This window comes from Chionomys nivalis, chromosome 15 (assembly GCF_950005125.1).
Source record: "Chionomys nivalis chromosome 15, mChiNiv1.1, whole genome shotgun sequence".
NCBI lineage: Eukaryota > Metazoa > Chordata > Mammalia > Rodentia > Cricetidae > Chionomys > Chionomys nivalis.
This window is the reverse complement of record NC_080100.1, coordinates 47,941,301-48,085,479: the sequence shown is the minus strand read 5'-3', so window position 1 is coordinate 48,085,479 and position 144,179 is coordinate 47,941,301. Positions and strand designations below refer to the sequence as shown.

Sequence of the window (144,179 nt, the reverse complement as noted above, 5' to 3'; positions counted from 1 at the left end):
GAAGCAATCTTAGAGGACGACGTCCCCTCTCCCAACAGAGTTTGCCCTCAGGGTTGGGGACATCTTTTAGTGGTTGGTTTAGGGTTGAGGGGATGGGGTGATAATTTTTTGGAAAAAAAAAAAAAAAAAAAAAAAAAAAAAGAGAGAAGAGGAAGAAGAAGGGGGATTAACTGGTTTTTTTGGGATGATTGGTATTTGTGAATTACTGTTTATAGAAAATTGTACTGGTACTGTTTCTTGTATACTGATATGTTGAATATTGAATGTGAGTGTTCCTACCTCTATTTTTGTATGAGTATGCTTATAACTTTGTCTATATTGTATTGATACTTCTACCATATTACATTGTACATTTCTACCTCTGATACTATGACATTGTTTACAGTTGAAGATCATTGTCTTCATATATTGCACAGTTGTTTATTCTTTTAGTCTTCAAAGTTAGATAGGTATTGAGAATTATATGTTTGTCATATTTATTTTTAAGTTTATCAGGTCTTTTAGTTACATAGAGATTATATTTAGTATAGATAGTATGATCTTCAGCCTCTTCGAAGAGCTGTAGAAAATGGCCTTTAATCTAACCTAAAATTTCTATGCCAAAGAGACACAATTACTCCTGGCAACACCACTCTACTCCCGAGAGAATGTTGAGCACCAAAGACACTCCACTGGGAGTTTGTCTTCTTGGCAGAACTGGCCTTTGGGTTAAGAAAAGCCCATACCTCAACTTCTGACAAAGATACAGAATATCCCTAAGTGGATGAAACAGGATTGTCTTATCTTGCCAAGACAGGGTAGGATAGTCCTAAGAAAGTTCCTTGCCTTTAATAATGGTATGCCAGTTATGTTAGGCCTTAGCCAAAGTTGGTTGACTCAACATTGCAAACGAGACTTTGGGTGATTGCCCAGGTAGTCAGTTGTCTCTGTCAATTGTTGCACATTTTGGATATCTCTCGATTGTTAAGTAATCTTTATTCCCTTCTCAGATCTTTGACGGAGTTGAAGATTATATAATTGTAGTTACTCTCTATGTTATTTAGACTCCTTGAGATAGAATGTTTAGCAAAAGTTTTGTTCTCAATATTGTTTGTTATATTTATTATTTGTTATTATTGTATATAGTTGTATTTGGTTTGGTTCTATCTTATTTAGACAAAAGGGGGAGATGTAGGGACATAGCCCCACCCATTGGGGGCGTGTTCGCCTCGGGCTAATGTTTACGGATAAATCTGCCGGGCGTGAGCCCAGCAGCCCTTTTTTGTCTTTTGCTCCGCCGCGGGAACCTGTGGTCCTGTAAGTCTATTTCCTTATTAAAGCTGTATATATCTATATAATCTGTCTACATTCATTTGCTCCGCCACAGACCAGGGGAGGCCTTTTCTCTTTCTAGATCGTTGGACAATGCTGTTCACAACTATATCACAACTCTAACTGAGAAACTTTAACACTGCAGCTTGTGGCTAGGTGACGGTTAGAGGTCCCCACTGTGACCTTGGCTTTTGAGTGGGGAATTCGGCAGTTCTTCTGAAGAGACCTAGTACCCAGCACCTCCTTACAGTTGGCACATTTAAAGAAAAATGGCAAGGACACTCCCCCTGCTTGCCGTGGGCTCTCTGGACTTTCTTCTTTAAAACCTTAAACTTTCGTGTCCTCTCCAAATGCTCAAGAAGCCAATCATGAACCACTAAACACTTCAGAGGCTCCGAAAGAGACTTGGCCTGGCTGAGGTAATGGCTCATGGGTAAAGTTTCCTGGTAGCTTTGTGCACGGTGGAGAGGGGTCATGGTTTAGAAATGCCTCCGGAACAGGGGTGATGGAGAAAAGGTTTATCTGGTAGCAGTCATGGGGCAGTCACTGGACTGAGAGTGGGTTGCGGATTTGACATCAGTGTTTGGCTCTTCTGGACTAAAACTAGTTTCGAAGGTTTCTTTGACTGAAGAGGAATGTCGAAGCTCTCAGAAATGAGCTATCTAAGTAAGTACAGGTGCCCGTTGGAGTGTTCAATGGCCTGCCAAGTTGTTGTTTGTCATCAGGCGCACCTGGTCCCATTAGTTAGCCAAGGTAATTGGACTTGTCTGTGTCCCCGAGGTACTACTAATATCTCCCTCACAGAGGTGCGAGAATCACATGAGGTAGAGGCCGGAAGATGGGAAGCGCTGTTAGCCCGCCTTCCTCCTTGTTGTCTCCCCTCTTCGCCCGCACTCCAGGCAATTCTTCTCAGACCACAGAGGACAGCAATATGCCAGCTCCACACAGCCTTCTTTAACTTCCTGATGGAGGGAACTCCTTGAAAACAGAGTACCCGAGGAAGACAGGGAGTGCGCGCACAGCACTTTAGAAAGGAAGTGGAAAGATGCCGTACTCTACATCCGCTCCCAGCCTGCCCTTCTTCAGGTTCTGCCAGTGTCAAGAACCCGAGGACGAGGGCTCAACCCTCTTGGCTTCTGCCAAGGAAGTTGGGTTAGCACAGAGAGACTAGACAGGAAGATGCGTCCTGAGTGGAGGGAGGCGCAGGTCTTGGGTCTGGACATCAATCTCACTAATTCTGGGCTTTGCGGGATGAGCCTTCTTACCTCTCCAGGACTCAGGTCTTCCCCACCAGCGAGAGAGACAACTGCCTGCAAAGCTAAATGTCTCCCTACCAGGTCAGAGGTCAAGATTTGTGTGGTTGGCCCTTTTCTCACCTGGCCCCGGACTGTGCTCCTATTTCCCCTCAGCAGTCTGGAGAGACTGGGACCTCGCTCTTCTGCGCTCTCCACACCTCATCCTCTCAGGCTCTTCCTCTTATGAACAAACCGGAACAAATTAACGAGTGCCCGAAGAAAGGGGTGGTGGCTGGCTATTGCCACAGTGCCTGAATGACCGTGAGGTCTGTGTCCCCAGCAATGGAGCCTGCCTTCAGTCTGGTGCAGCAGCCACAGTTGTCGTGAGTAAGTAATCATCATATTACCGCATTAATTTATTTTCTGTAATTGGGGACCAGACTGGAACAGAGATACATTCCTGAGTCCCATGATCAGCCTTTCTGATTTGCTAAGACGTCTACAAATGAGGAGAGCGCTTGTGAGAGCCTCCTGTGGGCACAGGGCAGCTTCTCTGGAAGCCATAACCTGGGTGTGTTTACTATGTCCGCCACAGAGCAGAGCATGCCACTCCGTCCTTCCAGGATCCCGAGAAGCGTGGAGCAGGGCAGTGTAGAGGAGAGAGAGGTAACTTTTGAACTGGAAGAATACAGAATGTAAAGAAGCCTTGAGAACAGTGGATGACGGGGAGAGAGGGGGAGGGGCCATGGCAGGAGTTCAGGCAAGGGAAGATCGACATACTTAGGCTTCTGTCTTCCTTGGGACGATAACTGCACTATGTCTGGAAAGTATCCTCGGGGACTCCTGTGTCAGGTCACCCGGACTGAGCCTACCCGTGATGGTCTTTTGCTATCCCATATTTCTGCCCTAGTGTCTGGTCCTCATTGCCTGCTGCTGACACCTAGCTCACAGTAGGAGATGGCAAGTTTCCTAAAGATCCATTTGATTCTGTTTGTTCTTATCGGCAAGAAACTGGAGGTGCAGAGATGGGAAGAGGTCAGGATCATGTAGCAAGTGGGGAGGGGACTGAAACATCTTTGACCTTTGGTTCAATGCGTGGGAGAAGGATGGCTTTGACATGGCCCCCATCCCACCCAACCCCTGTGCATGCTCAGCACCATTCTCTAGCTTTGACGCAGCTATATCTTTCAATTTTACTGTGTGCGGGAGGGATTATGGTTCCACTTTACAGACAGAGAGCTTGGCGAGGTTAGCTAATGTGTGGGTAAATAGCAGCCTCCACCAGATTCCAAGCCACGTCTTTTAGATCTGTGTGCTTATGGTTTTTCCTTTGTACCTTGCAATGCAAGCGTCCAGCCCGTCCTTCAGGGATGGGATGGTGAATGTAACTATTGCGGAGCCTTGTCTTCCCCGTGCTCTCACTGAAATATGACTGATCTCTGCCTTCCTCATTCCCGGTCATGAGCACTAACCAAATGACGTGACTTACAAGAGACTGAAGTGACAGCTTAGTGGTCATCCCGCCCAGGATTTCACACGCACCACGTCTGTCCCCAGGAGACAGTTGTCAGTCATTTTGGGTGTATAATAATCGTGTGTGGTAAGTGATATCCTGGGACCAAGGATGCTGAATATCACTTACACAAGAGCATGCACACACACTTAATATCATTGTCCCTCTCATATCCTACTTAGAATACTTAGCATGTCACCTTTATAAAACATGGTGCACATGTAAAATGAACCTTCACAAAGACTTTTATGGTGTTTACGGTAGACATTTTGGCCCCCAAAGACTCTGAGAGAATGGGTTTTGAACGGAGAGCCCTGCTACACTACTGTGCTCCAGGAGATGATGGCACAGCTCACACAGAAGTCTGACACTGTGTGACTATATCCTGCACGATGTAACCCCTTTCTCTAAGCTTCATTTTCCTCATTTGCTGCATGGGAATAATTAGTGCCCACCTTATAGACTGCTCGTTGTTTTAATGAGTCCGTGTACGTAGAGTGTTTACAACACTGTCTTACACAGTTAATCCAATGGTAAGATTACTTCTACCTATAATGTGGTGCACTGTTCAGAACTATCAAAACCGTTATAGACCATTCCATGACAGAGCCTAGTGAGATGGCTCGGTTGGTAAAATGTTCCCCTTGTAAGCACAAGGACCTGGGTTCAATTCCCAGGACCAGTATAAAAGGCAGCAGGTATGGTGGCATGCGATTGTAATCCCAGTGCTGGAGGAGCAGAGATAAGCAGGTTCCTGGGCCTCACTGGCCGGCTAGACAAGCCTAACAGGTAAGACCCAGGCCAATAAAAGACCCTTTGTTGGTGTATCCTGAGGAATAACCCCCGAGGTTTTCTTCGGGCTTCCACATACATGTACTCACACGTGTATGCACATGTATGTGCACCCCCAGTGTATACCTCCACACACAAGAACACGTGCACACACCAAATGTTCAACTAAATGTACTGAAACTTTGGAACTGCTAGTGGCTCTCTTTACCGCATTTTGAGAAAGCAAATTAAACATTCTGAGAGTCTCAAAATCTCCATCCGTCACAGAGAGAATTCTAGTAGAGGGTGCACAATTTTAGCTTGATTAAACAAAAACCACATACATATGCGGACATTTTTCTGGGTGTGAATCCTGCCCCTGGGGTATGGTTATTTATTTATCTGCTTAGATCTTGTCGTGGGACCTGGAGTGAGTGACACTAGCAATGCTGGTGGCCTACCTGTGTTTACCTTTTATCCTATCAGTAATCAAGGCCATCGGGAAACTCTGGAGTGGTCCCACATTGCCTCCTTCTGTCTTCAGTAGTTTGTTATTATTGTCTTCATCATTATGACCGCCAGCATCATCATCATTGCTATCATTACAATGGTGGGCTTGCGCATAGAGCGTGCTAGGCAAACGCTCCACCCCCAGCCCAGCTAGGGTGGTCCTTGTAAATCCCTCAGCTGGACAGCTGCATTTAGCAAGGGGTGGTTGTGCTTCAAAGAGCCAGGTCATTGTAAAGGAATGTGAGGGGTTCATCTTTGGGGACAGAGATTAACCGGTGGGAAAGTAGATAAGTGATGTGCTGCCCCACAGCTCCAGCAGAGAAGCTAATGACAGGGCTGCACCACACAGCTTTGCTTAGAGGAGTCAGTGGCAAGAGGCAGAGATGCATTTATCATCCCTGCACAATCAGATCCTCCTCACACACCAGGGTTTCTTTTCCCCTCTCAGGCAACTGTTTGCCTTTCTTCGTTTCAGCTGTATATGAGAGCCAATGTAATACACAGTGTGTGAAATAAATCCATAATAGACACATTGTGAGAGTATTTCTCACTCTCCCTTAATCCATAAGGCCTGTTGTGTTCCCAAAGCCTGAGGGAGCTACAAAGAAGAACAGGAAGGGACCCCTGACCAGAGGTTTGCAGCTTCTCAAAGAGCAGCTCTCAGACTCACAAGCTGGTAATCAAAGATTTTTTTTTGGGATCCCACAGCAGAAGACCCCCAAATCTACATTGAAGCTATCTCTGGACTACACTGAGCACTGAGGCTCATCAGTCTGCAGACACCAAGTCCAGCTCTGAAAGCTTCGGCTCTGTCTAACTAGGAGGGGAGCTTCATGGAATGAAGGTGTGTGCAGCCCAAGATCCCCACCTGGAGCTGTCTGTTGCAAGCACACAAAGTGGAAGAATCTGGATGGGTGGTAAGGGGCCTCTGTGGCAACTAAAGGAATGAGAATATGATCCCGATGTTTATGAAGTGTCTCGCTGAGTTACTGATGTGCCCATCGTTAGGGCTTAGTCCTAATGCTTCTTAGTATGTGGTCAGGCCAGGAGGGAAATCCAGAGATTTGCTTTTCCACAAATATTTATCGGTAGACATTTTGGGAACTAAAACAGACCAGGGACTAGGTGTGATTTACACAGGTGCTTGTCTTTGTGGGGGTGCGGAATAGAGTGGGGAGTGACCCCCTGGTGGGTTCCCCTTTGCTCCTGGCTGGGATGCTGGCCACTAACTCCTAGGGGAAGAACTGTCAACTGCAGAAGGAGTTTGCAGAGGGAGGGTGAGTAGAAAGAGCCGGCTTATGTTGAGAGTGGGAGGCAGCCCAGTGGCAGTTCCTTTCCCTGGCGTCTCTCCTCTGAGGCTTTCTGTGGTTGAGTCTGGGGAATATTGCCCAGCATGGAGTCAAGAGGCTGAGTAGGAGCCTCAGCCTAGACATGGGTCTGCAGTCCATCTGGAAGACCCTTGACTTCTGCGAGCAAAGAAGCTCAGAGAGCATTCAGGTTGAGCTTATAGTGAAAGTGCACGGACGTACTGCAAAGACCATGACCATGGCGGGCGAAGGCATAGAATGGGAAATGGGTTCATCCTGAAGGTTGGGTCCAGATAACTGAATTGCAGAGAACAATGCCCCTTAGTTGAGTTAATGACCTTGACTGCTGAGCTACTCTCCCAACTGCTCCCTCCCCAGAGGAGGGAAAAGTCAAGTCCTAGAGTAGGTAAGAGGTAGACTGAACTGGCATTCTTTGGGCGGCTCTTTTCTTATTTTCTAAGTTGCCAGGGGACGGTCAAGAAGACCATAGTGAGAACCTGGTAGGGGAAGAGTTAGGTCCATGGCTTGCTTCTGAGATTCAGCTTGGACAGGGCTTTATCCCGGAGGGGGCAGAGTTCCTGGAGGTGTGGTTTACATTGCAGTGAATGGGCCTGCTTTCTCAGTCCTTAGGATAATAGTTAAGGATGTGGTCCTTTGGCCTGAAAACAAAGAAAACATATGTTGATACTTTCCTGACCCCTGCCTTGACATGTTAGTTTAGGGTGCACCAGGGAGGTGTTATTCAGTGATCTCTCCAGACTTTTCTTCTTGTTGCCAGTAATGCTCATTGAAGTGAGACAGTCCTGCTCTTCAAAATGCATAGTAACTCTTGATTCTTAATCCACCTGCTCGACAGGGGATAACTTCATCTAATTATTGGTGCTGGGTTCCCACAAGTGATGCTGAGTCTGTTCTGTGAGGGTTCAACTTGCATGGTAAATGAAGAAGCCGAGGGCGATTTGGGTTTGCAGGGCCCATTCACAGGCAGCACCCCCACAAGGCTGCTTTGAAGCAGACTGGAGTCCCCAAAGCCTCCACAATGGCAGCATTCCCATGGGAAGTTATCTAACCTGGGTACCACTCCTGTGTGTGGTGTTGTGGAATGGTATCCCGTGGGAAGTGCCACGGAGTAGCAACGCCTTTACTCTCAGCATAGAGAGAGGAAACCATGCTAGCACATACTTGCCCAGGTACAGAAGCTAGTTCAAAGTAGCCCTCAATGGGGGTCTGGGGCTACAGATCAACGGCAGAGTGTTTCCTAGCATGCACGAGGCTGTTTTCAATCAATAGTATTGAGATTAAAAAAAAAAAAATCCTCTTGCCCCTCTGGCATTTTTTCCAAATGTATTCACTATACTCCTTGTTAATAAATCTTTATATGTGGAAGATGAATTCATTTTCATAAACCATCAAAAGTCTTTAGAAGTCAGGGCTAGTGAAGAAAATGTTTGATCAAACAGGGCTCAATGATGACATCCGGATATTCTTTTCTTCATTTTAAAAAATGGCCTAGGGGCTGGAGAGATGGCTCAGAGGACCTGATTTCCATGCCTTGGACAGCTCACAACCTCCTATACCTACAACTCCAAGGTCACTGACACCCCTCACCTTGGCAGAAACCTGCACACACATACACAATTCCCTTTGCACATAAAAATTTAAAGAGTCCAAACCTTCAAAACATGACCTTAAAACCAAATGAAATGAAGATCTAAATTAGGTTCAAGAAATAGTGACCGAATTGGCACTGTCTTTCCAGGCAAATGAGTCCACAGTGTCCAAGTTCCAACAGATTTAAAAGGAAGTCCTGTCACTATCTTCTCACACAGAACGTTCCTATCCTCACCGTTGCTTACTAAGAATAAATTCAGTATGAATCTCATCATTCTCAGTGAGAACAGTGTCTCTCAGACAAAGCTCTTGCCCTGTTTCTATTTTCATGCATTTGTTTATTTGGTACATGTGTGAGTTTGTGCCCACCGTGGTGTCTAGGAAATGGTCAAAGGGCAGCTTGTGAGAGTGAGCTCTCTCTCTCTCTGCCACGTGGGACCTGAGGATTCAACTTAGGTCATCGGGCTTGAGGCGAGTGCCTTAATCTGCTGAGCCATCTTGCTGGAGCCTATAATAATATTCTTTGTTCACATAATAGGGTGATCACAAAGATTGGCTTTGAGCAAACAAAAATGCATTATGATTTTTATCAGAATCGGTGCTTTTGTTTGTCTAAGTCTGATGAACAGATAGTATTTCCTACAAGCAAATTCAGTAGGACGGTTTAAAGGCAAGTATAGGCTACACTGGCTTTATTAGTGATGACTATGAGAAGGGCTCTACTTGAATTGATTTAATCTTCACTTGAACTATTATTCTGCATTTTTTTGTGGCTGAAGCATTTAAATGGCTTAAAGAGATAACCCTTATCCACTCTGGGAACCTTCTAAATATTTTACTTGGCATTTGAAAATTTCAAGCTGTCTGTCCTTGCTCAAGTCACAGGCTCTTCAACTTGGGCAGTGCAGCAGAGTCCAAAAGATAAAATGTAACTACGTTTATCTGCTCATGTCATCATGTGCAGAAGCTGGGTTGCTGGGCTCTTGGATGAAAGGAAAGCCTGGTTCTTGCTAAACTGCAAGTGGGTTTGGCAGATCTTTAGTGGGAAGCCACTGAGGGACTCTTATTTCTCAAAAATTGCCTAGACATTTCTTCAATTTGCAATCCAGCAATTCTTTCAAAAATTCTCAGCACTTAGAAGTCCTAAACCCTCTTTCCATCTCCATCTCTTTTGAAAGACCGATGGGTTGTCTAAATACGAACCCAAGAGATTAACCTACAGCACGGTGACTGAGGGCCTGCCCCTTGGGATTCTGGGGAAATTACTCAGAAGGGAATAAACAGGGGAGAGCAGTGAGGTATCAGTTTTTTTTTTGCTTCAGTCATGTGAGGTGGGAAGCCTACCAAAATGCAGAGAAATAATTTCAGTTTTCCTTGTATTATGTTGAAACTTTGAAGGACAAAGACTTATAATAAACATTCAGAGACTATAAGCAAAAGCAAATGCATTGCCTAAAACGTCTGCTATGAATTTTATATAGATTGTGTGCTGTTACATTGCCAAAATTCCTTATCTCTAAAAGATTTCTCTTAAAATATGATGTGTGTGTTTTTGTGGGGGGGGCGTTGTGCCTGTGAGCACTGTGCCCTAGGATGTCTGATCTCTGGAAGCTGGAGTTACAGGCCGTTGTGAGCCTCGGGACTTAGGTGCTGGGAACTGAACGGAGGTCTCCTGTGAGAGCAACCTGAGCTCTTAACCACCCAGGCACCTTCTCAGGCCTGCTAAGCTCTGTCTTAGAGATGCCCTGCTTCACAGTCCATGTGTTTCTGCAGATCCCTGTTCACACCATCATTTAAATGGGATGGTCTAGGTTTTGCAGTTAATTACTCCCCACTGGAATTCTTAGAAGTATTTCATTATTTTACATCGATCTCAAAGAAAGTTTTGAAACAAAAGCTTCCTGTGATAACTGTTGTATCAAAGCACATTTTCCCACTTTGCATACTACCTCCCAAGTATTACCCATGTACTTCCATATCCATATTCTTATGGGCTTATAATTATTATACGGACTATTTTATAACCTACATCTTCACTGAAGACATCTCTACTAGGCTTACTGCTTCATTGTTACTGTTCAAATAATTCAAGACAGGACACTTCAGATTTATAAGATATAATAATCATATTAAGTGCACTTTTAAGAAAACTGAGCGTGAGAGTGTGCAGGGCACATGCCACGGCATGTATGTGGAGGTCAAAGGACAACTTGGGACCACCTAGGGCCGGAACTCACGTTGTCAGAACATCTTGCCATCCCTCTCTCAATCTTACCATCCCCCTCCCCTAAGTACACATCATTGGATATGTTAGGCATGCAGAAAATGAGGAAGGAGCTTCCAGGAGGCATATGTGGTTCATAAGAAACACTACACCGAGCTGGTAAGTGAAATACCTGAAAGTCAGTTTATAATTAGAATCTAAGCCAGGTGGTGGTGGCGCACGCCTGTAATCCCAGCACACTGGAGGCAGAGGCAGGCGGATCTCTGTGAGTTTGAGGTCAGCCTGGTCTACAGAGTGAGATCCAGGACAGGAGCCAAAGCTACAGAGAAACCCTGTCTCAAAAAAACAATATATATGTATTCTAATATATAATGGTAACAAAGTGACAACTTTTAGTTAAAGATGGACATGTATTTATCATGCTGGGTTGACAGTACCCATTTATATGATATGTATTATGGTTTCTCTGTGTATGGTTCTACATGTGTTTTGTTTTTTGTTTTTTTTTTTCTATGAAACCCACTTGGCAAGCTATAGCTCTAGGTTCCTTGTTCTGCGGTAGAGGAAGAATGCATTCAGCTACAGATACACTCCCTCCGTGGGGCCCTCTGGCTCCAATCTCAGCTCAGATCCTCACTCCTAACCTTATCATTGGCAGAGAAAGCTCACAGGCAGAGGGCAAAGAATGACAGGCTATGCGAACATTTCTCTTTGCTTTTAGAATGTCCTAAGTTCACTAGCCTAGCTAGTGCCTTCCGACCCTGTCAGGTGTTTGAGATAAATTGAACACACCATGTAGTGTGAGCACCTTAATTTGGTCTAGAAGTGTTTCTTCCCACGACCCTGGGACAACCCACTCATCAATGTCCTTGGAGGTTACCACAGGACAAGACCTTGAAGGTTTTCACAGTCACTTATCAGTAAACGAAAACACCATGTCTCCACTTCTGTGTAGGAGGAATTTCTGTGGGCCAAGGACAGAAGCTGATTTAGCTGCAAGATTGGCTCTTGAGTCAGCACATTGTCTACAGGTGCTCAAGTGAATATTTGTTGAAGAAATGGATGTGTGCCAGGCGTTGGGGCTACGAAGGAACTAGGCAACGTGAAGGGTGGAGAAAGAGGAAGTTATTGGGGTTTAAAACTGGATTTACAGCGTGTAAGCTAAGCAAGTAACATGAGACTGTTCCTGGAACGCAACTGTAAGTCATTGGCCAAAGACCCTTGGCTGTGCGAGCCAAAAAGAGCTGCCCAAGTGTTTGTTCTCCTGCAAGTGGAGAATGCCCAGGAGAAGCAGGGAGAGGACTTGGGGGAGGCGGGAGAGCTGTGTGTCCTTAGAGTTATGATTTTGAAACTCAAATGCCTTTGTTAAAGAATTCAGGTCTACTTCATCTCATGTCAAGCACTGGAGCCAAACCCAGGACCTTGCAGATGCAAAGAATGTATTTTGCACTGTTTTATTCCCCCAGCCCCGTTCGTTGGTGTTCATACAGGGCTTGAGACTTGCGGAGTAAGAGAGTTCTAAAGGTTCTGACTGAATTTATATGCGGAGGCATTACTATCCTAACTCAACCAGTGATAGTCTGTCCTGGCTGATTATTTGACTAGCAGGTATGTTTGAAATATCTTTTGTTGGGGGAAATGATTGATAGTTGATTGATGTACACCGACTGAGAATATACACCTGTGTGAACAAAAAGATAAAGGCTCAGGTTGAGCCACCAAAGCTGGCACCTTTGGAGAGATATCATTGGCGAAAGTTCAACCCAGTCTAGTGCCCCACTCACGCGGAAGTCTGTCACCCGATCCAAACAGAACACTAACTGGAACTTACCACATATGGTTCAGAGGGACTTCTCACGAAAGGTGTTTGTTAGCATGACGGAAGCAAGATTTCCCATCACTGAATGCACAGGCCACAAAACTGTTTCAGGCCTGTTAAGGACGACTATCTCCTGACACAGAAACCCCAGGAATGAAGTGTGGGGGAGAGTTCCCAGATCATCCCTGAGAACCAGAACTCCCCTAACAGAACATGGAAACTGAGGAAAGCTGTGGAATCCTGTGTCCTCTGTGGTCCCCAAGCAAAGTCAGCTGACATCTGTAAGTAGGGTGGTCCTATCCTACCCAGCTTGAAAAGCCCCTCTTTACTCCAATGCACCCAATGGCTGGGAAGATTGTCATTGAGTCCTCCTCACCTGAGGCAGCTTCAGGGTTAACCTTAAGCAAAGCTGTGGGCCTCATCCCTGGGCGAGCTGTGTCCTAAGGAGTAGACTTCCAGGTTTTCTGTGGTAAATATTCCAGAACCTGGTAGACTCAAACGCAAAGTTAGGATCTTGTCATTGTCCCTGAAGGAGTGTTTTCCTGAGGGGAACACTTCCCTGAAAGGGTAGATAAAATATGCAAGGAGTGAACAGAAAGGCAAAGATAGGGAACAGGGAGGAGAGAACAAGGCTTTGGAGAAACTAACAAGCAAAACCAAGCCATTCCTGTCTGATCTTAGGGTTTCTTGTGTCTCTAGCAAAGCCACAAATGGGGCTATAGATGCTGTTCAAGATAACAGCTATGCTGGGAAAAGCCTGAGAATTGTTTTTTGTTCTTGTTTTAAGCCTTTTGTTGCTATCTACCTCCTTGGGGATGTGTTCCTCAGAAGCAGCCAGCTGAGCATTTGCCGAAGTTATCAGTTTCTAGAGATTCAATGGCTGGCATTGATAGAGACGTGTGGGGGGAACATTCCACCCGACCAAAGCTGAGATTAAGACACGGCAACTGATGGGGGAGCGGATCTGAGTAAACACACCCAGTCAAGGGGAAAGAAACAGCTACTCTACCTGCCCCATTAACCACAAATCCGCGGGGCCAAGCCAGGGGCAAATGACAGGAGGGAGGGCTCCCCAGATCACTATTAAGCAGCTGCAAATTGAACTATTCATCTCTGTGATGCGGCTTAAAGGGGGAAAACCAGTTCTGTGGCTGATGAAAATGTCATGGGCTCCACGCTGGGAAAGCTTTTCTGGTCCCAGGGTGGCCCTCCCTTGGGGGAGCTCTCGGGACTGGTTGGGGAGATGGCAGATCCTCCGGCGTCACCCAACCGTTTTATTATAATCATAAAGGGGAATGAATCGGGTGCTCTTTGAAACCCTCCCCTAGAATTTGCAAATGGTTTCAGCTTGGCCAGCTTGATGGCTTTTCTCAGAAGCACCGGATGATGGAAAGGGACCCACCTGCTTTTGCCACGGGAGCGGCAGTGTGAATTCTTTCGGTGGTGCTCTAGAAAAGGGATTGGAAATCCTGCCACAGGCCACATGGGCTGTCACAAGCCACCTGCTGGCTCTGAGGGCGAGATTACCAGACACGGGGCTGTCAATGGGGTTCTATAGCTCTCCACAATGGAGTCAGCCTCTTCGTCAGGGGTCCAGGCCTGCTTCAGATTTGCTTTTGGGTACGTCTCAGTGTCTAACACTTACTATTTCCTTTCTACATACCATACGCTGTTCCAAAGGCTCCGTGTGTGTTAATTCATTCAGACTTTAAAATCTCTCCCTCAGTGTGGCATTGAACCTTGGAACTCACAGTTTCAGTAATATGCTTGAAGCTATTCAGCTCATGGAGGGAGGTGAAGTTAGGAGCTCTGAGCCCCAGGATGGCTTCCTTTCCTGAAGTCCGCAGTGTGCCCTCCGGCCATGCCATCAGCTTGGCTACTGCACCAGCTACCATGGTGGGGAGGTAGAAAGAAGATTTGGGGACTGGGAACCTGGCCTTGAATCCCGTCTCTCCTTCAGGTTAGCTGTGTGAGCTTGAGAAAGTCACCAAAGTTTAAATTGGAGCGTCCCTTGGAAGAAACGATGGGTTATCCTTCACGGAAGCACTTAACACAGGGCATAGCCTGTAGTAGGCTGCCAATCAATCTTGGTTGTTTCCAGGCCTCTTCCTCATGAAATATAGCCACTCGGGATGAAGGCAGATGCCTATTTCAGCTGCAGGCTTTTGGAATTTCATGTGTTTTCTTAGTCCCCCCAGAGGAGGTACCGTGGTGCACGTGGGCTTGATAACTGAGTAAGAAGACCTGGGCAGTGTAGACATCGAACCATTAATAACGATGTGGCTCATATGTTTGAAAGCCAAGGATATGCTCAAACAAGGCCAGAAAATGTTTTTACAGCTCCACAAACCATTCATCCACCTCAGCATGACTTTTTGAGGGCCAGTTGTAGAATTTCAGTGTTTTCTCTTTTCTCCTTACAGAGCGATTTACATGGCCGAGCCGTTTCTGGACTTGGCAGGCTGGAAAGTTGGGTGCCTGGGCATTTCTGTTTCTTTAACTGTTTATGAAGGATGGGGAATTCAGCTTGGAGAGATTTGGAAGCCTAGGAATTTCGTGGAAAAAAAAAAAAACAAAACAAACCACTTAGCTCCAACCACTTCTTGAACATAAAAGGAAAATAATTGGTTTAAAAATATGTACATAAATTTACATGTTGGGACCTTGCCGAAACCTGGGAGGAGGGAATTGTGGGAATGAAGAAAGCTGGAGAATTCCGTGAAGGTTGGCTTGAGGAGTTCCTGGGCTCTTGTGGGAGGATTTGTCCTGTGGGGAGCGTGGGCCTGGCATGGCGCATGGGTTTCCGGGAGGAGCGTACTTTGCAGTATTTGGCAGCTCAGAAAACTGCAAGTTCATTCACAACTAACTTCTATCTGAACCTGAATACAAAGGGGAGAAAATTATGGCTTGGGGATCTTTTTTTTTTTTTTCTTTTTTTTCCAAAGGGATTTGAGTTCTGTCCAGCTCTGTGACAATGAAGCTGCTCTCCTGGACTGGACTGGGGTGCATGAAACATTCTCATTATTTGTGGAAGCAGGAGCTGATAAATTTTATTTGTATTAGTCAGTGTTCTCTAGAGTAACAGAACTTATAGACTGATTCTCTCTCTCTCTCTCTCTCTCTCTCTCTCTCTCTCTCTCTCTCTCTCTCTCTCCATATATGGGACTTATTAAGATGACTCACAGGTTGTGGTCCAGCTAGCCCAACAATGACTGTCTACTAATAGAAGGTCCAAGAATCCAGTAATCACTCAGCCGGCAGGATGGATGTCTCAGCTGGTCTTCAGTATGCACTGGAATCCTGAAGAAGTAGGCTCCAATGCCAGTGAGGAAATGGACTTGTGATCAAGGATGGGAGAAAGCAGGCAAAAAGATGGAGCTTTTCTCTTCTAGCAGAGGGTGTGACCCAGATTAGAGGTAGGTCCTCTCACTTCAAATAATCTAATTAAGCAAAATATCCCTCACTGGTGTGCCCAGCCACTTTTGGGTTAATGGCAGATGCAGTTAAGCAAAGAGCCAAGAACACCCATCAAACTATTTCATAAATAATAGTCACTAACATCTCAAAGAGAAAGTATTTGAAAATTGTTTCTGGCTGTCCACATGTTGAGGTGGGCCTAGAATCTTTACCCTTTCATCACTTGAGTTTGCATTTTCTTTATTTCTCCACCTTGTTTCCCTTTCCAGCCTTCAAGACTGCTGCTTGTATAGACATCAAAGCCAGTGACGTCACCACTGTTGGCCAACAAGGCCAGCTACATGGGTGTAGGATCTGTGCAGACCCACAGGGTCTGTGCTAATAAGGAACTCATATCTGGATTTCATGTTCTGCTGTGGTAGTCTTGGAATTCTTGATATTTGGGGAAGAAAAGACCCATGTTTTCATTTTAAACTGACCCTCCAAATTTTACACCTCGTTTTGGTATCCACGCTTCACTCTGCTCCTTTGCCTGAATAGCAGGTCGTTTTTCTCCCCGCCTCCCTTCCTCCTTGGAGTCTGTATGTCAGTTGTGCCCATCCCAGGATGTATGTAGCTGGTTTACTTCTCATACCCTCTAAGTGCTGTCTTGGAAACGGAACAGCTTGGGAAAGGTTAGGGCTGTGAGCACACACACACAGTCACAGACACACACACATATGCATACACACACACACATATACACACACACACACAGACACCCATGCACACACGCACTTCAGATTTGATCCGGAAGTAGACTATTCAGCTTGTGGGCTCCAGGAGCACACAGTATGTCTGGAGAAAGCGCTGTGACAGAGAGTGGTTGCTACAAGTGACTGTCCTCCACAGTAGGAGGTGTGTATAAACACCTAGGCCAGTGCTTATGTGGTGTGTGTGGGGGGGGGGAGAGGGAGAGAGGAAGAAAATTCAGGGACATCATTATTTTTTTTTTAAAAAAAGTAAAATGAGATAGTACTAGATATTGGGGTTGATGTGAAGCAAGCTACAGGGAATAATGGACTGGGACGTGAAACCAGGTATCTTTGTGTCCGCCCAGACATGCTCTGGATTTCTTCAGTGAAGTCCTTACTCTGGTTGCTTGCTACTGACACACAAATAAAATTGCTGTCCCAAGATAATTGCTGGCAGTGGCTTCTTCGGGAAGGATTTATTTGTTTATTTTGGGGGACAATGTCTCACCATCTAGTCCTAGCTGGCCTGAAACTCACTGTGTAGACCAGGATGGCCTTGAACTCACACCGATTTCACCTGCCTCTCTTTGACTGCCCTGTGCTTGGAGTTTTGAATGAAATGTTAGTGCCAGGTTAGGTTTCATAGTGACTGGGAATTAATTTCTGGCCAGTGTCTGAAGGGGGAAGGATGGGGAACACGCCACACAATCACACACAGGTACAAACACAGCACTGAACAACTTGGCATAGCAACAGTCTGCATCACAGAAGAACATTCTGGACCCAGTCTCTGGAGTCTGGAGAAGGGGTGGATGGCCAAAATAGAGGCTGCCTGCCTGTCTGCGCAGAGATGTTTTGTGTAAAATTTACACAGGGACTGGAGAGATGACTTGACCATTAAAGGCTCATCACTGAAAATACAGAATTCATACAAAGCTGAGGACTGCACTGAGTAATTCTTCAACTCGGGTTCCATTGTAGGGTGATAATAACAACAGTAACAATAAACACATATCAGGGGCTGGAGAGATGATCTAGCAGTTAAGAACAGGTGCAGCCCTTGCAGAAGACCCGAGTTTGGTTCCTAGAGCCCATGTCGGGAGACACACAGCTGCTTGTAATTCCAGCTTCAGGGGATCTGACACCCTCTACTGAACTCCTGCAGGCACCTGCACTCAGGGGCGCTTGCCTCTCTCATACACATAGATACATTTTCTTAAAAGTACATCTAAGTCAGGCATAGCGGCACATACCTGGAACGCTAGGACTTGGGAAGAAAAGGCAGGAGAACCAGCAGCAGTTCAAGGTCAGCCAGGGCTATGGTCAGGCTTTATCTGAAAAACAAAACCGAGAACATAGTGCATTCTGATTTTAAAGGCCAAAATTGATCTCGGTAAAAATTTGCAAAAAATGAAAAAGAATTTAAAAAAATTATTCATAGCCTTACACCCAGTGGAGCTATCCTTCGTGGATTTTCAAAGAGTCTTCCTCACATGGATTTGACCAGAAAGAATGGTCTAGAAGTACAACAGGCGCGAGACGTGCGTGACGCAGCTAGGGAAGACGTTGCGTGAGTGAATGTTAGATGTCATCCCATACTCACAGCCGAGACGATTTGTTACTTCTTCGGGAGGGGTCAGAGTTGGGGAGTCAGCACGGTTAAAGTGCAGATGAGGGTGTAGACATGACATGGGGGATGTTGGGGTGCCCTCTTGGGGTTCTTAGCCTCCTTAATGAAATAATCTAAGGATGGACTCAAATGGAAGCTCACTGTCAATTTTATTAGTTTACAAGTAAGCCCTCACCCCAGGCAGGCAAGCTGTAAATCTCAGCGGCTGCCTGGAGAAAGAGAGTGGAAGAATAAAGAAAAAGCCATTTAAGCTGGCACAGTCGGGCACAGGGACGAGAGAGCAGCCATATGGCAGGGAGAGGCTTCAGAGGAAGAGTAAGAAGATCTCAAATGCTGGGGAAACCCAGAATGTCAAGGAAAACATGCTTTAAAAAGACAGAGAAAGAGAAAAAGAAGTTCTGCTTTTCTGGCTGATTCAGGACAGTGTGCCCCTGCATGGCTGTAAGCTACTGCACTGGGGGCTCTAAGGAGGGATAGAGAGCACAGTACCTCAGAAGGTCTGATTCCACTGTCTCCTTCTGGGCTTGAGGGGAGTCTGCTCTCCTAGGGGTGGCCCCAAGGTCAACTGGAAGGCTGGGTCTCCATCCAGGCTGGAAATTATTTCATTCTCTTGACCAAAAGGAGTTTTTCTCCTCTGACAAAGGCTCCTCCTGTGTACCTGAACCGGGCTTAAGAGAGGAATGTCTCAGGGGTGCCTGGTTAAAAAAAAAAAAAAAAAAAAATCTCTCTTCACATTGGATTATTGTGGGTTTGTAGTACCTCCTTTCTCCCTTTATTTCTCCATTGTGGTGGGAGACTGTGTTTGCACATTAGGTCTGGTTTAAGTCCCAGGATCCTTTTCCAGGAGGGAAATGATTACCCAAGCACTCAAATGAGGTTTTAACCGAATCACCAGAGCCTCTTAGGCTCGTGGCCTTCCTGTGTTTGTCAAGCATGCGTCCTCTGTGTGCTTCCTGTGTTGCTCAGACTAATGGACCCTGTGGGTGACGAGCTCACAGACTTGTTTTGATGGCCAGCATATTGGTTTTAGGGAAGAAGAGAGGAGATTTTTTTTCTTCTTCTTTTTTTAATCCTTTGCCATTTCATAATGTATACAATGTGTTTTGATCTTTTATATAGCATGATTTTTCCTTTGTTTAGCTAAAAAAATAATTGAAGACATTATTGTTAGAGTGACTTGAAAGACAAGGGGACCTATAGTTGACTTGAGAGTTAAATTGTAACTTGCAATCTTTGAACAAAGACTCCTTTAGCAATTAAAAAAATAATGAAAAGTTGGTGCCCGAGGTTGGCTTGTGGAGACCCATCTTTTCTGCCTTTGCATTTCAAACAGGGTCTTACACTGTAGCCCAAGCTAGCCTGGAGTTTATTCTATAGTCCAGGCTAGCCTGGATCTCATGGTAATCCTCCTGCCTCAGCTTCTTGGGTGAGGAGATTGCAGACATGAACCACTATGCCTGGCTGCTTTTTCTGTTTTTATCTACCTCTCATCCATTAATCTTTAAATCAAACCATTTATTGTGTGAACTTCAGTGAAAATAACGATTTGTTCTTTTGTGTTGGTACTTTGTAACGTATTCACTTTAAACCACTATAATTCAACCATCATTTTGGCATTTATAGACATCTACCTTGTAGGGCCTGGAGCTGCAGGTTCAAATCAGAAGCAGAAGCTCTGGGTACCTGCCATCTAGGTGGGTAAACAGATTCTCACTGAATACAAATGATACATTTGTTTTAATTTCCTCAATTCAGGAGTGTCTGACAGGGATAATGATACTATTCAGGAAACCAGACTGTATTAATGTTTCCCTCTAAAAGTTGAAGCAAACTAGAGGCCGCGCATTCCCCAGCTTCACTGAGAGAACACAAGGACTGCCTTGGTATTATGGGGTTCGGAGCGCTGCCCCAAGTACTTCAGTCCTGAGGGCCCCCAAGCTAATCTAGACTGTTTTCCTGCCCTACTCTGCTTTCCTGGAACTATTCTGAGTAGGGCTGATGCTTCTGGGATTAGATGGGTTGCAGCCTGTGCCTGCGGACAGACGTCGCAGTGGGCTGGCTGAGGTACAGCTTCCGGTGACCACTTTCAGACTTCCACAGGGCAGATCCAGGAGGTCAAGGCCATCAAGCTCAGGACCTAGCGGTTTTGAGGTCATCAGCTTCTTTTCTGATGAGCAATGACTAACTTGCTACCAGACAGAAGCTGAACCTCCTTCAGCAGTATTTTGTTTTTGTTGTTTTATTAGTCCATTGGGCTAAGGGTTTGCAGTTAATAGTGAGACTCAGATTACATAGTGGTCCCATTTAGATATATGTAAGAGTCCTAGGAGTTTGGTGTGCAGGCCTTTCCCATCTAAGCTCATAGGTCTCACCTACTTTTTTATTTATTTATTTTTTTGGTACTGTACCATGGATGGATCGATCTTTCCTTATGTAACCAGTGTATTTCAGAAATATTCCACAGGAGAGCTGATTTGCCTTGGAGGCAATTCTCCTTTAGAGCAATGGAGTTTCTTTTGCTTTAAAATGATTCAGACTGTGCTCTGTTTTCTAAGGAGAACTGCAAGTGTTCATTTTTATTTTATCTTCTAGATCCAGTCTTTCCAGAAGTTTATTTTAAATATTAAAAATTAGGCTAACAGTTGTGTGTCAGGATGGTAACTGTGGATCTGCTAATTATGGCTCCTTTAAAACAAACCTGACCAGTGTTTTTTAAAGATCACGATCTTCTCTTGAAGATCGGGTGCCTTTGTGTGTGCATGTGTGTGAGTACATGTCTGTGTTCCTCTGTGTGTGCATGTGTGTGAGTTTATGTCTGTGTTCCTCTGTGTGTGTATGTTTGTGAGTACATGCCTGTGTTCCTCTGTGTGTGCATGTGTGTGAGTACATGTCTGTGTTCCTCTGTGTGTGCATGTGTGTGAGTACATGTCTGTGTTCCTCTGTGTGTGCATGTGTGTGAGTTTATGTCTGTGTTCCTCTGTGTGTGTATGTTTGTGAGTACATGTCTGTGTTCCTCTGTGTGTGCATGTGTGTGAGTACATGCCTGTGTTCCTCTGTGTGTGCATGTGTGTGAGTTTATGTCTGTGTTCCTCTGTGTGTGTATGTTTGTGAGTACATGTCTGTGTTCCTCTGTGTGTGTATGTTTGTGAGTACATGTCTGTGTTCCTCTGTGTGTGCATGTGTGTGAGTTTATGTCTGTGTTCCTCTGTGTGTGCATGTGTGTGAGTACATGTCTGTGTTCCTCTGTGTGTGTATGTGTGTGAGTACATGTCTGTGTTCCTCTGTGTGTGTATGTGTGTGAGTACATGTCTGTGTTCCTCTGTGTGTGCAAGTGTGTGAGAGACTGTGGTTTTGGTTCACTCATGCTGTGATTGACAGCGTTCTCCTATCATGTTCCATTTTCCTATGATAATCACTGTTCAATCCTCATGACCTCTCTGTGCAGCAGCTGGAATGTAACTATGAAATGCTGCACACTGGAACAATAGTGGGAGGGGCCTCTGAAGGCTACCAATGGCTCAGGGTCGTGTCCAGGGCCAGGAAAAGCCAAAAGGTTAGCCTAGTGGTCAGTGCCCGGGCCCTGAGAAACAGAAACCTCTAAAAGCAGTGGGAACTGAGAAGTTAGAATGTCTGTGACCCCCAGCAGCCCTCGCGGAAGAAGGGTCCCACAGCCTCTCAGAACTCCCTTTGATTATCTGTCGTTCCACACAATGTTTAGTAATAAACAGAGTTCAATGGCCAGAGTCTAGACAAACAATTCGCGGCCTGGCAAAACCCTGCCTTCTGATGACATGTTATGTCTTTGCCACACAGAGAGGAAGGGGCCAGCTTTGATATTCTAATACGCTGCTGCCTTTGTGAGCTAGGAGCAAAGAGGAGAGACCTAGACTAGATGCGGATTCGGCTAAATTAGAAGGTATTCCCCACTCTGGCTTGTGATGCTCCTGCTGTGTCTTCTTTCTCCAGGCATCCGGAAGCTGCCCTGAACTTTAGTGACACGTGAGAGGTTTAAATACTAATATTTCCGAAACCCTCAGGGCAGGCTCAACCACCTGCTTTCCCCAGAGCAGGTGCCAGGAAAGGTTCTCACTGAAGAGACACCGGCTTTCCCTTTAAACAAAATATTTAATCAAAGTTGGATTTTAATTGAGCCAGAATATCTTCCTGGGTATTTCGTTTTCCACGACTAGACTTTTCTTTGTCATCTGGAAGTGAGGTATCTCAGGATGCTCTCATCTGCTTTCCCCACCCCCTTCTGTCTATAAAGTATGTATCCAGCATGGTCATACTTGGGTACATCTCATGTGTGTGTGTGTGTGTTTGTGCACACACACACGCATGCGGTGAGTACTTGTGACAAAGGGTAAAAACTCCGTTTCTGACAATACTGAAATGCAAAAGATGTTAGGAAAGGGCTAAGGTCTTTGAGTTTTGTGTCAGATCACCCCTGGAGTTAAATACACCCTAAAGAAAACACGCATCTTTTATACCGTCCAAGGTGGCTATACCGTGTGTGCAACCAAGAGTGCTTAGACACTGTGCTCGGTAGCTTTCCTCAGTACTGCGTTCAGTCTTTCACTTTGAAGCAATTCGCTCTCCTCCTCTGTGGAGGAGCAACCGTGTTCGGTTCTTCAAGGCTGATTTTCTTCTCACGCACCACATTGTTTACCTGTTGTTAATGGTGCCTCACAAATATTTACCAAATGTTTCTAAACTGTCTGCTCAGGACCCTGGCAGCCTCCCCTTGGATATCCAGCCTTTTAAGGTAAGTCTCTCTGCTGGTCTCTGTGCAATTAGCTGGGCGCATTTTAATAACAGGCAATCATAATTGCTGTTTGCTCATCGTTGTGAGGAATTTCCCATGTGCATTTATTTTTAGGAGGACTAGATTGCTGTGTGGCACACGGGCACACCGATAAAGACTTTAATTACTGTGTGAGGGGCTTTGGAGGACGAGGAACAAGAATGTGTGTGGGGGGTCATGTTTTGTGGAAATCTGTGAAGAGAATTTTCAGTTCCTGTAATTGCTAAAAGCATGGTGCTTCTGGAGCAAAAGGTGTTTCCAGATAGTCCTAATTCTGCACCAATGTTTAGGTGCAGGGCAAAATGTGCAGAGTTCAACAAACTGCCAGCTGACAAAAACCCAAAGCCTATGTTTTTTGTTACTTTTTCAGAGAAAAGGCTTTTTATCATGGACATAGATTAATCCTATAGATTTCTTTTTTCTGGAAGAAAAATCAGCATTTCCCCTATTTAATAAAGTTGTGTTTGCACATACGCCTTTTTCTAAAGGAATAACAAATGGCCAGTCCACTCTCTATTAATTTGAATGTTAATTACAGCATGAATGGATTATTCATACCTGATCCTCCTCCAGTATTTATCTCAGAGATGAAAATGTTCAGATTTTAAATACATTTTACCTGAGTAATTTAGTTCAGGGATCAAGAGCAGTGGATGAACTCAGCTAACACATCTATGTGCATGTTCCAGCCGTGCTAACTGGTTGTGGACGGGACAGGAAAATTAAATTCCTGCAGAGATTCTTAGTTTCAGCTTAGTGAGTGATGGAGGAGGGTCTATGTGTTACTTTCATTGGTTAATAAAGAAACTGCCTTGACCCTGATAGGACAGAAAATTAGGTAGGCGGAGTAGACAGAACAGAATGCTGGGAGAAAGAAGCAGATTCAAGCAGACGCCATAGCTCTCCTCTCCAAGATGGGTGCAGGTTAAAATCTTTCCGGTAAGCCACCACTTTGTGGTGCTACACACATTAATAGAAATGGGTTAATCAAGATGTGAGAGTTAGCCAGTAAGAGGCTAGAGCTAATGGGCCAAACAGTGTTTAAAAGAATATAGTTTCCATGTAATTATTTTGGGTAAAGCTAGCTGGGTGGCGGGAAGCGGCCTGCTGCTCCTCCTCTCTACAAGTGAGATTCCAGGGGATCTGGACTGAAAAGCAAAAATAACTATTCTTGCTATTAATGTGTTTTAGTTTTGCTTTTGCTCACCTTTAGATTTAGTTCTTGCTTGGATTAAGGCTAACAGTTTTGCTGGCTTAATAGTTATATAATAGAAGTAGGCCCATAGATGGTTGACCATCGTCCCTGCACTGAGACCCCATTAAGTTCAGTCTTACTGATTTAAGGGAGGTGGTTCAGTTAGTGATGACCTCATGGCAGAGTTCAACCCTTCTCTTCTCATAGATGAGAAGATGTCAGAGACACTAGAAGCCTGAGTTATGAAACCCCTAGCCTTCTAGCCTGGGGCTGGTACTCTCTGGGATGTCCTTTAGGTTGGCCTCAGACTCTCTGAATTCTGCTGCTGCATCCTCTTGTAGTTGGGGCTGCTAGGACACAATGAATCAAACTAAGTGCCATATGCCCAGGGTGGTTGTGGAGTATGGATAGCCCAGAAAGAATGGCGCTGTTGGATCTGGTGTGTACTGAAAGTTTTCTTCAGATATTATCTGCTGTGTCCTTGCATGAAGGGCTGTGATAAGAGCACTGCTTTGTCCTTGTGACCTGACTTCCAAAGATATCATAGTCTAGGATAGGGAAGGGAGTCCTTACAGACTCTGGTGTGGCCTCCCCTTAGCCCTCTCATACACTGGATTCTCGTTGTCCAGTCAGAAGAATCTTTGGAGCTGTGGTCGTTTCACAACCTCATGTGGGTGGTACTCTCCTCAGACTGGTTCCTTCTGTCCTATGCTGTGACAGAATGGTCTCTTGGACAGCATCATGGGGACTTCAAGCATGAGACACTCTGCTCTGGGGCTCAATGTGGCTTAGGAGGGAAAAGGAGATCTCCGCAGGGACACATCGCTCATTGCTCTCATCTAATTTCTCAACACTGCCCCCCCTCAGAAAGATTTTTAAGCCCTCCCAGCCCCCCAGGATGGTTAATTTTGACTGTTATCTTGACTGTACCTGGGACCAGCTGGAACACAAGCTGCTGGGCACGTCTGTGAGGGATTTTCTTGGTAAGATTATTTGGAGCAGGGAGGGCCACACCCTAAACATCCGCAGCTTCTGGGAACAGCCCAAACTTTGCTTTCTGCCCCTTATCTTCAGTCTGGCTGGCAAGTTCATCTATCCTGTTGTCGTTGCCGCTGCAATATTCCTTCAGTGATATTAGAAGCAAGTTCTTCAGGATTCCAATGTAGGCCGAAGACCAGCAGCTCTCTGGGAACCACCGAGGCCTCCCATGTCAGGCTGGAACTGCTGAGACCCCCTGTTGCGGGAACTCAGCTTCTCGACGTGATTTGGAGGAGAAGTGTGCCCAGGGCTTCAGGCACTGCAGCGCTCTATTCTCGGGTTGGCGGTGCTGTTTTGGGAAGCGTAGCAGTCACGGATCTTGTGAGGGATGTTATCACCAGAGGCAGGCTTTGAGCTCATGCAGCCTCATCCCATTGCCCGTTGTGGTCTCTGGTCTCTGCTTCGTGCTTGTGGCTGAGACAGAGGCCCAAATAGACCTTTCTTTCCAGAAGCAGCCTTCACCATGGTGTTAATCATGACGACGGAAAATCAGCTAACACAGAGCTGATTTTTCTTTTTTGATTTTGAGCCTCTCTGTGCAGCCCAGGTAGGCCTTAACTTGGATCTGCCTCTGCCCCTGAATGATTGTCCGCAGGTCAGTTTATCCAGCCTCTCCAGTGCTAGCCTTACCGTGGTCAGTTCAGATGAGTTTTATGTGTCCTTCTCTGTTTTGGTTCTTGATATTCCAAACCAGGCTTCTGGGCCTCAGAAACACTCTGAACACTCTAAATGTCCTGTTTTTTATGAGTCTCGGGGTCTGGAGTTAAGACCCTGGTCTGTATCATGAGCTTCCAACAAGATTGCTTTATTGGCTCTACCACGTTTTGCCAAAAACCTCAGAAATCTAGTTTTTAATGCAGTAGAAGATGGGGAGGAGCTGGGAAGAAAGATGTCGATGAAAAGTAAATGTAGCAACGAGAAGATGGATGGACTGAGAACAAAGATCATCAGTAAACGTCTCAGAAAGCCCATTCACAGGCCTCGGAATGGGAGCTACCTGACAGGACACCCAGGTTTTCTCTATCTAGGACATAGCACTCCAAGGTGCTAGTTTCTTTTGTCTGTAACCTTAGAAAGCTCTCTTTTTTTTTTTTTTTTGAGACCATTCTGAATCTGACCAAAATTTATGACCTAATTTGCCCTACAAACTATTTTTGGGTCTCCACAGTGGTGCTCAGATTTGCCAAGTGTGAGATCCCAGCACAGAGCCCTTTTCTTGAGAGTGATTGCTGACATCCAGGAGCGTATGATGTAAGTCACTTTTCAAAAGCCATTACACAAAACATAGGGTGATGTGAGACAGGAACCGAGGGCCGTGAAGCAGGGACATGGTGCCAGGATCGGGGAAGATGAGATTTTGTTGATTCAAACCAAATAACTACTACTAGATTACTGCGGGGGTCATATAACCCATTATCTAGCCATTTGTCAAGTCCCGGATGCGCTTCCCACCATCAAATAATTCCACTCTAAAGAAAACCAAACAGAACCCTTGTCTGGATCTGGCCTGGCACACAGGAGGTTTTCATGAGTATCTGCTCACTTTCCCAGTGGCTTCTCATGGGTCTGAGAGGTGACCAGAGCTGCTGAGTCAGAATCAGGTCCTGTCACGTGGACCATCATTGCATCGTTTGGAGCAGAACCTGGGAAGAAAAGATGGACATTGGCCAAAGAGGAAGATGGGTCAGGAGTTCCAGGGCGACTAGAGAAGTTATTTTATTTTTTGAGGACAACTTGCCCAGCTCATCATGTGATACCACATTTTCCCTGACTCTCAGAAGCTTAGGACAGAACCCTTTCCCTTCTAGAACAAGCACGGAGACACAAAACCAGCTGAGGCCAAGACCCGTCGAACACGATGGCTCTCCAGCTAAGAAATAATGTGATATGAATGACCCTGAGTTCAAAACTTATCTTGGCTATTTTTCTTACTGTGTGTTTTAAGTAACACTCGTGGTTTTTCTTAATTAAATGCAAATATGTAAAATTATACATTCACGTAGACATGTTCTTTCAAATCCCTGCTCCTTCTCGTATGTTTACGAGCTGTCCTTCCCATCTGGAGCTGGAGTGTGTACTTGCTCATTGGAGCATGTCATCTGTAGGCTATTACCGTTCATGTATGAGCCTGCTTTCTATATGTGTCTAGATCAGCAGTTCTCAACCTGTGAGATGAGACCCCTTTGGGGGTCAAACAACCCTTTCACAGGGGTCCTCTAAGACTATCAGACAACACAGATATTTACAATATGATTCATAACAGTAGCAAAATTACAGTTATAAAGTAGCAACAAAAATCATTTTATGGGGGGGGGTCACCAAAGCATGAGGAACTATATTCAAGGGTCGCTGTGTTAGGAAGCTTGAGAACCACGGCTCTAGATGGGCACACGACCTTTGATATTTGGCGCCAGAGAAGCTCAAAAGGTTTTGGCCCTTGTCAGACACTCGGGCTGATTGATGGGCTGGCCAGGTCAGGTTGTGTGATGAAGGCGTTGCCATTTCATGTGAGTGAAAAGCGGGGATTCCTGGGATCGTATGGAACACAGTGACTAATGCAGAGGAGGGAGAATCGAGTGTGAAGATGGGACTGGAAAGTCTCGAAAGTGATGACCAGATTTAGGAGCTGTTTCACAGAAGAGAAGGCCACAGAGTGGGGCACTTCAGACGAGAATGAATCCAGACTGGAGTATGAAGTTCAGATAAACCAGTTGATTTTAAAGACGGAAGGGGATATGTTGATTGTATCCAAAGGCAGAAGGTTTTTACATCCCTTTTGTCTTGGCTCTGGGTTAGAAAGAGGAATGAGACAATCCCTGTTTTCCAGGGGTTGTCAGTCTGGCATCAGGTGTGCCAGTGTGTGAAGAGAGTCACAGAGTAGAGGCTGGCACTTGGGAAACACTGCCCAGAAGAAATGACGTTCTGCATATCAGGAAACTAAAGCCCTGTTGTGCAATGACTCCCTCCAAGATAAACCCATTCACTTTAGAGAAGACCCAGGATCTCAAATCAAAGGGGAAGCAAGCAGCAGAGTATCAAGGGTATCAAGGTAGGGAGGTGACCAGGACAGAGGATGTCAAAGGGAGGTGAAATGGCAGGATTTTCTAGCGGAGGTGAGACCTCCATCCTGCAGGGAAGCTTGGTAAGCTCAGGAAGTAAATAACTTGGTGGCTTCAGGAAGTCCCCAGGCCTCTCCCTTCTCAAGCATATGTAAGGAGTAAGGACTGTTGAAAGACACACTCCGACCAGCTGAGCTGCCTAGAACAGGCTCAGACCAGCTGTCTTGATCAGTTTCACTGTCAAATAAATACAAGCTAGAGTCATCTAGGAAGCAGAAATCCCAAATGAGAAAAGGCCTCCGTGAGACTGACCTGTAGGCAAGTCTGCAGTTTTCTTGACTGGCAAATTATGTGGAAGGGATGTGTATGAGGGTTGTATAAGAAAGCAGGCTGAGCAAGCCATGAGGAATAGGCCAGTGTTTTTCCATGGCTTCGTCTTCAGTTCCTGCCTCCAGGTTCTCACCCTGAATTCCTCCTGTGGCCTCCCTTCCTCATGGTTGGTTTTGGTGAGTATTCCGACAGCAACAGAAACCTGAGGCATCAGCCAAGCCACCTGGAAGAAGCAGGGGCCACCAGAGATGCCTGGAAGAGGCTCAGACAGGTTGAGCCATTTAGAAAGGACACTCTCCAATCTACGGAGCTGCCCGCACGCTGCGCAATGCACTTCAGGGTTCTAGATCTTGGGAGCTGTCACCTGTGCTGGAGTGGCCTTTGGTGATACTGCCGTCTTTGAGTCATTTCTACTTCTCTGAGTTGCCTCTCCCCCACCCTTGTCTAAATAGCTCCACTGTAGCTCCCTGGCTCACCAAGGAGGACTTCAGTGGTATTTGAACTTTGGTCTGACATTGGTTCCCTATCTGGGTGAGCAGGTGTTTACTCAAGTCTTCCCGGGAATAGTGTTACACCACAAGCCTACAGTGACGAAATAATAACAGAGAAAGACACATGGAGGGTAGAGATTACAAGGCACACTGCTTGCCTTGTGCAATGGCTCTTTCTGGGATGCTTTGCCGGTAGCTCCAAGGCTGCCTGAGAAATCCCATGGAGATTCCTCAGTCTAAAGAGCCAGGGCTACAGAGGGGGCTGCTCTACTCTTTCCTGATTGCAACGCTTTACTTGAAAGAACTATATCCAGGGCTCTTAAGAAGAAAGTTAGAAATGAGCCCACTCAAAAGAGAGTTGGGACATTGTCTGACCTCTGGATGCAGCCATGTCTACCCGCTACTAGCCTCTTCTACCCTGAAGTCTACTTCACTTAGTTCGTTACCAGGCTCACACTCTGACCTCATTCCCCAGCTCCCTAGTCTAGCTCTGTGGAAATAATTCAGATGGGCTAGGCAGTGATGGCGCTTGCCTTTAATCCCCGCAGCTGGGAAGCAAAGGCAGGTAGATCTCTGAGCTCGAGGCCAGCCTAATCTACAGAGCAAGTTCTAGGGCCACCAGGGCTACACAGAGAGATGATATCTTTGGAAAAAAACAACCAAAAACAAACAAAAAGTTTTAGATGATATGCCAAGAGTGTAGTGTAGAAGGTAGGTGGAGTTTATTTACAAATTGGGGTACTCACACGGGTAAGAATGGGTGGTGACCAAAGAGACTACTGCAGAGGAAACTCTCAAAATGGAGAGGGGACAATATCCAGAGAGACAACTATACTGATCCACAGTTTAGGGTAGGCTTTAGCGTGTTTAAGTCCCTAGGAAAGGTGGTTTTCCTGAGGGACAATTTCCTGTTCAGGTGATTGACAGACCCAGGTGGATTAACTCTTAAGGGATGGGACAATAGTATGTCTTTATTCTTTACTGGAAGCCTCCGGCTAGATACTAATCTATGATCTTCGTGGCAGTTTCGTTTCAACACAGATCCCATTTTTAGATTTGTAATCAATGGCCTGTACTTTCTGTTTTTGCAGAACATCTGATTTTGAGGAAGGAGTCCATCCTTAATGTTGTCCAAGCCTGCTAATGCCTATGCTTACGGACTGAGTTATGACATGCTAGCAGGGATTTTCTTTGTTTGTTTTGGTATAGGGTGCCTGGCTGGCCTGATATTTGCAATGTGGACCAAGGTGATCTTGAACTTGGAATGATCTTTGTCTCTCTGCCGCTTGAGATCTGGGATTCCAGGCACACACCATTAGGCCTGGTGCTACCAGAAATTTTAGCTGGGACAACTAACCAGCACTGGTTATTTCCATAGTGGTCTTCCAAGCCTTCTGCAGGCTGAAAGGCTAGTGTGGAAAGTTAGCAAGACTCCCAGGAGAATGCTGATGCAGAGATGGGGGTAGAAGGTCCATGAGGCACCACAACAGACATGAGGGTAGGCCAATCTAGAGGCCGTCTGGGTGAGTTGGCTGAGGATGAGTTTCGTGTCTCTAAGTTCTCAGATGTGCAGTTTCTGGGAACAAGGGACTGACTGTCTGTTGTGTTGAGGAAGGCCAGAGGCGGATGGCAGTAAACAACCGAGTTTTGGGAGATTGAAAAAAATGTCTGTAACCGCCTGTCTCAACTTTCTCTTCTGTCACTCTTGATTGGAGTGCTCCATCCAGAGCCATGGATCGAGGAACGTTTTGGACAGCTCCAAGTAGCTGGGACAGCAGTAATTGCTGGAATGTGGTTTCTAAAGACTTTCCTGGTTACCAGGGATGGCCTTACAGCGGTCTTCTGGCAAAATGTGCCTAAGAGAAACTGCAAAGGATGTCCCCAAGGCAGTGACAAATACCCAGCCTGTGGCTTTGGGACTTGATGTTCAAGTTGTATGGAAGCTAAGATTGAGGGAAGAAATTAGCCCGGAGTTAGGCTGCCTATAAATACTGTCCCTGTAATTAGATAATGAGAAGAGAATTGTAAAAGCCTCCAATTCAATTTCCTTCATTTAGGATATTCTTATTTAATTAGCCGTGACCCCTAGGGATCAGCCTGAGATACTGTCGAAAGTAAGGGGGACAAAAGAAAAAAAAAGAGAGAAAAAAATGGGAAAATTATTATAATTATAATTTCTTGTCACATAAGCTTTGGGGTTCAAGACACCTTTCCATGGGGTAGCCAAAGACCTCAGGGGTGGGCTACCCAAATAGAGGACCAAGTGCAGGCATGCCATGGCTGTGGCAGCCACTGCAGACTGAAGATGCTTCAAGAGTAGGCAGAGCCTGACGTGCACATGAAGTGAAGAGAGGCAGACATGTTCAGCTTCATCCTGACTGGTACCGGATTTCCTGGATTCACAACGGGGGATGCACGTACGATCAGAAACACACACAGACCTGCAGGGAAGGTGGAGTGTGGCCAAGGTGTGATGCTCCTCCCGCGGCAGCTGGGAAGGGGAACTGGGGATACATGAGCGGCAGCATCCGCGTGACAGAGCTGGGAGAGCCATACAGAAAGGCACTGTTTATTATGATGACCTCTCTGGATGACATGAGAGGAAAGATCTGCTTTAATGGATTATCTCGGAAAGACCTACGGTGCTTTATTTGTTTAATATAGCAGATGCTTTTAATTGATTTTGGTCATCTTATCTCATTTCCTGGGTGATCCAATGGCTGAATGTGAGCAAGAAGAACAGGATGTCATTCCTGAGTAAAGCATTATTCATGTTGTCGGAGAGATGGGGCTTCTAGAAGGCAGAGCTTAAAGCTTCGAGCCGCGGTTCTGTTTTACTTTGTTTTGATTTTTATTCCTTGGCTACTTTAAATGTATGTATGCATTTATATATGTATCTATGCGTGCATGCATGCATTTAGTGTGTTTATTTGTGTTTGTGGATGTGCACGCATGGACATGCCTCAACACGAATACAGGGGTGGGGGGCAGAGGATAACTTGTATGAGTTGATTCTCTCCCTCCACTATTTGGGTTCTGAGGATTAACCTCCAGTTGCCAGGCTTGGTGTCAAGCATCTTTATCCACTGAGCCAGAGTTTGATTGTTTTTGGAAGTAAGGTCTTACTATGTGGGTCTGGAAGACGTGGAACTCACTATGTAGCCCAGGTTGGCCTTGAACTGTGTGGCAGTCTAGCCTCAGGTTCCCAAGTGCCAAGAGTACAGTATGTGTAACCACACCCAGCTTGAGGCCCGGGTTCTCGAGACCATAATCTTGATCAATTAGAGAGGAAAGCCAGTGTATCTGTCCCTCTGTCAGGGACTTCCCTTGTTTAGTCTGGGAAAGCTTTGTGACCAGTTTTGCCAGTATGCTAATAACACGAGAGACTAATTTAAGCAGGACAGCCAGTTCTTTCTTTGGAACCCAATAACAAATTCCATTATATCAGCTATTCCATTATATCATTCGAACAGGAGGCTCCTGAATAATTAACGTGATCTGGCTTTTTTCTACTATGTGGCTAGCATCAAAGTGAAGACAGTTCATTTTCTCTTTCTTAAACTGGAGGAATGACATATCTGTGCATCTGTGTCAACTACAGCAAAGCCCTACAAGTGGGAGAGACAGACAGAAATGCTTTCTTCGCAGAGACAACTTTCTTCACCCACTCCCCTTTTGGCCAGGTCCTCTGCAGGGAGATGCGCATGTCTGCCCCCTCACGACTTCATGCTTTGCCTGCACAACTTTCTTCACCCACTCCCCTTTTGGCCAGGCCCTCTGCAGGGAGATGCGCATGTCTGCCCCCTCACGACTTCATGCTTTGCCTGCTCTGCAATGGCCGCCGCACCTGCGGTCAGTCTCACCCAGTCCTCTGTTGGGACCGCCAGCCTCGGTTCCTAGAGCGTGTGCTTACAAAATGTCTATGGTTATTTTTAATGGAGAATTTTGCAGCCACTTGTCTCCTGTGTTTGAAGAGATTACCCCGCTTTGGTTTTTTTTTTTTTTTTTTTTTTTTTATGTGTGTGTGTGTGTTATTCAAAGTGCTTGCTCATATTTTTATCTCCGAATCATTAAGAAGTTACACCCAAAAAAGTAACAGGGCTGAGTGTTTGCTTTTCAACAGGTGTTTTCTAGCGCTGCAGACGTGTATCTTGTATATCTTATCACATCAGCTTACACTCCACTTACCCCGTCGCTTGTCAACTTGACTTCTATATCCGTGCTTCTGGGGTAAACTTCAGGTACGGGGTTTTGGGTGTTTATTTTTTTCTTATCTGCATTTAAAAAGATTTATATTTGCATTAAACTTTTTATGTAATAGAAGTAAAATTATGAATCTGTGCGGACAATTGCTTAACCATGTTGGCAGAGAGAGGGGAAGAGGGAGAGAGAGGAGGGGGAGGGAGCGAGAAGGAGAGAGTGTCAGTGTCTAAGTGGATTGAAAATGTGAATGTGCAAGTAACTAAGAAACTTTTAGGGCAAAAGAAAACAAGAGCCTTTTGTTTGTTTAGCGTCTACTTTTTAGTCTTTGGTAACTGCTGCTCATTGTAAAAATGTCACTTCACTGACCCCAGCCTGGAGATGTCAGAAAAGGAAGAGATTTCTTAAGTAAGTCATAAAAGGAATGCAGTATAAAGAAAAGAATTTGCTAATTTTAATATAATAAAATGTATAAACTTATACAGAACAAAACAATTTTAATATATGACAATGGTTTCATGCCCTAGTTAATTGCAGACAGTGGGGAAAGGTGTCAAAAGACAGCATAGGAATGAGGGAAGGCAAATGGTCACCAATAGCCAAAGAAATATTCAACCTCAAAAATGACTGCGAGATATACATTCAAACAGAAACCTGACACCATTATATAGTACCACCAGCCACCACTGCACAACCACCAGACACCACTGCACAGCCACCAGACACCACTGCACAGCCACCAGACACCACTGCACAGCCACCAGACACCACTGCACAACCACCAGACATCATCACACAGCCACTGGACACCATCACACAGCTACCAGAACCCCTGGGGAGTTGCGTGGTGATGTGGGGCCTGAGACCTGCATTTGGGTGTTCTAGGCATCTCTCCAGCTCCTGATTTTTGTAGTTTTAATTAATTAGTTTCTACTTTTATGTTGTTGAGGATGGAATCCAGGCAAACACTTTTTGACAGAGTTATGCCTCCAGTCCTAGTTTGTACATTTAAATATGCTAAAAATGTTAAAGACAAATAAGTAATGTTTTGTATTTTGCAAATAATTTTACGAAGGGGCTGGGGAGACGGCTCATTGGGAAAGAGCACGGTGTGCTCTTCCAGAGGACTGGGGTTCAGTTCCAGCAACTACGTGGCAGCTTACAACCATCTGTAACTCCCAGTTTCAGGGAATTTGATGCCCTATTCTGGATTTGTGGGAACTGTGCACACATAGTGCTCATAATACTGTAGTGATGGTTTGAAAGAAATTGGTCCCCATAGGGAGTGACACTATTAAGAGATGTGGCCTTGATGGAGGAGGTGTAGCTTTGTTGGAGGAAGGGTGTCACTGTGGGGTGCAGGCTTTGAGGTCTCCTATGCTCAAGCTATATTCTGTGTGAACACAGCCTCCTTCTGCTGCCTTCAGATCAAGATGTAGAACTCTCAGCTCCTTCTCCAGCACCATGTCTACCTATATGCTGCCATGCCCCGCCATGATGATGGTGAACTAAACCTCTGAAACTATAAGCCAGCCCCAATTAAATGTTTTCCTTTACAAGAGTTGTGGCCATGGTATCTCTTCACAGTAATAGAAACTCTAAGACCCATACATACAGGAAAAACACCCATACACATAATATTAGAAATGAAAGAAATTATATGAAATATGAATGCTTCTACCCACAGTAACAGTCAAATGTTATTGGGATACGACTCTACTCATTAGTGAGAATACTGTACTTTGACTTCCATTTGGTTTGGGTGCATGCTGGAGTTTAGGGATCGGTAAGATAAGCATGGATTTATTGTGTTACATACAGTCAGTGGCTTCTGATGGCATGCATCTTAATTTGGTAATTCTCCATGCTGGCTACACACTAAGGTCACCAGCAGCATTTGAATCAGAGCCCTAGTCTTACCCTAGAGGTTCTACTAAATTTTACTTGTGGGACGTTACATAACTGTACCATAAAAACAAAAACACTCCTTGGAAGTGTTACTATTACTGTAGACTTTAATGCAAAGGAGCACAATGCATTGTATAGAATCCAAAGGCAACTAAGAGTGATGCCAACTACAGTTTTAGGGAGATTTGACGTTCAGCTTTTAGAGACAGTCCACACGGTGTCCTGGTAGTTGAAGAAAACCCACGTGGGTTGGATTCAGAGAATTTCTCTGGGTTCAGCAATGCCTAGTTCTCTTGTCTGCAGCGTGCTTCATCCTTTCTCGGCCTTGGTTTCTCCAGATGTACAATAGCAACAGACCTGCTTCCCAGGGCTGTTCTGTGATGGCGGAATGGGACCCGGCCTTATTTCAGGACACATTGTAGATGTCTCTACAAGGGAAGATTTTTACTCTAAACATTGCTAGCACTAACTGAACTGGGAAGAAAAACAATGGAGCCAAGACTGGCTTATTTCAACCTTTTACATGAATTACTGGTGTTTCTGGGCCAGCGTACACAGGGCCCATGTAAAATAGAAATAGCGAAAGCATAAGAGCCAGGTAGTCGATTCTTTTCTCCCTTTCCCCCCACAGAATAATAATTTAAAACATTGAGTGAACGGAACTTACAGGAGCATTTAATTTTATGATTTTAGAACATTTCTAAGTGTTTATTTATTATTGTTCCTGTTTGTGTCTTTGTTGTGGTGTGTGTGTGTTGTGTGTCTGTGTATAGGTGTTCATATGCCATAGTGTGCACGTGGCAATCACAGGAGAGTTTTGGAGGGCCAGTTCTCACCTTCCTCTGCTGGAGCATCTCGGCATTGAACACAGGCCTCCAGATTTAAGCAGCAAATATTTTACTTGCTGAGCCATTTCTCTGGCCCCCGTTTCTTTTCAGACTTCACCCAGCTAAATTTTCAGAACAGCACCAACAAAATGATCAGTTTCTCCATAACCAGTAGTCATAAACGATAACATGAAATATGAGTCAAATCATGACAGTACTAACATGGCCTTTATTTCCCATTTGGGGTTTGGTAAATTGTGAGCTTTCTATTGCATTAGAGTTAATTTCTATATGTACCATAATGCTTTCCTGTGTTTGCTGAGAAGATACGTAGCCGTGCAGGCTTTTTCCACGATGAGAAAAAATGCTTTCCAGCTGCACTGCGTTTCTGGAAATGGAATCAACCGTAACCACTGGCACCAAATATTTAGCAGTCTGGACCCAGGCAGACGGCAGCAGGGAGGTGTCTGAACTGCTCTCAGACTGCCTTTGCCACAGGGCAGATATTAGAATGTGATATTTTTGTGCTCAGAGTAACTGAGCTTGTGGGGAACGCCAACATGGACAGTGTCAAGCCCCAATCAGCATTGCTGTGGCCTCTCTTTCCCTGAGATTTGTGGGGAGGGGGTCTTTACCCAGGGGCAGCCAATGCTTGCTTATCTGCTCTGTGAGCAGCCCCCTTCACAGTTTGTTCATATGAAACCTCAGGCCAACCTCTTTTCCTCCTAGCTCCGTAGCCACCAATTCCACTCAGGTGGGGTGTGCTGAAGAAATCAGCATTGGTGCCATCACGCTAGCTAGTGTTTATAGAACGCCTACCACGTGGCTAACTTTTTATTAGGCCAAGTCTTCAGACACAACTGATGATATAAGTGGCGCCATCTTATTTTCCAGATTAGAGAGCCAAGATAGTTGTCTTGCACACGCATTTCAGCCTGGAGTAAGATGACATCTAGGCAAACCGCGGCTTTGATAATTTAAGTCTCAGAAACTCCCCTAGGCTGAGACAAAGCGCAAATGATTTTTTTCCAGGTTGGTGTGGAAAATCAGAAACCAGTCTCCTTTCATATAAGAAAAGCCAGCTGTCATGTAATATTTGAAAGGGAAAGAAATAATTCTAATCATGCTGCCTAAAATATAATTTATCATTTTTATTAGAGTTTTAATAATGAAACAGTTTGGAACAAATGTGGCTAACATATCTTCACTACTGGGTATTTTTCTTGTAGGGTGGATTATACGGGTAGCTATATATAGCTATATATATATATATATATATACATACATATGATGTATATGTATTCGAAATACATATGTTTTTCAAGATTTTTGGGAAATGAAAGAAATTTCTGTGTATGTTGCAGATGACCCCTTTGTTAATATCCTTGTTTAAAACCTATGACATCATTCTTTATCCTACTGTACAGTGTCATTTCCATGGCAACGAGACAGCAGTGGGTGGGGGCAGCCGTTAGCGTTTGAGATGATGGAAATGCATGGAAAGTTCCATTTTCTTGAACATTATGCAGATTTCTTCAGCATAGAATAAACAGCAAAGAAAGTGTTGCCTTCTTGAGGAGGCGTCTTACTTGGCTTTTGGAGTGTGTCCATTTTTCTGACAGTTTTTCTATCTTGTGCTATCTTTCTTGCCCCCATTCCTGTCCCCCCCCCAGACCAAAATAAAGTCGTTAAAAAACAGCCTGACGTTGCATGTGACTCAGTGGCAGATGTCGGGGTTTGTGCTGGCAGAGAGAGGTCCTGAGCAGAATGCTTGTATAGACTTAATTGCAAAATGAATTTGTCTTGAGTAAACTTCAGTTGTCAGAATGTGACTGAAGAATGAGATGTTTCTTTGAAATGGACAGTTTTGTGCACACATATACACACGTACATTACACATACACATGCACATTACACATACACATATACATATGCATATACATGTACATATACATACATACACATACAAACACAGACGAAACACACTGTTGCTGTTTTCTCTCAGGTCTTAATAAAACATTGCTAGCAAACTTAGATACTTAATGTATTAAATAGATGGCCTTAACTCTGAGGAATATGATTTCCTTTCTGGGACATTAGGAAAAGGTTTTGGATATACATTTCTACCATGAACGTATTTTCAAAATCAAGTTCTTTAATTTTTTTATGGTTTTATTTTATGTGTATGGGTATTTTGCTTCCATACCTATCTGTGTACCATTGTGTACCTGGCGCTTGCAGTGGCCAGAAAAGAGTCACAGTCTCTGGACCTGGAGATACAGGTAGCTGTGAGCCGCAGTGTGGATGCTGGGAATCCAAAGTGCGGCTCCTGGAAGGGCAGCCTTAGCTAGTGAATAATCTCTTCGGCCCTGAGATATTCTTTTATTGAAAAACAGTTTTTGTTAATTCCTTGAGAATTTTGTACAATGCATTTTGATCACATTCTCCTCCTTTTCTCCTCCTAACTTCTCCCAGACCCATGTCTTCCATCTCAGTAGCTCCATGTCCTCTTTCTGTTTTTAAAGAGACGATCCTTTTAGAAGGTCACTAGAATTGAATGCATGGCATGTGTGCTTTTATGTCTCTGTGGAAAGCGGAGCGCTGCTTTAAGTATCCCTTCTTTGTACAGTGTACACACTGTGAGCATTGTTTATCCCATGGGGATAAACACAGATGCAGAAATCGTTTCCCTGCAAAGCTGAGGAAGTGTCTGCGTCTTCTCACTCTGGGGCCAAATACAGTTGTTCTTCCCAGCCAATCACCGCTGTTGCTGTGGGCATTGTTCCTTAGATTTCCCCTCTAGGTTCACCTTTGTCACGGTCAATGCCAGTAGACTAGAGAACAGTGAGGGAACCACACAGCCCCTCTAGAGCATGCACACTGAGTAGCTACATCCTTTGGGAGCAGAGTTTAGGGCTGAACGTACAAGCTCTACAACTTATGGCACACCCCTCCCCTAAGCTATGACAGTCTTCCACGGTCAGTCTTCAGGCTGCCTGCCTCTGGTACTGCACCTTGATGTGGGAGTTCCATTCGTAAGGCCCAGAACCTACTTCAATGGCGCTCCTGTTTTTGTTCTGTTTCATGAAGATCGATGACCCACAGATCTCAAGGAGCTCTCCAGACTCCGCTATTAGGGAAACATGGGCAAAGTACAGAGCCCCCAGCCCAGACCCACAGATTCATTTCTGGGTGCAAGACAGGATAACCTGGATTTTCAATAGATTCTCTCCAATTATTCCTGCTATTCCTAATGATCATTACCCTTTAAATTTAACTTCTTTATTTACATAAGACAGCCATCTAACTATATATCCCGGGCTGGCCTAAAATCCCGTATGAAAATTAGGCTGGCCTCAAACTCACAGAGATCCATCTGCCCCTGCCTTCCAAGTGCTGGGGCTTAAAGATGTGCTCCACCACACCAAGCCCATGGGCAATACTTAGGGAAGCCTGCCATGGGGGCGGTTGAGAGGCTCAGTGTCTGAGCTTGCTTGCTGACCAGGCTGATGACCGAGCGCTATCTCTGGAACCCACATGGCGGAGACAGAACACTGACTTCTGCAAGTCTTCTTCTCACTTCCACACACCGGACAAACACACACATAAAACGATACACAAACATGTAAAAACTCATATTTTTTTTTTAAAGAAGCCTTGCCCATAAGTAATGTGGAGGGTGGTGCTGTCCCTGGTGCTAGGGAAGCCTTCATGTCCCCTCTGCACACAGGGAGTAACACTGTTCCTTCTACTGTTTTCTTCATGGCTTCTCTTTTTTTTTTTAACTCCCGTGTTGAGCCTATCATTGTCCTCCTGGTCAACCCTTAACAGACAATGCAAATTGTTACTTGTAGTTTTTTTTCCCCCTTAAAGTCTTGAAGAAACAGCCTCATCTGTACAACATTGGTAGGAATGGCTGTATGGGTGTGAGGGGCAAGTAAGCTTCAAGTTGTGTGCTTTGTGCTCAAAAGCTGTGCTGCACTGGATAGCCTTGGCTATATGACCTCGGGTCTTCCTAGGGTAGGGATGGGGGCAAAAGTACAGCAGCCGAGTGTATATAAACACTTCCATGTAGCGAACATGCTTATCGCCCTAATGGATTCATTCGAGTCCACACAAATCTCAGCTTTCAGTTCTTAAGAATCAGCCAAACTGTGCTTAAAATGGCTGTCGTGGTTTAAATGAGCCTGGCTCACATGAGTTCATATGTTTCAGTACTTGGTCCCCTTTGGTAGAGCTATTTGGGAAGGATTAGGTGGTGGCCTTGTTGGAGGAGGTATGTCACTGGGGGCAGGCCTTAAATTTCAAAAGACCTGCATCATTTCCAGTGCGTTCTCTGCTTCCTGTTTTCAGTTTGAGATGTGAGTTCTCAAATGTTCCTGCCACTGAGCTTCACTCCACCATCGCAGACTGGAACCCTCTGAAACCGTAAGTCCAGGTAAAGGCTTTCTTTTACGGGTAGCTTTGGTCATGGTGCTTTATCCCAGTGATGTACAAGTAACACAATGATGTTGGATATTTGGTAGAAACCTCCTTAGAGGTTTCTACCAACAATCCTCCAGGGTATAATTTTGAGCTGGCCCAAAGTAGTCTGGTTCCAGCTTAGTGAGCCGACATGCTAGAGGTAACAGTGGAAATCAAAAGGAAAAACCTTCTATTTGTCACTGGCAGGGAGTTCCAAATGAGGCCTGTCTCAGGATCACAGGAAGGAACAGCATGAACAGTTTCACTGGTTGAGGATGAAGAGTAGTCACGAGAGTTTGGGATTCAGATGAACGGTGGCAGTCACCTTGACCTTCCTCTAGGACAAGGTAGCCCTGGTGTAGAGGGGCACTGAGGATCCCCCAGCCCCCGTCCTTGCTGAGCTGTGAAAGTTGACAAATAAGGACCTTCACTCTTTTGAGTTCCTCGCCTTTTAGTTCTGGTATGGAAATCTTCCTGGAGAACCTGGTGGGCTTCACAGGTGCTCAGTAAAAGGCTTCTTCCTGGAACTGTTTCTCGGCTGTACTGGGCCACACTTGGCAGAGTTTATATCAGTAGGGAAATGGGAAGGAAAAGAGAAATGTCTCTGATAAAGAAGAAGCAGACAAGCCTGTGAATATGACCTGGTTAGGATGGGGGAAGGGTCCTAAGAGAGGGCTGGGTTTTGGTAGACTGACAAAGGCATATGGGAAATTCCAGACAGGAACATAAGGGCAATAAAATGATACTACTAATCCAATCATTGGCAAATGATTGAATGTAGTCTTTCCTTTCAGGATGCGGAGGTGGCTGTTAGCTCCAAATTGCAGATGAGACTCAACAGTACTTCCTTCTGTGTGGGACTATGTTACTGGCTGACTCTCTCTCTGCTATGTCTCTGTCTTTTACACTCGTGAATAATGTGCAGCCTGAATTAACTGGCTTCATGATTTTTGCCCAGGGTTAGGGTGAGAAGCAGAGCCCGGGAGACAATCAGAGAAGAAGGCAGAGAGTCAGCAGACAGGCCTTTCTGCCCAGGCTGGCTTCTGATAAATGGAGGTCTCTAAGCAAAGCTGTTTTGTCAGGTGAAACGGCATAATGGATCCTGAATATGGACCTCCCAACTCACTTCTAACTGATGAACCTGAAACCAGATCTGCAGAGGTGAAAGTTGCAGGCATTAGCCCAGGGATAATGGATTTCCAGATGGCTGGTCCAGCTCCATCTCTGCCTCTGCATGGCGATGCTGGCAATCACTGCTTTCTGTCTGTAGTTCATGAGATCCTATGCAGGTAAATGGTACACGCAGATCACCTTCACCCAGGGCCTTTTTCTACAGCCACCCACTGCAAAATCATTCCCTGGAGAGCCTCAGATGGAATGTTCTGGGAAACTTGAAGTTGAAATTGTTCCACAGGATCTCTTTGTGGGGGTGGAGAGCACCCACGGCGACAGTTGTGAAATGAAGGGGGGAGGGGGAGGTGTTTGTGCGTAGTTCTGTACGAACAAAGCCTTCACCATCGCCTCGCCGGCCCAAGCGTTCTCTCACAGATGTAATTTTAGAAGCAGTGTTGTGAGTGACACCCAGAAAGGTAGGAGGAATATCCCTGATGGAACTGTCATTTTCTCCTGGAGAAAATGGTTATTATCTGCTCTGTTTTATGTAAATGTAGCTCGTCTTTGAGGGCCTTCCTCTCCCTGGTGAATCACTCACCCGTCTGAAGAGGGGAGATGTGTCAGAATCTGCAGAAGCACTGACATCCTAGGAAGTTTCTTTGACATTTGCTTTAAGGAGATTGAGCCAACAGAGGATGGTAGCTCTGCCTCCTTCCATGTGAGCTGCACGTGTGCTGCATGGGGGATCATAAAGGAGGGTGCTGGGGTCCTCTGCACAGGGGAACTCCTTCAGCAGCTTTTGGGAGTATCTCATGTACTTGCAGAAGATGTCCTTATGAAACACAGTACCAATGTACAATGCATATGCAATTTGAAAAATTTAAAAAGAAAATCCCTGAAATAAACAAGTGTCAGTTTTAAAATGAAAAGAATAAAAAAAGAAAAAAGCCAGCAAGAGTTCAGAGGGTAAAGGCATTGGCTGCCAAGTCTTTTTTTTTCTTTTTTTCTTTTTATTTTATGTGTATGGTGTTCTGACTGAATGTCTTATCTGCGTACCACATGCATGCCTGGTGCCAAAAGAGGTCAGAAAAAGTATGTCAGATTAGAGTTAAAGATTGTTGTGAACTGCCATGTAGGTGCTGGGAATTGAACCCTAGACCTCTGGAAAAGTGGCCAGTGATCTTAAGCGCTGAGCCATTTCTCCAGCTCCAATTGCCAAGTCTTTCTGTCTGAGTTTGTTCCTGGGCCCACATGATGGAAGGAGAAAACTGGCTCCTGTAATTTGTCCTTTGACCTCTTCATGTGTGTTATGGCATGAGTGGCACACGCAAAATAAATAAACAAATGTGTTTTAAAAAATCCCAAGTCTCAGTAAAATTGCAATAAGTATATATACCAACAAGATATTTTCGATTTATTTGAATGTATGTATGTATTTATGTATGTATATATGTATGTATGTATGTATATGTACACACATGGGGGTGAAGTACGAGTGCACATATATTTGGAGGCCAGCAATTGACACTGGATACTTCCCTCAATTGCTCTCTGCCTTCCTCTTTTGAGACAAGACCCCTCACTGACCCTGGGACTCTCTGGTCACCTAGACTGGCTGGCCAGCAGCTCCAGAGAGTCTCCTGTTTTTCCCTACTGAGTTTTAAGAGGGTGCTGGAAATCCGAACTCAGTTCTTCATGCATGCTTGACAGCCAGCTGAAGCCATCTCCCAACCCCTTATGCCAATAAAAATTTAGTAAGTTTCTTAAGTGGTCTGAAGAGTAAATTATTTAAATATCCTCTTCATATCAAAATATAGAACATGACTGTGAGAAACAAAGCGCTGAGGGGAGAAGGTGACACACTAAGAAGCCAGCTTGGGAGGCAGGACCATGAACAGGGCATCTGGATATAGTATCTGGCACGTTGGTAAACTGAGGTCCCAGAGACAAAAGAATTTTTGCATCTCCATTACTCTTGTGGCAAGACTCAGGATTAAGGGGGGGGGGGTGATGTCCAAACTCAAACACTGCTTTTAGGTTTTCTAGAGAGAAAAGCTGACAAAATCTCCTGTCACTCCCCTCTCAATATTTGCTGCGCTCCTTGGCAGAGTGACAGCCCTGTTCTAAAATGAGGACAAAATCAAAGTTGTCAGCGATGTGTACCTCTTGGTTCCATGCTTTCCTCCTGCACAGTTTGCAGTTAGGCCCCCGCGTGAGTTTGGGGCTATAAAAAGCGATGGTGTTAAAATATTACAAATAACTTTTTAATTTTGTTCTCAGTATAATCTAGACATGGAGGAGTTTGAATAGTCATGAAAGTTTTCCTAGCTTCTCTCGTTTCATAGCTTTTACTTGCAAATGCCAGGCAAGGGCTCTACCCCAGAGCCACCTACCAGCCCTTGCAAACAGAATTCAACACCATCAATTCTTTCAAAATAACAAATTGTCCACGAGTGGTTATTTTGTGACATGCTGTCTTCTTATATGTTCTGATATCCTCCAGCTATGAGACAGGACCTGCAGTCTCCAAGAATTCAACTCTGCAAGGGAAGTGTGAGTAGAGAAAGTTTATTAGGGGGAAAGCCTTTGGGATCAGCACTCATGGGTGCTGAAGGTCAAGGCAGAGTCAGGAAGGGTGTACTGAAGAGGGGAAGTGCTGCACCAGATGGAATGGGATTGGATTGTAGAGAAGGTCTCCCTGCTGCTCTCCTGGTGTCTGAGGTTTTTGTCCCACCTGGTTCTCTCAGTCATTAAGGCCCAAAGAAATCACACAGAGGTCTACATTATACATTAATCATAAACTGATTGGCCCATTAGCTCAGGCTTCTTATTAACTCTTGCAACTTACATTAGCCCATTATTCTTATCTGTTTTAGCCACATGGCTCAGTACCTTTTTCAGCGGCGTAGTCACATCTTCTTCTGTGTCTGGATAGGACTGCAGAGGGAGCTTCCCTCTTCCCAGAATTCTCCTGTTCTCATTGACCCACCTCTACTTCCTGTCTGGTTGTCACACCTATACTTCCTGCCTGGCTACTGGCCAATCAGCATTTATTTAAAACATAATTGACAGAATATAGACAATTGTCCCACACCACTCACCTCTCAGTTGGTTGCAGAACTTGATCTTCAGAGTTTGCCCATCTTGTGGCAAAGGGTCTAGGCATTTTAAACCTCAGTGTACTCCATCAGTCTTTGGGTGCCAGATGGCCCTGGGAGAGGTGCGATTCTGGGCAAGGTTATTACATCAGTTCAGAGCTCTGCTGCCAATATTCCTGGCAGCTGGGACTGATGCATCAGCACTGAAGTAGGCTATCTGAGAACCCACCAGATTACTTCATTTTTACATTAGAAATTGGACTCTTTTTTTAAAGTTAATTTTTAAAATTGTTTTTATTGAGCTATATATTTTCTCTGTCCCCCCCCCCTTCCTCTCCCTTCTCCTTCTGTCTTCTCCCATGATCCCCACACTCCCAATTTACTCAGGAAATCATGTCTTTTTTTTTTTTTATTTCCTATGTCTCTTTTAGGGTTCTCTTTGTTGTCTAGGTTCTCTGGGGTTGTTTTTCTTTGCCTTATATCTAAAACCACTTATAACTGGGTTACCTCACTAAATATGTTTTTTAGATCCATCCATTTGCCTTCAAATTTCAAGATGTCATTTTTTTTCTGCTGTGTAGTACTCCATTGTGTAAATGTACCACATTTTCCTTATCCATTCTTCAGTAGAGGGGCATTTAAGTTGTTTCCAGGTTCTGGCTATGACAAATAATGCTGCTATGAACATAGTTAAACACATGTCCTTGTGGTACGATTGAACATCGTTTGGGTATACACCCAAAAGTGGTATTACTGGGTCTTGAGGTAGGTTGTTTTTTAATTTTCTGAGAAATCACCATACTGATTTCCAAAGCAGCTGTACCAATTTGCACTCCTACCAGCAATGGAGTAGTGTTCCCCTTACCCCATATCCTCTCCAGCATAAATTGTCAGTAGTTAGAAAATGTACTCTTAAGAGTTTAATAACTTCCCCACACAACTACTAAGTGGAGGTGCCAGATGAACTCCAGGTACCCATGTAATCTGGTTCCCTGCTCTGAAGCAAGGTTTTGTTGTGAGTGTGTTGGTGTGTGAGTGTGCTGGTGTGTGAGTGTGCTGGTTAGATGTTTACTGTCCACTTGACATAAGCTGGAGTCATCTGGGAAGAGGGAATCTCAACTGAGGAAATGCCTCCATCAGATTGGCCTGTCGACAAATCTGTGGATTAATGATTGACGTGGGAGGACCCAGCTCACTGGGGGCTGGGCAGGTGGTTCTGGGTTATATAAAAAACAAGCTGTGTGATCCACAGAGAGCAAGCCAGTAATCCACATTGTTTCTGTTCTTGCTTGAGTTCCTACATTGGTTTCCCTCAGTGACCAACTGTTATTTGGACACATAAACCAAATAAACCCTCTCTTCCCCAAGTTACTATTGATCATGGTGTTTATCACTGTATCAGAAACAAAGCAGAAGAATGAGCAAGACAGCTTTGAAGATAAAGGCACGCTACAGGAAATAAGTAGATATGTTCACAGCACTTCTTTTAGACTAGCATTGGGTACATGTGGGTGAGTGCATGTATGCATGTGTGCATGTATGTGTATGGGTGTGTATGTGTGTGTAAATTAAAGACTATCATCCACCCCACCCTTCTTCCTGGGTACATGACTGACGCACACCTTGGATACTTCCTAAGATCTTCGAGCATCAGTGTCCAGCGTGGCCTTGGAGCTGAAGCTGGGGTTTGCATATGTTCTCAGTGTCTCTGTGATTCCACAGAGCCAAGAGCAGTGGTCTTGGAGCCCTCACCTTGGCCTGCTTGCTCCCTGAAAGGGAAAGAACATTCTTAGTTTTTAAGCTGGTGATTTTTCCTGGTGGTGTAGGTATTTGTTACAAGAGCTTAGCCTCCTTGTAGTGCGGTGTAGCAATGTATTTTTTTAAATGCAGTAGGATTGCAAACCATAATACAGGCTTGCTATTGTTGGACTGGTATGAAGTTAACTGGATGTGGGACACAGTGTCTGCAAAGCCAGTTAAACATTATTCTGGATGTTTGTGTGAATCTTTTTTTCAACAAAATATTTTTATTGATTATTTTGGAATTTCACATCATGCACCCCAATCATATTTACTTTCCAAATCCTCCCACCTTTATGAACTCCCTCTCCCCAAAAAAGAATCCTCATTGGAGCATGGTCAAACTCCCAGTGGTCAGACCCTAAAGAAAACTGAGGTTTTTCCACCCGTACCCCTGCCAGAAGCCATCAGTTGTGGAGAGCTACCCTTCAGCGCCCTCACCACAAATCTGAAGAGTTCTCTTCGAAGGCTTCCTTTTAGGCTGTTACTTTGGGGGAGGGAGGAGTAGTGGCTATCACAGAAGTCCTCTATGTCCCTCCTCCTCAACTGTGTGTCTGCAGTCACTGATGCCACCGCAAGAAGTAGCTTCCTTGCCCTTTGCAGTCCATGGTAACATCACATGGTCTCCAGGATCAGCACACACCAAGGACCTCTGTCTGACCTCTGACGGCAACATGGACCACAGACATCAACATGGCCCTCTGCTGAAGCCCAGGCTATGGACACCATCATAGCCTTCAGCAGCGGCACAGGGCAAAGGTATCAACATGGCCTTAGGCAGCATCAAGGTCTACAGAACCATGTTGTGGGACCCTGGTGGCTGCACAAACCACTGATGGACTGCAGATATCAACATGCCCCCAGGTGGCTGCATAGACCATCTACATCAACATGACCTCAGGCAGTGACATCCACAGAGTCCTAGGCAGTGACACAGACCCCGGTCATCCACAGAGTCCTAGGTAGTTACTAATACATGCCATAAACATCAATACAGCTCCTAGCTGCATCAGAACCGCAGACTCAGACACAGCCCTCAGTGGCAGGACGAACTTTGGATGTCTACACAGCCCCCGGCTGCAGTAGGACTATGGACCTAAACATGGCTCTCAGACATCATCACAACCTGGGTTAGCAGTACAACCACTGATGGCCTCCTGGAGAAGTACGGACCACGGGCTTCTTCCGAGGAGGGTTCCATGCAGGAAAGGAACCATTCTTTGTTTCAGACATCCTGGCAGGATGACCATGCTGGGCAGCTGGTTCAGGAGCTGAACCCATTCAGGCTCCAGGCTGCTGCGCGCCCACCTTGCCAACCCTGCAGGAAACGACATGGCCGGCAGCCTTCCCTCATGTACGTCACAACTGTCAAGTCTCTAATTCTGTCCCTCCCCACCTCATGCACACCAGTGCATTCCTCTGGCCTTCCCATCTCTCCATCACGTTTGATCGTTGTCATGGCATTGGAAGCTGCTGTTTGTCACACTATATAATTTTTTTCCCCAAACAACTTTATATGCATATGTTCATTGCAAAGAGTTGTTGCTCTGGTTCAAAGTTTGTGGTTTCTGACACACCATCAATACTGGGCCATCACGAGACTCCTCTTGGATAGGATATCCTACAGTTGTCCAGAGCCATGGTGACCTTGGGGACCTGGTTCTGCAGGACTGGCTCCTTTACCAGCAGCTCCTACACAGAGTGGGCATTGTGATGGACCAACCCAAAGTGCTGGGCCTGGGCCTGGATGGGAGGAGCTGAGCTGGTCAGCCCAGGCTTTTGACAGGGTCTGCCTGACCTCCCATAGCCTGCCAGGCCTGCAGGGCCTAGCTTGCCTGCCGTCTTGTTGCCAGTGTGGGTGGTGGGGCCTGCCCAACTTTGCGAATGTGTTTTTATTTTTATTTACTTTTTGCCCCCCCCCTTTTTTTTATTGGAGACAGTTTTCCTCTAAAGCTCAGTGTGACTGGGTATTCATGAGGCAGCCCAGGATCACCCTGAACTCTCTGGACTTCTTCCTGCCTCATCCTCCAAAGTACCTGGATTTCAGCTTGTGAATACATGCTCAGATGAGATTGACCTTCTAGTAGACATACTTTGAGTACAGCAGATGCACTTCCATGATGATGGGGGTGGGTTTATCCAAACTGTTGAAATGTCACAATAGAACAAAGACTGACCTCTTCCAGCCAACAATGAGTTCCTATAGAGGACTGCCTGAGGCTTCATTTCAGCAACAACTCTTCCTGGTAGCCAACAGGAAGGCCTTTGGACTTCAACCACAGCTATTTCCTGAGTCTCCAGCCCCATCACAGTCAGCAGAGAAAATTCTGCATTATTGTGGTGTTCTTAGAGTGCTATAGGTCAAACTCGAGGATGGGCGGATGTGGGGTAAGCCCTCAACCTCTGAGCTTATACTCCAACTCAACTTCTTAAGATTATTCTCTCTCAATCCCTCACTGTCTCTCTCTCTCTCTACACACACACACACACACACACACACACACACACACACACACACAGAGTGTATTCTTTTTCTCTGAAGATTCCTGATTAGTACAAGCAATTACTATCATTTACACAATCTAAATGAATAGTATCTACTCGGGAGATCTTTGTTAGACAGTATAAAAATCTACTATAGATGATTTATTAATTAGCAGGAGGATTACCAGAAGTAATGTTTTTACTGGTGACATGGATTATACTCATTGCTGGCTGAGAGGATTTTTCGGTGTCCACTACCTTTGCACGAATGAGATATAAGAGCAAGGCAAGCCTGGTAACCCAGAGCCCTGTTGGGTGGCACCATGTTTTCCTCCAGACACAGGTCATTCTACAGCTGTTGACTTCTATGTTGGAGTTGCCTCATACCTGACTCTGAAGGAACCATCCCTAGCTAGTGCTCAGCCTGAGACAAAGAAGAGAGATGTCACCAGTTTCCAAAGGCAGGCTGTGCGACTTTTAGTCATGTTTTACTGATCAATATCATATGGGTGGCCCTGGATGGGAGCCGTGCTTCCATTCTATCCCAGCATACACAAACTGTCTTTCACCTTCAGTGTCTCAAGGCTGCCGCCATTTTCCAGTAGAGCGCAGCATTATTGAGCAGCTTAGGTAAGTTCCATGAGAAGCAAGTTCAAGGCTGTAGGGCATCATGAGGAAGCTCCTGGATGGTGGCTTCAAGCAGCTCAAACTGGAATCCTAGACCTGCTGTCTGCTCATTGTCCTGCTTTTGTTGACATCATCTTCCTTTGGACACTTGGGGGCATCACACAGGCTCAGGACTGTTTACCTGGTAACTAAGTATTCGGAGGATGTACCGCTAAGTCTTTCTAGTGTTCCTAAGTGGTTCTGCCCAACAGAGCCTGGTAAGCAAGGGGCAGCATTTGAACACTGTTGCAAAAGGGGAGCAATGCTGATTCACATGTACTTCATTTGTCTTAGCTGGGTGAGTGTGAAGAAACAATACTATCTGAGGATGCATCCTAGGGAAGATGCTGAGAAGGGCAGGTGTTTGTGGCAAGACAACTGAAGACCAGTTTTTAAAATTACCCTAGACAACATCTGAACGGTTTGGAAAGTTGATATTCCAAGCTCAAGGAAGTTTTGGGAGTACTGATGTAGTCAACAACTCAATGACTTCATTAACTGGACTTCATCTTTCTTACTGTTTGGAGTCTAGAAGTCTAAGAGTTGATGCCAACACTGATGGTTTCTGGTTCTCTTTGGCTACATACAGACAACCTCTTGGACCCTGTATTCTCCGGTAGCCTTTTCCATGTGTGTGCCTACCTGGTCTTTCCTTTTTCTTGTAGACATCAAGACATTAGAAGCCAACCTTCTGAGCTCAATTAGTTTTCAATGTCTCTTTAAAGGCCCTGTCTCCCTGGGGAACTCACTGTGGTTGACCCGACAACTGACTGAGAGCAAGGTGTTTTCTTGACATAGGACTTCATTTTCCTAGAGAGACCCAGGAGGAGATGCGCACTGTTTCTCATGCTTATCCTTCTCTGAGATTCCATTTTAATCTGTAAGTGATTGCTCATTACAGATTTAGGAGAAACTGCTCAGAATGTTGGTGCTAATCTCACGTGTGTGCCTTGGTGTTTTTGCAGTGGAAGCTGAGCAGGCAGCACTGCCTCTGTCTATCTGGAATCTCCTGTTTTGTTCTCATCTTTTCTGTTTGGCTCTGATGCTAGCTTCTGTCGCCGTCACCGACAGGGCCAGTGAGAGGATACTGCCTGCCACAGTGGACATGCTGCGCCCAGCCTGTCTTCTGTCACGTCAGCTATTATGGTTGCCACTCTCTCTCAAAGATGCCTCTGTGTGGCCCCTGCAGAGCTCAGTGCAAACAGCATCTAAATATTAATAAGTGGATGTTATTGTGGTTAGAAGGCCACTCTCCCGCTCCTTTAAAAAAAAAATGGTAGTGCTATCATGTTATGCTCTTGGATCGGCATCCTGTCACGTGACGCGCTCATTGGTATTCATGCAGTGCTTCAGAACAACTGTGTGAGCCCGCCGATTCTTTTAATTAAATAGCTGGGGAAGCATCTCCCATTATCTCATTTGAACTTTTGGGAGTATAATTGCTGGTTTTCTCCACTTTTTCTTTCCTTTTTTTTAAAATGTATAAATAAAGCCTTTGGTTTTTAATTTCCCTGGAACTCTTCTGTACTCATAAATACCACCCTTCCTGACAGTTTTTTGAATCGGTTCGTTTAAAATAAAAGTTTATGACTTTATATTTCCAGTGCAGTATTAAGAGGCAGATTGCTGTAATTTCCCATTATTCAAAAACTGTTACTAATAAATATTGTGTCCATTGTTACAAAACAGTAAAGCGTACACCTTCCTTCACTGTGTTAAGCTTCATTGTTTAACACATGTGAGGTTGTAGTATGGTTTGGTGGTTGATCCTAGGAATCCAATTCTTTCTGGGTAAATGTGATTTGGAAATACGGTCTCTGTAGAGGTGGGAACTGCTTCACAGCTGCTAGGATACAGGGAATACATTGATCATAAAGCAAGACTTACTAGTATGGGGTTTTGGATATATAAGTTTCCAGACAGTGACAAGGAGATTTTTGGTTTTGTTTTCCCCCTAAGAATCTGCTATTGATGGGTTGCTCATGACTGATAATAAATGACCCATTCAAAAGCCTGGAATGTCCAATATATTCTAAGGACTATTCTAGACACTGAGAATCACAGAGTGGCCAAAACCAGCCAAACAACCTCATCTCACGGAGCTTAGAGTAGGGGAGCTGGATGGCTCCAACCGGGTGTTGGGGGGGGGATAGCAAGGCAGGAAGGAGTGGGGCTGTTGGAATTCTCTGTCTCTTCCTGCAAATTAGGAAACACACGCCCTCCCCGAGATATTTTGTTGCAATGAAATGTCTGGATTTGCAAATTTTTGGTGGTTATGGTGTGAATGGTGCTCCCCGAAGCTGTTCCCTCTTGAAAAACACACATGGCAACCACTGGAGAAGGAGTATCGCTTTGCTTGAGAAGCCAGGCTTCTCTAGCAGGGGTGACTTGTGAATAGAGGTTTGAGTGACACGAGGAGAGGATCTTACAGATGTTTAGGAAAGAGATATCTCAGATAGAAGAGAGAAAGTACAAAGCCCCAGGGGCAAGTGTGTGATAGGGTATTTAAGGAAGAGCCGTAATGGGAACGCCGGTTAAGGCTGACAAAGAGTGAATAGCCTGAAGACTGAAAAACGAGACTGGAGAACTGGAGATGGGAATCAGAGTTTACAAAGGGAGGGGGTTGGGACAACTCAAGGAGGACCTTGTGGGCCGTGACAAGAACCGGGAGAGCAAAGGAAGTGAAGGGTTTTGAGCGAGAGCGAATGATACGCTTTGTACTGGAGGAAGACGTTCCGCAGAGAGGCCAACCAGTGACTCCTGACAATCCACACAGGCCAGGTGACCGCAGTCCAGGCGAAACAAGCAACGTCCACCACACCTACCCCCCCGGGCGACGTCCAGAAGAATGTCAAGTTAAATAACGGAATGTGTGAGAGAAGCACCTGGGAACTGTCCAGCTCGGCTGAGCATCTGGAGGGGAAGGGACCACTGATGAACCAGGAGGACTTCAAGGGGAAGAAGTTTAGGTGGCAGTCCCAGAGTTTGCTTGTCGACGCCGGAGAAGTGCCTGTGGGATACCACTGAAGTGGAGACTGCAAGTGGATGATTAGACGCAGGAGTCTGGAGAGCAAGGAAGGGGACCCTGGAGATGACTGTGCTGAGGACAGTGTGCTCTTGAGGGAGCCTCCACGGGCCTGGAGTTGAAGGCTAGCTGTGGAGTTAGAACTGCTTTCCAGGCTCCAGCCGGAGCGGTGCTGCCTCTGAACCCAGGAGCCCCCCACCACGAGGATCACAGCCTGTTGAGGTATTAGTAGTTTTCCTCAACCCACTGAAACACTCCTTGTTCACCTGGGAGAAACCATGAAGGGCTCTGCTTATCTTTACAACCTGGGGTGCAAGCTGCCGGCTTGCTCTTCTGCTTGGGAGCTAAGGCTCCATCCAGCCAATGGATCTGTGGGCCAGAGTGAAACGACAAGGTGCAAATACAGCTGCCGGCACTCACAGCCGTGGAGGTGCAGTGGCCTTCAGGAAAGGAGTGGCTGGGAGGCAGGGAGCCACTGAGACTTTTTAGAGTCCCATTGACACTTCTCTATGAAGCTGTTAGGAAGGTGTGAGAAAACATGAGAACACACGTCCTGAGTGTTTGACATATTTCAATCCACAACTGGAGGGGAAAATTAACAACAACAACAACAAAAAGGGATAGGATATTTGCTTGCTTGAGAAATCTAGTCTGCGATGAGGCTGTGATTATGGGAAGCAGCATTGCAGCTCAATACGGCATCCAATTTGCTTTATACATACAAACATCCATTCTGGACGTGAACTTCCAAGGAAGGCTTTCCCGAAGACTCTGGTAGTTCACACCATTTTGGGGCCATAAGAACCTCCTTCCCCCTTATGAGAAGATTTATATTTTTTTAATTGAAAGTTTAGGGTCTGGAGAGATGGCCTGCTGAGTAAAGCGCTTGTTGCACAGGTGTGAGAGTCTGCGTTTGGATCCTGAATTTGTATAAAAGCTGAGGTGGCAATGTGTGTCTATGATCCTAGAACTGGCAAGGCCAAGACAGGAGGGTCCTGGAAGCTCACTGACCAACTAGGGCAGCCTAAATGGCAAGTGTGAGGCCCAGTGAGAGACCCTGTCTCAAAAAATAAGGTGGGGCCGAGCATAGTGGCACATGCCTGGAAAGGAGGAAAACAGATCTCTGTGAATTCAAGACCAGATAACATGGAAAGTTCCGAGTTCCAGGCCATCCAGGGCTAGATAGTGAGACCCTGTCTGAGCAAACAGTAGACAGCAGTAAAGGAAGACATCTGATCTCAATCTCTGGCCTCTCTATATGCACACATGGGCAAGGGCATCTGTACAGACATGTACACACACACATATCAGTACACATACACACATGCATATCAGTACACACATGAACATTAGTACACACACAGATACACACATGCACATCAGTACACACACAGACACACACATTCACATCAGTACACACAGGAACATTAGTATACACACAGACACACACATGCACATCAGTGCACACACAAGCACATCAATACATACACACATGCACATCAGTACACACATGCACATTAGGACACACACAGACACACACGTGCACATCAGTGCACACACGCATATCAGTACACACACATGCACATCAATACATACGTGCACATGGTACTCACATATAAACACACACACACTTAAATTTTTAGCAGAATGTGTAGTACAAGGGTGCAATGCCAATACTTGGGGAAACTGAGGCAGGGAACTCAGAAGTTTGAGGCCAGTCTGGGCATTTACTGAGACCCTGAATTGCAAAACCAAATTAAAGAAATAAACATTTATTTTCACATTAAAGAGACATGTATTCGTATTAATTTAGAAAATACAGGAAATGTTTGGAAAAGGCATCGATACATCCATCATCCTGAGATGACCACTGCTTGAAATGCAATATTTCTTCCTTTCTGAAACAGAGGAATCACCTGCATGCACATCTACATCTCATTACTGCTCGGAACTTCAGTTGATTTGTCTATCTGAGGTATTTAAATTGTTTCCAGGGGCTAGAGAGATGGCTCGGCAGTTCAGAGTAGTTGCTGCCAGTATCCACATGACTTGTGACCATCTGTTACTCCAGTTCCAGGGGGTTCAATGCCCTCTTCTGACCTCAGGCACACACATGATGCACAGACATACATGCAGGAAAACACGCACACATGTTAAAAAAATTAAATTGTTTCCAATTTTGGCAACTGTTAATATTGGTATAATGAACCTTTTTGTATATAAGTCTGTGTTGGCTGTTGTTTGTTTTTTTGTTTTGCTAAACTTTTAATGATGGAAACAAAAATATACCAAAAGCAAAACTTCTGGAAAAACCATTTGTTCTTCTCTGTCTCGTATCTTTCCTCAAACTTGACCTTGGCTTCCCACCTCGCCTTGCGTTTCAGGGCTGGGTTCCTAAAGACATCCTTGTTGACAACAGTTTTGTCCATGGGGATGTCCACAGAGGACCTGTGGGCATCAGGTGATTGTACTCACAAGCTTTCGCAAAGGACTTGATCTTTGACCACTTGGCAATTGTCTTCTTGCCCATGGCAGCTGTAACTGTTCGGGGATACAGGTCAATTCCAGTCATCAGGGCACGGCTGCAAGGGTGGTCTGAAGTGCCATCATCAATGTTATTCACAATGATAACTTTGTGTCTGGAGTAGCATCCAGCCAGGACCAACACCACTTTCCCGGGTTTCACAAACTTGCCTATTTCGACAGGAAGCAGCTGGTTCCCAGCAGAAAGGAAAAGAGGACACTCTGCTAACCTTTCACCCTCACCGGCTGGTTTGATATCAACTTGACACAAGAGAGAGTCACTGGAGAGAAGGGAGCCTCGATTGAGAAAATGACTCAGTAGCTAGGACTATTGGGCAAGCCTGTAGGGCATTTTCTTAACTAGAGATTGAAGGGGAGCAGCCCATTGTGGGCTGGGTGAGTCAATTGCTGGGCAGATGATCCTGGGTTATATAAGACAGCAGGCTGAGGAAGCCATGAGAAGCAAACCAGTAAGCAGTACCCCTCTATGACCTCTGCATGAGCTCTGGTCTCCAGGTTCCTGCCCTATTTGAGTTCCTGACCCGGCTTCCTTTGATGATGAACAATGTAAGCCAAATAAACCCTTTCCTCTCCAACTTGCTTTTCGTCATGGTGTTTCACTGCAGCAAAAGAACCCTAATTAAGACAAAGTCTTCTCAAATTTATGATTATTTTATTACAAAAAGACAATCTGCCAGGAAGTGGTGGTGGCGCACACTTTTAATCCCAGCACTCAGGAGGCAGAGGTAGGCAGATCTCTGTGATTTTGAGGTCAGCCTGGTTTACAAGAGTTAATATCAGGACAGGCTCCAAAGCTACAGAGAAACCCTATCACAAAAAACGAACATCATCATCAACAACAACAACAAAATCCAATTTACCTTTCTAAGCAGGAATTAGGAGAGCAGAAGTCTCTCCATGCACTGCCTTACCAGGAAGCAATAGTAGCTTCTTGTTTTAATTTGAACACCAATATCAGTGATTGCTAATTCCCTGAAATTTGTCTGATTGTATATACTTGTCTTTTGAGTCACTATTTTTCCTATTAATTTATACCAACTCTTTATATATTAAGTGATACTCATAAGCTCAGGTATATGGCTGAAGTACTCATAGCGGACAACACATGGACACTTGAATGTTTTTCAGTGACCGAATGAACACTGGAAATGTGGTATATATGCATAGTGGAATATTATGCAGCCATTATAAAGAATGAGCATTCTGTCATTTGAAGGAAAATGAATGGAAGTGGAAGACATATGCCAAGTGAAGTAAGTCAGATATACACAGAAAAGTACTTCCTCTTCTTATTGGTATGTGAACATTAAGAAAAATCTGATCCAAATGTATATTAATGGTTACTAGAGACTAAGAAAGTTAGGTAATCAAGGGAATTTAAACCATGGGTCCTCAGAGATAACAAGTTCCAGTATTCTTTTAAACTTAAAAAAATTATTTATATTTATTTGTTTATTTATTTAAATTTATTTATTTATGTTTTATGAGCATTAGTGTTTTGCCTGCATGCATGTCTGTGTTTCAGGTCCCCTGAAACTGGAGTTACAGAGAATTGAGCTGCTGGGAATTGAACCTGGGTCCTTTGGAAGAACAGTCGGTTCTCTTAACTGCTGAGCCATCTCTCCAGTCCCACAAGTTCCAGTATGGATGATAACTTATTTCATAGAAGGTGACAAGCTAGAAGAGAGGTTCCAAACACAGAAAGAATAATGCTCAGGTGAGTGATGCTACTATCCACCATTATTTAACCAGAGTGCATTATCGTTCATATTCTATAAATGACTGAAACATTACTATGTCGTGTGACAAAACTTCTCCTGAGGAGACATAGCACACACACCTCCTCACCTCAGATAGGCATCACACAAGAGACCCAAGTATGGTTACCACCAAAGTCCAACTTGGTGAACAAGTGAATTTTATTGGAATTACTTACTGTTGTGAAAATTCAGCCAATAGCTTTTGGGGTACTGGCCCTTAGGGCATGGTCTGAGGGGCTACATGTGGACTGGTAAGTGGGGATAAGAAGCCCGTTTCCCCCTGAGAGGTTGGAGCAGAAGCAGGCTTGTGCTGTTGTTCACATCTGCCCGCGTGGCTTCCACCTGGTTCAGTATACCTGGCCCGGTCGGCATTCTGTGAGTCTCTGTTTTCCCTTTGAATCCCAATTCCTTTCTTTCCCCATCATAAAGACAATTTGTAACTCTTGCAGTACCTCTCGCATTAACTTACAAGAGGTGAGGGTTTACTTACAGGAGCAGAAATGACTCAAAGACAGCTGCTTCACCAAAGTATGGTGATAGTTCACAAAAGCTGGGAAACCCGAAACACATGGCACAGCCTGCAGGCAGTTCAAAATGTTGGGAAGTGTCCAACCTTGGAGACTGGAGGTCTAAACCTCTTCCAGGCCGTTTGGCTGGTTTCTGTTTCTCCCAGGCTGCTGATCTGGTGTCAGAATCTTCTTTGAGGCTTGGCTTCTTTGAGAGAGAGTCTCAGCTTTCATTGCTTACTCTGGCAGGGAGGGACGTAGTGGATCTGATCAGTTTCAGGGACTTCCTGAAGCTATTTATTTGAGTTGTTTCCTTTCTTGTTTAGGGAGCTTCATTCTAGGATGGAAGGAATAAATGAGTGGATCTTGGAGGGAACTGTTACTCAGCATACACTATGCTCATAAGTGCTAAGCATTTTTCCAACCGACAAGCCTCTCCGCCCATGCAGTAATCCAAATCAAACCAGATCAGACCGAATTAGAAAAGACCCAGGTTTAATGGACATTAGTGCCCCCAGAAAACATGGAGGGAGAAAAGGGGAAACAGAACGATCATGGAAAACCAGGAAACCACATGTTCATTCTCTGGGTGTGTGTGTGGGGGGTAGTTTAAATAGCCTGTGGGAGTAGTCCTAACCCTCCCTGGGGAGGGGTCACCATTTGGCGGGCTTTTTTGGAGGTGGAGTCTGGATTGCGGCCACTCCCGGGGGAGGAGGCTTGGAACTTTCCACTAAACATTTCAGACTCTTTGTATATGTGGATGCCAGGGGGCTGGGGTGAAACTCCCAACCAAACAATAATTATCATGGGCATAATTATCATGGGTCAATCAAAAGCTTTACAAATTCAGGGGATGGAAATGTTAACTGCCCGATTTGATGATTACACCCTGTATGTACTGAGTTTGCATACTATACACTGTAAATTTCTTCTATTAAAATGATAATTTAAACATTTTTCATATCTGAAAATTGGGCTTGTCATTTGATTTTCATTTTCTTTAGTACATTTTCTGACAGAGAGATATTTAATGTTTTACATGAGCTCAGTATTGTGGTATATGCCTCTAATCCCAGCACTTGGAAGACTGAGACAGAAGGGTTGTGAATTTGAAACTAAGTTGTTCACCACAGCAAGACACTCTCAAAAAGTTTTTTTTTTTTTTTTAAAAAAAAGGTTTATGTGGTCAAGCAACTTAAATCTGTATTTATTAAACTGTCAAATGTGGGAGCTTGTCATGCAATTCTTTTGTAAATAAAATAAACTGAAAGCCATTCCTCAGTAAGGACCTTGTGGGTTTCACTCATACTTTAGAAACTATTCTGTTCCGGGCTCAGTTCACAAAAGAATGCCCTTCTTCTCCTTTGCTCTGCTTCCTAGGGCTCTGTGAATGCTACGTCCAACTACAATCAGCATGTCGGTTTTCCTACCCACTGCCATCTACACTCTGTCCGTCCACAGTGCCCAGCAAATCTCCCTCCATGTAAAGAGCCATCTCTGGGGCTGGAGGTACCATAACAGGATGCCTAAGGCTGCTGCCTAGATGGTGGTGACATCGTCATCCTCAGGCTGTGGGAGATGGCGTAGAAATGAGAACTTCTCAACACAGATTTCAGGGTAGACTCTTAACTGGTCGGTACTGGAGCCAGCACAGTGAGGATGCACCTGCCCCTCCACTCATGTGTCCCATTTCCATGGCTTAAATGACATGTCTCCCTGGTCATTGGTGTACCCAAACTTAGAGTAAAGGATGGACTTTCCCAATGCCTCCATTATGTAGGAGCAGAAGCTAATGAGATGATACGGCACTAATGTGTACATTGTGTGTGTTTGTGTGTGTATGTGTGTGTGCTTGTATGTGTCTCTGTGTGTATATGTATGTGTGTATGTGTGTGTGTATGTGTGTATATGTGTGTATGTGTGTATATGTGTATGTGTGTATATGTGTGTATGTGTATATGTGTGTATATGTGTATGTTTGTATGTGTGTATATGTGTATGTGTGTATATGTGTGTATGTGTGTATATATGTATGTGTGTATATGCGTGTATGTGTATATATGTGTATATGTGTATATGTGTATGTGTGTGTATATATGTGTATGTGTGTATATGTGTATATGTGTGTATGTGTGTGTGTGCGTGTGCACACGTGCACTTATGCACAAGCACACTGGTGTGAGGCACAGGGTGAATGTGGAGATCAGAGGACAATCTGGGGTGCTATTCCTTGCCTTCCCCATGCCTCTGTTTTTGTTGCTTACTCTGTACTCCAGAACAGCTGGTCTCTAAGTTCCCAGGGAATCTCTGTCTTCCTTCCCATCTTGCCATAGGAATACTGGGGCTACAGATATTGGCTATCACACCCAGCTTTATGTGGTTTCTGAGGACTCTGAACTCAGTTCTCACACTTGTACAATAAATGCTTTATTCTCTGAGCCCTTTCTCCAGCTCTTGATGTCCAATTTTGTACCAGTCAAGGCTTGTTGGGGAGGGGGACACGGGGGTGGATTCTGATTTCTGAAAGGAAGGTGTATTTCTTGAGGAACCAGGACATGTCAATTTCATCTTATTACCAACAATGGCCAGAAAATTGCTGAGCGAATGAGAGATGCTCAGTGAATAGCAGGGATTGTAAATGGCCTTTTCTTTTGCAAATTGTTATTCTGAACAATTCTGTGTAAAATAAGGGCTTTACAAGACGTTTTCTCCATTTTCATTTTAAAGTTAATGCTTTAAAAAATATTCAAGCTGAGAGTAAATCCAGCTAGAACACTAAATTTCCATAGACTCTATGGGTTGTTATTAGTACCATTTTGAATTCGCATTTCAACCCATAGTTCCCTTGCAATTTCCTCCAACAATCACAGTGCTGGAAGATTCCTCTTATCTAAAAGCAGCTGCTTCTTCCTGAGATCTACAAAGCAGTTTATTGCAGTAAATCTTGCCTCTTCCTAGCTTTCTTGATTTCAGGGTAGAGGCAGAAAATCAGCAAATGACTGGGGAAAACTAGGTAACACAGAAAAGCAATTTGGCAAGGCATCATGAAGCTAGAAGGGACCCAGTGATGGGGAGAGAGAGGCTGTTCGCTGCAAGACACCGACTTGTCTTCCTTAGAAGGAGTTGTTAACCACACAGTAGCTGTGCAGGAAGAAGCTTTAAATGTGTTAACTACTGACTTCTCTGGTTTTCTTATTTAGAAAATCAAAAGAAGACGAAGAAAAAAATAAAAGATAAAAGAAAAGAAAAAAGTAAAAGAAAAGAAACAAAAAACAAAAAAGTAAAAAGTAAGATGCCAAGACCTAGGAGCCCTATGATACCATTTGAAACTCCCGTTTGTGGGTATTGAGGGCAGAGGTGAACTGTGTGCCAGTGAGGTAGACATAGGTGTACTGTGGGCAGTGAGGTAGACATAGGTGTACTGTGGGCAGTGAGGGCAGAGGTGCACTGTGGGCAGTGAGGGCAGAGTGCACTGTGGGCAGTGAGGGCAGAGGTGCACTGTGTGCCAGTGAGGTAAACAAAGGTGTACTGTGGGCAGTGAGGGCAAAGGTGCACTGTGGGCAGTGAGGCAGGCAAAGGTGCTAGCAAAAGTCTTGCTGCAAACCTGATGACCTGAGTTCCGTCCCTGGGTTTCATCCATGGTGGGAGTAGAGACTGAGTCTTGCAAGTTGTCCTCTGATCTCCACGTCCGCACCATGCACTTGTGTGCCCCTCCCACACACATGCACACACCACACAAAATAAACAGCATTAAAGTAATAAAATCCACCAGACAGTGGAGGCAAATGTCTTTAATCCCAGCACTCAGGAGGCAGAGGCAAGTGAATCTCTGTGAGTTCGAGGCCAACCTGGTCCACAGAGTGAATCTCAAAGGCCCTATGTACAAGTGACTTTGTCCAGAACAGCCAAGGCTGTTGCACAGAGAGGCCCTGTCTCAAAAAACTAAAAACAACAACATCAACCAAAACCAAATAAGCAAACAAACACAAATCAACCAACCAAAAAAAGAACAAAAACCAAACAAACAAACCCAAACCAAGCCAAAACTAAAACCCCAAAAAACAAAAACAAAAAACCCCAAACCTCTGAAACACTTTCTACATTCTGTATTTGCTTCTTTTCATTACATTTTCAGCCTGAAATATAACTTTTATAAATTATTTCCCCATTTTTATTGTCATAAAATACATAGAACATACATTTGACCCATTTGTAAGTATAGACTTTTAGATTTAGTGATATTAAGTGAATTTCTATCTAGTCTTTGTTAGATTTTTGGGCACTGAGGTTTTCTTGTCAGGATTTATGCCCGATTCTCAAGGCAGCTGAAGGGCAAAGAAGCTGCTGTTGCTTGGTATTGTCTGAGGGGTCTGAGGCTCTTATCACAGTTAAAGCTTTTAGATGCAGTGGATTTGGGGTTTTTAAAAGGACGTTGGTGGCAATGGGGCAACTAACCATGAGACATTCGTTACCAAACAGGATATTAAGGGCTCTTTCCTGGTGTGATAATTAAAACTGAAAGTCTTTGGAAGTCTGGGAATTAAATACTGCTCAGATATGAGAACTGCTTCTCTGAGGGGTGTTCAAGCCTCGACTGGGCTCCACTTGTGGCTTCTCTGAGATGTGTGTATGTATGTATGCAGCAGAGATCTCTTTCCCCTTACACATCTGTCCCTGTCAGTCTGTGGGACTTTAGGACAGTCACCCTCTTATTCTGTACCATCCTTCCTCCTGCAGATGATAGTAGCATTTTTCACATTTCCAAAGAATAAAAAAGCATAACGAGGTCTGTGCTGATGGTGTTTAGGTCTGCAGTGCCCCTCAAAGGCCCTACGTATAAGGGGCTTTGTCCAGGGCAGGATAGCACTACTGGGCGGTGTTGGGATTCTTAAGACGAGGCCTAGTGGGAAGTCTTCAGGTCATTGGGAATTTGTCCTCAGAGGCCAGGGTAGAACTCTTGCCTCTTTCTCTTTCCTTCTAGACCATGACAGAACTATTTTGTCCCCTTCTCCCATGATGCCTCATCACCTAAAAGTCATGCCAATCATGGATTGAAACCTCAAAAACTGAGCCAAACAACACCCTTTCTCTTTGGAAGATGCTTACTACAGGCGTTGGTTACAGTGAAGGTTGGTTGAAGAACGCATCCGTGGACAGCACAAGAAAACTGCGTAGCTTCCGTGGTTTATGATGTGAAGAAGCCCTGGCTTTGTTCTTACCCCGTGTCTTGTGTACCATGAGTCTAAGACAACTCGGGGATGAGTGCGTGCGTAGAATCTATGTTGCTGCTGTAATCAGCCACAGCCTCACACGAGCATGGTAGCTCTCATTTCTTGTTGCTCACTTGGCAGGAATCCCACCTTGCTCCAAGCGGGTGGTATTTGCACAGCAATCTTAGCAACTGCGCAATAAAAAGCGGAGCCAGATCAAGGCTTGGCTAGACTTGTACCTTGTTTCAGCAAAAATACCTTGGGCAGTAAGGGTTAAGTCCCTTCCTCCCACTTCTGCTGCTTCCTCCTCCTCTTCCCCATTTCCTCTCAAGCCAAGCACTCCACCCAGTCAAGACCATCTTTTTGGCTATCACAATGACAGACGCAGCTATTATCTTGACTGGAGATGTTCTTACTGATTGCGGCGGGTAGCCTCTGCCCTTACATCTGTGGTGTGACTGCCAATTCAAGGAATTTTGCTACGTACACTTTTTAAAAATTTCAGTTTGCGCTTTATAATACCCTGCACTTAAAGAACATGATTACTGCTAATTATCATTTAGAAAATTGTTTTTTTTTTTTTTGCTTGATTAGAGATTTTAGCGGTGTGTACTGAAGTCTAGTGGGCCTTCATTACATGCTGTACTTTGTAGTGGATGCCGGCTTAAATATTAATATATGGAAATTCAGCTTCATCTGCTGTACCTTTTGATGTCAGAAGCATAATCAGTATAATTGGCTTAGAATGTTTTCCCTTATTTGTATTTCATACTAGCTAATGTCATTAGTGCGCTAACTACTGAGTGGGGGATCTGCATTGTAGAACTGCTTCCTGGGTGCATTATTATCATTGATTTTGATGATTCTCATTCCCAGCCACCGCGGGCAGGCCCTCAAGCTGTGCCGTGTTGTTCAAAGACCTGCTCCCCTTGTCCCCCATTCAGAGAACAAGGCTTTCTGTGTCTGAAAGCCCATCCGTGTTTTGACAGATGCGGATACTTTCGGTGGATCTGGGGCCAGCTCGCTTTTCATAGCATAAGGCAGAATGGCTGGAACATGAGAGCCACTAGTGTCCACGAGGAGTTTGGTGCCTGGTGTGGGTGACCCTCGGAGACTTGGCTATGGAACTGGTGCATCTCAGAGCCTGGCATTGGGGTTTTGCCTCTTGACAACTCCCGTGTAGCCTTTCTGCTGGCCACAGCTGTCAACCTCCCCCTCGACCCCTGAGGCTTGCAAGTCTGTCTTTTGTACTTAGAAAACGATGGCTGGACCTACTTAGGGATTGGAATCTAACTTCCTTTTGGGTTTTGATTATATTCCAAAACCAACTGTAAAAGGAACCCCACATTAAAGTCTAAGTTTGGCTACGGTCAGCCACAGATTCTGCTAACCCTCCGGCTGGGGGACACATGCTTGCTTTTTGTTGGTGGCGGTAATGAAGTCATTTGTACTTGCATGGAGCTTGAATATTAAGGCTGCAGGGGGAACTTAACAGGGCCTGTTTCTACTGCCTTTTTATGGACGAGGAAGCAGAGGCTACCGGCGGTAAATAACTGGCTGAGGTCACACAGCTCCCGAGCGATAGAGTCCCTTCGCCCCAGCAGGGCTCTTTACTTCTTAAGTGGTTCCTTGTTCACGGATGACGTGGTGTGGTAACATATTGGACACACCAGCTAAGCCCTCTATATGTGATTAGCAACTGCGATGTGCACATGTAGTTCAATATGGTTTGGAGGCCAAGAGCTTGTATAAGGGAAATGAGGGCACAAAAGAGAATATAATTAAAAGCGTGTGTGTGTGTGTGTTAACACACACACAATCTACATGTTAAGGGCGTTAGCAGGGTGATTCTGCCTGAACGTGACTCACCTAAGTCATTGGACTAAAAGCCCATGTTGGTTTTCTCTAGAGAAGCAGAACCGTAGGATATGGAAAGGTACAGAAAGGGATTTATGGTGAGGGTTGGCTCGCGGAGGCTTACAAGACCTGCTGTCTGCAGGCTGATGTCCTGAAGAAGCTGCTGATGCCAATTCTAGAACAAACCTAAACATGTGAGGATCAGGGAGCTGATGGCATCACTGCCAGTCCAAGTCCAAAGACCTGAGAAGGAGAGCTCTGATGCTGGGGACAGCGAAGGCGGAAGTCACAGTGGGAGCAAATTTGCCTCCACAGATTGAATGCTACCATCTGATGCTAGTGACGTCAGCTGTCTTTCCCGCACGTATGGATTTAACTACTAACCTCAACCAGAAACTCACTCGCAGACACACAACTCAGAAATAATGTGCCGTCAGCAATTGATATATAACTCGACCATCGTCAAGGTCTTTCTGCTCTTTCTCTGATGAGGCCAGTTCTGGGCTGTCGACCTGAGGAAGTGCTGCTGTCTAATCCTTCCGGAAAATGCTCTTGAATCAGTCCGTAACTTGGTTTGGTACTTTGCTCCACTGTCCGGTTAGAATCCGTGACTTTGAAATGTCAGTTCCTTGAGAGAGCAGAGGAGCGGAACTGGGTAGGAATTGTCTGTTTGAAATTTCTATTATATACTAGAACCCTACCAAGGTGTAATTCCTAATGAATGTCATTATCACAGTGATTCTTAATTATTAAAGGCACTTTGGAATTTTTAACGGAGATGCCTCTAGGGTGAATATTTTAGACTATGTGACATTAGTGTTAATAACCAGCAGTTCTTCTAACAGTTGGTTTAAGTTAATTTGGCTTCATCAAAGGAAGCAAATAAAATTAATCCAGACAATATTTTACCACATATGTCTAGAAACAAGACTCTTAATCCTAAATAATCATTTCCTGCTGTTTCTCCTCTGAGCCAGCCCTCTCCGTGTTTGAATTTGTCGATTCGTGATACAGGGAAGGGAACTAATGGTTTTCTCTTCAAGTCATGTGTGAGGTCTGGTTTTCAGATCTGCCTGGCCTGTGCCCCTGGTGTACCACCTTCCTTCTTGGATCACTTGAAAATGTGGCAAGTGGGTCACCTGGCAGTGAGACAAGCTTGGACATAGCCAGACATCTGGAGACTGGACTTTGTCTCAGTTGCCAGGGAACTTTCCAGTGGAGTAGACTTAAACACATCCCATGCTACGTTAGTGAGACGAAAAGGACCGAGGAAGGATTAGATCAGTGGAGCTAGACTTCTGGATTTCACCACCCAGTGCATTTTCTAGAATTATTTTGGAGACCAACAAAGGATTATCAACATTGATTTCCACGTAGTATCATGAAAAAGTACCAAAAGGCAGCCTTCTGTGAACACAATATTCATATGGGGTAGGGTGTAAGAATGCATGGCACACGTGCGCGCACGCGCGTGTATGTGTGTGTGTGCATGAGCACGTGTGCTTAATTTAAAATTCTATGGAAAAGCATGCTATAGTGACTACTGAACCAAGAGACCTATCTCTTAACGCCCCTCCTAGACAGAGCACTGACTTGGATTTAAGTTGTAATCCACCATGACCCAAGCTGCATTTCTTCCTGGTTCATTTTTTGTCTTGTGAGTCTTTTTGTTTGTTTGTTTGTTTGTTTGTTTGTTTGGTTGGTTGTTTTTGAGACACGGTTTCTCTGTGTAGCTTTGGAACCTGTCCTGGAACTTGTTCTACAGACCAGGCTAGCCTCGAACTCACAGAGACCCACCTTTCTCTGCTTCCTGAGTGCTTGGATTAAAGGCCTGCGTCACCACTGCCTGGCATTGACCCATTTTCTTGTCTACCTCTCCTGTTTTCATCCCTGGCTGTCTTCCCTGTCTACTTTCCTTGCCATATTCTTCTCCCTAGAAACGTCAGTTTCTCTGAAGTTCCAGAACAGCAGAAAGGTGGTCTCTAGGCCCAAAGATCTCTTTTCTCTCACTGCGGAAGTGATGCTCCCAACATCTTATTGAATATTCTTTTATGCAAAAAATTTTAAGTCATAAGTTAAAATAACATAATGACACCTGTTTTGAACCAACACGGCAACCCGGAGGGTAAAGGTGCTTGCTACCAAGCCTGATGACCTGAGTTCAGGCCGTGGAACTACAGTTAGGGCGTCATATCCACACCACTTTACATGGGGATCTGAACCCTGGTCCTCTTGCCTTGGTATCAAGTGCTTTACCTGCTGAGCCATCTTTTCAGGTCCTGAATGCTTTTCTACTTAGTTATTCTTGCCACATGAAATCAGAAAACAAAACAAAACCTGAAAAGCAATGGGGCTGGAGAGATGACTCAGCAGTAAAGAGCGCTCGCAGCTTTTGCAGAGGACCTGGGTTCAATGCCCAGCACCCACATAGCAGCTCACAACTGCCTGTCACTCCCATTCAGGGGATCTGACATCCTCACACAGACACAACAATGCACAGAAAAAAATGCAAATAAATCAAACATAAAAAAAGCCTAAAACCAAATAACAATAGCCCTGACCTTTCTCTAATAGAGATGCAGTATGTATTTTGTCTCCTCCAGTCTACGAGGTGTTCCTCTACCATAGAAGAATAAAGAGCTGAAAATGTCACTGAGTGTGGTAGTTTGAATGCCATTGGCCCCCATAATCTTAGAGGGAGTGGCACTATGAGGAGGTGTGGCTTTGTTGTAGTGGGTATGGCCTTATTGGAAGAAGTGTGTCACTGTGGGGACGGGCTTTGGGGTTTCCTATGCTCAAGATACTGCCCAATGTCTTAATCAACTTCCTATTGCCTGCAAGATGTAGGACCCCCCAGCTATTCCTCCAGCACCACATCTGCCTGCATGCCACCGTGCTCCCCACCGTGATGATGATGGACTGAACTGTAAGCAAGTCCCCTCAATTAAATGTTTTCCTTTACAAGAGCTGCCATGGTCATGGTGTCTCTTCAAAGCGGTAGAAAATCGTAACTAAGACAGGCACATCCAAATACCATCACAGTGGGGGACAGGGCTTCCCCGTGTGACTCTTGGTGGGGACACAGACACTTGGCGCATAGCAGATGTGAAAAATGTATAAAAGAGCTATAGCTAAGGATTCATTTCACAAGTGAGATCAGGCTCAGAAGTTCAAACACTTGTTGGGAAAGCCATAGCTTGGACACTCGGGAGTTACAGCTTAAACCCTGACCTACAATGTGCCGCGGGTCCAGGAAGAGCCAGTCTAGCATATGAAGGCTGCATGTTTGCTAGGGAATTCTCTACCTCATCCTTCAGTTCTGACTAACTTTCTACTCTTTAGACATGCATAATCCTCCACCCCATTCTTCTCTACTCAAAACTCAATGGCTTAAATGTAAGCTTCATCTAAAAACACTCTCTCAGAATAGCGTTCGATTGAACACTGGGTGCTGAGGCCCAGTTAGACTGACATAAAACCAAATAGTTATCACAGGTGGCTTTTATTTTAACACTGATACTGTATTTCACTTTTGATGCTCTTTTGATAACAGAAATATCCCTACCATGGTAAGAAGTCTATAAGACCATCTTGAAATTATATTCCCTGATAACCTAATTTATTTATTTTATAGGGGGTGTTTAGACACAAGTTTGAATCCTATATCATGGTAGAGGATAATAAGCCATTTTATTTAATTTGTACTGGGGCAGATCATATAACTTAAAAAAGTTTCAAAAGCTTTACCAATGTATTTCATTAGTACCACAAATGTGCTCACGTGGTCCTTGGTATATCCAGATGCTTCTCTTCAGAGGTGATGTGGGGGCGTGGTCATTAGGGAAGACCTTAGCATCTTGGCTTTTCTGAAAGAGTTTTGTAGAAACCAGTGATTTGTCTGAAGGATGTCAGCTTTGAAATGAGAACTAGGAATAAATGTTGTTCTTGATTACTTAGGAGAACATTTATATAAAGAGAACGAAGGGTGAATTTTGATCCTACATTGCATGTGGAGAAAGGCTTAGAGTAGCATGTGGTTCTGGGGATTTCACAGGGCTCCCCTGTACAAACACTTCATTTACCTGTCAGGAAGAAAACGGTGGTGAGACGGAGGGATGGAATAAAACGTCATTTCTCTGGGGGACGTACGGGTGGAAAAAAGGAACGCCTTCTTGAAATCTCCTCACTCGGCCTTATCACCAGCCTATTAAGAGCACTGAGTGATAGTCACATGTACTTGGGAAACTGAATGTTCTGATACTAAATAAAAAGTCAGTCTTTCCATTGCTCTGGCCGTCTTTTCAAAGGTGAGCAGCCACACATGGCTAGAGGTTACACACTAAGCAGCAGAGATCCAGAGCATTCCATCTTTACAGAAAGTCCTACTGGTCCATGCTCTCCTCCAAAGAATCTGCTGTTATGCCTGTCACAGGGCAAGTCACGCCTTTGCGTGCGTATCCCTTGCCCTCTGGGGATGAATTATGAGAAAACACGCAACTTCAAAGCTAATCGGTCTCGCCATCCAGGACCTTTCTCACCTAGAGCGGATCAGGAGAAGCCTGGACCTCAGGGGCATGCTCTTGCCTCGTGGAAGCAGAGTAGCGAAGTATTCTTCAGGATCCCTCCATGGACCAGAGGTGCCACCGACATTTGGCTCCATTCAAACTATAAACATCTAACCAGCTCCAGATGTACAAGTAGTAGATTTAAGGTCCTGTCAATATAGACACTAAGGTCTGAAATGAAACACTTGGCGTTCGATTTGGCTAAAATGTTAAATTCACAATTTATTGGCTCAATAAAACATGAATGCTAAGAGCCAATTTTCAGGTTGGAGCCTCTGCACGTGTGTATGTGTATAAAACATATGGACAGGTTTCTCAAGGCAAAGCTAACAGCATTAAAAAAACAACAACAAACAAACAAACAAAAAAAACAGTGTTCAAAATAGAGCTTCAGAGGGCAGAATCGTTTATAATGGACCCAGAAGGTTATTCATGGTATACACGTAGGTACACAAAACTTTTTCCTGTGTTGGATGATAAAGCAAAGTTGCTGAAAAGGCGCAGTATCTGTGAGGAGTGAAGAGAGACAGTGGAGGAAATCGGAGCTGTCAGAAACGTGGGCTTTCCTAGGGGCCGTGATTCTGCCTTCCAGTGTTTCCTTCTGGCTTGGGGCGTTAAAATTCACTGTTACAAATGACCAGCCTTGGTGGAAGGTGAAACCCCGCCAGCCCTGGAGCTGTGGAGGGAGCTGAGCAGACAATCACAGTCCTAGTGATTGCTTGGCTTGAGGTAAGGCTGACAGTCAAGACCAAACCATAAAAGTGACGTTTCCCTCTGACAACAGTCTCAGCTCTCCTGTCCTGTTTCTGACGTGGAAATGGGGAGGTTGAGGAGATACACTTTCCCCTCTTCCTCCCACGAAGCTTAATGAAACCTGGATATCCTAGACAGAAGAAACAGAGCTTGAAAGAGCGAAGAGGAAGAAGCCGGGCAACTATGATGCCATCCAGTATCCAACATGGGAATGAAAATGTAAGTTCCAACAAATATGTGCTCTATTTATCCCAAAGACCAGGGAAAGGGCAGAGCAGGACATTAGAAAACAGCCAGACAACAGCCTCTCCTCTCCAGCCAACCACAGAAGAGCTATGGCGCTTCCTCTACTTGGGCCAACAAAGGTGGAGGGAACCAACATGTTCCCCTTTCCAGAGCATGTACACTGCTACCAAGTACGGATCCCAGACTGTCGTCCCCACTCAGCCCCGCATCCACTTCCAGAGTCAAAGACCATGTGGGGAGCTTGAACTCCCACCTCTCCCCACTTAGATGAGGCCACGCTGTCCAGAGAGATATGGAGGATGTTTGTCATGACCACTGTTGACAGTGGTCACCAAACTGCTTCTGCCTCCTGGGTTCTCAGCAGGAGCAAGGCACCGAGCCCCCCCTTCCCAGCAGCAGGTCTCAGGGAAGCCAAATAGCGTGGAGGTCTAGCACCAGCCTAGCAGTTGTGACCCTTCGGAGTGCTGAGGGTTGAGGAAGAAACGGGATGAGAGGGAGTGGCACCGAGAGGAATGTTTGTGAGAGAAGAAAGGTCACATATCCACTGTGTCCATACCTTAGTCGTGATACTCTGCTACATATGTTTACTGTTAGCTTCGAGTAAAACCACGTTTAAAAAAAAGCAAGGGGGTCATTGTACCATTTCTTAGAATTGCATGTACAAATGTAACTATCTCAAAATAAAATATTTTGCTAAAAGTGGTAAACCATATGCTTTCTAAGATAAGTAACTTTATAAATTATAATCCGATATCTGATTTTTAATACCTTCCCCACCTCTAATATAAAATTCAGTAAAATGCAATATTCTCTGTTAGAAAATCATATTGGACAGTGGAGGACAATTTAATTCCAAAGCACTTTGCATGTGCTTACCATGTTTGTATATGTTTCCTTTAACATTTGGATCCTTTGGAAACAAGTGTCTTTTACTAGTTATCACTATGACGCCTCTTTTCCCACCCCCACCCCTGGCATGGACACCACCCAAGTCTAGGACAGCTGTCAGGACAGACCGTTACGCATCCTATTGCATTTTGTGACTATAACAAAATAACACCATTATTTTGTCATTGGCAAAATAACACCTGTTCCTCTAAATCAGTGTTTCTCATGTAGGAGGACCGTGTGAGCATAAGAGAGACACAGATGTGTTCGCCTGTACTGAGAAGGTAAGAATTATTTATTTGGAAACAAACATTTTTCTTTTCCCGATCTCCTGGATCTGCCTGGAACCAATCTACGTGCTGTGCTTGGAAAAACAATGATGGGCCATAGCAATTGTTTTTCCATGGCTCTGGCAACTGGATGTGAGACCTGGAGGCGGAGAGATGTTCGCTGCAAGAGCATCTGCTTTATTGAAAATGCATTTGAAGGCTTTACCGACAGGACTGCCCCAGAGTCAAACGCAATTAAGACAGCAAAATCTCACTTTGTAGTACTCGAAATCTACCAGAAACACCACAGCTTTGGGATCGGGATGCTAACCCCACCATCTTCAAAGCCGAATGCCTTTGTGGGCAGAGAAGGGGTAAAATTGGTGTGACTGACATCTTGTGAAAAGAAAAAAAATTAAACTATCTTCAAATACCCAAGATATAACAGCCCTTTCTCAACACAGCTATGGGATGCATTGATGTAAATACATACAAAAATGGCTATTAAATTTCCATTCTACTTCATGCACATGGGTTTAATATTAATAATTAAGGAAGGAGAACTGGCAAAACACATGTAAAACGTAGCCAAACCCCAAATGCTTGAAAAATAACTCGAGATTTTTCTGAAAACATAAACCACTACTGGGTTTGCCCATCCCTGGTGACAAGAAACTGAGAAACTGAAACTAACTCCATTGAACTTTCCTCTTTGTCCCAGCAGATGCTGTAGTCCCTGCCTGCCAAGGAGCCAGTGGGTTGGCCTTTAGTGCCAAGAACAAAGCGTGGGTCTCCACATGGCCACCATTCTGTGGAGCCAGCACACTCCGGTCCACAGGATAGAACTGTCTGCCCGCCACCCCCAACCAGATGACAGATTCTAATTTTCTTAACCTCATTCTCAAAGGCAATCATCTCATACTTTGGGGTTGAAATAAATGGTCATTGATCCCAAAGGATCTTAGGTTTGTCTCTGTCCGATCTTGGAGTCTGTTGGACGGTGTGACAAGACCGAATGTGATTGTGTGATGAGATTGATGCCCACTGCTGTTGTGGAACCGACAGAGGAAGGCAGAAAAGTGAACTGGAGCCGACCTTGGTTAGTTGAGAATGCAGAGGGTATGATGTTGGCAGGGAGTCCCTGCCAATTCCTGACCATATCTGTTTGGCAGTCTTGTACAGCTGAAGTTTAGTGATAGGAAATAGGAACACAACATTTATAAAATACCTTCATCCAGATTTCACATTATGGATTGAATCTGAAATGTCTTCCAGAGGTCCCTGTTTGATTGAATGCTACTTCCCTAGCTGGGGGCACTGTTTTGGGAAGCTGTAAACCTTTAGGAGCTGAAAAGTAACTTGCAGGTGTAGGCTCCTGGGGGAGCGGGACACTAAAAGTTACACCCAGCCTCTTCTTCCTGCAGCTTTCTCCTCTTTCTGGCCCACCACCCTGTGAACTGCCTAGCCACACACAACTACTGCAAGAAAATCTGTGTCTCCACCACTATAAAGAACTGAAACCCTTTGAAACCGTGAGCCAAAATAACTATTTCATCCCTTAAGTTCTTTCTGTCAAGTATTTCAGTCATAGTAACAAAGAGGAACTCTGACGCCATCTAATCTTCATGGGAACAGATATTGTCACCTTCCAGATGAAGAAACCATGACATAGCTGGGGACGGAGAAGGGCAGTGTCCAAGTCAATAGTGCGTAAGCTGGGGCTTAAATTTAGCATTCCAAACCCAGCTCTGCCCAGTTTGCTGTTGCTGCGGTGATGTGGCATCACTCAGAGGGGAGGGCTAGGCAGCTGATAGGATGCTGTGGTATACTTCCAGTGCTTAAACACATAAGGACACAGTCATGAAAGAACGCATGCGCTCTCAGAGCTCCGCTGCTCTGATTCAAACTGCTAAGCCGGGAGCTCGGTGTCACCTTCCACTCACTTGAAGTTTCTCTTATAGACGGTGTGCACCACAGCTATCTCTATGTGAAGAGCTATCCTAATTTATAGAGCTCACAAGTATATCAGAGCTATCAAGTGCCATCTCTGACAACATGTCTCAAACCATAGAACCTCACTAACACATGTCTGTTTACTCGCAAAACAGGAATGAATGCCTGAAGGCTGAAAAACCATGTTCAGTGTTTTCTGTAATTAAAAGGCATCAAGTCTTTGAATTCAAACTTGGACAGGTGAACTAAGTTGCTAGTATACATGAGTGAGTATGTGTTCTATTCTGGTTCAAATACGAGTCTATAGGTTTCTAAAGCGCTTTGTTTTATACTAACAAGAGAAACCAATTGTCTGCTAGTTGTTCAAGTAAGAAGCCAAACCAACCGGCTTTGCTGATATCAAAAATGGTTTTTGGACAATCTATAAAAAATGGCTTTTGCTCTTGGCTCCTACATATTTTGGAAACATTTTATTGAAACTCTAAAGCCAAATGTTGAAAACCAACCAGAGCTATGGTCACTGTAAATTCTGAGCCACACAAAAGTACTCAAATCAGCAAAACTCAAAGAAAGCAAGCCCCATATCTTAGGGTTTTTTATTGCTGTGAAGAGACACCATGACCCCGGCCACTCATAAAGGAAATATCTTATTGAGGTGCTGGCTTACAGTTTCAGAGGTTCAGTCTGTTATCACCATGGCAGGTGACATGGCAGCATGCAGGCAGACTTGGTGCTGGAGCTGACCAAGACACCCACAGTGTGCCTGACACATAGGAGGCACTGGTGACCATGCGTGTCTCAGTCTTTCCCATCGCACGAGGCAGCACCTCGTGCAGACTGAGCCCTCCCCTCACTTGCTGTTTGTCCCAGTCTGGTGACCCCCATCCCTTCTCTACTAATCAGATTCTTGCCACCCTACTCAAGTTGGTTCATATCCTGTTTGCATAGTAAAACTTTTCTAGATGATTCTAATAGAAAATGAACCCCCCTTTTTCAAACTCTAGTCTACTCAAAATATATGCCATTAATATTTAGAACTTTTGCAGACATTCCTATGGTGGCTGTCTCTAACAACAGCCACCGTGAAGAGATATGTGCTAGGCCCAGGTAGAAAACAAGCACTTAGCACAAACAGTCTTGCTTAATTCCCAGGAGACTCTTAACTGCAGGCATTAACATGCCCACTTTTCGTTTTCCAAGCCAAAGATCCAGCATGTGTGATTGTGCTCTGGCAGAAATGACATTTAAAAGACTCCCTGATGTCTTTCCCCTTTGGCATTCTGGAGTTTCCTTTTTCTTACTAATCTTCTACTATTAAAGTTAGTCATGAGTTTTTTTTTTTTTTTTTTCCTAAGAGAAAACAGGGATGCTTGGAATACAAGGCTTTGGTATGTAACCTGGTTTAGACATTTCCTTTCCCAGCCTCCTTGGCATCAGAAGAGTAAATTCAAACCAAAGTGACCTGAGGAGACATCCAAATGCGCTTAGGAAGAAAGAATATTTTCCCAAGGGTCTCGTGAGCAGGAACTCAGATTGTCTTTGTCTTTCTTTTGAGGCCACAAGCAGGCCTTTGCTGCAGAAACAATTTTACTGCCAGAGAAGGCTTGGCACCTCCTGAGAATGGCTGATGGGATTAGAGGAAGATTCAGCATCCCTATTGCTGCTGAGCCTCAGAGCAACCCTTGGCCTTGTGTGTGTGTGTGTGTGTGTGAGGGGGGGGGGAGAGAGGGAGGGAGAGGGTGGGAGGGGAGGACAGATCCTCCGGAGTTCAAGCCTGTGATGAGTTGTTATTATAGCTAACTGCATTCCAGCATCTCCAGGTGCATCCTGCATGTCAGCTTCCACTCTTTGAGTCCCCAGTGAGGTGATAATCGAAACAAATGGATATGTGGTTCCGGTATCTCCTTGACCCAACTGGGGTCAGCACATAATCAGGTGGAGAAGAAAGCAGAGGGAAGTTGTTCTCCTAGGCTGTGGGTCCCCAGGGAAGTGAAGCATTTCTTCAACTAGCTGGAGAAAGGAAGGCGGTTCCATTCCAAAAGATGCCCCCACATTGGAGATTTGAGGAAAGAAAGCAGCCAAAGGCCAGGGAAGAGAAACCCCAGGCTACAGCCTCTGACAGAGGCATCTTTCCATTGGCACGGGAAAGTGGCTATTGGGTCCTGTCTGCCCAAGGTTTACATCAGCTGTGGTGGGTATATAGGGAACAGATTGGGTTACACACCACTGGAGACTGGGAAAGGGCTGGGTACCTGCTGTTTTCTATGCATACGCTGAGCAGGTCACATCTCTGAGAAACTGGGGTGCTGTAAGGAAGTAAAAACGATTCTGAGAAGGCTTGTCAACAAATGTCTTTACACCAGAGCTGTCCCCACCCTGTGATGCCATGATCTGGGAACTGAGAAAAGGTGTTCAGACATAAAAACTTGACAAAAGGATTTTTAAAAAGATTTATTTGCCTTCATGTGATGTAATTCCGAGTGTTTTCCTTCATGTGATGTAATTCTGAGTGTTTCCCTGCATATATGCATTTATAGCATTGTGTGCCTGGTGTCTGCAGAGGCCAGAGAGAATGTTGAGTTACTTGGAACTGTAGTTACAGATGACTGGTGAGCCACCATTGGTACTAGGAACCAAACCCAGGTCCTCAGCAAAAACAGCAACTGCTGTTAACCACTCAGTCATTTCTCACCCCTCAAAAGCAATTTTGTTTTGTTTTGTTTCGTTCCTTGAACCTAATACTGAAGAATTTTGGCTGGCATTCTATAAATCTTTTCATATGGTTTCCTCATAAATTAGCTTTTACTGTACTTATAATAGTCTGGGAAGATTTTCTTTTTTATCTTACAAACTAATGTGGGTGGGCAGGAGTGTGACACAGCTTTAATCCCAGCAGTCGGGAGGCAGAGGCAGGCGGATCTCTGAGTTGGAGGCCAGCCTGGTCTACAGAGTGCGGTGCAGGACAACCAGAGCTATTACACAGAGAAACCCTGTATCAAAAAACCAAAACTAACTAACTAAATAAATAAAATAAGTAATAAAAATAAAAATCAATGTGTAATTGACATAGAGTAAAACCACTTCTCAGTACAAGTTTAAGATGCGCATATATTTTATTGCCTATATTCCTGTGGAAACGTGGAGGATTTCACCACTCCCGCAGATCTTCCCGGACACTCTGCTGTCAGCTCCTCTTGACGCCTTGTGTGACTGACAAGCCTAATCTCTTCTCAGTCCTGCATCTAGGTTTGCAAGACCATTGGAGAGAACGGTCATTCACATATACGGAGCCTGGCTGCTGCTTGGCATGGTCCGTGGGAGAGTCTCCATTCTTTGTGCGTTCCTGTTTATTATTGAATAGTACTCCACAGATGTACCACACTTGGTTGTCATCAGTTTCCCCGCCGAGGCACTTTTGGTTGATTTCCAGTTTGGGACAGTTATGCATAAAGCTCTTTACAACATTTGTGTTTACTGTTGTGTGTGGCTGTGTGTGTGTGTGTGTGTGAACATAAGCTTTTATCTGATCCAAGTAAATATCCTAGGATTGGGTTGGTGGATCACGAGGCAAATCTTGGTTTACATTAAGAGAAACTGAAAAGCTGTTTGTGAAATGGCTGTACCGTCTCACATTCGTTCCAATTGGCAACGTACCAGACCTCCAGTTGCTCCCTATCCTTGCCAGTCGCAGGTATGACTGGTTTAAAAAATGTTCAGCCTTTGAAATAAGTACGTAGTAGCGTCCAGCTCTGCTTCTAACTCACTTCTAGTTTGTAGCTGACTGTGGTTCGTGGCTCGTACTGTATTGGTACGATGAGCAGCATTCCATGGGGCCACTTGTCACCTGTGCGTCATAAAGATGCTAAGATGTCTCTCCAGTCTTTTGCCAAATGTACAAAACAAAGACAAAAACAAGCTTGCTTCCTATCATTCAACTGTGAGCATCTTCTGTGGGCTCTGGATAGGAGTCCTTTCTCCGGTATGTGCTTTGCAAATATTTTTTCCTGATCTGTCTTATCTTCTTATTCTTTAGAGGGAGAAGCACTTAGGATTGGTAAACTTGTGTCTATAATTCCTTCTTTTAGGCATCATATTTTGAGTAACATAGTGGGCCTTACAGAAGTGTTTTGGTTTAGATTTTGTATTTAGGTTTATAATGCATGTTGTATTAATTTTTGTAAAGGATAGAAAGCATGAAAGCATTTTTTTTTTTTTTTTTTTTTAGAGTGTGGTTGTCCAATAGTTTGAGCACTATTTGCTGCGGGTCTCTGTGATCTGTGAGTGATTTAAAATCAGCAACAAACCAACGGGTCCTTTGGCAAGCACAGCCTGAGGAGTGCCAATGGCCCAACAACTTCACTAACTGCCGCCTGGGTTCTGATCTCAGCTCATGGCCAAGATGCTCAGATGTGCTTCCCGTGAGCCGGAGCTGCTCACCTTCCATTGGCGCTGCTCTCAGGCTGGACTAACAAAGCAGAAATGATCTCATCTCTGATTAATCAAAGCACAGCTTCTTAGCTCTTTCTATTCCGTACAAAAAAAAGGCATCCTTAGAAATCTGATACAAGGCTGCCTTTCTTTCGTTCTTTCTTCCCGCCCCCCCAATCTTTGAACAATCAAACTTGTAAGTTTTCTTTCCAATATGTTACAAATCTCCCCGACTGCTGGAAACATTGGGTAAAGATTCCCCCTCTCCCCTCTTTTTATTACGCATTGCTCTGTTCCGAATAGTTGGAAACAGCTGGATTTTTTTTTTTATTATTAATCTGTGGGAAACTTGGAAATTGCCAAAGGCTGGCGAGCGGCTCAAATGTATGTGTGAAATGCGACATTAGATTCCGGAAGAGAAAGCGTTCCAGCTCACATGGCACTGGTTAGCAGACTCCTGCCGAGGGGTATTTGGCGGTAGGGGGTATCTTGTTTATCAGAGTGGTCATGCTTACACTTCTGGAAGAGAAACGAGGGCCCCATCTCTTGTGTTGGCACCTGAATAATTAGGCCGGCCCTCATATTGGCCTGAGAATTGCTAACCCAGGTTGACATGGTAACCTAGTATGGGTGGGAATGGTGTGCCTGTCGCAGGAAAGTGCATTTTATCACAGGGAGGATAATCAGTTATTCTTGGCAAGGCTGTCTGTCCTGGCATTAAGGCTGACTCCAAGGAAGACAGGCGCAGCTTTCTCTCCCTCTCTCTTCTGTAGGGTGGTAGGCTCTGCGGATTAGTCGTCTTGTATTCTGCTGCGGAGGAGGGCGAGACGTGTTACTCTGAGCCTCTGTGCTCTGTTGAGTGGTCCGGAAATTCAAGAGTGTGGTTGTCTAATTAATCTAAGCCCTAAAACGAAATGATGTTACACAGTTGGTGTTAAATGTAGGCGATCCCCTTTCTGATCTACAGAAGGGCTAATGGAATAAGCCTGAGTAACCTGAAACCACCCGACACTTGAGCGGCACACTGTCTCCCAGGCTGTGTTTGAGCTCTATGAGGCCCAATACGTCCCTGTTCTTACCGTAGAAATTCTTTAATACAGCAGGGAATTGCATTTGGTCCTGGAGCCCACAGGTATGCAGAGGGACAAGAGAACTCTTCTTCTCTTCTGTGGGCTTCACTTCCCCCTCGCTCACACAATACCCCTTCTTTTCTTTTGCACTATGTGGCTGCCCCAAGCTCAAGTCTCTAGAGGAAGCATCTAACCAAGGAGCCTCTGAGCCCTGCCTGCCTTTCTGAGAACAGTTTCCTGGCCTGGGCCTGTCTTCACTTGGATGGATGCTCATTCCTCATTTGATTCACATGGCTGGAGGCCAGTGTTATGGGGTTTGTGGTGTGATCGAGGGTGGTAGGATGGTCATACTCTCAAGAGGGACGTGGCAGGACAAGCAAGCTGTCCAGCAAGCCCACTAGACAGGCTGCCCCGTACAGACCAGAATTGTAAGTACAAATTGGAGGGAATGCTAAGTGACATGAACACTAAACCCTATTTAGAAAGAAACATGAGTCCCCCATAGCTTCGCTGTCTACCTGGAGCCAGGCTAGGCTGGGAGCATCTGGAGGGGTCTGCGCATCTGCACCAGGCGACCTTGGAAACCTGGGGAGCTGAACCGGTCTCCTTCTCTGTTGACTTTGCAGTGACCCACACAGCTGAACAAATCGAATCATTCTGTACAGCAGCTCAGCATGGCTACAGTGTCCCTGGAGACTCCCAGGGATGCTTATTGCTCCATTCAAACGGTGAAATTGCAGCTAGAGGGGCGCTTGCAATATGGCATGAGCCTTCCACAAACTGTCCAGGGAAGTCTCCACATGGAGAAAGGAACGGTGACGGACCTGAGAAAGCTGTTTCATAATGTAGGATTAATAAATGGGTAGAATCAGACTCATCACGCACTTGCGCTTTAACACATTAGCCTCTCCGTTCCTGCCTTCCCTCCCACTTGTCCTTTCTCGCTGTTCTGATTCCGATTGTACGTTTGACAAGACAAGTATTCCTCTGCCTGTCCTTCATAAGTGTCCCTATTAATCAGTCTGTCTGTTCACATAGACCACCGCACTACCCAAGAACTAAGTTCAATTCAGTCACCTTTGTCAAGAGACACAGTAGGACCAATCCTTAGTCCGTCTCTGAGGCCAGATCTTTTACTGAGGCACAGAAGCTTTGTTGGGAAGGAGAGGCTGTTGTGGGGCAGAAAGAGAAGTCAGAGGTCAAAGACTGGGCCGTGTGCACATGAGAAACAGTAAGTGGTGGGCTTCGGAGAGTTAGCAGAACGGGAGAGAGGAGGTAGGTAAGGAGGGGGGAGGGGAAGAGGAAGAGGGGGAAGGAGGGGAAGTGAAGTAGGGAAAGAGGAAGAGAGGAGGGGGAGAGGGGGAAGGAGGGAAAGGAGGGAGAGGGGGGAAGAAGGAGGGAAAGGAGGGAGAGAGGGGGAAGAAGAAGGAGGGAGAGGAGAGAGGTGGGAAGAAGGAGGAAGGAGAGGAGGGAGAGAGGGGAAAGAAGGAGGAGGAAGAGGAGGGAGAGACGGGAAAGAAGGAGGAGGGAGAGGAGGAGAGGGGGAGGAGAGGAGCAGGGAGAGGGGGAAGAAGGAGGAGTTGTTAGGAGGAGGTGATCAACAGAACTGGGGCTCATTGAGTGAGAAGAGGCAGAGCTGAGCAGGGCCGGTCAGCCCTGGCATGGGAATTTCTGAATCTCCAATGCAGGCTCTGCCCTGCAGTCCATTGCTGCTCTTTTCCCAGCACCAAGCGAAGGAATTAAAGAAGCTTGAGAAGGGAGAGGAAGACAGAGAAAGGGACAGTTTTAGCTCCCATCCACCCGAGGAACTCTGCAGGCAAGTAAGTTAGACCTTTGAAGGAAGACTGCTTTGGAATAGAGTCTCCTGGATAAGACAGAACTGTTGCACCCACGGGAGCTCTCAACAGTAGGGCTGTACATACAAGACCACATCAGTCAACATTCCCGCACGGTGGGGAAAGGGCTTAGAAGGCCCAAGCCCTAGTTGAAGAGCTATAGGTAATCCAGGCCTACTGAGGGAGGGAGAGTCAATCTTCTTCAGAACAAGCTGCCTGACAGACAGCTCAACCCCAATGGTCAGCCCTACATCCTAGTATATATGGACAAGTCTAACTGGACTCAGTAGATGTTTATCTAAAGAAAGTTAAATATAGCTAAGAGTATCATATATACCAATAATCATAATAGATAATAAATCAATATAAAAATTGATCAATAATAGTTGTAAGGGAGGAGAACATGAATTTGAGAGGAGTTTGTAAGAGGGATAGTAGAGTCGAGGACTTGGAGAGAAGGGGAGAAGGGTGGATTTGTTGGAGATACATCATATTCATGTATGAAATTTTAAAAGGAACATGCATTAGTCTATGCGAGGAAGCAATACCATTCTATGGACTGATGTCTCAGAATAAATAAACAGGGAGGTGATTACATAAAGTACTGGTGTCTATTGAGACCTTACTGGGTAGCTTCTACTATACCAGACACTAGAGGTGTGCTTAGTTCTCCGGAGAAATCTCTAGTAGGTCCTTGCTGAGATGAGATATAGAAAATGCTCAGGTTGGCTAAAAGAATTAAAGTGTGTGTGTCTGGGCACACACAAGTGTACATGTGTGAAAACTCTATCATCAAAGTGGCTTGTGGTGCTTCTGCAGAGGGCTGGGGAGCTCTGAGGACAGCGTGCAAGCAGTGTCTGTGTCTTACCAGCACTGACACCAGGGCAGCAGCGTGCCGCACAACAGGACTCTGCTTATTCATGCTGTGGAGGACTTTTCAAGCCCATCCAGCAAACGTGGCTGCTTACGGGAAGCCCACTCCTTCCGGCTTCTGGCAACATTTTTGATAGCATCGTGTGAAGCATGAGGGAGGTGGGAAGAGATGATTAAAAAAAAAAAAAAACAAGAAGAAACACCAACGGATTCATTATATAAGAGATGTCATTTTAAAAACTAGAAAACAGAACTTTCCTTTGGGCGATGCCCAGGAAGCAAGCCTTAAAGTCAAGGCTGCACTAAAATTTTAAGTGATTTTGATTTTTATTATTGTAGGTAGCCCTTTGAATTAAAAAAAATATTATTGATTGTAGAAATGCCAGATGTGCCCTATGAAGATGCTGATCAGTAGGCAAGTGTCCTTGACTGCTTTCAGGCCGAAACTGAAGGAATTAGACAGATTAGGGGTAGCAAAATGCCTGGATGCAGATCCTGGATCGGGTGCCTTCCTCTCAAGTAAGGATGCTTACAGCAAGGGAATAAACAATCGGATTGGTCATGAGGCCAAAGCAGTGTTTTTGTTTCTCTCTACAAGTCATGGGGATCTCTATGTATTGTGGGTAAAATCAGTCATAGTCCAGAGGCATTGCCAGATGGAGTCATCTTGTGTTCAAACCTAGAATCTGCGTCTCAATGTAAATTGGCTCATAGGATGTCTCCCTGGGGCAAAAGCTCCCATTGTCCAGATGGCAGGATGACCCCGGTGGAAGAAACATATGGTAGGCTCTATCTGTCATTCACAGAGCAAGGATAAGTACACTGTTTGTGAGAGCCAATTAAGCAAGAGTCATTGCCATAGACAGTGGGCCCCTCTGACCACAGCTGAACAGAAAAGCGAAACTCTGAGAACCAGGGAAGAGCAAATCTCTTACAAGGATGCCGAACTTTGACAGAAGATGGAGGTGGGAGGGTAGGGGTGGGGGTAGGGGTGAGGGTAGGGGTGGGGGGTGGAGGATGGAGAGGAGAAGGTGAGATTAGGGTCTGGATCTACTCGTTGCTCTGAGGTTCTCTAGGGCAGAATTGTCAATACCTACACAGCATGGACTTTTGTGCATAGTTTTGGTTGGCCCTCATGTTCTCTGGAGTGATTGCCTTAGCCTGGGGTCCCCAGAATAAGACCAAGTTGGAAGGACAGGTGTAATTCAGGAAATACTGGAGGAGAGCGTAGAAGTGAGTCAAGAAAGGGAGAGAAAACAATAACGGTCCTGCCATGAAACCAGTCACCAAGATGAGCCACGGGGACTGTCTCACTGGCAGAACTCCATCTAAGTAAAAATACCCCTTCAAAGTCATCCCAGTCTGAGCCACCAAGAGTTGATGGTGAGTGCTGGAGGACTCGTGGGAATTTTAATCCCACAATCATGAGCCTGTCTGAACAATAGCACCATGAGTCTCAGCAACAGGCAAACACCGAGGGACAGAGAGAGTGTACCTGCCTTTGTCTCTGCGGTGGATCATACGAGAGGACACCGGCAAGGCCCTGATGACATTAGCGACTCTAATTTCATAGTGGAGATCTGATAGCAGAACACACTCATTTATACAAAAGAAATGAAATATTTTTGTGTGTTGAAGAAATTAGGCCTGCATGTGGTTGGAAAATGGCATAGAGAAGTGTAGGAAAATCTTCCAGTTCTACTTAAGAAAATAAATAACCCTTCACCAACTGAGTAAAATCCACCTTTCTGGTTCCTTCTCTGCTGTTCTCACCTGTATTGAAATGGGGTCTAGCACATGGAAGAATAAATTCCTGGGGCTACATGGTATTTTAGATAAAGGCTCTCAGAGTAAGTGGGGGCATGGAACTTGCTTGGAGTCTACCGGGAGCCAGGCTCTGCGATACCATCATAGGCTGTGGGAAGGCCAAACATTCCCATGAAACAGATCCCATTGTGTCATACCGGTTATAGTTTTATGAGGCCGCTTGCTGCACTGACTTATAGAGATGGATATTCAGTTATTGGATTGACTTTATGAGCCTGTCTCTATAAAGGGGAGTGTAAGGACTGCCTCACCTTGATGTTGACATAGACCTTCTCTCTAGAATAACAAATAAGGCAATATAGTCTCACTGTTTACAGGAGAGCAGGAGTGAGATGCAGACAGCTGTTTGTGGCCGAGTTCTGTAAGAATACACGGAACAGAAAAGAATATCTGTTCTTATCGGTGGCACATGGCTGTAAAACTTCATCTCCCTTCTGTGAGGGAAGATATATGCGTGAAGGCTCACAGTTTAGGATCTTGGTCAGAAGCTGATAGGACTTCCCAGGCCCAGGATACATTCTTTCCTTGTTAAGATCCCATGGAAATAGAAGAAAGAGAATTGCATAGCACATACATTAAAATACTGGCCACAGAAGGTATGGTTGTTATAATTAAAATCTAAACATCTCTTTGGGTTACTAAGATGTGTGTGCAGAACAAAGCTGGTGACAGGAATTGCTCACGAAGGGCCTAGCTCTAGGATGGCTTCTTTTTGGTTGTCTCTGTCTCTCATGACATAAAGAATATGGCATTATTTTGTACATTTAGAATATATACAATATAAATATATATAGCAGAAGTAGCTCTTTAGAATGGAACCTGAATGGGAAAGATCCTAAAATTATAAATTTCTTGGTGATGGGTGGGATGCTGGGGAGCCAGCCTGGGCAGGCGGCTAAGCTTGACCTTTGTCTCTTGTTCTCTCTTAGGTTGGTGCTTTACCCCTTTCTCATGTCTGTGTGACTTTGAGCAGACCACATCATCTCTCTACTTTATTTCCTCTTTCTGAAGATGAGAACATTGTAGTCCTTATTGCATAGAGTTACTTATAAAATATTTTAAGATTTATCTTTTAATTGCATAGGTGTGTGTGTTTGCATGCATGTGTACACATGCACATGCGTATTTGTGTGTAGGTGTGTACATTGGGTGCATAGGTATGTATGTTTGCACGCATGTGTACACATCGCACATGTGTATCTGAGTAGGTGCGTACATTGGGTGCATAGGTGTGTATGTTTGCACGCATGTACACATGTACATGTGTATCTGTGTGAAGATGTGTACATTGGGTGCAGGTGCCTTCAGAGGACAAAGCTATCAGATCCCACTAGAGCTGGAGGTTTACAGCCCCACGTGAGCACAAACTCCTGTCCTCTGCAAGCACAATGCACGCTCTTAACCACTGAGCCATCTTTCCACTCTCTTATAAAATGTTTAGAGCAATTTTGGGCAGGTATTAAGTGTTGCAGCTGTCTAAAAGCAAAATACATTAACATAAACCTCAATGAGAGCTCTTTTGCTATGTTCTTTCCATATTGCAAAGCAATTTTCAAATAGTCAATTTAGTAAATATTTACTAAGCGTTTGCCTGAACTGGGCACAGACCCAGTGCTGGGTATGAATGAATTTCCACACTCTCTGCTCATTCAGGTGCTCATGAGTTTATAGTCTATTTTATTTTATTGTTATCATTTAAAAATTTAAAATAATTTAGCCAGATGGCATTGGTAAATACCCTTAACCCTAAAACTTGAAAGGCAGAGACAGAAGATCTCTTAGTTCAAGGCCAGCCTGGTTCACAGAGCAAGTTCCAGGATAGCCAGGCTTATACAAAGAAATCCAGTCTCAAAACCAAAATAAAGAATAAATGAATTTGAAGCAATAGTAAACTTACAAGGCTGAAGTACAATGCAAATGATTTTCTCTCATTCTTTTTAAAAAATTATTTATATTATTTATGTGTATTTGGGGGTGGGACGAGGGGGGTGTATATGCTTCATATACAGATAAACTTGGAGGCCAAAAGAGGGTTCCTTATGCGATTGTGTGACAGGCAAGAGAGGGCAGAGGCTCCTCTGTCTTGTATTCTTCTTTCCTTTTCTATCTATCTATCTATCTATCTATCTATCTATCTATCTTTCTTTCTTTCTTTCTTTCTTTCTTTCTTTTTTTTGTGTCGTTTTGCTTTTTGGTTTTCATTGACAAGGTTTCTCTGTGTAACAGCCCTGGCTGTCCTGGAATTAGCACTTGTAGACCAGGCTGGCCTCGAACTCAGAGACCCACCTGCCTCTGTCTCCCGAGTTCTGGGATTAGGCGTGCACCACCACAGCCCGGCTTCCATTCTGTATTCTTGCTGAGGCCATTTTAGGCTGAACTAGAATTTGATTTCCTTGGTAGAGAATCCCCCTAAAATTATCAACCTCTATTCTAGAAGCCCAAGGTCAAGATGTCCCAGTTAGCTTAACTTTGGTGAAACTGTCTGCTTGTGCAAACCTGTGATGATATTTTGTTTGTGTTTTAACAAATAAAGTTTGCCTGAAGATTAGAGTGCAGAGCTAAACCTCCTGAGGCCAGGCAGTGGTGACACTTTAGGAGCCTGCTCCAAAAAGTCAGCTACGGTTCCTGGGTTGGTGGGTTGGGGGGTGGGAGGTGGAGGTAGGGGGTGGGAGGTGGGGGTGGGGTGGGGTGGGGGGTGGACGTCAAGGCTGAGGAAATGTCAGATGAAAGAAGCTGAGACAGAAAACATAGGAGGGCTGTTTGGTCAGGCACACACCTTTAATCCCAGGATTTAGGGAGACAGAGGCAGTTCAAGGAAACCTTGGTCTGTGAGTTCAAGGGCACCCTCGTCTACACTAGATTGATTCAGTGTCAAAGAGAAACAGCCAGGCAGTGGTGGCCTACACTTTTATTCCCAGCACTGGGGAGATGGAGATGGGAAGACAGTCAGAGGACACAGTCTGAGGAGACAGTCAGAGGATACAGTCTGAGGAGACAGAGGACACAGTCTGAGGAAATAGTCAGAGAAGACAATCAGAGGACACAGTCAGAGAAGACAGTCAGAGGACACAGTCAGAGAAGACAGTCAGAGGACACAGTCTGAGGAGACAGAGGACACAGTCTGAGGAGACAGTCAGAGGACACAGTCAGAGAAGACAGTCAGAGAAGACAGTCAGAGGACACAGTCTGAGGAGACAGAGGACACAGTCTGAGGAGACAGTCAAAGAAGACAGTCAGAGGACACAGTCAGAGAAGACAGTCAGAGGACACAGTCAGAGAAGACAGAGGACACAGTCAGAGAAGACAGAGGACACAGTCAGAGAAGACAGTCAGAGGACACAGTCTGAGGAGACAGAGGACACAGTCTGAAGAGACAGTCAGAGAAGACAGTCCTGTCAGAGGACACAGTCAGAGAAAACAGTCAGAGGACACAGTCAGAGAAGACAGTCAGAGGACGCGGTCTGAGGAGGCTGTCAGCTGACAGGATCGCCCCTTTGATCTGACAATTTGGTAGATGTGAAAGGACTCTCTAGCGGCTGACTGCACTGCTTCTCTGATCTCTCAGACTTTACCCCCTAATATTTGACTCTGGGTTTTTATTAAGAACAATTAGAATTTGTGTTACACAAACCATTCCCTGAAACTGCCCAGCCAGAAGCCAGAAGGTAGTTTTTGCCTTTAAAAGTCCTTTGGTCTAAATGCTCGGGGCTACAGTTAGTTCCAGAACACCTGTGTGTAGTCCCAGCCTGCAAGAATAAAGACTTTCAATTGGCTAGGAACTATGTTTGAGGGGTCATCTCTGTGGGCTCCCCATAACACCTGGAGCTGGTGTTTCAGGAGGTTGTGAGCCACCCATCATGGTGGCTGGGAACCTCGGGGAGAACAGAAAGCACTCTTAACCACCTCTTTAAGTACCTCCCTTGGTTCTTGTGAGAGTCAATTTCTCACCATCCACCTGCTCCCAACGCGTGCATGTCCTTTGTACAAATAGGACATTCTCCACAACCAAAACACTGAGAGCTACCACTGCCATCTAGTCTTCAGACCTGTTTCGAGTGTGGTCTCTTGACCTGGTGATGTATCTATAAACAACAGGATCCATGTTGAAATTTCATTGGTACCCCTCTTTCACAATTGGTCCAGAATGCAGCCTTGGACTCCTTCTGATTTGTGTCTTGGGTTCCAGTGTTGTGCGTTTGTGATGAGATCTGGGTTGAGCCTTCTTGAGAGAAGCCATCTAGAAGTGACTTGTGTTCTTTTCAGTGTCATAGCGGGTGATGACATCCCTTCTCGTGTCTGCCAGGTCTCCCCATTGGAAAGTTATTCACTCTCTTGAATCTGCAAGCATAGGCATGGGAGGTTCTCTGCGATCACTATCTTGCCCCCTTCAAGCTTTCAATTCATTTCTGGTTTCAGAATAAACTCACAGGTGCCCATTTAATCCATGGATGGTAATCTGCTTGTATTAGGATTTTTCGATGCTCATAATGTTTTTGAATTGACCACTGGGAATCCAGTTGAGTAGATATCTGTTCCCTTTAACTCTTCTGTCTTCCTTTTTGAGCTTGCCTTTCTTTTCGCCATGACAAGATAGTATCTTCATTTAGTATTTTCTAAGTTTCAGTTTTGGATTCAGTTGTTTGTCTAGGAGGCTCTGGTGTCCTGGAACAGAGACTTACTTGTTGTGGGATATTTGTACACTGTATGAAGATGCATTGCTGTGATTGGTGTAATAAAAAGCTGAACAACCAATAGCTGTGCAGGAGGTGTAGGTGGGACTTCCCAGCAGACAGAGAGAAACTGAAAGAATCTAGGTGTGCAATTCTGTCAGCAGACTTGGAGAAAGTCAGATGTATCGTACTAAGAAGAGGTAACCGAGTCATGTGGCAGCACATAGATTAAGAAAATATGGATTAATTAACTTATAAGAGCTAGTTGGGGACGAGCCTAAGCTAAGACCAAGCTTTCATAATTAATAATAAATCTCCGTGTTATTATTCGGGGGCTGGCAATCCAAAGATAGTCCCATAAAAGAGCTTGTTACAGAAGCTGGTATTTAGAAGTGAGCATCTGGGGGCTAGGGCTGCAGGTCCACTGGCAGAATGCTTGCTAGTACAAATGAAGACCCACATTTGGGACCATCCCCACCAGGGAAGGCAGTACATGCCTGTAGTCCTAGCACTCAGGAAGCAGAAGCAAGAAGTTAAAAGATGTTCTTAGATCCAACACAGGAAGTTTGTGGCCAGCCTGGAATATAGGAGACTTTGTTTTATATATGTGTGTGTGTGTGTGTATTTATATTTATATATATATAAAGAGTGCTTAAACACTAGATGCTAGATGTGCTCATTGACACCATAGCATCAGGTCTCTCAAATACTTCAATACTCCCAAAGTCCAGAGCAATGCTTTTTTTTTTCTCATCTGTGTATGTACTGAAAACTATTCCTGTCAACATCTACTTCCAGCCCAGGGATACCTAGCCTTTCTGTTATCCTTAAAATAGCCTGCTACCTGATTGTTCTCTGACTGGGACTCACTCCCCACCTGCCAGCTCTGTTGCTGGTTCCTCTCTGTAAACTCTCTCCTCTAGCTGCTGGGGTGTTGACGTCCCATTCTGGGCCCCAATTCCACAGTGGGACACCCTCCTTTGGTCTGAATGAACTCTGCCATCCCATCTTCCCAGGTTCTTTGTTCTCTTGTGACTCTGAGGGACACTTGGCTGTCCCTCACGCCCCAGTCCTTCCCTGGCTGGGGCCCTGTGTCTCATGGCAGGCGACAATCTACACAGACAGACACCTTTACCAGCCGGTTCAGGCTGCTGTCCTTTTCAGTGTGGCTCAGTAATTGTTTTAAAGAAAATGTTCTTGGATCTTTGGGTCTATAAAAGAAAACTGGGGGTGGGGGCGTGAGGTGGCCAAACTGAAGAAAAAAAAACGCCCCAAAACCAAATAATAACTGAATCCGGAAAACAAAGTCGGCAGACAGTGTTTTGTTTTTTTTGAGTATGTTAAGAACGCCAGGATGAAATTCATTGCTCTTCACACATTGAGGCAAGCTGTATAATGGGGGTGGGGGTCTGGGTGGTGGTACCTAATGGAGAAGTCTGAGACACTGTCCCCAAGGCTCACATACCTGTGGAGGGGCTGCAAGACTGGGGGAGGAAGGGAGCAAGCAGCACATTCAGGAAGAAGGAAAGTTTTCTGCATTGGTTTCATGAGTTCTGATCTAGACCTAGGTATCTCGAATAAGGAGTAAACGGAGAATTGGGGACCCTGCCAAGAGTCCAGGGAGAGGAAGTTGAGAGATGCTTCTGGCAGACCAGGTGACTTCAAGGTGGAAAGAAAAAAATTAATCCAATTTCATGTAAGTGCACTTCCTCTGGGCCCAGGATCACAGGAAATGCAATTTCTCTGGAAGGACAGAGTAGATTTCATTTTCTGGTTACCAGTTTTCCGACGACGCTGGTGAGACAGTGTTACTTCAAAGGCCTGGGCTGGGGAGTGCTTCCTGGAAGCGTGAGCAGATCTGAATGGCTGGCGGGGCTGGTCCTGCTTTAGAAGCACCCACCCCATGGGGTGGCCAATCTAGGGAATTACCGGACCCTGCCTACTGGGATGGGGGCCTGGTGAGGTGGTGGGGGCGGGGTGTGTGTGTGTGGGGGGATTTCACAGTTCCTTAGCTCAATTAGAAGACAAAGAAGGATTCTTTCTAGCTTGGTTTCCCTGAATTTCAATTTAAATGAAGATTCCTGGAGGACGCAAAACCCCAAATTGTTCTCGCTTTACCGTCCTTTTGAAATGTGTCGTGCATTCCTGGGCTGGAAGGTGAAGGGAATGAAGGCTCATTCCCCCCCCACCCCCCCAAGACACACACACCCTTCCCCTATCTCTCCATGTCAGGTCCCAAATATTTGCGGAGTTCCAATTACAGAGGAAACAGATTTCCTATCTGGTCTTGTCAGTGCAGTGTGCTCTTAAACGTTCCACACAGAATCAGGGAAATCATGTTTTGGAGGAGAAGTGTTGATTTTTATTGGGCATGACTTAACTCAAATTGTATCTTTCTGGTTTTTTTCCTTGCCCCCCCCTTTAAGAATAATCACTTCAAAATGATTAATGATGCCCGAAGCCACCGCCCTCACTTCCTGCGGTGAGATGCAGAACTTTCGTGCAAGTCTGGGTTTGTAGGAGGGTGGGTTTCCAACTCCCGGAGACACTTTCCCATCCTGTCCAGACAGTTGGGTATTGTTCAGGAGAGCTGACTGAAGGCAGCGGGTGGGGGTTGCAGAGTGGGGACCATGTGCCCTCAGGGAGGGACGGCTTCTCTCTCCAGTTATAGAAAGAAAGAGAAAGAGAGAAATTGGTTACCTCTCAATGTGCCAGGACGAGTTTGTCGCTGGGTTAGCAGGACCCTAATATTCATTCATTCTTTTCTCCCGCTCCCCTGCTCCACCGTGGGGTGTGTGTGTGTGTGTGTGTGTGTGTGTGTGTGTGTGTGTGTGAATTAAGAGCAATAGCATGGTGTATTTTAAAGCTGGTGGGATTACAAAAAGATCACGGGGTGGGGGTGGGGTGGGAATGTGAGAAACAAGAGGTCACCACCCCGCAGGGATTCAGCCATCTCTGGCTGTCTAGGCAGAGCTTGCCCTAAGGAACTCTCCAGGGGAGCATCCTGCCTCTTTCCTAGGAGCCTCCAGGGAAAGCCGCTGTCCCAGCACAGCCCAATGGTGGCTCAAGCTGACTCCCGCTCCCCACCCCCAACCCCTGCCAGCTCTGGAGGTATCTGTAGCAGCTACAAGGGCCATTTTTATTAATCTTATTTAATAAAGACTATGAGTAATTCTTGTAGATGTCAAATAAGTACTGAATACTGGTGACTGGTTCCCCTCCTAGATTCTGAGATCCTTGCGGGGTGGTGACCTTTTGTTTCTCACATTCCCACCCCACCCCCACCCCGTGATCTTTCTGTAATCCCACCAGCTTTCAAATACACCATGGTATTGTTCTTAATTCACACACACACACACACACACACACACACACACACACACACCCCACAGTGGGGCAGGGGAGCGGGAGGGAAAAAAAAATGAATGAATATTAGGGTCCTGCTAACCCAGCGACAAACTCGTTCTGGCACATTGAGAGGTAGCGTTTGTCATGGAAATATTCTCCAGCCTTCTACCCCCACTCTCTCCCCCCCCCAGTCTGTCCTTGCATTCCAGCTCTGAGGAAGGCCATTTGGTGAAATACCTACTGCAAGTTTCCTTTTGTGGAGCTCAGCGCAAACAAGGATCCCTTCTGCCTACAGGTGCTGCATGGAGGAGCCCGGCTCTGTTCAGAAGGGCTGACAACGTGGGATGAGCTAGCTTAAGAGAGTCAAGGAGACCATCTGAATTCTCTCTACTCAAGGGCCATGCCAGGCAGTGATTGCGCACACATGGCCTGCACACATGGTGTGCAAGAGTCTCTCCTAAGCAGGTTCATCACAGTAGGTTCCTGTATCCTTAGGATTCATCACCGTAGGTGCTTGTGAACCTTGATGGGAAATAACATACTGTCTGTCTAGAAATAGGAAAAGCATTAAGTATTCCATCAGGGTTGCCTTCTGTTGAAAAGCCAAATACAGAGTGCACACACCAGCACTCGGGAGGCGGAGGCAGGAGGAGCGTGATCTTGGGTTGAAGGCCATTCCTAGGGTAGATAGTGAGTCCCCGCTTCAGACAAACACAACCACAGCAAAGTGTGAGACCAGCAAAAAGATGACGCCCCCCGCCCCCATTCAAAAGCCTACCCCCTCCTGAGCAGAGCTGTTCTTAGGTTGTGTTGTGTAAATCACATTCTCAGTGTGCAGAATGATCCCAGCATCAACTGTCTCAGAAATAGTAAGATTCGTGGCCGGGCTCCCAGGGGGTTAGAGCTGGGAGAGCTGATCTTTATGCTAATAGGGAGAGCACCTGCTTGAGCAATCTGGGAGCACAGGTTTTCTTCCCACGGTGCTTTCTCCATGTGAATTAATCTGCTAGCTGGTATGTGTGTCAGTTTATTTAGGGACATGTGTGCTGACAATTGGCTTCTGACTGTAAAATACGGTCTTGGGGGAGATCATGATTAATTGCCTACCTTGCAGTGTGTGTATGTATGTGCGTTCAACGGCAGGCATTATCAGTGCCCATGTGTCTATACAACGAAAGGCAAGCAATCATTCAGACATCGGAAGTGTGAATACACAGACAAGCTCTTGGAGTTATCTGGACTTTTGTTCTCTCCGCGGACAGTGAAATGTTTCTGCACCTCATAAGCCTCTCTGCTGAAGCAGCACTCCAAATCAAACTGAATTAGAAAAAGCCCAGAATGTTCCTGGATGATTCCCCCCCCCCCAAAAAAAAACCCCCACATGTTTGTTTGCTGGGGGGGGTGAGCAGCGTGTGTGTGGGTGGAGCCATTTAAATATTCTGTGGGAGTGATCTTGAGCATCTCTGGAGGATGAGTCTGTTTACTGGGTTTTCTGAGATGAGACAGGGTTTGGGGAGAAAGATGGTAGAGGGAGATTGAGGTTGTGCTTTTAACAGAACTTTCCAGACTCTGGGTATATGGATGCCAGGACCTGCGGTGGAGCTTCCACCAGAACATTCCAGGCTCTTTGGATATATGAATGTCAGGGACTGGGGTGGAGCCTAGGAGATCTTATTCCTTTTTGAATGCATCATTTCCAGATCTAAGACAGGAGACATTTCATGGCAGAAAATTTTTCCTACAGCACTCAGTATTACAGCAGCACACACCTTATTTAAAAGAAAGGCTGCTGAGTGTGATGGCAATTGCTTGCCGTCCCAGCCATCTGGGTGCTAAGACAAGCTCAAGGCTAGCTTGAGTGGCGTAGGGAGAGTCTAGTTCAAGACAACAAACAAGCAAAACACCCCAAGCAAAGCAGACCAGCTATGAGAGTAAACAGAAAGAAAGAAATAGGGCTACATCTCAAAAAGAAGGTCTGTACGGTAACAAGTTGTTTGTTTTCTGGGTTTTGTTTCTGTCTTTGAAAGCTACAAGTGGGGGTCAACCCTGGATTCAAAATCATAACAAGGTAGAGTTCTGTTGGTCTCTTGTTAGAACCCAGAACAACACATGGCTGGATAATATAGTTCCCCGCAAGACAAAATGTAGGCAGTTTACAGGCATGATTTCTGAATGAGAGACAGAAACAAACAGCGCAAGACGTAGCGTTGCTTCCTTGTAAAACCAACACTGTATTAGGAAAACAAAAAATGCTATCAGAGAAAGTAAAATGTTAAGCTTAAGAATTGGCTGTTGTTAAAAGCTCACAGCATTGATAGACAGCTGGGCGCCTCTACATCATAACTTTGGTTGGGGGTGGCATCCTGAAGATTCTTAATCTCGGCATTGGCATTCTCCATTGGAATATTACTGTAGCATCAGAACCCGGAGCGAATTTAAGGAGTGAAGAAATGGGAGCACACAGAGGTGGCCAGCTGAGAGGACAGTCTCCCAGGGTATGCACGCGACAACCCTGTCTGAATGCTGTGTGCCTGGCACATGCCAGCTCACCTGATCCCTGGCTTGTTTAAGAGACTGGCCTTGGAAGGTTGCTTTAATCATCGTGTGGTTCTTCCAGGGGGAGAGACCTGGAGCTGGAACCTCAGTCAAGCGGACTGTCTGGGGAAGGAGAATATTGCTGAGATGAAGACGGTGAACGGAAATCTGAACGAGAAGGACAAATCATCTCTGAGTCCAATAAGACCAGAGGAGGCGGCAGCACAAAGGGCAGCAATGGCGCTCGACTGGAGGCTGCCGCAGGGAGACCATAAAAAGAGCAGCTTCCTGCAGACTAAGTGGTCAGGAGAATAACAGCGTTGCTGTGGCTAGATTAGGGCCAGGATTCGGTGCGAAACCAGGCCGGGAGGAAGCTGGTGTTCAAGTGAAGCAGGTGGTGATTGCCTCCAGTTCAGTGATGGGCTCCTTTCCTTGCTTTCCCGGGAGAAGTACTCAAAGATCTTTCAATCCCTCAGCGAATGTTTACTGGTGTCTACTAAGAGCTAAGTGGCAAGGAGCTGGAGATCAAAGGAGCAGCCTCTGCTCTGAAGGAGCTCTCCGTCTGGGAGCTGGCAAGGGGAGAGGAGAGGTGAACAGCCGAGCCTAATATTGCCCGACAAGAGCCCTGTGGGAGGGAGGGCCACAGCTCTCGCCATTCAAGCCAGAGAAGTATTTAGGCCTCCTGGAGGGAGCCAATGGCCAGGGCTAATTAGGCACTCTCCAGCAAATCCTGGAGGAACTGCCTTCTAGGCATAGAGAACAGTGAACTCAGGATGGAAAGGCATCTCCTCCATTGTCTGGGTAGATTGGGAGCACAATGGGCGTGGTGCTAAGGCAGGAGACAGCAGCAGGTCTAGGAGAAGTAGCCAGAATGGCTCGGATGGAGTTTCCTAAGCACAGAGGTGATAGCCAAGGGGAGCTAGGAGCAGCTGGGGCTTACTTGATGAAGACTGGAAAGTGAGTTTTTGAGACGGGGAGGAAGGTGGCCTTGGCTTTCCTGGCAGGGTAGCCAAGGCCATCTGTGTATGCACTGAACAAGAGACTCGGGGGAGCATACAAGAGGCTCCCTGGGAATTCCAGAGAGGAAATGAAAGAATTGCCATATTGTCATTATTTGAAATTCACAAAGACTTTTGTCAGCCTCGTAACCGACTCTCACTGACACCCCGGCCCTACATCTGTTGATCTGCTTTTAAATGTGGTGTGGTGGCCCTCCCCGTATCTGCAGAGATGGAAGTGTCAGATGTGACACTCCTGGGCAGGAGCCAAGGCGTATTGATTACATACTGTCTGTCTTCTTGTCGGGGCTTGTTTGTTCCAGGGTCAAACGTCACCCAACAGGAAGGCTTCTTTATGGAACTCCAGTCATGAGTCTTGGTGGGAGTTTGCCTGTGTTTGTACTCATTAATGTATATTTAAAAGGGAGTCCCCCATCTTCCTAAATCTCAAAGAGAAGAATCATACAGAAGATGCTGGGTAGCTGGCTCAAAGTACTCTCGTCTGAACTCCGGAGGTTTCAGTCCATACTGATTTATAGCAGTGTTGACCCTTAACTTTGGGTGAAGCATCTCCTAGATTCCAGCTGGGGTGACGAGCCCCCGAAACACACACAGCTAGGGTGATGAGCCCCCCACAGGTAGGGTAATGAACCCCCACCCCACAGCTAGGGTGATGAGCCCCCAAAACACACAGTTGGGGTGATGAGCCCCCCAAAGCTAGGGTCATAAACACCTCCCCACACACAGCTAAGGTGATAAGCCCCACCCACACATACAGCTGAGTGTGGTATATCTCTGTGTGGTGGATGTGCAGGGATATGTACCTATGTTTGTGTGTTTCTGCACAGAGGCCCAAGGAAGGTGTTGGATGCTTTGTCCTGTCAATCTCTACCTTACTCTCTTGAGGACTCTCACTGAATCTTGAGGAGGGCTTGCATCCTGCAACTCTCCGTAATCCCCCTGTCTCCATGCTCTGCAGCACTGGGGTTACAGGTGTGTGGAGTCATGTTCAGTGTAGGGTGCTGGGATCATGACCTAGGCTCTCATACTTACGGAGCCGACATTTACCCACTGAGCTATCTCCCACATCACACCACCGCTAGGTCCAAAGAAGCAGTTTCAGCCAATGATTCTTAACTCTCTTTTTGTATTTAACTTGCATAGTGAACTTGGCTAAGTGAATTTTATAAGTTCCTGAAAAGCTATGTCAGTTGAGGGGACCCATGAGTTCTACTGAGACCAGAGGGGCCAGAATATGAGAAAATCAACACACAGGGAGTCTGAGGGAGAGAACAGAGATGGCAAACAGAACAGGTTTTGAAGGAAATGATTGACATTTGACCTTATTCGTGATAGTTTTTTTAATATATTTTATTTATTTTTATATGCATTGATGTTTTTTCTGCATGTGTGTTAGTGTAAGGGTACCAGATTCCCTAGAACTGGAGTTACAGACAGTTGTGAACTGCCACGGGAGGGGTTGGGAATTAAACCTGGGTCCTCTGGAAGAGCAGTCAGTGCTCTCAACCCCTGAGCCATCTTTACAGCCCCATTCATGATAGTTTTGCCATGGCACTTAGATTATTTTTAGCAAGCATTTAAATCGAATAAAATTTATTTCATTTTCTCCTCTCTCTCTCTCTCTCTCTCTCTCTCTCTCTCTCTCTCTCTCTCTCTCACACACACACACACACACACAAATGAAGGAAAAAAGCCTTTTCAGAAGAACAATATGACCTATTGATGTAGATAATTTTTAGATTTGTGAGTTGACATGAGAGTAATGCCCCCTCACACCTCTGTCTCTCACCACTACCCCAAGGATGTCCAGGTCCTGTCACCTTACAGGGCACAGTTCTCATCAGGCTAAAGATCTATCTATCTATCTATCTATCTATCTATCTATCTATCTATCTATCTATCTATCTATCTTTGTTTTTTGAGACAGGGATTCTCTCTGTAGCCTGGATGTCCTGGAACTCACTCTGTAGACCAAGCTGGCCTCAAACTCACAGAGATCTGCCTGCTTCTGCCTTCTGAGTGCTGGGATTAAAGAATGAACAAACGAATGAAAGAAAGAGAGAGAGGGAGAGAGAAACAAAGAAAGAAAGAAAGAAAGAAAGAAAGAAAGAAAGAAAGAAAGAAAGAAAGACATGTGCCACCACCACCTGGCCAGGTTAAAGATTTTGGGAAAAGAGTTTTCTGATGTTATCTGGCTGAGTCAATGCAATCACAAAGGAGGAACGTAGGAATGTTAGGAAGGCAGACAGGGGCAGAAGCTGAGGGTCAGATGGACATACAGACACCGAGGTCAGAGTGATGATGCCATGGCTGGAAGGAGGTGTGAGTCAAGGAAGAAGGCATCCAGAAATTGGATAAGACAAGAATGAGTCTCTTCAGAAGTCTCTAGAACAAAATCACTTCGCTAACATCCTTACTTTAGCCCCTAGCACCCACGCTGTCCATCTGACCTCACTATGTTAAAGTCATGCTGCTTCAAGCCGTTATGTTTGGAGCCATTTCTTATATCAATGAGAGGAGACAAATGTAAACCTAGTGAGTGGTCCTGACCCTCTGGATTTTATGTTCTTCCTGCATCACAACTGTGCCCTTAATTTCTTAGGTGATATTCATTCATTTTAAATTCCTTCATTCGTAAGCTGTGTCTCTGTGTGGAACCCAGCGTCTCCAACACACCAGACAAGGGCTGTACTCTTGAATTCCACCCCTGTCCTGTAATCGCTTCTAATCACCCACTTCTTTATTAGATGTGAGCTCCCTGAGAGGAAGAATGGCCCTATTCTGTCTTTGTGTCTCTGAGCCGGACACAGGGCTGGATGTGGACTAGGAGCGTTGTCATTGGTTGAGCGAGCGGTCAAATCAGCGCCTCAAGGGGGATTTTCTTTTTTTTTTTTTTTATTTATTTTTATTCTTTTTTAATTAAAATTTCCACCTGCTCCCCGTTTCCCATTTCCCTCCCCTCCTCCCAAATATTGCCCCCTCCCCCCACTTCCCTCCCCCTATCCCCACTCCTCTTCTCCTCCCCCCACACCATTCCCCCTCCCTCTCGATACTGAAGAGCAGTCCAAATTCTCTGCCCTGCGGGAAGACGAAGGTCTTCTATCTACTTCCAGGAAGGTGAGCGTCTAAACAGGCTAAGCTCCCACAAAGCCGGTTCATGTATTAGGATCGAAACCTAGTGCCATTGTCCTTGGCTTCTCATCTGCCTTCATTGTCCGCCATGCTCAGAGAGTCCGGAATCAACCCATGCTTATTCAGTCCCAGACCAGCTGGCCTTGGTGGGCTCCCAATAAATCAGTTCCACTGTCACAGTCAAGGGGGATTTTCAAGTGGATCAAAAAGAACTGTGGCTGTCCCCTTTGGCCTGGTAAGATTTGGGGGTCACTCTTTGAAGACAACGATCTTGGATAAAAATGGCTCACAGTAGAATGTGAGAGAGGGCCTGTTATTCCAACAGCTACTTGATTCTAGCTCTTTTCTTTTTTCTTTTTTTAAGACAGAGTTTTTTTGTAGCTTCGGAGCCTGTCCTGGAACTCGCTCTGTAGATCAGGTTGGCCCCCGTCTCACAGAGATACGCCTATCTCTCTCTTCAGAGTGCTGGGATTAAAAGTCGCTACCACTGCCCAGCTTCCGGATGTTTCCTTCCCTTATATGGAGACTGCTGAAGTTTGGCAAGAATGGTGGGCACACAGGGGTGCGTGTGAGTAACTGACCTTGGGTGGGCTATGAAGCCTTTTGTGGGGACTAAGCCAAACAATAACCTCTCTGAGTTCTGTCCAAGTCCCAGGGCCTGAGTATTTTTTTTTTTTTTTATGTAGTCTTCCCCACATGAGTGGGTTCTCCTCCAGCGCTCTAAGCCTCACGAAGCTGGGGAGCTCTTAGCCTCCATCTACCCTCTGCTCTCAGGGCCCAACCTCGAGGCAGCCTTCACACTGCCTGTGGTCTCTAGGATGACTTCTGTCTGGATGCTGGCTGCTCTGTGAGCTGTTGGCGGAGCTCCAGTGAGTCCTGTAGTCTTTGCCGGACTTGATACCAATAAAAGGTGAGCTCTGGAGAGAATTTTGCTTCTTAGTTTTTTGTTTGTTTGTTTGTTGTTTTCCTCTTTGGTTCTTGCTAGGGTTCCCATGGAAACTAGAGAGTGTGCTTTGAACTCACGATTTTGGTTTTCCTGTGTAAGCAGTTCTTGGGGCCCTCTGCCTGAGGGTGACGCAGAAAGTCTCTTTGTCATCCCCATGCTAATTCTTCTTCCCTCTTTCTTTGTTTCTCTACTTATGGAATTCTGCTTTCTCCAGCATTTCCCTTGGGGCGTAACCACCCCCAGCGCCCACCCTACCCCCATCCCCACCCTCTGGGTCTGCTTCCTTCTGATCCAGCTTGCCTTTGTTCCTGCGGTTGAGTAGCTGGTCGGGAGTTCATGCCACACATTTTCATGGTGAAGACAACTTCTTTTTCAAAGAGGTCCCTGGGCGTTCAAATGTTTCTAAAATGAAGCAAACACTAGAGGAAGCACAGGGAGGGTGTGAGTCTGTCTGCACAGGTCCCCCGAGGTGAGAATGCTGGATGCCCTCTTCTTCCTCTGCCAGGCTAGTGACAGCTCCTTCAAAAACACATGCGGGGCAGAAAGACTGGTTTTCTATGTCAGATGAAGGAATTTCCATAAATATAATTGAAATAATGTGGAAGGCATATATAGCCTACACATTGAAACCAGGGACTTAGCAGATAGTTATATACCCGCAAACACAGCAAGCAGTGTTAGTGGATGTGGTGGAAAGAACCCGAACACCACAGAAGAGATTAGGTTTGAGTGGATAAGCAAATTTGGCATATGCATACAATGCGATATTAGCCTTAGAAAAGAATGAAACTCTGATACAGGCTACAGCGTGAATCAACCTTGAATGTATTTTGGTGAGTGAAGTAAGCCAGATATGAAAAGATGGCTACTGTGTCATTTCTCCTGTAATAAGAGACCCAGAGCTGTCAAACTCATAGAATGTAGAGTGGTGGTCACCAGAGGCCTGGGAGAGGGACACGGAGTTACTGTGTAAGGGGTCAGCATTGCTTCTCAAGGAGACGATTGTATATATATTGCGCATACACTTAATCATCCAGTGTTAGCCATTGAATCTCTGCGGGACTGAACTGCACACTTAAAATGGCAAGATTGTTAGCGCCGTGTTAGCTGTCCTTTCACCACAATAGACAAATATAACAACCAGCAGTGTGGATATCATAGTTTTGTTGTTTCTCCATAATTCATTTTTCTTTTTGGTCCAGGGTACAGAGCGAAGAATTAAAAGATGATTGGAGATTCACCTACCAATGTAGCTGTTGCTCGTGTGCCTTCTTTCTATGCTATGCTGCTCGTAAAGCTTATTAATAACACCGAAGCACACCTTCTTTCTAAGTTATTTTTCCCCTGTGACTTTTGTACACCAACCTAGGAAAGAAAACATCTTTATTGAGGCAAATGCATGCTTGCCAAAGTTACCAAAACAAACCCCGTGACTGTGGCAACCCTTGGAACTGGGCTGGGAAGCCTGGATTTTGCAATTCTTATACACACACTGAATGACACTTCTTGTCCTGGGCTCCCTGACTTCATACAGGAAGTATGTGACCTCCAGGTCCCCGGGCTCTCGGAAAGGGAACTTTGACAGGGACCAAACGAACAGTGGGATTCCTCTCAGCTCAGGTAATTTTTTGTGGCTGATAGTTGTGTTAAAGTTTTGAAAAGCAAATACCACCTGCTTGCTTAACCTGAGAACGGGAGCTCGGGTGGAATGAACTCAAATTTGATGGCCAGACGCCCTGAGAGCTTGGCAGACTTATAGGGTGATTTTTAGTGAGTCATTTTGACATTCTGTGTCTGCTTGCCACAGGGGAATTTAGGGTTGAAAGTGGCCCCCTCACACCTGCCAGTTTCCTTAAGGTGACCCAGGTTAAATTCCTCTCTGCAGTTTGGGGAGCAGGCATGGGATGAAACACACGCACCAGCTCCATTGTGACATAAAATCCAAACAACATGAAATCCCAAAACCTTTAAGACACTGCTTCCTTTGACCTATTTCAAATATCACAGTGGGATTTAGTCCCTCCCTCTTTACTGCTCTCTTTCCCCTCTTTCTTCCCTTACTTCTGTTCTACTCTTTCTTTGATTTTCCATTATTTTTTTTTCTAGTTCATGCACCCTGAGTGTTACACTTTTGCCCATTTATGTCTTCCAGAGCTACACATGCAAGACTCCAGTGTGTATGCACGCACGCACACACATATGCCACATACACACACGCATGCCACACACACATACATACACACACACGCCACACGCACATACATACACACACACATGCACACAAATGCCCTCACGAATGCATGAACACTCACATGCACTCATGCACAGCCATAGACACACCAAATTACTCTTTGTCTTGCTTTTCTTGCAAGCCTTCAGGCATGGATCATAGGTATAATATTATATTATGGGACTATATACTCCATTATATTATGGAAAATGGAGGGAGCTGGCAAATAGATGGTTGGTCAAAGTCACTTGAGAACAGAAAAGATAGAGATAGCATAGTAACGAGCCCACCCTTAACACTTTCCTAGAGCTCTCTTCAGTCGCCATACACAAAAGCCAGGTCTTTGGCCTTGCCAAATACTAGGCCAACTGAGGAGCCCAAAGTGGAGGACAAGAAGGCATGCTATGTCTATGCTTCCTTTTTTGAGGCAGGGCTCTAGTTCTGCTTGGGAAATACTGAATGTCTGAGGAGCTAGCTGACAGGCCAGGTGGGAGGCTGCAGGGAGAACCTTCCTGGGGCTGTGAGGAAGAAAACTCAGTTTATTGGTTTCTTTCTGTGTCGCTGACTGGACTCAGGTTGGCGTGATCATCTAAGAGGATGAGGTACTGTTGGGGAGCACAGGTAGACGAACAACTGGCAGAAAAAAATTGTAACATTTGAAATGTTGCTAATTATCAGTAGCAAAAGCTATAGCAATGATGATGTCATTATAGCTAAGAGTCCAGCTAACTATTTTTACTCAGTGTGTTTTGAATCCAGTGATACATTGCTGTTTTCTTCGTGTTACGCTCCAGCGACAGTAACTATTGTTATAGGCAATATACAGGGCATCCCCCCGTGGAGAGATAAGGCGATGCCCATTAAAGCACTGAAGTGACCAGATATCCACGATTCATGAGTTAGGCAGCTCCGAACTGCAGGTGGCTTGCAGTTCCAGCCAAGGGTGGGGGTCACACGGTAAGTATTGAAGCACAGTGAAGATGTGACTGTCCAAAGTGGGGGCAGTAGCCTTCAGTCCCTGGTTAGAGGCGAGCAGGCACTTTCTGATGGATAAAGCAGTCTCAGCTCCCAGCTGTGGTCCTTCCTCATGAGTCGACTTTCTAGTTTGCTTAAATAGCATCCCAGGACACCCGCAACTGCCTCAGCCTAATAGCTGCCCATTCAATTACCCTAACATTCCATTTTACATAGGGCAGCTCCAAGAAGCTCTTTACCTGAAGACTGGATGACTAAGAGACAGATGCTTCATTATATAGCCATTATACTGCCTCCTTTTAATATTAATATTCTTGCTTCTCGTATCTGAGATGCCACTCGATCCATGGTCACTATCACCAACAAAGTGACGTGTCATTGGGAAAAGATCTCTAGCTGTGGGTAGAAGAGGGGGACAGGCAGTCTTCTGTTCTGACGCGGTGGCCAGTTAAGATGGCAAGCCTCCCTTCCCATAGGCTGGTCGCGCTGACAACATCTGACAGGCATGTTTTAATTTAATTAGGTTGAGGAGGTAAGAAAGAGCAGTTTTGGGGTGTGGTTTTCTTGGGTTGTGTGGAGATGCATAAAGGCATTTTTTTAATGGTGTTTTAGTTGGGCAATTACAGAGGTTGAGTAATTTAGTGTTTTGGGTGGGAAAAGTCAACATTACTGTCGGGGATGACGATGCAGGCTGCCAGGCAAAGAGGATGGCACAGTTGATGGGTACCTCCCGCTGGGAGACCCAGCCGCTAACAGGCACCCTCCTGGCACTGTCTGGGTGATTCTTGCCCTTTCCCACTCTGCCTGCTGTGTGCCTTGGGTACTTGGCACATGAGGAGTATGTCCTGAAAGTCAGGTGTGGGTTGATGTAAGAAAGAAAATGAAACAAAGCAGACGGTATTTCGCTTTTCAGGTTTTCACCCCGTGCTGGCTAGTTTTATGTTAACCAGACACAAGCTGCAGTCATCTGAGAGGAGGGAACCTCAATTTTAAAAAATGATTCCATAAGATATGGTTGTAGTGCATGTTCTTAATTAGTGACTGATGGGGGAGGGCCCAGGCCATCGTGGGTGGTTCTATCCCTAAACTGGTGGTAAGGGTTCTATAAGAAAGCAAGCTGAGCAAGCCATGAAGAGCAAGCCAATAAGCAGCATCCCCCATGACCTCTGCATCAGCTCCTGCTTCCAGGTTTCTGCTCTGTTTGAGTTCCTGTCCTGAGTTCCCTCAGTGATGGATTGTAACCTGGAAGTGTAAGAGAAATAAATCTTTTCCTTCCCAAGTTGCTTTTGGTTATGGTGTTTCATCACGGCAATAGACCCTAACTAAAGTACTTCTCAGTAGCAACTATCTCTCTTCCTATCTCTCTCTCTCTCCCTCCTCTCCCTCCTCTCCCTCCTCTCTCTCTCTCTCTCTCTCTCTCTCTCTCTCTCTCTCTCTCTCTCTCTCTCTCTCCAAAGTCCACAAGTTGCTTACTAATTGTTAATTATTTCAGGAAAACTTATTCTGGAGCAGATACAGGTTTTGATTTTAGAGCCTCCCTCCCCCTTAAACTAGAGACCCTAGATCTAACAGCATTTGTATTTGTAAATAAAGTTTTATTGGCAACCAGCTGTGATCATTTGCTCGTGTATTATCTAATTCTATTTGCCCTTCAGTGGCAGTGTGAATACTTACAGCAGGAGTCATATGACTGAACTGTTTGTTACCTGACTTTCACAGGGAGAGATTGTGGGTTCCCGCCTTTGACTATTATGTGATCTCTCAAAAACTAAGATCTTGGAGCAAAAAACAACCACAGGAATCATCTTGTCTCTTTTTCACAGACAAGGGAAGCAAATTCTTTTTATTGCCACAGCCAGTTTAATATTGTATTTTAAAAGAAGATGGGAAAACTGAATGTAATTTGAAGAAAATCAACAGTTATTACATGCCCTTAAGGAGAGTCAAGCTTTAAGATAGATTGGAAAGCTAACATTGTGACAATGGCCTCCAGGCTATTCAAAAACTTAGTATTTTCTATCTCCATATAGGAAAGGTTCCCCCCCGCCACCCAATTTGAACAATTCATATATTGGAATCAGGTTTCCGAGGATGATTAGAACCTGGAGATCTTTAAAACAGCGTAGGAACAGCTGTTCCAAATGACACAAGCTGAGAATGGCCACTATTGCCAGACAGCACCCCAACTCGTCTTTATTCTGTATCAGTTGGAAGCCAGGTATAGGTATCGTAGAAGCACATGAAGACCCCTACTCAACTACATACATATGTATGATTGTTACATATGTAACCTTGACTACACTCAAAATCATCTGGAGGCTTGGGAGTTGCCTGCCAAACATGGTAGAAGCATCTAGCACATGAGACGAAGAACCCCTTGATGACTGGGGTTCTGAAAGCAGTGGTAGAGCTATTACTGTAGGCCTTAAGGAACATCTTCAGCAATAATTTCTAGCACTTGTAGATTCAAGGAAAAAATGTGCAAAGTATCGATTTGTCACAGTACATGTCATGGTCTAATGCAGTCACTATTAATGGAAGTCAGCTTCAAAATTGTTGAACGTTTCTTGGTGGAAAGTTTTTCTAACTCTCAGATGCTACAAGCATTGCTGTGCGCTACATAAAGATGAATGCATCCTGCATGTTTGTAGACGAAAGCAGCCTATGCACTGTATGCATGCAGACTAAAGCATCCTGTGGACTGCATGTATATAGACTAAAGTACCCCATGTAATGCATATGTAGACTAAAGCACCCTGTGTGGGCTGCATGTATGCAGACTGAAGCATTTTTTGCACTGCATGTAGACTAAAGCATCCTGTGGACTGCACGTATTTAGACTAAAGCATCCTATGCACTACATGTAGACTGAAACATCCTGTGTGCTCATGTAGACTGGAGTGTCCTTTGTACTGCCTGTAGACTAAACGGGAAATACACAGTGACTTTATTTTAACCGCGAGCTCTGAAGGGTGAGGACTATGTATAAATCTCACTATTTCCAGTTCTTAGCATAGCCTTGCACATTGTAGATACAGGGAAAATAATCCTTTTAGAGCAATGGGAGCAGAGCCATGGTATCAGGTGCGCACTAAGCATACATTCAGAGAAAGCAGGACTGCTGCGAGCTAATTAAACACTCTTCTGCTGTCTGGGAGACAGTTACTTCCAGGTCTTGTTCTTACACTCTCCTGCCCTTCCCCCAACTCTAGCAAGTTCATCTCAGTTTGGATCTGCCCACAGGTAGCCACCATGCTTCAGCTGCATATTTCTGCAAGTTCACACTGTGTCTGGACAATAATGCTTGGAATTTATATTGAGCCTTTCATCTTTGAAGTTCAACGTTCTGGCTCTAATCTTTATGACGTCTTGCTGAAGTAGGAAGTCATTATTTTGATTTTAATTTTACAGGCAGAGGTGTGAACATATGACAGACATCCAGGTTCAAGGGTCAGTTCAGGGGCCCTGCACGAGTCAAAGCCGAGGTGGGAACAGAGATGGACGTTTCGCAACCCTAGATTAAAGTTTCCGTTTTCGCCCTTTTTCAACTCAAAGGCAGTGTGTCATTGTCTCCCCTTTCTCTACCCCATAGGAAAGAGAAATGAGCAGTGATTCTAGTTCATTCCAAATGCATTTAAAGACAGAGATGCAAATCAAGTTGCAAAGTCTAAATTTTCTAAAATCTTTTCTGAAGTGCTTCTAATGTCTTTGGTCCAATTGCTGGTTTTAACTTAACTTGAAGATATATATTGAAGATATGTACATATATAATCATTTCTCCCTTGGCCTGGCTGCTCTTAAGGTAGCTAATTGTCAACTGTCCATGGTTCCACAGGCTTACTTTGCCCTGATGATTATCAGCCACACGGAGGCTCTAGGCAGATGGCCTTTTCTCTGATCCTAATGCAGCAACAACACTTTCAAACTCAGGACTTTATCATTAAGGCGTGATGATGATTTGCAGGACAGTGCAGGGTTGTAATGCAGTTTGAAAACAAGTCTCTATGAATGGTAATAAAACCTAAGGAGGGGCTGGACAGGCCCATGAAAGAATTCATGTTAGATGAACCCGTAATATCTGCTTCCTTGAAGTATCTCGTTAGCATTTATCAAGCAGTTAATGGTCTCCAAACACTTGACAGTTAATCCATGGAACATCCTTTGGAGATAATTAAATATTCTGATCTGAACTTCCAGAAGCAGACACACCAAGCAGCCATGAGACTTGACTGGAAGGACAAGACAGGAAGCCGGTGTTGAAGTAGGCGATCAATAACTGCCTGTTCCTCGGAGAGATGCCTGTCCATGCAACTAGCTCTTCAGGACGCTCTTTCAGAGCCACCATGAAAACCCAGTCAAGAAGAAAACTTTTTAACTTTCACAAACTCATATTTGGTTCAATAAAAAAATGCACTTAATTTACATAAAAATTGTTCCTCGGTTGCTGCCAGACTTATTTGTGGAGACTAAGTGGGATGTTACCCACTCACTGGGTGAGCTTGGAGGTATAGGAACTTGGGCCCCCTCGCCTCATGCATTCTGAGGATCCTTAGGACGTCTAAGTGCATTTGCTGGAGGTCCGACTGTGGTGCAGAAGGATCCTTGTTCCAGTTCCTACAGCACCAGTGCCATTTTCGGAAACCCTCTGTACTGTGGTGCTGAGAGGAAGTATTGACAACATTATCCTGAGACATTTTTAAAACTGAAATGAATGATTTCTTTCTTTTGTAGACTCACTTAATACCCTTCTCTCCACTTCCAAATTTTCTTTAGTAGTACTTTATATCGATAATGCAGGGAGATCCAGGAGAGATTTTTATAGTGCATGCACCAAGATAAGACATAATCAATATATGAAGAAGGCTTAGAATAAGTGAATGTTTTCAACTTTGGAGGAAAGGTAAAGACTTACAGCTTTTTCTTACATTTGTTTTACTTGAAATTTTGTTTTGTTTTGTTTCGAGACAGGGTTTCTCTGTGTAGCCCTGGCTGTCCTGGAGCTCACTCTGTAGACCAGGCTGTCCTCGAACTCACAGATCGGCCTGCCTCTGCCTCCTGAGTGCTGGGATTAAAGATATGAGCCACCACAGCCTGGTGAAAGATTTTTAACAACACTAAACGCAGCAAACACATGTACTGCTGCAACCCAGGCCTGGGCGTGCTAGGCAAGTGCTCTACTACCGAGTCCCATTCCCCACCGCCCTTCCAAGGCAGGGTCTCTCCGTGTAGTTCGAACTGGCTTCCAACTACAAGGCTTCCTGCCTCTGCCCGCAAGTGCTGGGGTTACAGGTGAACCCATCATGCCTGGCTCTACTTTCTTGTTTTTTTTTTTCAGTGTGACTAAAATGTGACTTGAAAACAACCCTGGAGACAGAATTTTATAAAACAGTGTTAACCTGGAGAAGGAAGTTTCCTTTGACGGTTATTTTCTGAGGGTCAGTTTTTTGTTTTCTTGAAGTTTTCATTTTTATGGCATAGAAAATATGTTCAGTTAGTAACCTCTGACAAAGTCACGTCAGTGACGATGTTAGCAAGTCCCTCGTGTGTCAGCATTGTCACCAGACTTCCAAGAAGCTCGCTAGTTCCATTTCCATTTTGTGGCGGGATGAAAGTGAGGCGCTGGGAAACACACAGTAAGAAGGTCAGGCACTAATTTGCCGGAAGTCAGGATCTGAACGGGGCAATCCAGCTCCAGGCTGTTAACCAGTGTTTATAACAGTCGCCAAACAACCCTTTTGATCCCAGGGTGAAGCGGGAATGTTGAAGACACACGTCACAGGATAATTGGCTGTCTTAAGGAAGGCGTTTCAGTGAGGAAAGCCAGCAGAATTGCCTTCGATTATAAAATTTTTTCAACGTGAATAGTTACTTCTAGTCAGCAAGGACGCTTTCGCTCTGGGTCACCGGAAGGTCTGAATGATGAGGAGGGTCTGTCCTTTCCGCTGGCATTGAGAAGACAGGAGTAGAACGGTGTGAAGACAGGAAGCAGTAACTGTGGCTTCCAATGGCTTCCGTCCTTCCTGGGCAGGATGATTTTCCTGTACTGCTTTAGCACATACATCTACATGTGACATTTGCATGACAGAGGATTTCAAAGCGCCACACGCTACCCATCTCTCGGAAGATAACCATCCTGGCGTTTGGACCGGGTGTTGACCACTCACAGCCTCCCTGAGGCAGCCTCTTTACAAACTGCAGAGACAGGCTTTTCAAAGGCAAAGAAGCACCGTGAAGTGGAGTCTGGGAAAATCTGAAACTGAGCCCAGATGGCCTTGCTGTGAGGCCTTATCTCTGGGAGCCAGGGATGAAAGGTGAGAGACCGGGCAACCTCTTCCTGTTTATTTCCACCCTCCTGTCCTCTCTGTGACGCTTTGCCCCCAGAGCTGCCCTATTCTATTTCTTTTTCTGCCTCCTCCCTGCTCTCTCTGAAAGAGTCTGAGGCAGCCTGCTCTGGCAGAAATGCAGAAATACCATAGGCCACTGGAGGCGGGCAGGGTCCTGGAGCAGTACTGCACTAGCAATAGATGCTAGCAGAAGCCGGATTCTGCAGAGTCAGGCAGGGCTGCGTCTCCAGGCTGGAAGAGCAGTGCACACTTTGCAGAGGGAAGGCTGCTGGGGGCATGGCTAGCTTCATTTCTGGGACCTGTTTATGTACTTATTGTATTATTTAAAAACCAACTGTAGTGTTTCATCCCTTTCCTGAGATACTTGTTATGTTATTTACAGTAAATCTTATTATTGGGATCATCTAGAATAGCTTTTCCTTCCCTCCCCCTCTCCCTATCTTTCTGTCTCCCTCTTTCCTTCTTCCCTCCCTCCTTTCTTCCTTTCTTCTGTTCCCCCTCCATTTTGGCCAGAGGGTCTAAACTTCTGTATACCACTGATTACTGAAGAAAAAGAAAGTAAGAATTGGGGGAAAGGTAAATGCATAATTATATAAAATGAAAAGCAACAAATTGCTTCTGGGTTGCCAGATTTTATACATTTGTTGAATAAAATTGTTGAGACAAACAAGCATCATTTCCTCTCATTGTTTCACAGATAACAGGATGATGTAACCACGGAGAATGGGAAGCAGCAGCATCTTTCCTCAGAAACAATGCCTCGCACTGTTAAGTCTATGCACCCATTTACAAAGAAGTATTTAAAATTTATGAATGTAAGAAAATGATCAAGTAGTTTTAGTATTTTAGGTGATGAACACACCCTTCAGACACTTGTTTTTGCTGGAGGATTATCAGATTTAATCTACAACATGAAGGGACGTCCAGATGCCCACCTTCCGGGAACGATTTAAAAAGTCATGTTCAGTGTTCCAGATCTTTCCTCCCGTAACACATAAGAGGAGATGTCATTGCTGGTGTGATTCCATCCAAGGTGAAATATGCTTGGCAGGGTGATACTCGATGCCCGAGGCTACACAATAATTTGGAATCATTCTCTCACTGATAATGCCTAGGCTGTACCTTGAGAATCTGGGTGGGTGCTAGTCACGGGGTCAAGGGCTGGGGAAGCAAAGGGGTGAGGTGGTGGCAGATCTCAGTCTTGTTTTGACACATATGAACAATGAAATGTCGTCTTTGACCTTGGAAACCCTGCTTCACAAACCCCAGGCCCCTTAGTTAGTGAAATCTGTTCCTATGAGGACAAACGGGAGGCATCTGTTGTTCCTTGAAAATGCTCTCTGGAGTCTACCCCATTCCACTCAACCTGGTAAATAGTTTTCTTTGTATTCTTTCATCTTTTCATGATTCTAAGTGCTCCTGTGCTATCCTTGCCTGGCACCCAGGAACAATATTCTGCTTCACAGGGTTCCATTTGGTGTGAGCCCCAAGTCATAAAATAAGAGCGTTCCCCATACCAGCTTGTCAGCTGGCTCCCTCTCCCTGCATGGAATTTGAGCAGCCAATGGCAGCATCAAGCGATGGGGAGGGATATAAAGGGAAGCAGGGACCCTCGTGCAAGAGACAGGTGTCCTAGGTTGGCCCTCATCAGGGTAGACAGACACCATCTAGGAGAGGCCCACCAGGGGCAGATGTCGCCACATCTGCCTGCTTCAGCTGTGAACCAGGGTTTGAGGATCACTACTTAGACGCTGTTATGCCCCTTTACATTTCCCTAGCTGACACCCCAAACTCCAGTACCCCAGAGCGCAGGTGCGGATATAATAGGAGAGCTAAGCTCACATCCCTGAAGCTGGTTTCTAGATGGGCACAGCCATGCTCTTTGTTCCCTTTTCGTCCAGATGCTTTGCTGATATGGCTGTAACGTGCCCCTAGACCAGGATGCCCTGGGAATTGGTATGGAAATGCACTCATGCCTTTTTGCTTCCCATTTAGAAGCCCCCTAACTCAGGCATCTGTGGCGATGAGCTCTTCTGATTGGGCAGGGGTTCCTCAGGCCATAGGGAGAACATTAGGAATAGATGAGTGTTCCCTCAATAGCAGGTCATGGGAGAATACTCTAGACCACGGCCTGATTAACAAGAATGAAATTCTCGGGAGTCTAGTAGAGATTCAAATGAATGGGACGCAAGGGCCACGCCTAAAGTTGCTCTGATTGGACTTCACCCAGATGTGAAAGCTTGTAAACTTCAAAGGGCAAGGCAAACATTTGTTGATTTCCTGAACAAGTTTGTGGGAAGCATCTTTGCCCTTCTTCTCCAGAATGGTACCTTAGGCGGTAAGGTGGACATTTTACAGCTGCAGTGCCCACAGGGCCAAAGTCAAGTTTCCTCTGCAAGTTTTCCCTCCCGAGCTTTCAGTTGTTCTCAGTGCCAAAGACAGAGGTGCATCTGAGAGCAGGAGTGGGGGAGGGGAAGCAGGGGAGGAGAAGGATGGGGTGGGGAGTGTGTTGGTGAAACAAGAGGCAGGGTTTTTAAATGTCCGGGGTTGGCAACGTTGCTCCCTCTCCCTCCTCCTCCTCCTCCTCCTCCTCCTCCTCCTCCTCCTCCTCCTCCTCCTCTTCCTCCTCCTCCTCCTCGGAGGTTAGTATGTTTAATTATTAAACACAGAAGCTTCATCAACCTTTGGACTCCTTGGAGACAACCAGCAATTATCTCAGATTCTGTTCCCACTGCCACCCCTCCCCAACTTCAAAGGGAACTCATTACCAGGCCCCAAATTCTTCAAATTACTTTCCCATCATCTCAAATGATGTTTCTAAGTAGTTCATAATGAGAGTCTAATCTAGCCTTCAGATTACTAAAGAAGCTCACAGAAGATGGACTGCGATAAAATTATCCCAACTTGGGGTGATTATCTTCGGATCATTCCTCCCAACAAGATCTTAGTCACTGGTTTGTTAGAATCTTAGGAGATATTTTATGTACATATATTTACAAGAATAATTTATACAGACTTCTCCCTGGCTCTTATTTGCAAATTAACATCCAAATGAGGCTTCTCAAAATGAGCTATTTTATGTCTTGCAGATGAATAATTAAAAATGTATATTAAACTGGAACGAATGTGATGGGCCTGTCTTTGAGGTTGCCAGTAAAATATAGTCGCCTTTGTTTTATGGAGGATTGTATTTCATATAAGGAAGATCAAGATGCCCCAGAGCCCTCGAGCCTTTATTAATAGTCACAAAGCTTAGCTCATTAATTTGATCAATGTCAGGTTTGCCCTTGACATCAACAACAACAATAAAAAAATAAAAATAAAAAAAGAAGAGACATAGTTATCACATTTTACGTTTGTTACTTAAGATTTTTTCCAATCACTATTTGCATGAGTACTTGATAACACACGTTAAAAGTAAGCCAGGTAGAGTCAGTGGTAAGGATTTTCTGAAAATCATCTTTATATAGATTTAAAAGCTCTCATGCATCTGTCAGGCTGAGCCTTTATTGTCTGATGCTTTTCCCTCAGCTGCCTGCCCTCACAAGCAGGCTCCCATCTTGGGGCAGGTGAGGTAGGCTCTCTGCTCCTTACCATGTCCTTACAGCTTGCAAAGTGCGATGGGAGGATGCAGTACAGGGATGTATGTATACCAGCAGCTGCCTGCAAGCATTTCAAGCTTTACAGGGACAGACAGCGACTGAGCTACCACAGCAATTCCAATGCAGAGAGATAGAGGGCAGGAGGAGAGGCCAAGTTTGTAATAGCAGCATGAGCAGAGGACTCTATCACAACCTAATCAGGCAGCATCCATCACCCGTGTCAAAAAGACCAGGAAGGTAAGTCAACAGAGAAGGAACACAGAGTAGAAACTATAGCTCCGCTTGCTATAGATTCTGTAACAAGGGACCTACAGATCATGACCTGCTCATTGTTGCCTCTACTTTATCTTTCCTATTATACTTTTGTTCTGATTTTGTGCAAAACCAAAAAAGTCACTTAGGGACATAAATCAGGAGAGGTTACATGTCACCCAGCTGTGGGGGAGCCGAGTCTTTCCAGAAAGGCGTGAAGGTTGTTGCGACACCTGTCATGTTCTTGTTCATGTCTGTCTATCTTTCCTTCCCTGCGCGGGATCAGGTGCCATAAAAATGGAAACTTTGACATGTGATCACATTAATTTTTAACCCTGAACTCTTGGCACCAGAGACCAAATCACTGAATAGAAATAAGACTTAGTCATCTATTCCCTAGGAAGAAGTAAAGAGTCTTGTAAAAGAAGAGAGGGCAATACAGGTAAAATGGAAGAAAGGCAGGCAAGAGGGCTCTTCTCATTCCTTTCTGTTCTTGGGGTGTCAGGTCAGAGACAGTCTTCAGTGTCCTGGCCACTTATTAATTAGAAGGACATTATACACAAATAGATGAGGACCAGATAGTCAGAATGGGCTAGGAGTTGTGGGGAAGACTCAAACAATGTATTATTGACATGAGTATGGCCATGTCAGGGACCCCAATACCTCAGACCCATGGGAATGGCAAGGTCTTCCCCGGGTCAGGTTCAGGAATGGCAAAGCCATCCCCTGGTTGAGGAGTACCGAGGTTGAGAGTGTGTGCAGGAAGTACCAAGTGCAGTTTCCCTGGGCGACAACAACCTGAGAGACCTGCGGAGACTAGGTAGCCCACATCCTCATTATCTGTGTTCTATATAATAGATATGCCAAGTTCCCAGGCTGACGTTGGTCTGTCTCCAGCAGAACACACGGCCCAGCTGATCCCAGCTTTTCAATGTCTGTTATCTCTCCATTCCTTGTTACCCAAGTTAAGTCAACCCCAAAGCTGTGTTAATCTTGGCAGGAAGTAGAAAGAAAGAAGAAAAATCTTTTCTTATCAAATAAACCATCTGTCAAATGGATACTGCTTGAAGTTTGTGCCTTCACTGAGCCAGTCCTCCTGAGATTCCTGCTTTCTGGAAACTCCAAGCAGAGAACAGCAACCATTGCCACTGTAAGAAGCAAAAGGAATGTGTGTTTGCATGTAATGTGGGCTTCTTATCACTCACGTCAGAGGAAAACCATATATAGCAAAACTAAGTTGTTTCCAAAAGCCCCGCTGCTTTCTCTTAAATGCTTTGCTTGACACAGACACAATTGTGTGTCCTGTTGCTTCTATAGGGCTCCAGTTGTTTGCAATAACTGGCCAGATGTGGTAGTTTGAAAATAATTGGCCTCCACAAACACACAGGGAATGGCACTATTAGAAAGCATGGCTTTGTTGGAGTAGATATGGCCTTGTTGGAGGAAGTGTGCCACTCTGAAGGTGGGATTTGAGGTCTCATATATGCTCAAGTCACGTCGAGTGTCTCAGACCACTTCCTGTTGCCTGCAGATCAAGATGTAGAACTCTCAGTTCTTTCTCCAGCACCATGTTTGCCTGCACGCCACCATGTCACACCATGACGATAATGGACTAGACCCCTGAAGCTGTAAGCCACCCAACTAAGTGTGTTCCTTTATAAGAGTCCCCGTGGTCATGGTGTCTCTTCACAGCAGTAGAAACCTTAACTAAGACACTTAACTAAGAGAAGTTAGAATCGTCTAACATCATTAGTGTCATCTCTCTGATTAGTCCTGATGATTGAAAGACTCTGAACCAAATCCCGAAAAACCAGAATAGCAGAGCAAATAGGATTGTAAACTGCTTTAATGCCTATACAGCAACTCAACCAATGGCGATAAAATGCTGACAATGGAAGGTTTGCAGGGAGTTGGAACGGTCATCAGAAGTCACTAGTGGATGCCTACATGCAGAAATTTGGAAGAAGATTCTGGTGCATGGCCAAATGCTATTCCAAGGACCGAGAGAAACTGCTTTGTCTATTGCTGATTCCTGTGTGAAATTTGAATGTCCCTACTGTAACCTTATTTTTAGTAAGCCCTTGTGAGGCTCTTCTGGGTTTGCCACTTTACTCATTTCCTTACCTTGGAATATAAGATCACAGCCAATTTACCTTTCCCCCAAAGTTGACTTTTGGGTTTTGTCTTACTCCCTCAACAAAGGGTTTGTAGAATGGGTCTTGGCCTTCCCTGTATCTTTTGTTCCTTGAAAGACATACCTATTCTTTGTCATTTACTAGCTTTGAAACAGATGGCAACAAAACTTGAAACTGTGGCAAAATTAAAACACTCTGCAGTATGAAGTCGCTGGGTTATAACTCCCAAATGTGCTATTTCCTGAGTTTTCATAAGTCCTCTGTGCCTTCTTCTCTCTACACAGTAACACGGTGGGCCTCCAGGGTAAGGGTCTCATCATGTCTCTGAGCATTCCCGTTCTGGTGATCTCAGCTTGTCCCTTTCACTCTTCTGCATCCTTCTGTGGGGCCCTGACACACGAGCACAGCAGGCACAGCCGTGAGCAATGACTGCCAAGGCCAGTAGGATGATCGTGTTAGCGTATGTCGAGGGTGGGATACAGGCTGCAGAAGTAGAAGCACCCATTAAAACGCCTAGTACAAGTGTTGGACAGCTAGCTCAGGGACCAAGAGCACATACTGTCCTGGCAGGGGACCTGGGTTCTATGCTTAGCACCCACATCAGGCGCTCATAGCTGTCTGTAGCTCCAGTTCCAGGAGATTTGATTCCTCTCTGACCTCCTCGTACATAGACACATGCATGTGCACACAAACAAAAACAAAGAAATGCCTATGTAGAATTTTGCTATGGTGGTGTCTCTCCCAGGGACCTGAACACAGAATCACATGGCCTGAAATGGAAGGGCCGCCATGTTGCTGGGGGTAGATCCTCCCGGCCACCTGGGAATGCCTATGCTCCGTTACTAAGTCTATTCAATGTGCTTCCCTGTCTTTCAATGGGCTCCTTCCTATAGGTTCCTCAGTCTTCTGATGAGAACGACCAGACTACACGGCCTCCGACAGTGGGTAAAACATGGTCTCGTTCCCAAGAGGATGTTCAGCCCTCAAGAGACTTGCATCAAGCTCAAGTTATCAATTCAGCTTTGGGGAAAGCTGATCCGTAAAAGAGATGGAGGAAAGTCAGGCTAAATCTGAGATCCCAGTTCAGCTACCCACGCTGCTTCCCGGGTTTGAAACAGTAATATCTACCTATTGACCCTTTGCTTCACAATTGATTTCTGAGCATAGTGCTTCCCATTAGAAACTGTATAACTGTGGTTTTGTGTCCTGACTGACTGTGAAAGCCTACAGTATGAGCCATGTGCTCCTGATGCCAAGGACCCTCGGATGGGTTGCTGACTGCTGCCTGTGGTCCTGTCACATCATGGGCATGCCTCTCCAAAGGCGTTGGCCTCATTCTTTCACAGAGAAAATCATCAAGTTCTGGTCACTTTTATATAAATGCCCAGAATGTAGTGGGATCTAAATAAATGAGATTTCTTGATTTTGGACTTTCACGTTGAGTTGGTATATGGTAAATCTTAATGGGAGTATTATTAAAAATAGAGTCGAATGTAATGTAATGCAAGGTACTAGTATCTTAAAAAAGTTTCTTCTCTGCAGAAAAAAAGTAAAACCAAACTGCAGATGTCAAGAATGTGTTAGAGGAAGATAAGAGCCAATTTGCAGGAAGTAAAACATTTCCTTTGTCAGCTGCTAAGTGTGTGCTTGATTCTGAAAGCCCAGTTGTCAGTCAGGGACCCACAGGCCCAGCTGCTCTGACTAGGATTCTCTTTGTTCCTATTTTTTCCTGCTTCTTTCTTCCAAACTCACCCACTGTCTCTCACAGCCCATTCCATCTTGATTGCACGTCTCCGAGTCTTCAGGCATTTCTGAAATCCAGTGCTGCAGTCTCCAGCGGTGGCATAAGGTGTTCCCAGCAGCTTCCTTGCTGTTAGCTGTGGAGTCCTGCCTGGAGGGAGTGGATTTATGATTCAGTGTTTGGAAACTACTCAGAGATCCTCATGCGAAAGGCAAGATCCGAGTGCACTGAGCCATTGTTTCCGTGTATTCGTCTTTGTCAAGCTCCTGGTGCCGTGACAACATTCACTAAGTAAATAATAAGCGGAATGAAGCTCACTTCCTTCTCCATTTTAATAATGTACTATTCATACTCTTTTTTTTTTTCTGGAACAAAGAATCATTGTAGGAAGTTGCTCTGCCAATATTAGCCTGATATCTTATTGCAGGCAGAAGAAAGAGATAAAATGGCATGGCGCAGGAAAACTGATAAAAAGTCTCCTTTCAAAACAAAAGCGAAGAAGGCAACAGCACAAACTAGGAAAAACCAAGGTGCAGTTTAAAGCTATTAAAGGAACGTGGATGTATGTACTCAGCTAGTCCAGTACTTGTCCTGGTTATAAAATGCTGAGCTGCCCAGAGGAAAATCATAATTATAGTTTCCTGAGCAATTCTCTGTTGTTTTTGGAAGTCTATTGTTCTCTGGTGTGATCAGGGCCTTAGGAGAGGCTGATGGAGATATTTAGCAGAAAGAACTGTTGCCAAGCATTTCCAGTGGGAATCTAGCTACCAAATATTTTTCCCAAATTATAGAAAATTGCCATTTGTGGAGTCCACACTGCATTTAACTTCTTAATTTAGGATTAGACATCTGTAACTTATTGTTAGGACATCCGGAGAGCTTGCAAAACCCTGCAATATGAATATATCTCTCAGTTCTGTCCTATAGCATCTCTGGCCCCGTGTATAAGGGGTCGCGGATGGCCAGAAGAAGCGCTCTGTAATTTTCCGGCTGAAAAGCTGAGGTCCGCGCCAGTGCAGAGTTGATACTTTTTCACCCAGATCCGCCACCACTTGACCAAGGACGCTGACAGTGATTACCCTGCAGCCTGCTGCACTTAATCCCAGCTGGATCCTGTGGAGCAGAGATCAAGATTTCTCAGTCCTCAGCTTAGCCAAAGACTAACAGCAGGGCAGTCGAGGAACACAAGCTTTGGAAGCCATGGTTCCTACTGTTCCTCTCTCTCCTGCTGTTCACACACAGGTGGCATGGATGAGTGGGTCTTAAATTACGGATATAAGGATCATTTCATGACCAATACAGCCAAAAAAGCTTAGGATTTTTTGAAGGTTCCAGAGATGTGGGAAGAAATTAGGATCATTTTTTTTCCCTTTTGTAATCTGTTTATATTTATTTCAGTTAGGCCGGAGATTGCTTCCAAGAGAAAGCTACATTGAAGATGAACCTTGAAGAATGGCAAAGATGATCCTGGGCTAAGATCCAAGAGGCTAAGAGAGCAGTGTGGGCAAAACAGAGCCAGGAGAGTTGATGGCCTTGCAGTCCCCAGAAGCACAGGGGAAGCTAGAGAAAAGTCTAGAAAACCCACTCGACAGGTTGTTGGCATTGGTGGTGCTCTCTCTGCAAAGTCATCTCTGACATGCACCGCTGGACTGAATGCAATTTCTCTACACCTGGAGATGCTCTGCTCCTCTTCCAGGGTGGCCCTCTCTCTCTCTCTCTCTCTCTCTCTCTCTCTCTCTCTCTCTCTCTCTCTCTCTCTCTCCAGGTCTTTAAACGAGGGAATATTTCTCACTTTAGAATGGTCTTATGTGAGAAGTCAGAGCAGACTAAACATTAATCTTTGCTGAGTATTAATAGTTTCGCTACAGTGGGAAAGTTGGATTTCCTGAGAAAATACACTTTTGCAATATTCCTTTAGCTGTCTCCATTCTCTTTCTTTTTCCATTTTATTTATTTATTTATTTATTTATTTATTTTTAATGTGCATTGGTATTTTGCCTGCATGTATATCTGTGTGAGGGTGTTGGATCCCCTGGAATTGGAGTTACAGACAGTTGTGAGCCACCATGTAGGCGCTGGGAATTGAACCTGGGTCCTCTGTAAGAGCAACCAGTGCTCTTAACTGCTGAATCATCCATCTACCAAGTCCCAGTTGTCTCCATTATTAAGTTGACGATTATGAACCTAAATTTTTAACGTAGTTTTTTATTGATTCTGAGAATTTCACATCATGCATCCCTAACCCCACTCATTTCCCAGTCCATCCACGTTTGCCCTTTACCCTTGTAGTGTAAGGAAAACAAACAAAAACAGAAATAATAAAAGTAAGATAAAAATAAAAAGTAGAAAAATAAAAAAGTTCAAATAAGAATATTAATTAAAAAACAAACAAACAAACAAAACCCAACCAACCAAACTAACTAGCAAAACAAAACAAAATAAAAAAAAAATTAAGAAAAACACATGACCTCTTTGTCCTGGTGGCTTTGGGAGCTGCTGTGTGTCATATAGTATAGCCTTTGTTCAAACAACTGTCCTTGCAAATGTTCCTTGTGGAGCGTGTTGTTGGTCACGTTTAAGGCCTTTGGCTTCGGGTACACCATCTGTACCGAACCCTGGCTGAAACACATAGGAGATCCCGCTGCTGCCCGGAGTCATGGAGATCCTGCAGCTGTGCTTCCACAGGGCCCGTGCCCACACATGCTCCATCCAGCAGGTCATAGGTGGGTAGATATTGGGGAGTGTCCACTCAAAGCCCTGGATGCGTGTCTAGGTGGTAGCTGGGTTGTTCTGACCCTGCTGCTGAGACTACCCCTCATCAGGTGAGGGGTGGGGCCAACGTTCCCAAGTGTGGAGGAGAGGCAGTTCTCCTATTAGGCGTGGGGTCATCAGGGTTCATTATCCCTGGGTTAGTGAGGAGTAGGGCCAGCTGAGCTCAGCCCTCCTGTGTCTGTATTGAGGTCCGTGGCACCTGGTATGGATGCCCAGGGTCCGTGGTGACATCTGGACCCACGCTGCTGTTGAGGACCGTGTCTGGGTCCATGATCTTACCACAGCTGGGATTTGTATTGGTGTTCATGACCCCTGTGGTGGCATACCCTTTGTTTGAAGCTCCGTACAGAAAAAAGACTTTGTCTTGGGCACTCTTGTTTTCTTAATTTTCCAGATAGTGGTTGATAGGCACTCGAAAAATCTTTCCCTTAAATGATGCCTTCAAACATTATGATTATCTTCAAAGGCCTCCGAAGAGCCCAGATGACTGTCCTAAGGTCACCAAGGAAATGGATAACCAGTGCGGGAGCTTGGAATTACAGAAGGATCAGAAGAAAGGGCCAAGTGAGTTAGTACCTTTTGGGTTCACCTGAAAGGACAATTGCTAAAAGCACCAAGTAGGCTCTGTTAGGTGATTTGCTTGCATAAGGCATCATGGAGTGATAGTGAAGGCATAAGCAGAACCCTTGCACTTGTATTACACAAAGATTATATTGGAAGAAAACCTGAACTTGGAGCCAGAGAGCACGGCGCCTCACTCTAGAAATTGCTACATGTCTGCGGGAAAGTCTCTGATCTTCAGGTTCTTATCAGCGCCCACAAAGCCATTTCGTTCATTTGCCTTGCCTTGCAGAGCTGTGGGGTCAGTAGGGTAATGAGGATGTGAGGTGGTAAACTGCAGAGTCCTTCCTCTTCCCCCTCCTCTTCCTCTTCCTCATCCTCCTCTTCTTCTTCCTTCTTATCAGAAGGGTGCAGGAAGTCGGTTGTTCTGAATGCTTCTCTGAATTTTTGCTCTCCGGTTGAGTGATGGCTGCAGACCTTTAGCTCTCTTGATCTGATGTGCAGTCCACTGATTGCCCTCTGCTGCTGTATTCTAATCTGACACAGAACACAGTTCAAACTGGGAGTAGAGAAATGTAAGGCTGTAAAAGTTTGTCCTTGACTGCGTGCATGGTACCCTCTGGTGTTTAGCGTCGCTTTATAGAGTTCGTCTCCAGGTTGTTCTGGCGTACGGCTTTTGGACAGTGCATGGAAGCATCCCGTGACAGATTCTGGCATTCTGCTGAGTACTGAGAGGACAGGTGAGCATTGTCCCCTAGCACAATCTCCCCTAGCACGGTTCTCTGCTCTCTGCATGTGGTGAAAGACCCAGGTGACTTTCTTTCCCTGTAGTTCAGTCTCCGGGAGAGGAGGAAGGGCACGCTCACCAACTGTATTCCCGCCCTCAGCGTTTTGATGAAATGCGAATCTGATAGAAATTTGTCACTCCTTGGTGGCCCTTTGTCTTGGTTCATGACAGGTTTATTATCTTTGATCTACAAAGCCCAGAGAGTAGAGGGCGGTGTTCAATTTCATATACCAGGTACAATTCACTTTGATTATCTTCTTGGAATTGGCCCCACGCTCAAGGAGGAGGGGCTGTTGCCCCAGATCACCTTGGATCTTGGACAGCCTTGCAACCACAGAGTGCACGTGTAACTTAGTCATCCAGGATTTGTCAGGAAGGTGCCGTATTTTGCTGAGTTGTGATTTCCTGACACACTCCCACTGTGTGTGTGTGCGCGCACTTGGTAGATTTATACTTCTGACAGGGAGATAACTATAAAATGTAAGATGTATAACCAGCCAGGACTGGAAACCCCGCTGTATCATTTGCTCTACTGAAACTGGTCCTACATAAATCTCCCTCTTTGCATAATGATCTGTGGATGGGAAAACTAGAAGAACAATGTCAAGCGTGAATCGGCCACAGCGCCTTCCATAGTCTCGAGAGTCAAGATGTTTTCCTACATTTCAAGTCTTCCTCCCTAAAATTTGGCTATGTTGCTGGGGTCCTGTTTAGTGCATCATTCAGGTTATAAACTAGTTGGGCCATTGTGGAATTAAAGGTTGACAAAACTAGCAAGCAGCGAAGCACAGAACTCTGTAGCCAGACTTTTGCTCAAGTGCGCTGGAAAGCACGCGCGAACCCGTCTCTCCATTCCACTTGTTACACTAAAGGCAGTGGCCAGCGGGAGAACTGGGGCTTAGGAGCCTTATGCAGCACAATACTTTCAGGTTTCCTTTGTGCTCCTCTGAGGATCTGTAAAGACTAGGACTGTCTCCTTGAGAACAATGAATGTAGTTGTGAAGGGTTCATGAATTACCCATGGATTTAGGATTAAGAATTAATATATGGGAGACATGGATAAGTGAATGTGTAGTTATGTTGGGGTAGTGTTCTCTCTCTCTCCCTCTCTCTCTGGCACAGAGAACTGTGGGACCTGGAAGAGGAAATACCCCACTTTTCACTTTCCAAGTAGGAGAGGACCCTACTTTCTCACCAGCAGCCTAACATGTGCCTTGGCTGCTGTTCTTCAAAAATGGGGCCAGATATTTGCTGTCCTGTCAGGTGCTTTTAAGGTGGGTGTAAGGGAAGGCAGAAGAAAAGGAACATTCTAGCCAGCAAGAAGAATGCTGGTTTTGAGATTAGGGACTCAGGATCTTGTCGTTCCTGGTTCATCAACGACTTGTGTAAAGTGTACATTTGTTAACCTCTCCAGGCTTCAGGTCTTAATGTAGCTCAGTGTAGATGGGACACGGGCAAGACCCTGGGGTTCTGTCCCCAACACCACAGAAGACGGAAAAAGACATATCAATTACATCAACCTCGTGGCCAGGGAGGTGACCTTGTGCTGGGAGGGAAGAAGGGGTAATGTTAAAAAACAATAAAGCTCAAAAACCATATTGTTTTAGAAATACAACACATTGTCATTACTATATCAACCTGCTACAGAGATATTTTAGAAACTGACAAATGTAGGCCTCCAGTTGTGTCTAGAGCATCATGTGGTTTTTCGGAGGTGGGAGGGCAATTATGGCCAGAAAACAAAACAAAACAAACAAACAAAAAACCTCCATGGCACCCATTTGTGACCTCAGTTTTGGAGATGAGTCCAGTATAGAAAACCTCTTCAAAAATCTTCAATGTGTTGGCAAGAGTCAAATTTATAAATTTAGAGATGGCACTAAATAAGAAACTATAAACTGGCAGTTTGATTATTGGCATGAATTTATTTGCTTTACTCAGATACAGGTTTAAAAGAACCCTAGGACTAAACCACCCATTTCCTCTTTCTTGACTTCTTGCATTCCAACTGAGAAGCAGCTGAGGCTTAGCTGGCAGTCAGGCAGAGAGTAAGGTGGTGGGCATGGGAATAAGGACAGGGTATAGGGAGCTAGAGTACCAGGTTTGAGTCTTGACTCCTTGCTTCACCCAAGTGGCTCTGGCATAGTGGACTGTCTACTCGTACCAGTCAGTGTCTCAGATTCTTCATTAGGAATTCAGGACAGCTCTAAGAACTCCTGGTAAACGTGAAGGCTCAGCCATAGACGATACTGTTTTTAATTGCCATTCCCCTAAATATACGTGTTTGCTAGTGAAAAGAGCAGAGGGGAGGAAAGATACCATACTGCATTCTTACAAATCGCCTGCCTCTCTCGCTTCTTCGTTAAGCACACGTCGGAGTGTGTGGCTGCCTGGGGTTGACTGAGAAGGGTATGTCTAGAAAAAACTCATCAAAACAGAGCCAAGAGTTCTGCTCTGGTTGCAGAAGGGAAGGCAATCTTCAATGGTGATCCCCCCACCCCCAATCTTATACTTAGCAAATTTTTTCCAGAACTGTTTGATTTCCCAAGGAGCTTTCACACACATCCCTTCTTCTGTAAGGTGAATACCCATCACTCTCTGTCCATTCTTTCTTGCCTCACCCCTCAGACTTCTTCCTGCTCAGTATTCACTGCTGTCATTTCTGTTCCGATATGGCAGCTGCCCACGCAGATGGATCCCGGTGGGTCAAAAGAGGCATTGTATCCATAGGAACCAGAAAAGAACCAGGCAGTATCTGCTTTCTGAGCCATGTGCGTGCAATGCGGCCAGACTGGATAATGAAGGCATTTTGTTCCAGGTATGACACTCAGGGACAGACAAGACGGAAGCTGTCAGCTCCATGGAGATACTGGCATGTAAGAGGACACCCAGCAGGAGCTACTAGGGTCACTCACCCTCTTCTAACCGTTCCCAGCATCCTGACCATGCTCCAGCAGCCCTGCAGGCTGGATACATCAAGCAAACTTGAAAAACGGATCCTTGAAATGGGGGCTTTGTTTTTCATACAACAAACATGTACTAAACACATGCCGAGTCCTAAGGGAGCACCCAGACAAATAAGACATGGCTTCTACTTTAAGTAATTACTAGTGTAGTAGAAAAGACAGATAAATAAAAATCATACTGTGATAAATACTATTTGAAGTAGTGAGTCCTCCCTAAACTCAACACAGTGTAAAAGTCATCCTTAATCTGAGTTGTACCAGATGCTCCAGATTCTCCTACCAGGAGAAGATAAGACGGGCATTTCAGGCAGAGGCTCTGGCAAGAGGAAAGGTGCGGAAGCCCAAGGAAGCCAAGGGCCTGTGAGTGTCTGCTGGGGCGAAGGTTGGCATGGGCCAGATTGTAGGGAAGCCAGAGAATAGTGCAAGGGGAATGGAGGCTCCAAGGAATGAAGGTGGAGTTCCAAACAGTCTACCATGGGAAACCTCAAACCTACAGGAAGTCCACCTCGTGTGGCTATGCTGGCAATTTGTGGTTGAGACGTGTGCTCCAGGGCACAGGGAAAGTAGGCTGATGAGCGAGGATGGGGACACTAAGGGTTGCCGGGAGGCCCCTTAGATAGCAGTTGAAAAGCTGCAAGCCAGAAGCCCTTGAGTAGACAGGGTGGGTGGAGACAACCGGACCAAAACGCAGCTTGGTGAAGCATGGAGCTGATAGCAGTCCATATGCAGGATGGGCAGGGGGTTGGTGGGACGGACAATGTGGCTCATGCACTGACGGACAAGGAGGGACAGGGAGTGGGCATGCCACTCAGATCTTGTCTCTTCCCAAAGGTTCATGTGTTGGAAGCTTGATCCCAAGGCTGGCACTTGAGAAGGGAGAGAAGCAGGGAAACATTTCCAGAGATGGCATTGAGTAAAAGATCGTCAGGTCTTCAGGAGCACACCCTTGAAGGGACTGTGGGATTCAAATTCTCTCTCTCTCTCTTTCTTTCTTTCTTTCTTTCTTTCTTTCTTTCTTTCTTTCTTTCTTTCTTTCTTTCTTTCTTTCTTTCTTTCTTCCTGTTTGTTTCTTGGCAATAGGATGAGTGGCTTTCATTTGCTATGTGTCCCTGCTATACCACTGAGTTGTCACAGTCCAAGACAATCAATGGGGCCAACTTAGCATGGCCTCAGACCCTCAAAATGGTGATGGAAAAGCAAATTTTCACCTCCTTCTTTTCCTTTTCTTATATGTTCTCTCTCTCTCTCTCTCTCTCTCTCTCTCTCTTTCTCTGTGTATGTTGGGGGTGGGGGAAGTGTCCATGCACTCGCATGGGTACCTGTGTATATGGAAGCTAGAGGTCAATGTTGAGTATCTTTCTCAATTGCTTTCCAGCTTATATTTTTTGAGACAGGGTCTCTCACTGAACCTAGACCTTGCCGATCGGGCTAGACTGGCAGGCCAGCGCAGCTCAGGGGTCCCCTTGTCTCCACCCCCTAGTGTTGGGATTACTGGTATGAACACAACCAGTTTTTCACAGTGGGTACTGGGATCCAAATCAGAACTTCCTCTGTCTTCCCATGCCCTCCTCTCTTTATAAGTTAATAATCTCCAGTATTTTGTTATAGTGACAGAAAGCTGACTAACCCAGTGAGTAACCAACCACTCTGGGGACCCAGAAGAAGGGAGGTTGTGAGGGATGACTCTCGGCCCCATCCCTCAGAACAGTGGTTCTTGGCCAGTATTTGATCCAATGGCTCTAGACTGGGAAGGACTGGAGGCCAAGTTCAGTGGTCCAGCTCTCGTTTATGGTACTTGAAGATGCTTCTGTAGCCCTCCCTTAGCTTCCTCATCCCTAGACTAAACCATCTCAACTCATCTAACCGTCCTCCTAGAGCCTTCAATAATGGGTTCTCTGCATTCCCTCCCGGTTTCCCACATCCTTTTAAAATGCAAAGCCCCAGGCTAAAAACTAACCGTGAATCTTTCTCAAGTAATACTTGTAATTATATATTTTATGCATGCTGGGCACACTTTTTTAAAGATCCCTTTAATTCCCACATTTGACACTTTATAGTTATTAAATACCTGCTTTTCCGGAGTACTATTGTAAAAATTTGAACTCATGAATTTTCATCTGCCCGCTCGGTGTTTCCTTGCAACTATGTATTTACCAGCCCTGGTGTCAGTGATCAAAAATCCTTCCTCAGCAGTCCCTGGAGTGAGAGTCCTCACGTGACCCTCAGTGCAGCATTGTTGTTGGGGGAAAGTTCCAGACCCCGATTTCATTAAGAAAGTAATTGCTTTGGCAAAATATCATGTCGTGTTTTCACAACCACAGCCTTTCAAGAACACTTGGGAGGACTTTGAGGTGATCCAAATAGAGTTTGCATCGGAGAAAGTTGGAGTCCTGGAGAAGCTCTGCCAATCCAGGGAGAAACTGGGGCCTAGGAAACTATGCACGGGAGGGCTTTGTAATAGACAGAGACTGTCTCTGGCTAGATCAGTTGAATTGCCTACTATGTGGCCTGACAGGTACATTGAAAAGGCATGGGATCTTTAGGAAGTCCTTGAGTTGTACTCAAAGATGTTCATGGAGGCACCCACTGACCCACAGAACCCACAAGAACTAACTAACTTCAAGAGCTTGAAGGGTCTCTTTCCGGCGAACCTCATTCCTTCAAGAAAGGTGCTACCATGTCTCAGAGCCTTCCAGGATCAAAGGCAGGGCCACACCTTGCTGCATTGATTCCCTTCTCTGAAACTTGCTGTCTCTCAGGCTCTGTCTGCTGGGCAGGGCTGGCTCCCGTGCGTCAGGTCCTAGGGTTCTGTAGGCTCCCTGACACCTTTCTCTTTCTCTTCACTGTTCTGAATCCTTCACAGCCTTGCCACTCTTTGTCCCTCTCTGTTTTCTTAAGTGGGGTCTCCCATTGAATTGGTGGCCCTCAGAGATAAGTATTGAACATTGTCCCGAGGGTGAGACCTAAGGGGTGTCCCTGAAGACTTACAGAGAGACGCTACCTCATCAGGTATAGCAGGTCTCTTAGGTTTAACTCTATTGTGGAGACTGAATTTCAGTTGGGACTCTGAACTATCTTTGCAGTCTGGGGGTTGGAGAAACTCCAGTCCCCTTAGTTCACTTCTGTCATTGAGGGCTTTTGACCCAAATATTCTAATTATGTTGGAAATCTACTTAGGTTTTCAGAAACTTTGGCTGGAAGTCACTCTCCATGACGTGTGCCCCCTACACAGTGTGCTTAGGACTGTGTTTGACAGAGGGAGGGTAAGGGAGATATTAAAGAGTGAGTTGGAATTGGCCATTAGATCTGCTTTCTTTACATGAGAGTTGTTTAAGCATTTAAAAGTCTAAGAAGTGAGTCAAGGAGCGGTGGTAGGCTATTACTTCAAGAGATGCTCTAGTAAAATAAATAATGCCTGTCATGGAAATAGTTAAGTCTCAGATCTCAGTGACTGGACAGAATATACATTCATTTATTTCTTGCCACATTACAAGGCAGTGAGGATGGGTGGGGAGGGTGGGGAACTGGGGAGTGAGTGCTCACGGTGGTGGACGAGGTTTGTCTCTGTTCCGTGGAGTCATTCAGGGGCCAAGGCGCCCTTCTTTTGAGCTTATTCCCTCCCTGTCCCCAGAGTCTTCTCCATTTAACTGGCAGGTAAAGAGAACATGAGGCTATCACGTGGGGAATTGTTATGGATCAGGTCTGGAAGAGAAATGGAACCTCGAACACATCCCATGGGTTCGAAGTACTTCAGGTAATTATAAGGAAGGCTGGCAAATGTGGTCCAGCTGGACATCCTGGAAGAAGACAAGACCACGGGTGTTGGTGATGAGCAGAGTTTGGATGTTTGGGTCAGGCGTTTGGTTCCAAATGCAGCACTAATTACTCATGAGAATTAGGAGGCGACCTCATGAAGTAATAAGCTGCTTGTCACTGGAATGTCGGTTGGAGAACAAATTCCTACCATTTGTGCTTTGCAGTTCTATAATTACAATTCCCAAAAAGTATAGCTGTTCTGCTTCCACTTTCTCTGTGGTACAAAATTACTTGGTTCATATTACTGTTACCCCTTCTGGGAATGGTCTTATTTCTCTCCTCTCTCTCTCTCTCTCTCTCTCTCTCTCTCTCTCTCTCTCTCTCTCTCTCTCTCTCACACACACACACACACTCTCTCTCTCACTCTTTCTTTCTTTCTTTCTTTCTTTCTTTCTTTCTTTCTTTCTTTCTTTCTTTCTCTGTCTCTCTCTGTCTCTGCTGTCTGTCTGTCTCTCTCTCACACACACACATTCTTTCTCTCTCACTCAGTCTTTCTCTGTTTTTCTGTCTCTCTTTCTGTGTGTGTGTGTGTCTATCTATCTCTGTCTGTATGTGTCTTCTCTCTCTCTCTGTCTCTCAGTATTAGCGAGCTGGATGGAGTACAGGTGTTGAGGTGTCCTTGGTGGCCAGCAGGCAGAGTCTGAGGAGGCTCCTCTCTGGACAGAATTCTGGGTTGGGGAGGATGGGGGTGTGACCTACGGCTGGTGCATAAGACTCTGAAGACAGTACAACATTCTCCTTTAGTCACTTGCTCTAGTTCAGCAATAGTAAGACGGAGCAGAATTACTGTCACTGTAATGTTCTAGGATCCTAATCTTGTAACATTCCAGGGACCATCGGAGCTATGGAGCCAGACTCGGTTTTGTTCTGTGTATCAAGAGGAGCAGGCAAGCCATGCAAAGGCTTAGTTCTTTTTATAACCCACCCAGTAAGGCATCTTATCAGACAAACCTGGGCTCCTAGCTCCTTGCTCCAGGCTACTCTGGCCACCAGCCATAAATGCCAAAACTTCTGTCTTGTCTCTGTTCTGCAGATGGCCTTGTCTAGATCCATGGACAACATGCCTGATTGGAATCTTCCAGACAAAGAGCAAAGGGAGGCAGGAGGTGGCAGAACAGATTCTGCTCTTGGTTCTCTGTGGTTTGGGGTCTGTGGATGAACTTTAGGTTTTTCTCACATAGAAGTTGAGGAATTTGGATTAGATAGCAGTTTTCATGGTTTTGAGAGGGAGGCCCAGAACCTTCTGGAAGCCCTCTAGAAAGTGTATTGGAAAATAGGAGTGATGCTCAGCTATGTTATACATGGATTCCTGGTGTGTGTGTGTGCACGCGTGTGTGTGTGTGTGTGTTGATGTCTGCACACGTCAAGGGTAGAGACTGACTGGGTTGTCTTTCCTAATCACTTTCACCTTACTTTTCCCCATTGTTCTGTTCCCTGACAGTCTCACATTCATTCTTACAACATATATAATGAATTTAAGCAGCTTTGACTCCTAAACCCCCTCTCTTATTCTCCACCTCCTATCAAATACCTCCTGCCCCACAAGTTCCCTCCCGACTTTCTTATAAAGCTGCCTCAGTGGGCATGGAGACTGTTTACTTAGCTAGACTGTCTGATGAGTCACAGGAATCCTCCTGCCTCTGCCTCCCCAGGATTAGAATAATTTTTTTAATGTGGGTTCTGTGTATTGAACTCAGGTAATCTTATTAGTACAGCAAGTTCCTTACAAACCGACTCATCTCCCTAACTCCTTTGTTGACTTTTTCTAGAGAGCTCTTTGTCTTAAAATGGCTTTAAAACCACCACAGGAATAGTCTCCAATCTCTGAGTCTGTTTCCATCTTTAAATGTTCTTGTCCTTTTATAATGAGTGTTCTGTGATATTTTGATTGCATTCTGACGCTCCCAAGACTGACAATAAAGTTTATTTTGAATCAGAGGGCAGAACTAGCTACTAGCTGACCAAACTTAACCATAGAGGTTTTGGAGGACTGAGGAGAGATAGACACAGGAAGTAGTAGAGTGGGCCTGAGAAAGGGTCTTGGTCCTTTTGGATGGAGGAATAAAAGACATAAGAGGTCACTGGTCGCTTCTCCACAGCTTCTCTGATCACTTAGATTCTTACCCCGACAGTTGACTCCTGAATTTTTATTGATAAAAAATAATTAGATAAACATATCAAATGTACTTTATGGATTTCATTCTTAAGGCACTTCTTATAGGTGCCAAATGAAAGAAGACATGACGCTGTGGAAAAAAAAATCACATTACCAACCAAGGGGCACCCCGTCCTGGTGATTGAGCCAAGTGTTGCTAAAGTTAAGAGCAGTGGGAAGGAAGGAGGGCTGTTTGGTAGGGCTGTGTGAGTCAAGGGATTTGCTGCTATAACCAATGCCTGGGAGAGCAACTTCAAAGAAGAAAGCTTTGCTGTGGATCATGGTCTTTGGTGACTCAGAGCTTCATGGGAGAAGCATGTGGCCGAGCACAGTTGCTAACCTCGCAAGAGAAGATTAGGCCATGGTAGCAGGCATTCTTCTCATCTTATTCAGTCTGGGTCTCCAGCCTCTCGGATGGAACTTTCTTCTTCGGTCGACTGTCTGCGGAAACACCCCGCAGACACAACCAGAGTGTGCTTTACCCATTTCCTAGATGCCTCTCAGTCTCAGCAGGTTGGTGAGTGAGGGCAAGCATCATGGGCATCCCAGGTGCTAACCCATAGCGCGTCCGAGTGTGATAGAGGTGGAGACAAGGTCTTTAAGGAGGTCATTATGTCAACAGAGGTTCTCAGAATGGAGCCTAATTCAACGTAATATAGTCTGTCGAGAAGAGGCAGTGTGACCGCACATGTCCATGGTGTGAGGACCACGGGAAGATACATTGAGAGGGTGACCACCTACAAGCAAAGGAGAGAGACCCTCTGAAGGAACCCACCCTGCCAGTGTCTCCTCAATCTTGAACTCTCAGCCTCCAGAGCCATGAACAGATGGATTTCTGTTGTCCAAGCCACCCAACCTGTTGTATTTTGCTATCTCAGTCTTAGGAAATGAATCCAAAGAGTTGAGTGAACATCTGTGAAATCACCAGGGTTGGTAGAGAATGGGGCACAGTGGAGTAAGCACAGTTTGGCTAGGGAAGGGAGGTTTCTCCCGCCAGCTGCTTGTTGCCATGCGGGAGCGCTGGCTTGGGGTTGCCAGATGTTCTGGATTTTAAAATGAAGCCAGGTCTTCTCGCTTTTATAATGGGAAATCTCTTTTAATGATTCAACATGGACAACCAAAATGGAGAGCAGAGTCTGAACTGCAGACTGGTCACAAGCCCGTGACCCCAAGATGGAGGAAATACTTAGAGACAGAAACGAAGTCAGGAACCAGGACACCTGGTCAGCTTTCAGGGCCCATCCTGTTGCTTAAAACCTTGAGCCTCATCTCCATTCCCACCACGCCAGGAGCTTCCAATGTGAGAGACCAGAGATTTCAAGTTGGAGGACCGTCTCCCGTGACACGAGAGAGCACAACAACTTCTCACCTGGCCTCTTCTTGCCATTGGCAGCTGTGTGCTCTCTTTAAAATTAGAAAGAAAGAAATGGAATGTAACTAATGATTTCAGAACAAAGAAGTGGGTCAACTCTATCCCCACGTCTTAGAAAAAAACTGTTTAGGCTGGAAAGGAAACAGGAGACACGGATCCAAATGAATACCATTAAAAGTATTGGCCGCGAAGAGGGCAAGCTTTGCTTTTTCATTAGTAGGTCTTCCTGTGTGAAGTCGTGTTCCTTTGTTCTTCCACGGGGGTCGTTGCTGCTGGTTTCTTGGCTCCTTTGTGGGAACATCAAGGACACTGTGGAACTCCACGAAAGACGCGGACTAATAACAATAATTACCATGTGCCAGGTGCTTCACACACACGGCCATTCCTGCTGTAGCAGAGAATAACACTTTCCAGGAACTTTCACAGTCTGCAAAACTCTGTATAAAAAAACATATATAACAGGACTTAGTGGGGGAAATGGGACCAAGGTAGACTATTCAAAGCCCATGCAATTCTGATTAACCAAAACAATCACGACTACCTGGGGGATTGCTCCGACCAGCTTGGCAGCAGCCGAGTTGCTAAGAATCTGCCATGGGGGTATTAAAATCCACAAAAGCAGCAGAGATGAAAAGCTGGTAACTCCTTAATTAGGCCCTGCCAGGGGCTCCGTAGGGCAATGGAGCTGGAACTGTGAGTGTCAAGGCTGCTGTTAAGGCGAGCAGGGGAAGCTGACTAGCTCCCTCCCCACTCAACTGCGAAGCCCTGAGGCTGGGAGCCAGCCTATCTGATGAGGTTGCCCTGGCCGCAGGTTCTCACTTAAAAGTCCCTGCAGCCCAGCTATAAAGTTCTTGCTGCTGCCGTAGGAAGAAACCCTGAGTCCTTTCCCTGCTGTGGAAGTTTATGGCTCTGCCCCCTCTGTTTTAGAAACTGCCCTGTTGTGGCTGGAAGATGAGGAGCAAGCTCCCCAGCTCCAGGTAAGAAAGTCAGTGTGGTTGTGCCTGCTCACCATCCTAGACAAACAGACCCCATGGTTTTTGTTTGTTTGTCTGTCTGTTTGTTTTTTTAAAAGATGGGTAGTATCCTGTGAACATCTGGTGTTGACCTCTGGCCTCCATATATATACACACACATACATATATATGCATATTCACACACATCGCACACGAGAGAGAGAGAGAGAGAGAGAGAGAGAGAGAGAGAGAGAGAGAGAGAGAAAGAGAGAGAAATCACCTGTATCATGAAAATCAATGGAATGTTCCCATTCCTTGCTCTCATTCCCCCACGGTCCATCATGGATAGGCTTAGGTGGTTAAGTGGCAGGACACATACAGAGCCGCACCATGCATCGTTTTATTTAATTTCCTCAGTTCTAGGAGGCACGAGAGTGGTGGCTTTCCCATTACCACACACCAAAACTCCCAGGAGGACTTGCCAAAACAGATCTTGAGATTTTTGACTCAGTAGGCTTGGGGTGGAGCCCAGGGATTTACATATCCAAGAAGTCCTCATCTCATTCTCATGTTGGGGTGAGGGACACGTTTTGAAGGCTCTGTACAAGAAGGTGAGAACTGGCAAGATTTCGTGACTTGCTCAAGATCGCTGCAGGAATGGACCCAAGCTTTACCTTGTGCTGAATGAGGCCTGCGCATGAGAAACCGACCTTTGATGATCTGTCTCGCCCGGGAATGTGCTGGCGTTGGTTTTGGTGGCTGTCGGTACATAGTTAGCTAGTAGGTATAGCGGCTCAGACAGGGCTTCAGTTTGCAGCCTCTGTACCTTCTCCTGAGGCTGCAAGTCTGGGAGTCTTTATCTGTATTTAGAGCAGGCTCTGTGACCTCTTGTTTTATAAGACATCTCCTTTGATTGGTTGGTTTTATTTGCCATTTAGGAACCTAAGCTTGGTGTGTGTTAAAGTTGTACACCTAGCTTCTGATTTCCTTGTTAAAACAGCTGGCAGGCACACACCCCAGCTTTCCGGTCCTTCACCTTGACTTTAGCACTCACGGTCTCCTCTACGGTTTGAGGATCTGTGTCCCCACAGGACCATACAATTCATATAGTGACGGTTTAGTCTCTGAGGTGCAATGCACATGGTGACTCCAGGCATGTGGTTAAGTCCTGAGGATGGAGTTCTGATGAATGGGATTGTTACCCTTGTAGAAAAGGACCAAGGGAGTCCATTTGCCCATCATGTGAGGACAGAGGTGAGTGACATCTCTGAGTCAGGGAGTGGCCCTCCTGACACTGAATCTGCTGGTGCCTTGTGCTTGCCCTTCCTAGTCTGGAGAGCTATGAGAAGTGAGCGCTTGCTGTTTATAAACTGCCCAGGTGTGGGCATTTTGTCACGGCAGCTTGAATGGACTCAGACACCTCCGCAAGTGGCCGCGGCAATTCCCAGAGACTTTGTGAGAGGCACAAGATAGGAGTCCACCTGCACTTGTTTATGCTCCTGCTCCATGTGGCTCGCTTCAGGGGGACAGGAGATGAGGGTATTCAAGTTGTAGCAGAATGGAGTGACAGGCTGAGTCCTGCTCTTGTATGGACACCAGACACCCCAGTAATTACTTTCAGACTTTAGTGTGGTACAGTGGAGGTGTGGCCCAACAGTGGAAACAAGGACATTGTTCATTCTCATCATAAAAAAAAAAACCCTGCTTGTTGAGAGCTATTTAATAGCACTAGAGTTGTGGGGCTGTAAATAGAACTAAGAATGGAAGAAACTCGACAATTGCAATGCTTCCAAATAATTCTAGTTTTTCCCATTCTGACACTGAGCTTTGGAGCCTGGCAAAACTGGGGTCGCATCCCAGCTCTATGTGTGATACTGGGGAAGTTGTTTCAACCTAGCATCTATTTCCTTCCATAAAGTGGGGTCTTCCCACTTCCCCAGGTTCTAGGGAGGACATAGACACCAATAATGCAGAAGTGTTTCAGGTACCAACGTGCCCCACAGTGTAGACTGGTTGGGTTTGGTTTCTTCAGGTATCCTGATGGCCTTCAGAGGCGCTGGAAGAATGTGTTGCTCTCAATCTTGCTTTTGCTTCAAAAGATCCAGAAACCAGAGAGATGTTTTCTTTCAGGAAGAAAGGAGGGGAAACCTGCTAGATATGGACTTGCAGGAGCCTGGGTCACAATAGCAGGAAGTGTGCAGTTTCCCTAACTTCTTACTAACATACACAGAAGACTTTAAAGAACAGGAGACACAGTCGCTCTGACAAATGACTCCCAAACTCCAAATTATGAAGGAACTGACAGCAATTCTAAGACAGACAGATGGAGAGAACTAAGAATAACCAGGCGTTTTGGGCTGACATCATCCCCTTGCTTTTCTTTCTTTTTCTTTTTAAGGCAGGTCTCTCTCTGTGGTCATGGTTGTTCTTGAGCTTGCTATGTAAATCAGGCATATACTAGTATATTATTTGTGTTTTAGTAAATTAATCTTGCCTGCAGGTCAGTGCAAAACAGCCACACTAGTCAGCTATATAGACCAGACAATGGTTGCACACACTTTTAATCCCAGCAGCCACACTACTTAGCCATAGAGGGCAGGTGGTGGTGGTGCACACCTTTAATCCCAGCACTAGAGGAGAATATAAAGCGAGACGAGACAGGAACTCACTCTTTTTTAGTCTGAAGATTTCATACATAGAGCTAAGAGCTCTCTAGAGGCTTGGCAGCTTTGCTTCTCTGTTCTTCGGGTTGAACCCCAATATGTCTCTGGGTTTTTAATATTTGTGCTACATTTGGCACCCAATGTTTTGGGTACAAATTTATGGAAATGTCGTTTGTCTGTGGCTTTTTAGCCTCCAGCACAGGCTGGAGCAGCACAGGCTGGAGCTGCACATGAGGCTCCTGCTGGTCCCACCTGGCTAGACTTTCTTTTTATTGTCCCCAAAAGCCTCTGAGAGAGTTTGGGATTTTCCTGTTGTAGCCTCTCTGGAATAGTCTCCAGCTGCCACCTAAACTCCAGAAACACCTGGGCTCCAAACACCACAGGACTTACTCACCCTGGACTGGCTGCTTCTGCCTTCGGGCAGCCTTCTGCCACGTGTACTTTTTCTGAACAATCCCCTTTGCGTTTTTTCAGACAGTTGGCTCTTTTTCCTCCCCCAACTCCACTGTGAATTGCGGGCTCTCCCTGAACCCCCTTCTCTGGCTGCTGCCAAGCTAGGTAGCTGCCTTGAAATCCAGTCAGGCTTTACTGTTCTACAGAGCAGCAATAGTCTCACATCTTCACCAACATTGTCGGTAGATTTGGTAAGACAATTGGGAATTCTTTTTTTTTTTTTTTTTTGGTTTTTCGAGACAGGGTTTCTCTGTGGTTTTGGAGCCTATCCTGGAACTAGCTCTTGTAGACCAGGCTGGTCTCGAACTCACAGAGATCCGCCTGCCTCTGCCTCCCAAGTGCTGGGATTAAAGGCGTGCGCCACCACCGCCCGGCCAACAATTGGGAATTCTTAAGGGGAGGAATTAGTTAAAAGAGAGAGTTTTCTCCCACATTAAAAAATGGGAAAAACCAGTACAATGGAGGGATTTGGGTCTCTGTATAATAAAATGCTAGTCAGTTCAAAAATGGAATGATTAAATGAGAGAATATCTAATCTAGATGGGATTTATACAATGTCAATTGTAAACATTATCAGCTCTATCATTTTTGTCTTATCACTAAAAAGGTTGGTTATCTGAGCGCTAAGATACAGGCCTTAGAAAATCTAGTAAAACAGATCACAGAGTTATTTAAATCTAGACAGAGGAATTTAATTGAGAACCAATTTCAGTGTTGCATTATAAGAATAGACAGGAACAGCCTAAGGTTTTCAAACAACCAACTTTAATATACCCAGTAACCATATAGGAATTGCCAAATGGCAGAGGTTCTGTTACAGCTGACTGGACTCCTGTGCCAATGTTAGGTTTAAGGAATCCAAGGAAGCAATGTTAAACTTGTGGTCTGTTTGTAATACAATTATCCCTAAAGACTAGATAAAATTGGTTAAAAGTGTTTTAGAGCCAGGTCAACAATTACAATGGAATACTTGGTTCAGAGAAGAGGCTAAGATTATTAAACAATGGAGTAAAGCTAGAGGTAGGGAGATCTCCCAAGTTCAAATTCTTGGAGAAGGAGACTATGCTACTATAGAAAGGCAAGCTGTATATCATGACCACACCCTAGATTTATGCCATGCAGCAGCTTTGAATGCTTGGAACAGAATTGGAGAAATAAGAAAGAAAATTGAGTCATTTACTAAAGTTATACAGGGCCCAAAGGAAGCCTTTAGAGATTTCTTACAAAAATGGGCATAAGTAATAAACAGAATAACACCAAATTCAAAAGCTGGGCAAATAGTAATTGAATCTCTGACTTTTGAAAATGACAATTCTCTATGCAAAAGGATAATTAGTTCATTAAAGACAAGGTCAACATCTTTGGAGGAATGGATTTGAGATACAATTAATAGTGAATCTCATGACCATGATGATGCATGGATAGGAGAAGTGATTTCCAGAGGTTTGAAGAAAAATTAATATGTTAGATGTTGTAATTGTGGCAAACAAGGTCACCTTAAAAGAACTTGTAGACAGGGTATTCCTAGAAACAATGTTTTCTTCTAAGAATAATTCATTCAGAATGCCCCTCCCTTCTGCATTATGCAGAAGGTGTGAGAAAGATAGGGACTGAACTAATAAATTCAGGTCAGTGAGAAATATTCAAGATAATTCTTTGCTGTTGGTAAACTTGGTAAGAGGCCTCTCGTACACTCCTATGCCAAATCCAGTTCAGTCATTTCCTGCTATCATAGAAGAAACTCCTTCCCATAGCAATTAAACAACCTAATGTCTATTGTAAGAAATCATACTGCTCTGAATAATAGAACAACTATAGAAGAGAGAACAAAAAATTTAGGAGAAACCATAAAGCAGGTATTTTGGCAAACTTCTATAAATGAACAAAGACCAAAATTAAAAATACGAATAAATGATACTGTCACTGAAGGTCTAGTAGACACAAGTGTTGATGTAGTAATAAAAAACCCTAAGATAAGCCTAGGCAGTTTGGATGCTCACCTTATTAGACCTGGAAGGAGGTGGGAGGTCCTTGGACTTCCCACAGGGCAGGAACCCTGACTGCTCTTCGGGCTGATGAGGGAGGGGGACTTGATTGTGGGAGGGGGAGGGAAATGAGAGGCACTGGCGGGAAGGAGGCAGAAATCTTTAATAAATAAAAAAAAACAGAAAGGGCTGATTCAGTAATCACACATTTATTAGAAGTTGTGGCCATCATGGGTATACCTGTACAAATAAAGACAGACAGTGCCCCAGCATATGTATCTAAGAAAATAAAACAATTTTTCTTACTATAGCATAAATATTAAAGGTATACTACACAATTCTACAAGCCAGGCAATTATAGAAAGGTCAAATCTAACTTTAAAGAATATGTTAAATTAATGGAAAGAAATGACAAATACGCCCAGAAAGAGATTGCATAATGCTTTATTAACTTTGAATTTTCTAAATGCTAATGAAAAAGGAACAACAGCTATGGAGAGACATTGGATAGTAGATAAAACAATGGAATTAAATCAACTAACATACTTTAAAGATGTACTGACCTCAGAATGGAAATAAAGGACATGTGTTACATTGGGGAAGGGGTTTTGTTTTTTTCCACAGGAGAAAGAAGCTATGGATACCATCAAAATTGATAAAGATTCAATTTGAACAAGAGATATCGCTTAATTAGAAGAGATGATAGTTCATCTAACAGCTTGACTGTTTAATCTAAACTAACTTATAAAACTAACAAATGCTTTTCATTTGATCAGATATAACTTGCCAAAAGAGAATCTCCCGAAAATTAGTGTTAGGGAAGGATTTGTTTTTGTCTTTTCAGGAGAATAAAGGTTTTCAACTAAGGATTCTGAAGAGCACTGGACAAATGAGACATCTGAAGAACAAGGACAAATCATCCAGAAAAAAAGTCTCAAGAAAAAGAGTAAATTGGCCTATTGTTACATAATTTCCAACAGAATAAAACTTCATAAATCTTCCCAAATATTTGTTTGTACTATTCTCTACAGACATATAATGCAATGGTTTTTCTGTAGTTCCAGTACAATTAAATATTAAAGCTGGATTTGGAGTTGGAATGTGACTCTCTCCTTCTGTAAATCCAAGCATGCTTATTAAGGTGAAATCCAAAATCTTTGTCTCATGTCAGAAGAGCCACCTGATATGGGTCAGAAGAAAGACAAATATTTAGGGACTATTTTATTGTCACTAATCTCATAATCCTTTGGTTTTGTATTGACTCTATAACAGCTTTTCTTAACGTATAAGATTCATATATATGTGCTTACACACATATATTAAACTTTTTGTCATGATATTAATGGTCATATAGAGTACTAAACAATTCTAAAAATGTTTCATCTACCTTCCTGTACATAATTTTGGATTTGACTCTTTCAGTTTTCTGCAGTGAACCATGAGCATGTCTAACAGTGACCTTTGAAGTCTCTATAAGGGGGATGGGGCCCCACAATGATAATTCCTCCAGGACTATAACTCCATTAAGCCGAAAAACACCACCTAAAGTCTGTAATGCAAATTTCTAGTTCTTGAAACTGCTCAGGATAATTTTGAGGCAGCTAGCTGAGATGATCCAAGCTAAAAGGACTTGAGACAAGCCCTGCACTTTTTCATCATGCAGAGACTGGACAAAACAATGATACAGCTGCCTTTTCTAGGACTTGACAATTAACCCACATTTTTCTTCTCAGGATCCCCTAAAGATACTGTCACCACTAGACAGCAGAAGTAAATGTAAGAACACAACACCCACATTCCCAAGAAGTAGAGCTTTTGGTCATTCATGAGCTATGGATATTTGACATCTTTTAGGGGGATTGGTTACAAGTTGTTATTGGTAATGGTCAGGAAAAAGCTAAACAAAAGAAATTAGATTCAAGGTTCTTGTTTTGAAAAGAAAAAAGAGGGATATAGATATGATAAGATAAAAAGGTAGATTATTGAATTTACTTTTATAAAGCAGCTATTAGTTTTAAATGTTTTACATTGGCTCAGACTTTGTATATTGTATACAAGTTTTGTATATTGATATAAATTTTAGATTAATTTTGTTAGAGTATACTGAACATACATTTCTCTTGTTCAAGTTATTGTAGCTATACAACTCATCTAACAATGTAATGCAAATTTCTAGTTCTTGAAAATTATTACTAACAACTGTTTAGGATAATAAGAAAATGCAGGTTAGTAGTTAATCACCTATTACCAAACTTGTAGTCACATTAGGTATGTTTTCAAGGTCAAACAAAGATATCTTTTAGATAGATGGATCATCTTCAAATATTTCAGACATCTACAGAATATGGCATTTAAGATGTTTCAACAACATAGGATCTTTATTCATTTATATATATTTTTTTATGACAATGATACATGTCTGCTCCTGGAAACATCAATCTACTTAAGAGAAAGTAATGGGCATTGAAAAAACTCCACATGGAGTTTATTTTCTTTGTGGCACAAGTTAAGCCACTGGGCAAGAAAATGCACTTGTCTCAATTTATGACAGCATGCTGTCCTAATTGGACAAGCAGGACACAAAAAAGAGTGACTGCCAAACATTGTCAAGACAAGGTGGGACAGCTCTTCAGAATATCCTGCTTCACAAGAAGTCTGTTAGATATGCTATATCTGAAGGAAGATGGACGCCCTGATGTTACAGAGGAATTTTAGTTGACTGTCCAGGCAGCCAGCTGTTTCTGTCATTTCTCACATTTTTTGGGGAAGTTCTTTGCTTGCACTTCCTGCTTACTGAGTTAATGATATTTCCTTCTTGAGTCTCTGAAGGAGTTGAAGACTAGATAGCTATCATTATAGTTTTCCTCGTTTACCAAACATAGAAAGCAAGATATGATAGAAAGTAAATTAGGTACAAGACTTAGGACTCATAGGATAGATAATTATTTTCTCTAAATTTATTAAATGCAAATGGATTAGACATTGTTGATGTATTTATTGCCTGTATATGTTGTATATAGTTATTATAGTTATTGTACATAGTTTTTTATATTAGTTATACCCTATAACTATAAATAATATAGTGGAATATTATTTGTGCTTTAATAAATAAAGCTTGCCTGAAGGTCAGTGCAAAGCAGCCACACTAGTCAGCCATACAGGCCAGACAGTGGTGGCACACACCTTTAATTCCAGTAGCTATTAGTTATAGAGGTCAGTTGATGGTGGTGCACACATTTAATCCCAGCACTAGAGAAGAATATAAAATGGGAGGAGACAGGTCTCATGCTCAAACTCAATCTGAGGATTTATGGAGGCAGGACCACCCATTTTCAGTCTAAGATAGAGGTAAGAGCCAGTGACTGGCTGCTTTGCTTTTCTGATCTTCAGGTTGAACCCCAATATCTGTCTCTGGGTTTTTATTATTTATGCTTCACAAACTGGCCCCAGACTCACAGATATCCAACTGCCTTTGCCTCTATGCTGGGATTAAAGGTATGTGCCACCACATCCTACTTTCTTCCCTGATTCCGAGATCTTTTGCCCATATCCAACAGAGAACTTTTGAATGCCTTGGGGAAGCAGATTACCTGTTTCCCCCCAACACCTGTGCTTCTGCCTAAGTCGCCACTTGGGCTGCTATCTTGTTACTTAAGCCAAGACCCCAGATCTCAGAGAAACAACCAGAAAGCCGTGGGGTGCTGGTAATGGTGCAAGTCCTGTGGGCTCTGAGTTAATCTCTGTAGGCAGACCCTGTGACTGGTCTCTAGTCAAGAATATAGTGATGGTGACAGCCACTTTATGATTGTGTTACCCAAGTCTCTATCCCAGGGGACTGCAATGGGAGGTTCTCGGTGGGTCTAGAAGTAAGCGATGTGGTGAATGGACCTAAGGTTGTGTCCAAAGAACACAGGGGTCCCTGGATATTGAGAAGAGCTATGATAAAAAGCAAGCACTTCAGTCCTCTGTTCCAAGGGTCTGGACGCTGCCAACAGCTGTATGGGAGTCCTGCTGATGTTTACCCACAGCCTGGGATATACGAACAGAAGGACAGAATCAGCTGTCCTCAGACTTCGGAGCCACAGAAGCTGCAAAGAAACAGACGTGTGTCTCTGCGAGGGGTTCAGTTCCAGGTGATTTTTCCAGGCAGTAAAACAAGATAAATACCGTGGCTTCGAGTCCCTGTGACTTGAGTGCTGTGGTGGGGGAATAAATAAAAGCCCTGCCCAAACAAACCATCCTGGGGCTTAGAGCCAGGAGGCTAGTTCTCTGAAACCAGAAACCAGATAGTAGAGGTCAAAGAAAGGAGCAGCTCCAGGAAGACATGGGTGAAGTCTGTGGGGAGTGGAAGCGCCCCTGAGAGCTGGAGATGTGCGAACCCTAAGGTGACTGTAAATCTTGCTGAGAGTCAGCATCTCCATGTGACTAAATGGTGTGAGGGGAAAGGGTCAAAGGAGGCCAGCATTTCCCAGGAAACATCCATCCACAAACAACTAACAAAATAAACCTGCATCATCTTCACAAGAGACTGAAAAGAATCCTTCTTGCTGAAACTGCTGAGCTCTGTGTCTATAATGTGCAAACAATGGGATTCCATTAAAAACTTAGTATAGATTTGTCTGGAATTTGACCACATCTGAACAATTGAGAAGAACGATATAAGAGAAGCCAGGATACTTTTAAAAGAGAACAACAATAAAGAGAACTCTGCCTTATCAGCAAATATAACACATCATAAAAACATAATAATTGTAATTTTGGTAGTATTACACCAGGAACGAATGGGCAGACAGACAGGCACCTCAACAGAAGTCCAGAGCACCCCAAACTCTGGATATATGTATCCTTGTGTATTTATTTTGGAAAATGAAAAGGATTTTTGTCCAGCTAGTGAGAAAAAGCAGGACAGTCTAAAAGTAAATTGGGCAAAATGATCAACTCACTGGGGGAAATACCTAACCTGCCCCCCTGCCCAGCATTCTAACCAATTTAGTATTTAATTATAAAAGATGAAATATATGAGTTATATAGCTTGTAGAGAGAGTAGTTTTGGTGTCTGTGGGCAAAAAGGCATGTAGACCAGGCTAGCCTTGAACTCAGAGATCTGCCTGCCTCTGCCTTCCAAGAGTTGGTACTAAAGGTGTGTCACCACACTGACTAGCCAGTTGTCCACTGTTATGACAAAATGCCAATCAGTCTTTACTAGGAAGGATTCATTTTGGCTCACAATTTCTGAGACATCAATCCATGATCACTTGATTCCATTGCTTTGGGCTGTGGCGAGGCACACATTATGGCCGGGAGAGTGTATTGGAGCAGAGCTGCCCGCTTCATATTGGTCTGGAAGGAAAGAGAGTAGGGAGGAGAGGCAGGAGGGATGTTGGGACTTCAGCTGGTGACCAACTCGACAGCATATAGTCTTTGGGGGACCTTTATGATGACACCGAGTAAGAGTCCAAAGCCAAGATTTGTGAAGTATGCAAGGTTGTTAGGATTGGTCCCACAAACAATAGGAACTTCTGTAGAGGAAAAGAAAGCACAAAACAAAAAAGCAGCTTGACAAATGAACAGAGAAGAAGACGTGTGATATGAAATGCTAGGAGCTGTCAGCCTGGGGTGTTTAGAAACCAATTAGAAGAATATGTAATAGGCAGAAGCAGGAAGCAGTTCAAGAGACAGGCGGCCACAAAATGACCACCCACGTTGAGTTTCACTCGATGTACTTTTTGATTCTGGAAATTGGGATTTCTCAGGCTTCCAGGACTAGCGATGCTGGGGCATGGCAGTGCTGGCTGGGGATGTATCACACTAATTACCTTTCTCTCAGCCTCTATTCTGTCCACATTACCCAGGAATTTCCAGTAAAATGATCAGATCTTTTTATATCAAACAATAGTATGAAGTGGAGATTTTGTACCTCTCCATGTTCACTCTAAAGAATCCACTGATTACTAAAGCCTACTTCATTAAAAGAATTATACATCCAGATGGCTGTGGCTTTATCTTTTTATGATTAGGAAGGCAATTGGTACTTCTTAGAAAAGCATCCACACGGTTTGAAAAGATAAACTACAGCAGAAATACACTTATCTGGCCCTTCAGAGATAATTTCTATTTCCTTTGTGTGAGAATGGGCACAAATTAACACATATACACTCTTGGGAGCTCATGTATCAATTTATATTGCTACAAAAATGAGTTCATATACTTTTCCCAGCATAACAATACATCGCGAATATCTTTTCATGTTAATCCATGCAAGTCTACGTCATAATTTAAATGGTTACATATTTTCTCAAAGTGGATGTATTATAGTTGATTGTATCAGTCTCCTACTGATCAAAACTTAGGATTTTTATTTTACCATTATAAAGAGCTCTGTAATTGATTCCTTATGCATAGTTTTGGCATTGCCTCTGGTTATTTCCTAAGAATAAGTTCTTCGAACAGAAATGATTAGTCAGTTGTCCTCGGGGAAGAAAGAGTCAGACACGATGAGCTGATGCAATAGCAGCTGCAGTATTCGGAGAAGAGATACTGAGTTATCAGTCACCATCACCCAAGCCCCGCTCAGCCCGATGGGCACGTGCAGAAGAGAGATGGATTAAGTAAGGGCTTCCAGAACCCACGGCAGTGGGCTTGATGAGGAGAGAGCACTGTTCCTCCGTGCTCTAACCCAAACCATTTAGGATGGTGACACTCCAGAGCCGTTGTAGCCCTAGTATGTGAGGGCTTGTTTGTATGTACCTGTGGGAATCCCACGGGGAGTCCCAGATGCGAGGAGCAGGGGAATTTTCAGGTGGCTGTAGAGGCGTGTCCGAACCTCTTGAGTCATTGCTTTTCCATGATTCTATCTATAGCCAGTGGCAGGTGAGGCCTGGAGAAATTCAGGTGATAACTGCACACGGGGATAAATGAAATCTGCATGCCTAATGCTTAAAAAACCCTAATTATATACTACACCTCTAAGCACTTACAGCAGCCTTGTCTCACTACGGTTTCATGCTCAAAGGACTACATCTTGGGGCTGTTTTATAGTCTAGGAATGACACCCTCATTCTCACCTGCTGTATGCACATAGTCAAGGCAATGCTCTTGAATTCTCTTGACAGCCATTGTTAACTCAGCTATATATGATCTAGATTTAAAATTCTGTCCCCTCTTTCAGTTGACTACACGGTTGGTTTTCTCAAGCCTTTATTTTCAATCACTGCCTTGAAGTGATTGATGATTATACAGAAAATATGTCTGTTGTCTTTATTCCCACTTCTCACACAGCTAAAATAAACCAGGGAATGAACCAGAAAGAACGATAAACCCCAAAATACAGAGTGGAATGGGTTCCGTGCCCACCTCTGTCCCATTCTCTCTGTCCTGCCAAAAAGAGTCCAGTCTACCCAGGAGTTACGCAGAGGTTCACTGTTTCCACCCCTCTGCCTAGTTAGAGAATACAATCCGTGCTTAGGCAGAACCAAACACTTTTCGTAAGCTTTCATTCAGTTGGTTGGAGGCTGGGGTGGGGGGAATGGGACCCTGTTCTGGCTAGTGATATCAAGTTGCAATCTGTTGAGGAGAGCTTAGAGTTTCAAGAAGAAACGA

General features: G+C 44.9%; 1 pseudogene; it reads right to left on the bottom strand.

Annotated features, from left to right (window-relative positions):
• Positions 1–52,524: 52,524 nt before the first annotated feature.
• Positions 52,525–119,176, bottom strand: LOC130887202 (60S ribosomal protein L27-like; annotated as a pseudogene).
• Positions 119,177–144,179: the final 25,003 nt, after the last annotated feature.